General features: G+C 36.7%; 11 protein-coding genes and 1 long non-coding RNA gene across 27 annotated transcripts; 6 read left to right on the top strand and 6 right to left on the bottom strand.

Moving 5' to 3' along the window:
- Positions 1-408: 408 nt before the first annotated feature.
- Positions 409-5,362, top strand: LOC109003243 (3',5'-nucleoside bisphosphate phosphatase-like). Its single transcript, XM_018981298.2, has 5 exons — positions 409-939; positions 2,926-3,050; positions 3,357-3,671; positions 3,764-3,933; positions 4,726-5,362. Exons 1-5 carry the CDS (start codon positions 589-591, stop codon positions 5,139-5,141), a joined length of 1,377 nt encoding a protein of 458 aa, XP_018836843.1. The 5' UTR covers positions 409-588; the 3' UTR covers positions 5,142-5,362.
- A 673-nt stretch (positions 5,363-6,035) lies between these two features.
- On the bottom strand, positions 6,036-19,879 carry LOC109003244 (endoplasmic reticulum-Golgi intermediate compartment protein 3-like). Its single transcript, XM_018981300.2, has 13 exons — positions 19,474-19,879; positions 18,494-18,567; positions 18,048-18,131; positions 17,765-17,845; positions 15,182-15,262; positions 14,027-14,119; positions 12,860-13,039; positions 12,649-12,716; positions 12,045-12,096; positions 10,353-10,406; positions 10,166-10,258; positions 7,304-7,370; positions 6,036-6,303 (listed from the first exon to the last, which is right to left on the bottom strand). The coding sequence occupies exons 1-13, from the start codon at positions 19,613-19,615 to the stop codon at positions 6,230-6,232; spliced, it is 1,143 nt and encodes a 380-aa protein (XP_018836845.1). The 5' UTR covers positions 19,616-19,879; the 3' UTR covers positions 6,036-6,229.
- A 1,397-nt stretch (positions 19,880-21,276) lies between these two features.
- Positions 21,277-25,817, bottom strand: LOC109003237. Its single transcript, XR_001998109.2, has 3 exons — positions 25,694-25,817; positions 25,156-25,266; positions 21,277-21,442 (listed from the first exon to the last, which is right to left on the bottom strand). It is a non-coding gene; the product is annotated as an uncharacterized LOC109003237 (long non-coding RNA).
- Positions 25,818-27,448: 1,631 nt separating this feature from the next.
- On the bottom strand, positions 27,449-34,499 carry LOC109003245. Of its 2 annotated transcripts, XM_018981303.2 has the most exons (7): positions 34,224-34,498; positions 33,901-34,080; positions 32,463-33,819; positions 32,228-32,390; positions 29,821-29,984; positions 28,539-28,797; positions 27,449-27,920 (listed from the first exon to the last, which is right to left on the bottom strand). In XM_018981303.2, the coding sequence occupies exons 1-7, from the start codon at positions 34,294-34,296 to the stop codon at positions 27,813-27,815; spliced, it is 2,304 nt and encodes a 767-aa protein (XP_018836848.2). In that variant the 5' UTR covers positions 34,297-34,498; the 3' UTR covers positions 27,449-27,812. The 2 variants fall into 2 exon arrangements, with proteins under 2 accessions (XP_018836848.2, XP_018836847.2); XM_018981302.2 differs by having other exon boundaries at positions 32,463-34,080; positions 34,224-34,499.
- A 1,748-nt stretch (positions 34,500-36,247) lies between these two features.
- LOC109003246 (pentatricopeptide repeat-containing protein At5g18390, mitochondrial) lies at positions 36,248-39,993 on the bottom strand. 3 transcript variants are annotated; one of them, XM_018981304.2, is made up of 2 exons: positions 38,285-39,993; positions 36,248-36,899 (listed from the first exon to the last, which is right to left on the bottom strand). In XM_018981304.2, the coding sequence occupies exon 1, from the start codon at positions 39,859-39,861 to the stop codon at positions 38,452-38,454; it is 1,410 nt and encodes a 469-aa protein (XP_018836849.1). In that variant the 5' UTR covers positions 39,862-39,993; the 3' UTR covers positions 36,248-36,899; positions 38,285-38,451. The 3 variants fall into 3 exon arrangements, with proteins under 3 accessions (XP_018836849.1, XP_018836851.1, XP_018836850.1); XM_018981306.2 differs by lacking the exon at positions 36,248-36,899 and adding an exon at positions 36,909-37,272; XM_018981305.2 differs by lacking the exon at positions 36,248-36,899 and adding an exon at positions 37,290-38,068.
- A 1,659-nt stretch (positions 39,994-41,652) lies between these two features.
- LOC109003247 lies at positions 41,653-48,883 on the top strand. 2 transcript variants are annotated; one of them, XM_018981309.2, is made up of 10 exons: positions 41,653-41,825; positions 42,372-42,588; positions 43,123-43,248; positions 43,324-43,476; positions 44,422-44,551; positions 44,742-44,783; positions 47,104-47,445; positions 47,601-47,643; positions 48,348-48,425; positions 48,516-48,883. In XM_018981309.2, the coding sequence occupies exons 1-10, from the start codon at positions 41,740-41,742 to the stop codon at positions 48,577-48,579; spliced, it is 1,281 nt and encodes a 426-aa protein (XP_018836854.2). In that variant the 5' UTR covers positions 41,653-41,739; the 3' UTR covers positions 48,580-48,883. The 2 variants fall into 2 exon arrangements, with proteins under 2 accessions (XP_018836854.2, XP_018836852.2); XM_018981307.2 differs by having other exon boundaries at positions 41,679-41,825; positions 47,104-47,442.
- A 1,782-nt stretch (positions 48,884-50,665) lies between these two features.
- LOC109003248 (serine/arginine-rich splicing factor SC35-like) lies at positions 50,666-55,429 on the bottom strand. 10 transcript variants are annotated; one of them, XM_035686727.1, is made up of 11 exons: positions 55,125-55,329; positions 54,935-55,013; positions 54,131-54,210; positions 53,914-53,980; positions 53,238-53,297; positions 52,501-52,701; positions 52,216-52,399; positions 51,981-52,108; positions 51,459-51,588; positions 51,118-51,299; positions 50,666-51,019 (listed from the first exon to the last, which is right to left on the bottom strand). In XM_035686727.1, exons 1-7 carry the CDS (start codon positions 55,198-55,200, stop codon positions 52,243-52,245), a joined length of 720 nt encoding a protein of 239 aa, XP_035542620.1. In that variant the 5' UTR covers positions 55,201-55,329; the 3' UTR covers positions 50,666-51,019; positions 51,118-51,299; positions 51,459-51,588; positions 51,981-52,108; positions 52,216-52,242. The 10 variants fall into 10 exon arrangements, with proteins under 10 accessions (XP_035542620.1, XP_035542615.1, XP_035542623.1 ...); XM_035686722.1 differs by having other exon boundaries at positions 51,459-52,108; positions 55,125-55,429; XM_035686730.1 differs by lacking the exon at positions 53,914-53,980 and having other exon boundaries at positions 51,118-51,246; positions 55,125-55,330.
- A 1,979-nt stretch (positions 55,430-57,408) lies between these two features.
- On the top strand, positions 57,409-69,212 carry LOC109003250 (potassium transporter 7-like). Its single transcript, XM_018981315.2, has 10 exons — positions 57,409-58,002; positions 59,220-59,448; positions 59,649-59,897; positions 60,560-60,610; positions 60,959-61,219; positions 65,470-65,522; positions 65,695-65,809; positions 66,020-66,274; positions 67,400-67,922; positions 68,357-69,212. The coding sequence occupies exons 1-10, from the start codon at positions 57,733-57,735 to the stop codon at positions 68,895-68,897; spliced, it is 2,547 nt and encodes an 848-aa protein (XP_018836860.1). The 5' UTR covers positions 57,409-57,732; the 3' UTR covers positions 68,898-69,212.
- Positions 69,213-69,768: 556 nt separating this feature from the next.
- LOC109003249 (copper-transporting ATPase PAA1, chloroplastic) lies at positions 69,769-87,107 on the bottom strand. The gene is made up of 17 exons (XM_018981313.2): positions 86,521-87,107; positions 86,350-86,403; positions 85,354-85,507; positions 84,359-84,433; positions 83,894-84,171; positions 83,517-83,747; positions 83,216-83,314; positions 82,863-83,012; positions 82,411-82,557; positions 81,368-81,418; positions 81,101-81,273; positions 80,340-80,472; positions 74,784-74,881; positions 73,461-73,701; positions 72,845-73,048; positions 72,109-72,189; positions 69,769-70,378 (listed from the first exon to the last, which is right to left on the bottom strand). The coding sequence occupies exons 1-17, from the start codon at positions 86,920-86,922 to the stop codon at positions 70,115-70,117; spliced, it is 2,835 nt and encodes a 944-aa protein (XP_018836858.1). The 5' UTR covers positions 86,923-87,107; the 3' UTR covers positions 69,769-70,114.
- Positions 87,108-88,548: 1,441 nt separating this feature from the next.
- On the top strand, positions 88,549-90,846 carry LOC109003236 (sugar transport protein 5-like). The gene is made up of 4 exons (XM_018981290.2): positions 88,549-88,770; positions 88,969-89,288; positions 89,453-90,085; positions 90,176-90,846. The coding sequence occupies exons 1-4, from the start codon at positions 88,623-88,625 to the stop codon at positions 90,611-90,613; spliced, it is 1,539 nt and encodes a 512-aa protein (XP_018836835.2). The 5' UTR covers positions 88,549-88,622; the 3' UTR covers positions 90,614-90,846.
- Positions 90,847-92,764: 1,918 nt separating this feature from the next.
- Positions 92,765-110,914, top strand: LOC109003251 (calmodulin-binding transcription activator 2-like). Of its 3 annotated transcripts, none has more exons than XM_018981317.2 (13): positions 92,765-93,089; positions 94,497-94,616; positions 94,820-94,935; positions 101,864-101,952; positions 102,942-102,984; positions 103,954-104,131; positions 104,267-104,389; positions 104,529-104,842; positions 105,425-105,964; positions 106,763-107,457; positions 108,014-108,596; positions 108,862-109,182; positions 110,482-110,914. In XM_018981317.2, exons 1-13 carry the CDS (start codon positions 93,050-93,052, stop codon positions 110,611-110,613), a joined length of 3,294 nt encoding a protein of 1,097 aa, XP_018836862.1. In that variant the 5' UTR covers positions 92,765-93,049; the 3' UTR covers positions 110,614-110,914. The 3 variants fall into 3 exon arrangements, with proteins under 3 accessions (XP_018836862.1, XP_018836863.1, XP_018836864.1); XM_018981318.2 differs by having other exon boundaries at positions 104,571-104,842; XM_018981319.2 differs by lacking the exons at positions 92,765-93,089; positions 94,497-94,616 and having other exon boundaries at positions 94,865-94,935; positions 101,855-101,952.
- A 6,351-nt stretch (positions 110,915-117,265) lies between these two features.
- On the top strand, positions 117,266-121,338 carry LOC109003252 (probable protein phosphatase 2C 9). Its single transcript, XM_018981320.2, has 6 exons — positions 117,266-117,538; positions 117,663-117,818; positions 118,797-119,033; positions 119,448-119,724; positions 120,602-120,756; positions 120,836-121,338. Exons 2-6 carry the CDS (start codon positions 117,783-117,785, stop codon positions 120,974-120,976), a joined length of 846 nt encoding a protein of 281 aa, XP_018836865.1. The 5' UTR covers positions 117,266-117,538; positions 117,663-117,782; the 3' UTR covers positions 120,977-121,338.
- Positions 121,339-122,127: the final 789 nt, after the last annotated feature.

Below are 122,127 nucleotides of genomic sequence, written 5' to 3' on the forward strand. Positions count from 1 at the left end.
CAATATTTTATTTAATTTTTAACTTTTATTTCAACTCATCTTATCTCAATTCACTATCCAAACCTCATCTTAAGTGGTGAATTGGAATTTTTATTTTTATTTTTTATGAACCTTTTATAAATAGATACAATCATACAACATGTTAATTATAAATAGTATTTAATATTATAAAGTTTAAAAACTATTTAGATATATATATATAGTAATATTATATATAAATTCTATATAGATAAGTTTTATGAATTTTTTTTATAAAAAAGTGAATCTCATTAATAAAAAATATATATATATTTTTATAATTTCTCATCGTGAAATACGCTTTTTACAAAACTTGCACAAAATTTTCCCATTTGAGACTCGTAATAATCATTTATCGTGTATATATATATATAGATATTAAACAGTCGCATTCCTCCTCTGCCTCCAGGTTTCCTTGAACTGTTGTCTATTCTATTTCTTCTATCTTTACCTATAGCCTAGAGGCGCATGTCCTCCAGAAACCGCACCCTGATGGCCTGATTACCAGAACCCCATAATCACGGTTCCTCGGTTCTACTTCTCCCTTTGGACCAAGATATCTCGAAAGCAATGGCTGGAGACGCCCCCGTGCCTCAGACTATCGGCAATTCCAATTGCAGTAGCCATAGCTCGAAGAAACCGAAAGACAAAAAGAAGAAGAAGAAGAAGCGTGGTGGGAGCAAGAAGAAGATGACCGCAGAGCAGACTCTGGCTTTCAAGTCCGTCAGTGAATGGGTGTTCTTGGAGCAGCCTTCGTCGTTGCCTTACTCTGCAGCGTCCTTTGTTGTCGATGACTTTGGGGTGCAGAAAACTCTTGGAAAAGGAGGGGAGAAATTGGTGTTCGAGTTCCATTCCCACTCGAAATTCAGTGATGGGTTTATGTCGCCTCTGAAGCTGGTCGAGAGAGCTCATGGGAATGGGGTCAGTTTCTTTGAAATTGTTTGTGCTATTTTAAATTTGGAATGAATATCTGATGTGGGTTATGCTCTTTCTGAGTACATATGATCTGTGTTCTGATAGTTTCATAGTTTCTAAATGATATGCCGAAATGGTCAATGGGTTTTGCTTTTGGACGGTAGATTTGCTCTCTCATGAGTTTTATAGTCCTGTGGATGATGAATTTGTTCACTGTTTTTTCCTTGGTGGACTGTTCTCATTTAAGGTTGCCTTTGTCTCTGGTAAGTACGTATAAAACATGGTTTTTTGTAAACTACCATGCGGTATATGGTTGCTGTCTTGGTGATGGGTAGGTTTAATAGCTATAACACGTGAAGTTGCAAATCCATTCTGATCAGAATTGTTCATTCCTCGTCCATCATCAAAGGAGTAAGATTATATGCCCTTAGCATCGTATAGACTAAAGCTTTTTCTAAACTTCTTCACGTAGTGAGAAAAAACAGAGGCCTCTGAGCGTGGTTTAAGTAGCGAGTGAAATCCTTATTCTCACTTCTTATATATTAGGTATTTTATATATTTTTTTATATGAAAATGGAAAATCATAGAATCCACAAATATGTTTCTAGTTGAGACTTTACCTAAAAATCTATTTTATTACTCGATGCTGATTTTAGAATTTTGCACAAGATCAAGAAGATAGTAACGAATGTATAAATGCTAAGATATGAACTATGTTATAGAGCTGTGGAGTTTTAATTCATTATGTTTATTGCAATCATGAAAAAGATAATGAGCTGTTTGTTTATAATTAGGCAAATTCATGGATCTAAGTTCTATGAATTTAGATATGGGAATGGTCCCTAATGAGGAATGATGAAGGAGAGTCACTTAAGATAGTTGAGACATGTGCAATGGAGAGATTAGTGTGTCAATGAGAAAGAATTATTTCATAGATAGACAGATGTCTAAAACAAGAGCGGTAGACAGTATGATTTTAAACAAGACATAAGGCAAAAAGAAGAGAGGTGGCCAATCTTGATTGGTTGGAAACAGTCCATAAATTCAACCCCAGTTAAATTGGGATGAAACCTTGTTCAGGTCATATAACTTCAGGTTTACATGGTTTTGAGTTATACCATGTCAGCATCTTGGATTCAAGATGAGATCTATGAACCAGAAAAAATATGTTGCCTAATCATGTTGTTAGAGGTAATCAAAGATTGTGTTTCTTATACATGCCATTGGAGATCCAATGCACGTAAACTCTACTCAGATGTGAAGATAAAATCCTGAAGTCAATATAGTAAATTTAAGAATATTCCCAGATCTGGGTTCTGATGCAGCTTCATGTGATGAGTTAACCAAGTCTTTTTTTGCTGTAGGCTGTGGAAAATAAACTGGACTCACTCTAACAATGTTTAGGAAGGGAATGAAAGCAAGCCAAGCTTGTGGAACATTGGTGTATCTGACCGTGTCTTGTTTTTGCGTGATCATGCCTCAGCTCAACTGATTTCCTATATTAATTGAAAAAACCTCTGTTTGAACTTGGCTTTGTGAGTGTACGAGAGACTTGGCTTAACTAGAACCTGTTTGGCATGTTGCGTAAGGCCTGTCTACCTGCTTATAGTTGTTAAAATGATTTTCGAATAGGGTCTTAGCTATCAATGGTCTTGGAACAACAACAACCACAACAAAAACAACAATAAAGGAAGATGTGGTTCCATATATTTAATGAAATTCAGAAACTTGAATTAACTTGGGGATGACTGAGATTGACTTTTGAGTTAATGTTATTGGATTCGTGTCTTTGAAGTTCAAACTGCTTTCAAAACTTCATCTTATATTCTTGATGATGAAAGGCTATTTTCTAGAGTGCATTGTTTTTTTATTTTTAAGTGGATTTTTTCCCTTTCTTTGCTTCTGCATTTTCTTATTATTTTCCATTATGTTTGTCAAGTCTTGAATAACCTATGATGTTTGCAATTTAATTAATAAATGTGATCATAACAGGTCAACGTTCTTGCTCTGACAGATCATGACACAATGTCAGGCATCCCTGAGGCTCTAGAAGCTGCTCGAAGATTTGGCATTAAGATAATTCCAGGTGTTGAAATCAGTACAATATTCTCTTCAAGGTAATTTTCTAATGGTTTGGCTTTAGAGGGCTTATACATTCAGATGTGTGTGTGTGTGCGCGCACACATGCACGTGCATGCGTGATTCATGTATAAAGGATATATATCTTCTTGTGGTTCTTAGAATTTGTTGCTTTACTTATAACAAAAGGAAGTTTGTTGCTTGGAGAAAGCCGTGAAATTTTATTTTTCTTTTACATGAGAGTGCTGTTGTGCAAAACCATGTTTGTGATTGGAAGTCAGAAGAATTGTATGGAGATTATTAGCTGCGAGGATTGATTCTCTTCCATTCCTTTTGATCATCAGTGTTGAGTCTGAATTAGTCGAACCAGTGCATATCCTTGCATATTATAGCAGCTGTGGACCAACAAGGTCTGAGGAGCTGGAGACGTTCTTGGCTAACATAAGAGACGGCCGTTTCCTCCATGCAAAGAACATGGTTTTAAAACTGAACAAGCTTAAGCTACCTATTAAGTGGGAGCATGTTTCCAGGATAGCAGGCAAGGGAGTTGCTCCCGGGAGAATGCATGTGGCCCGCGCTATGGTTGAAGCAGGTTATGTGGAAAATCTGAAACAAGCTTTTGCTCGATATCTTTTTGATGGAGGACCCGCTTACTCTACGTAATATTCTGAACTAATCGTTAAATCTTTCCTTATTTTCTTGATGCAAATTCTTATGTAAAATTTATGTGGCTGCTGGCATATGGTTTCAGGGGAAGTGAGCCTCTTGCTGAGGAAGCAATACAATTGATATGTAAAACAGGAGGTATGGCTGTGCTAGCACATCCATGGGCATTGAAAAATCCTGCTGCCATTGTCAGGAGGCTGAAAGATGCTGGCCTTCATGGGATGGAGGTTTACAGAAGTGATGGAAAACTTGCAGGTATGTTGCATACTTTGAAAGTCTTTTTTTATTAAATGTTTGTTGAGTTTAAAAATTTGTTTTTTGGTGACTGTCCAATCGATTGCCACAGAAAGGAAAAAATTATATCTCTATCTTCAGACCTGTAATGAATATCAAAGATCTTGCATATCTTGGGAAATGCATTAACTTCCTCAGTTCCCGCAAAACAATTTCAGGAATAAATCAACAGATGAAGTTCGGTTGTACTTGAAGTTCATTCTTTATGAAGTTTCAACTCATAGCTATTTTAATTGTTTAGTAAAATATATTCGCTGGTTGAGGTGAGGTATTAGTTTTCTTTCTGCATAATGGTGGATGTAAAAGAAAAGATAATGAGACCCAGCCTGAATCCAGAGTGAAACGTGATGTCAACAACCACTATTACTCTGAAATGGTGGGCATGTAACTATATTGTGCAACCAAATAAGATTCCAATTGCAAATTATTTTCTGCAAGACCTCAATTTTTCACCATTATGATGCAATACGTTTGTCAAAAGTTCTGGGATGAAAGTGCTTCCATCATTGTCCTAATGGTGTAAGAGAACTGTGGGGATTATTTACCTACTGATATACATTGAAATCTCCTCCTGATGCTATCTACAATGCAAGGCCTTGTTGACCAGATTATTATTTTTTATGCTATACTGGAAAAAACTTGCGACGCTGATATTCTGATGGAAAATTATCTATTTACAACATATGGTGTATCATAATTTTCTTGTATTCTTTTTTCACTACTTACATCTCGGTTCACTTGTTTGGTCAACAGCATACAGTGACCTAGCTGATGCTTATGGCCTTTTGAAGCTTGGAGGATCAGATTATCACGGAAGAGGTGGGCAAGGCGAGTCTGAACTGGGAAGTGTAAACCTTCCAGTATTGGCTGTTTATGACTTCCTTGAGGTAGCTCGACCAATTTGGTGTGCTGCCATCAGGGACATTTTACAGAGTTACGCCGAAGAGCCTTCTGATTCAAACCTTGCAGGGATAATGAGATTTGGGAGGACCTGGATTTTTAGAGGAGGTTCCCCCTTGAGTGGCGGCAAGGACTTGATTGATCGTTGCTTGTCTTTGTGGTTGACTAATGAAGAGAGGCAAAACGTAGAGTTTGATGCCATCAGGTTGAAGCTTTCTCATATATCTATCACTCAGGCAGGACTTCAGGTTCCTATTGAGAGCATATAATTCTGAGTTGTTTATCTGTACTAATTTTTCTCCTAGGACATAATATTCGTCCATCAAATTCATTTTCACCTCTCTACGGTGGGTAGTTCTGCAGTCATCTGCAAAGATTTTGTTAAGACATTATAGGATCTAACGAGATGCAGAAACACACGATTGTTTGTTGGTTTGTTCTGAGTTAGTATTCTAGATTAATAAAATCTTTATCCAATATTTATATAGGTTGGCTATGCTTATTTTTTCCATTGCATTGGACCATTTTCTTTCAAACTGGTTTTCATTTCATGACAATGGATCCGGAGCTGGAACTGAATTCATCTTTATCGATTCTCCCATCCGCCACCGCCACCTCCCGCCCCCTAAATGATAAGCCAGTGCCCTAGCAATAATAATAATAATAATAAGACCTTGTGGAAAACCCAGGTTTTGATTTTCCCATTCACAATCCAACCCTGTTTTTAGGTTGAGCTATTCATGTCATAACCGCCACCATTTTTACAGCATATGTTCAATTCTAATTGGAAATTGCAAGGATCCCCTTTTAGTAATATTAGTGCCTGCCAACAAGTCCAAGCCAGAAGCAAATGCCATTGACATTTCAGGCACAATCCCACCATCTTCACCTGCTCTGGCTGCTGTCCAATTGCTTAAAAGCACTCGGATGGTTTTCATAACCGTTATGATTCATGATTCATGACATCGCATCTAACAAGCGAGAAGATTTAAAGATAAGTTGTGTTTTTCCGTTTTGTAGCATATTTTATCGTCGTTTGGGTGGATGCGCATCAGCTTCACATGAAGTTCTTTTTTTTTTCCCAAGAAAACCAACTAAATTGGCAAAGCTAATCTATAAAATGAATTAACCCAAGAAAATAAAATCAAAGAAAGTATTATTCGAAAGAAAAAGAAATTGAACCCCTTCCATTAGTTGAACATATCATTCATGTGATTTTTGTGATTGCAACAGAAATAAACTTCATAAGAAATGATTACAAAATTTCTCTGCCTCACAAATTTCTTGTGTAAAACACCAACCACAAGATTGGATCAAACACAAGCAGAACGGCCAAACTATTAGTACATTTGCCGAGTTACATTTTTTTCTTGACCACTCTTTGACCATGATAGACGAACGAATCTATGATCCCCGCTACTGTGAAAATACCTAAACAAAGAAATCAGAGATCCTAAGTAATTAAGTAATTGTACCAAAGTGATAAATGTCAGAACAAGAAGTGATACAAAAAAAGTGTTACGACCAATATCCAAGCAAAGCATACAGGCAAATACAAATCACAATCGGAGAGAACCCTTCTTATGATCTCAATATGCAGTTGGCATGTGTTGACTGTATGCATGTGTATTATGTGCAAGCACGGTAAACTTAGCGTGTGCCTCAAAAGGTGGCTCTCTTTTTGTGGGCAGTGACTCTTGGGAAGATTCTCATCCTAGCTGATCTACACAAGCATTGAAAGATAAAGGTCTCTAGGTATTCTATATTTCAATGTTAGCAGGGAATCCGTGGTTTCAGTGCTGCATCATTGTTCCATGGCCATAGAACTTTGGTCTCTTTGAATTTTCATCATTTAAGATTTGGAGGGTGATTCCTCAGTATTGAATTTGTTGGCTTGTTCGTCCCTTTTGTTATTGGTAAGTAAATTTGTAGGCTTGTTGGAAAGGGAATTTGAGGACTTCCTCTGCATCACGCATACAGTGGGAGCTGTAAAATAGGGCCCCCCATTGGCTCCTTCCTTTGGATTTGTGGAGCATTGCATTTTAAAGATTTAATTTCAAGTGTCCCCCATGTACACTAGCCACTTACATTGGCATTATCCTTTCTTTCTTTCATAAGAATAATCACTCCACGCATATTCACACATCATTGAAAGAAGTGGGTACGATTTCAGCTACACTGGGGATATACTAAATCTAGCAAAACTGACAACCAAAAATCTAGAAGATCTCAGAAAAAGGGGAAAAAAAGGAAATAAAAACCACTGCTGCCGGAAAAGCAATATTTCTCTCAAAGACTGATATCAGAAACCTAAGTTTTAGCTTACTGTGAAATCAGAACTGTCAAATGTATAAATAACTCAACAGTATAACCCACGCTATGCATGCATGGTGCGTGCGTGTGTGTGCGCGAGAGAGAGAGAGAGCTCTACCACCAATTATTGCACAAATATGGGTCATAAAGTGTAAGAACGGAATATGCTCCTCTTTGAAGGTCACCTGAAACATGCAAACATATAAAAGATAAAGAGATCTGCACCGTAATGCAGCTGAATTTTTAGTTTATCTAAATGACATAATAGTATGCCTCGTCTTTTATCCACCACAGAAGCGCAAAGAACTACTGATTGCTTGTCAAGTTTTCTCACAGTAAATGAGCCCCATGAGAAATGCCATGGGATGCACTACATATACAACTTAATCGTGTGTGTCTGTGTATACATGCACATAAAGAGGTATATATGTTTCTAATTAGCTCACTTACACTGAATCCACAGATTTCCCCCCCTTTTGGTTTGTTTAAAGTAAAAGTTTTATTAATATCAATCAGCATTACCATCCCATTAGCCTTGTAAATGGGTTCTACAAGATTCTCTCCAAGGTACTAGCAAACCGATTGAGAACGGTGATGGACAAGCTAATCTCGAAGTTGCAAAACGCATTTATTAAAGGTAGACAGATTCTGGATTCAGTTTTAATTGCTAATGAAGTGTTGGATGGATGACTCAAATCTCGAGAACCGGGGTTACTATGCAAATTAGATATAGAAAAAGCCTATGATCATGTATATTGGAAGTTCTTGCTTTATTTACTAGAAAGATGTGGTTTTGGACAGAAATGGTTGAATTGTGTAGAATTCTGCATTTCAACTGTCCGCTTTTCTGTCTTGGTGAATGGTTCACCAGTGGGTTTTTTCGACTCATCTAGTTGCTTGAGACAGGGGGATCCGTTATCGCCACTACTCTTTGTATTTGTCATGAAAGCTCTTGGTAAAATTATTGCAAGCCTTGTGGAGGGTGGTTTTCTCTATGGCTTCTTGATGGGGAATGGTAATTATGGCTCCATTGTTATTTCTCACTTGTTGTTTGAGGATGATACTCTCACTTTCTGTGGACCTAATACCGGGTAGATACAATCTTTGAGGTCTCTACTTCTCTGTTTTGAAGCTGTCTCAAGTTTGAGAGTTAACCTATCAAAGTCTGAAATGGTACAGGTGGGGACTGTTCCCTATGTGGCGACTTTAGCCTCTCTCTTGGGATGTAAGGTATCTTTTCTACCCCTGAAATATCTTGGCTTACCCTTGGGCACTTCCTTTAAATCAGAGCAGATTCGGAATGTAGTGAGAAGGTGGAACGCAGACTAGCATCTTGGAAGATGTTGTATTTGTCTAAAGGTGGTAGGCTCATTTTGATTAAAAGTACTCTATCCAACTTACCCACTTATTTTTTGTCATTGCTCCCGTTACCAGCAAAGGTGGCAAACCATCTTGAGAAGCTACAACGCGACTTTTTGTGGAGTGGTTTGGGGGACGAATTCAAATTTCATTTGGTTAATTGGTCAATGGTCTGTACTCCAACTTTAGGGGGTGGACTGGGAATTCGTAACTTGATGAAGTTCAACCAAGCTCTATTGGGTAAATGGTTGTGGCGGTATCAACATGAAAGGGGGGCCCTATGGAAGTCTGTTATTGATGTGCAGGTTGGGGAGACATAGGGTGGTTGGTGTTCGAATGAGGTACATGACCCATATGGGGTGGGTTTGTGGAAATACATCATGAAGGGTTGGGAGATGTTTAGGAGACATACACATTTAGTAGTGGGTGACGACTCTTGTGTCAGATTTTGGTATGACAACTGGTGTGGTGAATGAAACCTCAAAGATACATTTCCTGCCATATTTGAGCTCGCACGAGAAAATGATGCAGTGATAATAGACCTCTTGGTGTTTTCTGGGGCTCCCCTCAATGGAATGTTGAATTCATTAGGGCAGTCCAAGACTGGGAGTTGGAGATGATCACAGAGTTCTATGCGGCACTGTATTCTGTACGTATGACTGAGGGCACCATGGATAGGATGATTTGGAGTCCCTCTAAGAAAGGCAAGTTCATTGTTAGATCTTTTCACAAAGTTTTAATGAGCCCAAGCATGCACACATTTCTATGGAAGAGCATTTGGCAAACAAAAGCTCCTTCAAAAGCTTTTTTTTTTTGTCTGGACATCAGCATTGGGCAGAATTCTCACCACAAATAACTTGAAGAAACGTCGGATAATGGTGTTGGATGTGCAAGAAAGATGGGGAATCGGTAGATCATCCGTTTCTACATTGTGAGGTGGTGAGGAACATGTGGGATTACTTCTTGTCAGGACTCGGTTTATCATGGGTCATGCATTTTAGTTTGGTGGATTTTCTAGCTAGCTGGAGAGGTCTCCGTGGTAATTCACAAGTTGCAGCAATCTGGAAAATAGTCCTTATCTGCATGTGTTGGTGTATATGGCGGGAACGAAATGATAGAAGCTTCAAAAACCATGAGAAGACAATGGAGGAGCTGAAAGTTTTTCTTTAAAACATTGTTCTCATGGGTGGGGGCTATTGTTTTTTGTAACGGACTAAATGTCCATGACTTTTTATTATCAGCTGTAAACTCTAGTTAGGTATTTCTCATGTATACTCCCTGTATACTTGGGGTTTGCCTACTCTTATGAATAAAATACCTTGATTACCGATCAAAATATATATATATATATATATATCAATCGGCATAGCCAAAATACACTGGATGTATACAAGAGCCCTTTTTGGTTGTTATCCATGCTTGGTTATCTCGTGTGGCAGCTATGATGATATATTTAGAAATCTTCTTTTGAAAGAAACAAAAATAAATTCCAAGTTGAAAAAGGAAAGATCAAAACAGAGTAGAGAATAATTCATCAATGAGACCTCAAGCACGTCATAATTATGAAAGACTCCAAATCACATCTTTAAATAGCCTGTCAGCTATGGACAAAGATACCTACCTTAACTGGGGAAATGTCATAAAAGAAGAAAACTCCAGCAAGAGAGCGAGAGCGACCTGGATCTGCACTCCTAAAATGCTCTGTCACAGAATACTGCACAACACGATAGATAGTGCATCTCAGGGCATGGTTTAATCAATAAAATAAAAGGATAAGACTTTGTCATCTTGAATCTGTTCAACCATACCTGATTTGACTGGATGGTACGCCCTCTAATGTCAGTGAATATAGCAGGGACCACCTGCCAAATATATATAGTAATGCCTAAAGATCCTTGCTTATGAATGTAAGCTAATTGTGAGAACACCATACCGCAAACACAGGCATGTGCATACATGCATACAATAAACATTAACAGGAGGGAGGGATGGGGGGGGGGGAGAGAGAGAGAGAGGTCATTTTGTATTGTTTTCACGTGTAAGATAAGTTTATTAATAAGCATTAGACATTATACAAATACAAAAGAAGTAAACCTCAGGTAGACCTAATTAGAGAAAGTAAATACATCAAGAAAATCCTGGAAACAAAAGCTAGAGAAACATAGATGGCCAGCCATCCAATGAAAAGAGTAAATTGAGAAAGAAAGGCCTTAGGTCCTCTGCAGTCTTTGTGCTATCTTCAAAACTTCGGTTATTTATTTCTCTCCACATGCACTACATCAAACAAATCGGGCTCAATTTTCACATCATCACATCTATCAAACTGCCATTTCCAGCACGCTAACAATATTTACCACTCATCTCAGCATTATCACCCAAATAGCCTGAAAAGGTTAAAAAAACTTCTCACACAAAGTGCTAGTAGTTAGGACACAAAGGAATGTTTCCCGATCTCTCTTGCACATTTAGCACTATTACATTACAATAACATGTCTCTTCCTAAAGTTATCTAAGGTAAGGATCGTCTGTAGTGCAGCTGTCCAAACAAAGGCAGCTCTCAAGGGAGCCTCACTCCTCCAAATGGTATTCTATGGAAAAGTAATTCTGTTATAGAGAATTAATGCTTTATATAATGATTTAACTTCGAACACCTCCTCTCAGATATGACCCAATACATCTATGCTTTGCCACCCTGTCTCACTCGAAGATGATACAACAAAGCATAAAATGAGGCAAAGTGATCCACCTTTCAGTCCCGTGCCACTGTAATAAAATCCCTCAATGAGACATTCAAAACTACCACAATGGTTTCCACTGGGTTTTTTATTCCCAGCATCACCAATCAAAGTGGGAAATCACTTTTTTTGAAAGATAAGACTGAAGATCCATAAATGTTTGTAGTATATTATATATCCAATGGTTGGTAATAGAACAGCATTCTTCAAATGGGTTAAAGAAATAGAAAATCTCGTAAGAATTCTCATTGACATCTAGAGATATATTGAGTTATGATGGCCTGTATTTTTATTTTTATTTTTTTATGTCAGGGAACCTCTCCAAGGTAGGGCCCTTCAGATCCACTCCTGCAGAGTAAACCCCGGTCCCGTGCACCGCACCCTCGGAAGTTTCCCTACACGAAACTAGTTAAATCGCTGGCTTTTCACAAGGGGGTGTGGCCCCAAACGATTGTTTGCACCCATGAGGTGTTGAACCTTGGACCTTGAAGAGAGTGATTCCCCAAGACCAAAGCCTTCACCACTTGGGCAACCCCTTAAGTTAAGTGATACCCCAAGACCAACCACTTGGCCTGTGATCTACAACCATCATAAACTTTTAAGATACTATTTTATATTCTTGCATTTGGCCCAAAGATTCAATTGATACCACTGCTTAGTTTTCACAATATGAAGTCAAAATATAAATCACAAAAAGAAAAAGATCATTCAGATTCGGTTTATAAAACCTCGAAAACAGAAATGAAACAAGAGCATAATACCAACCTTGATAAAATACTGGTATGCACCATTTGGATTTTCATGCACCCATTGTACCCTGAAAAGGCATGGAGAAGTACAAAAAAATGTAAATAACGTATTAAATTAATTGGTTTTTTTTTTAAATGAAATTTTATTGAATTAAGAAATGTATATAAAAAATTAACAAAACTGGCATTATTGAAGTTCAATACTTTTTGCTTTAATTAATGGGTTGCTTACTCGCTAAAAAAAAGGTTATTTAAAAGATACAATATTATTAACCACATAATAATTTCTTTTTTACAAGGAATGCACATTGCATCAAGAAGGGGAAGAAAAGAGTACATATAACATAACTATGAGAAAAGGCATGAAAAAAAATGCAATTCTCAGTGTGGAACATCATCCATCGACCAGAATTTTCAAAAGCCAAAACTGATTTGACACACGGTTTTATATGATATGCTGATCACACCAAACTAATTCAAATTTCTAACAGAAAAAACTCATATAAAAAAAACATTCCAGCTTTATTCAATTTGAATTAGTATGACATCAATGCAATATAGAAAACTTTAAGCATTTCTAAACATGTAATAGCTAGGCAGGAGAAGAATGAAGCAATTACCCATCAAGGGGATTTATCAAGCCAGGAAAGTAGTGACCAAAAGACAATTTGTTGATCCTGTGAGTTATCTGTATCATGCACCGGAGAGAGTTAAAATAGTGCTGATCTAATATTAGAACAGCATCACCATAAGGACAATTATTGACTGTACTAACTTTCCCTAAAAATACACTTTTCAAACAAAATAATCTTGGTACCAAGATAATATTACATTATAATTATCGTCTTGGAAAGCCAACAAATTGTGCAACTGAACATTCGAGTCGTGAAAGCTTTTCCCAGTTCCGAAATGAAAACTTCCAGCGACTTTATTCACTTCAAGCACCCCATTGATATTACATCCTTCACCTTCTTCATTTTTTATCTTTTGGATAAAACCTTCTCGTTTGCACTAAAAGCCAAAAGGACAAATAGAAAGTCAAAAACAATATCTATAGAAGATGACTTCCCAAGCTTGGGAACTGAAATATTCATAGAGAAAAATATAAATTATATTTGTACATGCCCATGTGTGCACATATTGCTTCCATTGAGGAGCAAAATTTTAAACTCAAAAACTGCACGAGACAATGTTGGACAAATTTGCATCTCTGCAAATGGTCAAAGGAGAGTCATCAGGGTCCAATGATCGAAAGAGACACCACATGTTCTTCAGGACTTCCTTGCATATCTTCCTCAGCAGTTATGGGTCAAAGTAACAGTATGTCTTTTATGTAAGGACAGTCGTCAGAACCGGTGGACCTAACTAGTTCCACAACTAGCTGAATGGTGAGGTGAAGAAAAATAGTGTAGTCTGCCCAACTAGTTACACAGCAGGTTATAATCGAGTCTTCATTCTTAATCATCTAACAACCAGTGACAAAATGTCTCAGCAAGAGTGTAGATCCAATTAAAAGCCAATATTATTAAAAAAAAGGTGCACCTACAGATACATAATATAACCTGGCTTAAACACAGAAATTGAAATCATGCTAGCTAGTGAGTAGTCAGCCAAACCAATCCAACTAGCATATTCAAGCTGGAAAAAAAGACTTCCTGGGTGCTTGTGTATCACAAGAAGAATACCTAAAGAAAAGGACAATTGGCAAAAAGAGAAGATAAAAATGCATATTGCAGTTGGAGAAAAGAATTCACACTGGAAAGGTAGCATATTAAATTTCACGTTTAAAAAAGCTCTCCAACCCACAGACATTAAGATTCAGCATCAAAAGAAAAACTAATTCAAGTCAGCAATACCATTGTTTTCTACACAGTAGAAGCTCTAGTTAAATTCTTAACTAATACGAGATGATAAATGTTGATGATTTTACTTTGTATTTTATATGTGTGCATGCACAAAGAGAATGCCCTGAAAAAGCATATCTGCAAACTGACTAACCTGGTCAATCATATCCATATTTGTTAGTGCCCAACCTTTTTTCCTATATGCTTCACGAACTTCTTCGCATGAGTTACAGCAATCATCATCTGACTGCAAGTGAGGGGGAGAGCAAGAAATTAGGTAACACAGAACAACTACCGGAAGACCAGAACTTATACAAATTATGGTGTATGTAGAGTCCTACTTGCAAGTTGGTGTCAAGGGCACACCCTCCACATCGCTAACATGGCAGGATCTGATTTGCAAGAGAAGTACAAAGCTAAATTCTCTAATAAATTAAATCTTGCCATATCAGCAGTGTAGAGAGTGCGCCCTCCACACCAGCTTGCAAATATAATTTTTCTTGGTTCTCTAGTATAAATAGCCACTGCACAGTTGTACCAAGGAAAAAAGAAAGACAGACCAGGACATCCTCTTTGCACAAGGTTCAACATGAGTATACTAGTTTGTGTATTGAAAACAAGAACAGCTAAAATAAACAAAAAGCCACTCCTAGGAAAATTTAAAAGCCCATTGTGCAATACATTCCCCAGGACCTGCAAGATCAATACCATTAAGTGGAAATCTGAATTATCATGACATCAGACTGGCAGACAATATTATTGCTTAGGTGGTGCAATTTTTCCTTTGAAAGAAGCCTTCGTCTTCAAGCAGTTAGCATGGAAGGCTCATTAGGACCCACAAGATCCAAGACCCAATGGTCAACCACTTTAACAGATGTCTAACTTTTTTATTCTGAAAAATTGCTTCCAGCATTGATGCAGGATATTTAAACAATTCAGCAATATATGAGAAGTGGTTGAAGGGTGGGAACACAAGTATGCAGGATGCTAGGTAAATGTTTGTGGATTGAAAAATCAAAGGATAACATCAACCATAACAGCAAAATGATGTGGATAAATTTGAGGAAACCATGGACTATGGATTTTTTTTTTCCATACAAATTCAGAATAGATGGAATCGGCCTGATGAAGGTGACTGTAGTTCCCCGGTTCATAGCCACAAGAATGTAAGTTATGTAACTAGTGCACAAGGATTTTCTAGTCAACTAATCTGTGGTGGTGTATACCTAAGATAGAAGTGCTGCTGCATGCTTCAAAATTATTATAATATACCAATGCAGCATAAGGGATACCAGATTATCAAATGTACCGTTTCTGAACCATAACATGAACCGCAATATTCTTCATTGTGTTCAAGCCTGCCACCATGTCTCTGTAAGGGCTTCTCAACCTGCCTTGGGCAAAAACGAAGGTAAGACCAAGCAAATGTAAAACAAACACAAGCAAAGAGAAATACTTCCTTTGCAGAACAAAGTAGTGAAATAAATACAAAGAGCACCATCTAAGATTCCTTTTTTCTTTTGATAAATAGCACCATCTAAGAATCCCAAAATATGAAGTCCAATACTCCACAATAAAAAACTTCTCTATTTAGTATTACAGGCAACTATCTGTCAAGCCCCCAAGTCTGTCCGACAATTGTACTCAAACAATTTCACACTTTATTTTGAAATCCAAATCAACAGACAGAGACAATGCTTCACTGATCTTCTTCTTTCTTTATTTTTGATAATTAATAAGAGAATTTTAGTCCAAGTAAACAGGCATAGCCCAAGTACACAGAGACTTTCCATCCTTATTCCCTATACCGGCTAGTGTAGCGGGACGTCTTGAGAAGATACAAAGAGACTTTCTGTGGGGGGGTCTAGGTGAAGAATTCAAATTCCATTTAGTCAAGTGGGAAATGGTGTGCCGTCCGATCTCCAATGGTGGTTTGGGTATTAGAAATTTGAGGATGTTCAATCGGACACTACTTGGCAAATGGTTGTGGCGGTATATTAAGGAACCGGATGCCTTATGGAAGATTGTGATTGAGAACAAATATGGTAGTCTTGAGGGGGGTTGGTGTACTAGAGATGTTCGAGGGGCCGCTGGTAAAGGGCTATGGAAATATATTAGAAGAGGATGGGTGGTTTTCCATCAACATACAAGATTGCAATTGGGTACAGGTGCAAAGATCAGATTTTGGAAGGATGTTTGGTGTTCCGATAGTGCTCTACAAGACAGGTTTCCTACACTTTTCGTGATTGCAAATGCTAAAGATGCCATGGTGGCGGAGGTAATGGAAGTTGTAGGTAGAAACATCCAATGGAATATCAATTTCTTTCGGGCAGCACATGACTGGGAGATGGGGAGTTTTGTAGATTTTTATAGTCTCTTATATTCTTGTCGCCCAAATACCCAGCATACAGATGATTTGTGGTGGAGTCCAACAAGGAAAGGGATCTTCACTGTTAGCTCCTTTTACAAGGTACTTACACAAGTTCCTGACAGATAATTTCCATGGAGAAAGCTTTGGCGCAATAAGGCTCCTCTCAAAGCTTCTTTCTTTGTTTGGACAGCGGCTCTGGGGAAGATTCTTACTACGGATAATCTAAGAAAAAGAAACATAATTATAGCAGACTGGTGTTGTATGTGTAAAAAAGGGGGTGAATCGGTGGATCATTTACTTTTACATTGCGAAGTAGCCAGGACTATTTGGGATGCGGTGTTTAACAGAGTAGATTTAGCGTGGGTTATGCCAGAAACTGTGGTGGATGCTTTGGCCTGTTGGACCTCAATTGGAGGTGCGAGACAGATTAAAGAGGTTTGGAAGATGATTCCAAACTGTATTTTGTGGTGCTTATGGCAGGAGCGCAATGAGAGGATTTTTGAAGACAAAGAGAGATCATTAGCGGAGCTAAAATTGTTATTTTTTAGGACCCTATGTACTTGGGCTAATGCTGTGGTCTTTAATGGCACGGATTTTCATGAGTTTTTAGTTTCTAATGCTCCCACCTAATTAGGATGCGAGCATTAGAACATTTGTTTGTAATTGACATTTGGTTGGATGAATATATACTTATTTTACTTATCAAAAAAAGTACACAGAAAGTATACAAGAGAGTACACCTAAATACAAACTAGAGCAAGAAACGACTTAAGCCAATCATGAAAATTTCCATCCCTACAAGAGCCTTAGCCCAAAAACATAAAGTGCTAAAGAAAAACTCCCTAAGTTCTCTCATAGAGCGTTCTCTATCTTTAAAGCACCTCCCATTCTCTCCAACCATAAGCACCATATCAAGCACAAAGGGTCATCTTCCACACAGCTACACTACTTTGACTACCCACGAAACCTTGCCAACATGCAAAAAGGTCCACCACTTGCTTAGGCATCACCCAAGCAATACCCATCCTATCAAAGATCTCATTCCACAAAGTCTTAACCACCTCACAATGAAGAAAAAGATGGTTAACAGATTCACCATCTTCTTCATTTGCATTGAGAACCATATCCCCATGAAACAACATCTCCCCATGAATGCTTCTTTTTTTTTTGATAAGTAAGAGATAAACTTTATTGATGTGAATGAAATCCCCATGAATGCTTCTTGATGATGCTTGCTGCTTAAATTGACCTCAGACAATTTATATATATACATTTTTTTTTTATATGTAACAATTTATATATATGCATTTTTTTTTATAAGTAACAATTTATAGATATACATATATATAAAACATTTCTGCACATCTATGAAGACCCCCTTTTGTATCTGCACTAATAACAGATAATGCAGACAGATGGAGAATGATAATCAACATTATATCATCATCACGGAAATTGTTTAGACAAGATATGTCAGAAATGAGATAAAGAAGAGTTGCATAGAATTGTTCTCTCACTAACCTTTGGCGCACCAATCCCATCCTGCCTAACCTCTATTACATTGCCATGAGCATCAATTCTTTTCTTGACTATATCATGTCTCTGCAAGTAAAACAATACGTCAGCATTGTAAGTCAACAAGAGTACGCAAATATCAAATTCAGTAAAACTCATCAGATGCAACAAGAATGCAATTATGTAAGTATTTAGACTTTCAAACGCAGGGCATGACTCCACTATGAAACAATCAGTATTATTAACCCTGAAAATTAAGCGAAAAGAAGTCACTGCTTGCAGTACATACTATATCAAGGTGTTGCTCTCCACTGATATCCATGGCGTCAAGACTTAGCAATGAACATGGAACAGCTGGAAAGGTGACATCAAACTGCAATTTCATATATAAACAGGGCAGGAATAAATAAAACATGAATAGTAATGGCTAAATTATTATAAAAAAACAAAACAAAATAGCCACACTTGAAAAGGTATCATAAGAGGAGCAAAATTTGTGAAAATCATGAAGGTTGATATGAGAAACTACCACAGCTGAAAATTTTCAAAATTCTTCTGAAAATAAATCTTTGATAGAACAAACAAAAAAGAAGTGATTCACAGAAATAACAACCATTAGATCCAGCAAAGACTCAAATACTACACAGGAATACCATGTCTCATGCTAGAATTTAAAATTATTATTAGATGATAAAAAACAGATAACATTTTTAGCCCCAAAGGAAATTATTTTACATTGATATGTAGGGTTCCCCCTCTTGAAGTATCAACCACAAGCTTTGTCTCAGAAACGGTATGGAGGAATAATCCTGCAAGCATAATCAACTGACTGATTATAGACACCAACCTTAACAATAAAAGCATACACAATGACTAATATTTGGGGAGCAAAGGTAAAGGCAAAAGAGATGGAGTATCTGCCAGTAGAAAATAAGCATTTGATGAATCACCAAAATATTGGAGTAGGACTGGGTCAATTTCAATACAAATTGCAAATAGAAGAAGAAGAATAATGAAAATCTACCACATGGCCTTTCAGCATCTGCATCACCGCATTACTGATCAAATCATATGACGCACTTTTTGTCTAAAAATGAAACGACATTAGAATCCAGTGGATAGTTTTTGACATACCAATCTTTGCAATTGCTATCATTCTGAAACTATCAACATATACATCTAGCCATCATGGACGTTGAAATAAGGTCTAGAATGTGTAACATCATGGCACAATTCACGTGATTTTAAGTCCAATTATTAATCATAATCCACAATCGTGATTCCATCCCATGACAACCCCTGATCTGTATCGCCATTCTTACAAGGCCGCCTGTACAGGCATGTAGAACCAAGTATTGAATTCACATCTGAGTATGGAGCTCGTATTTAATAATTAGCGAAAAAACATGAGAAAGTCATTTGCTGAACTTCAAATGTGAGAATCGAGTTCCAAGAACAGAATTAGAGGAAGAAATTGAAAGATTGATATACATGGTCGGCCCCCAAGCAAAACTGAGTTTCTTCTAAAATTCTAACAGACTTTCTAAGACCCAAGACTTGAAAACTACGGATTCTAGCACCGTAGATAAATTAAAATTTTAAACTTTCAAATTTTATCAGCAACCAAACAAAGCTTACAGGAAGCGAAATATAAAAATACGGAGTATGAAAACCGAAGAAAAAAGGAACAGAGAGAGAGAGAGAGAGGCGCATACTGAGCTCGGAGAAGAAGAGAAAGAGCATGAGAACGAAGGAGACGAGGGTGATAAGTCCACCGGAAAAGGTACGGCTATAGAAATCCTCATTAACTTTAGGGTACGCGTCCAGTTTCCGGAGCTTGTGAAGGACGTTGTCCATGAGCACCAAACTTCCAACCCACCCTTCTCTCGACACAAGTAATAATCACCCACGAAAAAAAAAAGTCGCTCAATTTCTCTCCCTGTAATCTAGGTGAGCGTCTCAGACGAGCGGCTCTTCCAAGAAGAGAAAATGACAACGGCGAGTGATGCGACGCTTTGCCGAATTTGTGATTTGGTGTGAGCTGTTGTTCCGAATGCAAAGGAAGTTGTCGTGTGTCTGAATTTTGGTTGGTTGACACCAAGGTCCAAAACGACCCAAAAGAGCGTCGTTGATTCCACGGACGTTACATTTATGAGGACTGTAATTGGGTCAACCTTGGCGTCTCGTCTCTTCGTACTACACGGGATTAAGATTTTTAGAATTAAGATTTTTATTATACACAAATTAAATCTCATTATATTTATTTAATATTTAATATAATCTAAATAATTAATTTATATCAGTAAGACTTGGACAAGACTCTCCTGTCTTCAAATTAGCGAGTTTTTTATTCCTGAATTCAATCATTGGGACTAAAACAATTTCAAACGATAAAGATAAATAATGGTTTTTTTTAAAGGAAAATAATATCTCCTCTTGTTTTTCTTCCAACTTTTTAGATATTATTATATTTCTAACATGTGTATCATAGCTACCATATTTAATTAAAATATTAAAATAGTAATATTGAATGAACAAACAAAAGGAGTTACTTGTGATCTCAAAATTATAGAAAACTCATTTATATTCTCAAGATTTACGGATAAAAGTGGAAGGCATTTAATTTAATTTATATTTTTAAAATATATATTTTTATTTTAATGTTTTGGAAACTTGGTTCAGTTTTTTTTTCTTTTTCCTAAGCAAGTAAATTCGTAGATAAATTAACTGGTTACGTGATACTAGATTCTATAGGGTGGAGTCTCCAACAATCATCCAACAACAAACCAATGCAATACAAGTGGAATAAAAAAAATAGGGTTCCAAAGTCAAAAATTGGCTCACACCCATTTCTCACCAAGGGGAAGCCGCTTAAAGCAGTTTTAGTATAGTATGATAAATAGACTGTAAGCCTGCGACAAAAAATCACAGTGAATCGATGTGTGCTGCATCTTGTTTGTTTGGACTGGCTGTAGTAAACTTCCACGACCATTTTGTCTTGATCATCGATTAGAGAAAGCGAAAACATAGGAACGTAACAACCAGAGGATGTGTCGATATGCCGATATAGGACCTTCACTGTCTGTGGAGGTGCGTGTGGTTCACGTGCCACTCTTTTGATCAGTTTTTTTCAATTGTCCGATAGATTGGCGGCTAGAGAGACTCTTGGCCAATAGGTGGTGGTCGTAGGAGGCCGATAGACAGTAGATCCACGCACTTTTACATTAGATAAATTCATCTTCGTCATCTCTGAAAAATTTAAAAAAAAAAATCTCCATTTTTTCCCACTTTCTATTCAATTAAAACATTGTTTTCAATATCCTGCATCGAATGGGAAAATCTTAGAGAGTATAGGGTAAGTTTTCTATCCCTTTGTTACATTAGTTTTCAAGGGAAAAAAAAAGGTTACTTTGTTAACTTGTTTACTGTTTTAGAGTTTTCAATGCGGTTTAATGCAATAATTTTTCGTGAAAATATTTTGTTTCCTCACTGCTTAAGGAATGACATCTTCAAAATTTGCAAAGAACTTTTTTCCATCACAATCATTGACACATCTCTACCAATCAAGAAATGATATCAAAATCAAATACATTCATGATTTATTTCTCTTCGCAAGCATAGGGTGGCTGTGCTGAAGCCATTCAAGCTTTCTCTTCGTCTTGTGCTGCCACCGATCCTTCAATTCTACAAAAAATCAAAATGCCAAGGGAAATATAGTTCAGGGGCATTATTAAATAGAGGAGGTTTGAATCAAGATGCCAAGGGACATAAAATTCAGGAGCATTTATAAGGAGCCATTTTTGCTGTGAACGAAGCCTATACTATTGAATGAACAAGGAAAAAAAAGGCAGACTGATGCGAGGATAAATAGCTTATCGAGATGATTGATGCAAGAAGGATATACACTAACATAGACAACAAAGGCTATCTAACAAATGATATCCAAAACATGAAATCAAACCCATCTATGCTGGGCCACAAAAGTTCGACTATATATTATGACTTGCAGTCAATTCATCAAAAATATGGTGCTTCTGCAAACCATTTTTCATTATTTGTTATCTGTCGGCAGCATTTTTCTATCTGCACTGGCAATGGTATCTTCTTGAAAAACTTGTCTCTCGGCCATCACAGGCAGACTAGTAACATATCTATGCATCTGCCATTTAAGATCCACAACATATGCCTAAGATTTTGACACAAGAACCTATAGTAACATTCAGTATATGGCAATGCAAGTAGAAATGCTTCCTGAGCTATGAGACCTAAGAGAGAAGGCATTGTTAGCTGGCATTAGAGATGCATCTAGGGGCCTGTGAAACAGTAGGTGTGCTATAGAGCAATCTATGGGGTTCGTACCAGTTTCCATATTCACACATCCATTACACCTGAATAGGACAATTATTAAAAGCACAACAAACTTGATAAAGATTGAAGTATAATCTTAGCTCAAATTCAGCAACAAGAAGAAACAACGAGGCAGATAAGCATCAATTTATGAGAGAGAGAAAATTGAGATAAGAGCACTGAAGGCTCTGCTCCTTTGTTTTGAAGCAGTATCCGGTTTAAGAGTGAACTTCAATCAGAGATGGTGTCAATTGGAAGAGTTCTCTATTTACGACAGCTGACCAATACGCTGGGGTGTAAGATAGCTTCACTTCCTATGACTTACCTGGGCCTTCGGTTGGGGGCTCCTTCGAGAGCATCCTCTTTATGGGACAGAGTGATTGAGAAAGTAGAGCGGAGACTGACAGGATGGAAAAAAATGTATTTGTCAAAAGGTGGTAGGACTACTTTGATTAAAAGTATCTTATCTAACATACCAACATATTTTCTATCATTGTTCCCTGTACCTGCAAGTGTAACGTTTCGAATTGAGAAACTCCAACGAAATTTCTTGTGAATTAGAGTGGGGGAGGAGTTCAAGTTTCACTTAATCAAGTGGGAGACGATATGCCGCCCAATTTCTAATTGTGGATTGGGCAATAGAAATATGAGGATCTTCAATCGGGTGTTACTTGGCAAATAGTTGTGGAGATATCATAAGAAACCAGAAACCCTATGGAAGTTAGTGATTGAGAGCAAATATGGAGGCCTATGGGGGAGTTGGTGCACTAAAGAAGTAAAAGGGGCGCATGGAGTGAGATTATGAAAACACATTAGAAGAGGATGAGAGGTCTTGAATCGACACACTAGACTTCAGTTGGACGAAGGCTCTAGGATTAAATTCTAGAGAGATATTTGGTGCGGTAATAGTACTTTACAAGAGGTATTTCCTTTCACTTTTTCCATTTTGCAAGTGATAAAAATGTATCAGTGGCGAAAGTCATGGAGATATCAGGGGGCAAATCCATTAGAACATCATTTTTAGTAGGGCGGCACAAGATTGGGAAATGAGCAACTTTGCAGATTTTTACAGCCTTTTGTACTCCATAAAATCAAGCAATCAACAGGAAGATGTATTGTGGTTGATATCCGCTGGTAAATGGGTATTCTTGGTTCACTCCTTTTATAAGGCTCTCACACAAGAACCCAAGAACCCAAAATTCAGTTCCGTGGAGGAGGCTTTGGAGACATAAGGAGCCCCCCAAAACAGATTTTTTGTGTGGACAACCTCATTGGGAAATATTCTCACAACAGACAACCTGAGGAAACGAAGGGTAATCATTATCGATTGGTGTTGTATGAGTAGAGAATGGGGCCAGTCTGTAAATCATCTTCTACTACATTGTGAGATAACTAAGGTATTATGAAATGAGGTGTTCAGTAGATTAAACTTGGCTTGGGTTATGCCAAAGACGGTGGTGGCAGTGCTGGCCAACTGGACAAATTTAAGAGGCGTACAACAGATTAAAGTTGTTTGGAAGATGATCTCTATATGCATTATGTGGTGTTTGTGGCATATGCACAATGACCGGACGTTTGAAGACAAGAAGAGATCATTGGAGGAGCTTAAAGATTTATTTTTTAGAACACTACGTACTTGGGCCATTGTTGTTGATTTGAATGGCATGGACCTACATGATTTTCTTATCTATAATGCACCTACCTAACCTAGTATGACAACCCACAAGCACGAATCCACAAGCACAATTGAACTCTTTTTGGCCAAGTCTTACAAGTTAGGGAATAAGATAAAAGAAATCCGCACACATTAAACTCTATGCTGATATTATTCTAAATCTCATAAGTTCTATAGATTAAGGCCTGGTTTGATTACCAAGATGAGATGAGCATCTCATATAATTATTACAATTTTTTCAAACTCTCACACAAAATATAATAAACAATTTAACTTTTTCAAATCTCAAAATAAAAATTATATTAAAAAATTATATTATAACAATATTTTTTTCAACTTTTAACTTTTAACTTTTATCTCATCTCATCTCAATAACCAAACAAGACCTAAGAAATTAATTCTGCAATATGATAAGCCATTTACTTGAAGCATTTTTTTTTTTTTTTTTGGGGGGGGGGGGGGAATGGTAAGAGGATCGATCTTAAATTTAAACAATTAGGTAATAAATAAAAAATGACCCCATGAAAAGTCAATTCCTGTTGAAGACGATATCAAATCAAAAATTTGATTTGATTAATATCTTGATTTGATTACAATGATTTGTAATAATAAAAATGTAGCCCTCAAGTCTTTGTCCCTCTTTCTCTCTTCTCCATCTCATTTTTTATTATATTTTATTTTATTTTCCTTCCTAGTGTCAAAGCCAAGCTCGATCTTGTGGACTATTTCTTTTAAAATTTTTCAGCTAGCTTTACCTCTCACAAAAATCTTCATCTGTTGTGAGCATTGTTTGAAGCCCCAAACCCATTTTTGGCCTTTCAATTTTGGTCACATAGTTGACCAAGGCCATATTTAGTTCATTGTCGAATCAATCTTTTGGCCTATTGTTAGCCTTTTGTTGGCTTTGACCCATTATTGGTCACAAATCCATATTTGATGTTCCGCCCAGTAGTCACTTCATCATCAATGTCACTTTTATCATCTCATCGACGATCAATCAACGAATATGAATGCTATACTCAAATTTCAAACTCAAGATTTTAAAATTCTTCACTTTAAATTTGAGGGAGTTGTTGAAGATAATATCAAATCAATAATTTGAATTGATTACGTAATTATCAAATCAAGATATTTGATTTTCGAAAATATTTACCTGGTCCCATCTCCATGTACTTTTATCTACTTTCTATTCCAACGCAATTGAGAATAACAAATATGTAGCTCTCACAATCTCTCTCTCTCCTTTTATCTACTCCATTTTTTTTTTCTATTATATTATATTTTCTATCAATTCCATTTACAAAGAAAAGTTCATAGCAGACAATAAACTCTTAGAAAATGGAATTAATCTAAATAAGTATAAATATATACTAACCTCACACATGTACAAGTCTGACATTCCTCCAGATTCTCTATCCACCACCCGAGACAAGTGCAGTTGATTCATATGATGTTATGTTTCTGGTGAAGTTTCTCTCCCCCAAAACTACTTTCCGAAGTAAAAAACAAAGAAAGGTAACATAAGCGGTGATTTGCAATCACGTTGTAAAACCAATAGCACTGGTGTCGGTTGAGTAGAAAATAAATGGCAGTGGAATAAATGAGGAAGAAAAAAACTCAAACTAATTGAGCAAGTAGTCATACTACTAGAATCAATTGGCCTTCTATTTTTCTCTATACCATACGTGTGTGCAGTGTGTGCACACACAGTATTTGGAGTAACAGTCTGGACATTAGCAATGAAAACTCAAAAAAAAAAAAGAGCATCATTTCCATTTCCAATATTTTCCCAGTAATCAACAGAATCACCAAATTCAAGCATGCACAAACCAATAAAAGAAAAAAAGTAACTAGAAGCAGACAGTTTGGAGCCATCGGAAACAAATCAGCAACGGTCTCCGAACAAAACTCACCTAGAAACCAAAAATTTCCGGCAGAACGAAAGCTTCAGAGAGACAAACAGTTGAAAGAAAAACTCGGACAAGAGCAAATTCGGCCCTCTGGTCGGACTTCTTGGAGCTTCCTCTCTTGCAAGAGCTCCCGGGCAATAAAAGAACGGAAATTGGTTTGTTAAGATTAGGAAAATATGATTTTTAATTTATAGGTAATTAAAAAAAGGGCCGACACGTGGAGATGAAATCGAAATGGCGTTGAGATCCGATCAGTTTCGATGAAGTGATTAGTCCACGTGCCTTTTGTGTGACACGCGGGCCAGGGACCAATCCTCCGTGTTGCGGGCGGGGGAGGGAATATTATAATAATATATTAATTCCTTCATTTTTATCGTTTATATATTTTTTATTTAATAATTAAAAAATAATTTTTAATATATTGATATATTTTTTTATTTTTTAAATATATTTAAAAAATAAATTTATATTAGACCACACGTCCAATTATCATTACTGCAGCAAAATTACTTATTATTATTATTATTATTATTATTATACATGAGACACGTCATCAGGGGTTGCTTTGGTACTTGTAGTTTTTTTTTTAGCAAGTTACTACTATTTATATTAAAGACTAAAACCCGAGTACATATAGTTTAGATATCAGTATAATAATTATACAAATAAGAGGAGAGAGTCTTTTTTACTATGAAAATTCAGTAAGGAGGAAGATATTTGGATTAAGGGATATTTTTCATAGACTTGCGTTGCAGTTACCCATTGCGTCAGATCGTGAGCGCATTGATTTTAAGACCGACAAATTTTCTTAAATTTCCAAGTTTCGAAAGAGAAGAGGTTGTTTTTTATATCCTTGATGATTGGGCTTGTGATCCGATCATTTTCATTTGTTGAACTAGAAATTGCTGCTATTGTGGTGTTTGAGTCGCCTTCTAGGATAATTTTTGTCATCCCCAATCTCTTTGATTCGGATATTGCCCAAGGTAGCCATTGATTCACCAAGATTTGAGCTCACACTACAAATATAGTCTGTGATTGCAAATATGGTTTCACCAGAATCGTTAACTGCCGCATCAAATTTAATGAGAAAAAAACCAGTTGGGTGATTCTCCACCTTCGTTGACTTTGCTATTTTGTGTGTTAGTTGTTCTTTGCTATTTTGTGTTTATTTTATTTTATATACGTCTTTTGTATACCTGTAAAAATATAGCAAGCACATACAAAGTGTGTAATTTATTATTTTATATATTTTAAAAAGTGTAATTACTGATATTTTTTAAAAAATAGTGAGTGAAACTTGCATACCTATAAATTATTTCCCTTAAAAAAATGTCATACAGTAAGAAAAATGATAATGAAGAAATATAATGTTTGAGGAAGAGCATATCTAATATTCATCCTGAATTTTATCATTTTAAAGTATATTTTACATAAATTTATATGTCGACCAGTTCCTTTACTACCGTTCCTGTTCCGCCCTTTGCAGTTTGTAGCAGCCATTAACAGCCAACTCCACCACTGAAGGTGGGGGAGGTTCAGCCCACCATAAAACTGCCTATTTGATCAATGATCATGGTTCCTCACCCATTCACATTAGGAGTTTTCTAGTTCAAGAGGACATAGACAAAGACATAGATCATGCACTCACATGTATGAGATGGGCAAATCAAATCAAGTCAAGTTAATGGTGTGGTATATGTCTTTTACACTGGTCACCTGCCTGCAAGTAACATTTTTCTGATTGATATTAAGGGACTATTGAGAAAGCATCCATCTTATATTTGTATAGCAACAGCGACCGAATCCTAACATCTTATACAGTACAAATAATACAGTGGAACTTCCAAAATAAACAGAGCAGAAATATCCAAAACATAGATCAACAACACAACAGAATAATAGTACATGGTCCAGGATTATACTGGAAGCAAAATTGCCTACTCAGCTGAGCGCACAGGATATTTTGTGCAGTCCTGACAAGAGGAACTCTTGGCCTGGTTACCAGCATCAAATTTTACAGGCTAATTTTTCTATAGATATATTGGAATGGGAGTGGAAGAGCTAACAAGCTACTGATGACATAGAACAACAGTAATTCAAATGGTAAATTTGAGAATGTACATCACTTCTTCAAAAGCTTCTGAGAGAAAATCTTCTTAGAATATGGACTGTTGCGTGAAATTGCTTTGTGGGACTCGATTACTTCAACCAGTAAGTTGTGGATAGGACCCTGGTAAGAAAAATATTAGGACATTAGTGAAGGTTAACATGATCAGAGATTCTTAGTTATGGCTACTAAGACTTCTAGAAGCACCATTCCTCTGATATCCATGCATGAAAAAAGAATAATAGGAATTATTGATGAATAACTCCAATTTCTTTAGATGAGCTGGCAATATCAAACCAACCCTTTTTAATGGGCTAATGGAATTTCTCTTTCCTTTCAGACAAAAAGCAATCAAACTATACTTGTTCCATGATAACCTATTCATCTCTCTTGTAACTTCATTATGCCATCGACTTAGACCTCGTTTGTTTTCAGAAAATATCTCATCTCATCATTACAACTTTTCCAACTTCCAATACAAAATAAAATAAACAATTCAACTTTTTCAAATCCCAAAACAAAAATAATATTAAAAAATATATTTTATCAATACTTTATTCAACTTTTTAACTTTCATCTCATCTCTGAAAACAAACAAGCCCTTAGTGTTTGATTTCTTTAATGTTAGTATTAGTTCTCTGAGTCGCATAGACCACATGTTTTAGGTTTGATGCTGTGTGTAAAGGACAGGGGACCCTGGTGTGTTTACAATAAGAGATCACAGGGATTTGATTCCAATACCTCAGAAACACGAAGAGCTGTTTGAACAACATAGTTCGCATGGGGATGCTGAAGCAACTGTTCAAAGTGAGAAACGGAGAGTAATTCATGAATGATTTTTGATTGACTTTCATCATTAAATACATCAAGGCATTTTTCAACCACATGGCTGCTGAACTTCTGCGATGAGAGGTGCACATAGTTCCCTTCAAATTGAGAGGACAACTTTGATGCAGCTGAAGGAATTCTTAGCTCCAAGATAAACTGAACAACATAATTTCTACGGGAAAAAAAAAAAACAAAATATGAACAAGAGGCTTCAAGAAAATTAGTATTTTCTAAAATAAAGGAAAGAACAAAAAATAGGCAAAAGAAGAAAGGGTAGACCCAAAAAAGCATTAAAACGTTCAAGAGTTTGGACAACATTACATATATATATATATATATATATATATATATTCATATGAATACATTTAAAAAAGGCATTCGAAGTGGTGGAATGCCCTCCTAAGCTGAAGAGAGAGCTTCTGCATCTCTGTCCAAGAGATACGATTCAGTATCTGAATCTGAAAGAATGAAGAGGCGGCTACTTCCCCCGCCCTGAGTGGTAGACAAGGTCCTTTGTTACAATATTCAATTAAAAGACCAAATTATCATACAAGCTCATTTACTTGCAAACACAGTTTCACCAGGAAAAGGTAAAAGACTGGAAGGGGAGAAAAAAAATGCAGGCAAGGGTGTTGTAAGCCAATTTATGAACCCTGGAGTTCAGCTTTTCATTAGCCTTTACAGCTATACGATCCCCCCATATGCATGTCCAAGGAGACGTTCAAGGACATAAATGGACCTCATAGGGATAATTGTTTTTCAATACATTGGCATATGGTTGGCCAATTTATTACAATAATAACACCAAGAAGACAATGATCATGACTAAAAACAAATAGGGTTTGGGTTGAAAGACTATAAAGAATAATAAGGGGTTATACATTTTCAGTAATTGTACTAAAGCTGAGTCATCACCAGTAGGCTTAGTAGGAGGCATGGGCTAGATGCAAAAGATCCTAGGTTTGAAATCCAAACAGATATTTCTAGTGTGCTTGTTGACCAACTTTCCAATTCTCAGAAAACTTGACCACCCAAAGTGTAACTTTAAATTGATCGAATTATTGTGAACTGAATCAGCATGGGTCAAAGTTTTGGTACTGAGAAAAAACAATAAAGAAGCATCTTTTGATTTGTTGATATCAGGGCAAGTCCTCCTTAATATCATTGTTAGTAAAAATATTTTTGAATTGATTACCCATACGCATCTTGAGCCAGCAGAAGTCCATTGGCCGAAATTTCTGCAACCAAGTTTTCTTGAAGTTCCCCAGTCGAATGGCTGATGCATCGTTGCAAAACACAACATCCATGTTGATGAGTTCCAAGGTCAACACAATGCCTTGCAGCAGCAACAAATATAAACTGCCAAATATAGACATGAAAGGGAAGTGTAAACTATAATGAGAAAATTTGACATAAAAATGAACAGAAATTGCAAAAACCAAAAATTGATTATTAACACTTTGTGTTCTTTTTATATAAGTTGTAACAAGGGGAGGAGGAGAGTGTGGCTCTAAACACGATCATAAGTACATCTTATTAGCATCTAGAAGGCGATTTTTTCAGTCACGGAACAAATTAATGCCTTCTGATTCATGCACTTACAATCAATTAGAACACCAACTTAACTGCAATAAATGCCTCAATCTAGGATCGAGGATTACAAGCAATTACCATTTCTAATCGCACACAAAATAAAATCACTATGAGATATGAACTACTACTGACTGTTATCAGGCAGTTGCACTTAAGCTGTGGTAGAATTGTCAATTCCATTTTTCATGTTGATGCTATCATTTTATGTTGAAACTAAATTCCCACCATCATCTACTGGGTGCACGGAGGGAGTGCCCTGACTATATGTATTAAAGAAGCTTCCTGAGACTTTTATGGAAAAAAAATCATCATGCAAGGAATATGCAGCGTTAAACACTAACAAAAAAAATTGTGGTGTTAAACTAACTGTATATAAGTCATATGACCCCAAAAGGCAATACCACTTCTAGTCAAGTATATATGTTCATATAAATTTAAGAACCTCAGCGAATTTGTACGAAACCATTACCATGTTTAGGATAATATCATGTAAACACTGGCAAAAAGGCAATACCACTTCTAGTCAACTACCTAGTTACCATGCTCTTTTCATGGTAACTAGGTAGTTCTGATTAAAAAATGCACCTCTAGCGGTGAATGGCAATTTATCCTCAAACAACATGTGGCCTGATTGTATCACTGATAAGTGACTGTACTGCTTGCAGTTAAAGATGCTACAAACAATCAAACAATTAGTAAGCGATCCATACTCAATATAAGCTGAATTAATTATCTTTTTGCCAAATTAAGTTAGAATAGAAGCATTTATAAGACAGCAATGTAGTGGATTATCAAAATCCATTCAGATATTTGTGTGTGTGTGTGGTGTGCTCAATTGGAATATTTTGCTGCACTTGCCAAAATCTGATGATTTAAACATGTCGAATGTTATAAGAGCAGAGGAGTAGCTAGTAACTTCTTTTAATTTTGTAGACTGTTGTACATTTGTTTCCCTATCAATAATTAACCCCATCAATAGTTGTTATCAGTTGCAGAGATTAATTTTGCATCAGAAGAAAACACCATCCGTGCTGCATATTTTTTGCAAGTTTAGAGCATCATAAACAGAAACTAAAAATAATCAAGAGGTCTTGCAAGATTATTTCATTACAAGATAAGAGCAAATCTTGTTTTGAGAATCACTTTTTTTTTTAGATTATTCACAAACAAAAGGTGAAAGTGCACTGTCTTACAGGAATGCAGTATGCTATAATTAAGTCAGGAATGCCACATTTAGGTTGGAGGAAAACACTTCAGGGTAGAGAGCATATTTGGCTTATATAGTTGAATCTAACAAAAAATGGGATCAGTTTTTAATTTGTTCCTCCAAATTAAAAGTTAGCACCAATGTTCATTTATATATTTATTAAGTCGATATAGAAACGATATTACCAAAAAATTTCCTGATTCAAAAGAGGAATCGACACCAAAGCTTAAAATATTTGGAAAAATAATGCTCAACCTACTAACAAGTAGAGTGAGACTAAACTTTCCAAGCAAAATCGGACGTCAAAAGCATTAAGTACATTTACTCCACATCCATTCTGAAATAAGAAGATCAACATTAACACACAATATGGCAGCAGAGATTCAATGCTATTGAATTCAAAACAATTTGGGCAATAATAAAAAAATGGTCACACAAAAATTGTAAACAGGTGTAGTATGCATGTCCTAACCAAGTTGATATGACAAAATTGGATGTTTGTAAGGGAAAGAGAGTAAATCCGATGGTAAGGGAATCATGATTTAATAGTTGAAAGGTGTGCATGATGATTAATGATCATCTCACTCCAAAAATTCATCAACAACTTTGCATATATGGACAAATCAGGCATACAACAGCATATAAATTCTTTTTTTTTTATCAGTAAAAGATAGATGTTATATATATTAATGAAGTAGACATAGCAACAGCATATAAATTCATGGCCAACAAGGTGGATTACACATATGTTTAGGATAATATCATGTAAACACTGGCAATTTAAGAAGATAAAACTCTTCACCTTGTTATTTTCAATGCTAAGGCATTGCAAGCATCGCTGGACCACATGGTTTCCATTCAGGTCCTTGACAAGAGCAAGAAACCCCGGTTCAAGGGCTGATATAACCAGTGAAATCTCAAGGCTGGTTTTGAGAGTCTCGATCAGCTTCTGTACTACGCGAGTGCTGACAGAAATAAAAATGTTAATAAAGCAGACAAATAAAGTCATATGAATACATATTATGTTCACAACTTACCCATGAGGGTCTAAAGAGATTCTGACAAGCTGCCCTGGTTCTTCAGTTACCATGAGCAGTATCTGCTTTCTCTGTTCTTCATTACAAACATCCAACAACTTCTGCAAAAGGTAATTCCCAAATGGATTCATCATAAGTTCAGCAACATGGTTTACAATCTCGTTAAATACTATTTGCACATCTTTTGGTGTACCCCCATCAAAAATCCTTTGTAAAAAACGACAACCATGCTGATCCTTTGCTAGTAGATATATGTACCCTTGGGCTTCAGCCAAGGAGTTATAACTAGGTGGTTGAGAGAATGGGCAATATATCCTTGCACTCCGAGTAGTATCACAAATTACTGCACTGTGATGCCAGCTATCTAGATATGACCTTCCTACACGCTTGCTCACTCCAATTTCATGCGAGGCATCCCTAATCTGACCCCTTGAACAATCAAATCCCATGTTGACTTGATGATTTAAAGCTTCACCTTGAATAATGAAGCTCTCCTCACTAGTAAGAGACTCAAGATCTACTTGTGGGATGCTAAGGTTTGAGGATGCCATAGTCCTACAATTGGAAAAGGGCAGGCCAAAAAGTAGCATGTTTTTAACACTCATGTGAGGCCTTGGATTCGCCAATGGAAGGGAATTGGGCAGAGTTGGTACACCTGCTTCTTCATTCAAATTCATCCCGTCTTGTCTTGCACAGAAAGGAGACCCAACCATTGGCAGTCCACTCAAAGAAGTAGGGAGATTTGAAACAGAACTCCCCCGTAGGAAATAGTTATCTGTCTGCTCTTTTGTTTTTGGCCTTGGGAAATTTGTCGAGCTATTGCAGTAGCCAAAATCAGGAAAATAATTACCAGGGTGTCTGGGCGACAATCTTGACCCCGATGAATTACCCATTTCATATTCCGGCTGCAATCCTGAAAATGCCAAACCCTCAAAACTTGTAGCACGTGATGGAACGGGGGATTGAAATCCCACATAATCAGAAGATCCTCTCCTGAGATTATCACAGTTCTCATATTCATCAATATTGATTTTATTACTCCCACTGAAGAAACAATCACCAGAGAGAAGCCTGTCCCTGTCTACCAAGAAGTGTCTCGAATTTGAAAAATCCTCTTTTCCATTGCCAATATACACTTTACTAAGATTTCTACAAAGATTCACTTCATCAATCAAACTCCTGCTGGTCTTCATTTTAACAGATGAATCGGGTATTTTAGAATCCAAGCATAATCCATCTGGGTAATGGGAAATTACAGAAGGCAAATGGGGTTTAAGCTCTTCTATTGGAGGCGGGGTAGGTGATCCGTTGTCAGAGAGAGGATTCCCACCAGAGTACAATGTTGAGGAAGAGCCATCTGAATGCAAAGACAACCCACTTACAGGAGAGGATGCACATGAATGCTTATAATGACATGACGGGTTATCATCATACATACCATACATGCCATGAGTTCTCTGACTTATAAATGGTCCATGACCACGGTCGACACGATGAGTACTATTATGTTGATGATGCAGATGATGATGATGGATATTGTGTGATGTTGCATGAGGGATCTCCCCCAACAACATTTCAAGCTCTTCATCAGTCTTCATCATTTTCGCCAATCTCTCCTCTTTCAAATATCAAACAAACAAGAAGAGAAAAATATGAACAAACGTAGCAATAATGTGACCACAAACTAATCAATCCCCGGAATCAGAAAACCCACATCATATATTGATTCACATAGGCTAAAAAACAAATATAAGAGATTACCACTTTCTATCGTCTGGTTTATGCTCAGAATTTGAAATGAATGTGGTTTTTGTTTGTGATGATGTGAGAGCATTTCAATCGCATTTCATTCCGGTAAAAATCATCTTGTTTGGATTCTGGGTTTTCTTTGCGAGGAGTTGGTGAAGCATGCAAAGATTGAAGGATTTCACATACGGTTACTGAGGGACCGTACATATACACACACTCCCAGTACGGTCTCTCACGCCATTAAAGCCGAAGAGCAAGAGACGGCCTATGGCCATCGATAGAAATATATATATATATATATATAACACAGAGTGCAAGGCGAGACAAACACACCATACACTTGAGTCTCAACTCTCAACATACTATTTAAAGCATTTACTTCCTACTTTATTTCTTTTTTACTTGAAAATTATGAAGCTGACCCTCTTTCAAATGCGTGTTAACACGCTCCGAATCAATGGACCAACTGTGGACCCCAGACTGCAATCAATTTCGATCTTCTACTTTGTGGTGCAGGTATTTATGGTTGCCAGCGCGTGGGAAATAATTTGTCGGTAAAATTCGTATTAGTTGTAAAAAAAATAAAAAATCTAAAATTTAAAAAATACTAAATAATATATATTTAAAAAGATTAATTATTTTATTCCATTTAATTTTTCTGTTATTCGTATCAATCAGTCTGCAACAACACATTCCAAATCCCAAATCCCAAATCCCAAATCCTCTCTTTTGTCACAAATTTTGCGTGCTTCTCAAAGTAAACGTGCGTTTAAAAACCTTTTTTTTTTTTTTTAGTTAGAGAGACCCATCATAAAAAATAAAAAAAATATATGGAGTTTAAACACTTGTGTACTTTGAAAGCAACGCATTTGAGCCACTTAAAAGAAAATGCTTCTACTGAAAAGGAAAAAAAAAAAAATTTAATTTTGAGAGTATATAATCCATGCATTTGAGCCACTTAGCTTAGGTATTAAGTTGTGACAAAACTAAACAAAGAATTACATTGTATTTTTATATAAAAAAGAATATTCATCAAAGACACATTTACAATATATTATGTGCATAGTCTCATTCTTGATTTAAGAAATACCATACAAGATAAAAAAAATTAAATGAATAATTATTCTCATCAGTCACTATTCACATCACACCCCACATCTTATAAAGAAAAAAAAATTATCAAATATGGGATGTGAAAATAAATAGTTACTGATATATAGCAAATTCCAAATCAAATACATTATTTAAAATAAACTTATGAAGATTATAGCCCGAGAAAATATATTTTTCCTTTTATGTAGTAAGGTATCATTTTGTCTTTTAACTGTTGACCATATATTGCTGTTAAATCTTATTTTCTTCCCCTTACAGTTGCTAATAATTTAGCAAATGTGTCATTTTATTAAAAATATCTAAATCTTACATAATTAATCTTAATTTAAATTAAATTTATAAAATAAATATAAAAAAAATTGGAAGTTTGTTATCTAGTTGATTTTAATGGTCACTTTCATATATGGATCTCATTTACAAGATTTTTCTCTTTGAAAAAAGAAATTAATAATAAATAATGTGATCAGCGGACAAAAGGGAAAACAAGAAAAAAAAGAAAGAAAAAGTGGCCCAAAAGAAAGGTGACGTGGCCATAAAATGGTCACGGCAAAATTTGATGCAAGGAGGCTCATTCGTCCTTTACTAATAAATTTATGAATATAATTTTTCAATGAAAAAAAATTCAAATCGTAGGTTCAGCTCAAGAGAGATGAGATATTTTAAATAAAAATTAAAAAATTAAATAAAAAATTATATTTTAATATTATCATTATTTTAAAATTAAAAAAAAATAGATTGTTTATTATATTTTATATAAAAATTTAAAAAAATTATAATAATAAAATGAAGTAAAAATGAAACATTTCTGTTATCTAAACCGGCCTTAACCGGAAAGCAACAAACTTTTTGGGCTCACAGATTGACTCGTCTAATGGGTCCATGCCTCTCCATGTCTGGCTACCAACAAATGCTTGACGCGTGTACATGTTCATCAAGTATACCGGAACTAAATGCTGCATTCTCGTAATAACGCTCCTCCTCCATTTCAATTTTGGATTTAGAGATGAAGGAAGCTCACTCGACACTCACAAACACAAACCTCTTATTGTTAATCGCACGGTTTTATTGGTACAAAAAAAAAAAGAACACATGAATATAAACCCACGCTCCTCAAGCTTTAAACTCATGGAGCAACGTTCTTCAGGCGATAAGATTGGATGAATAACCGTTACTTTTTAGATGCAAATCGAAAAACATACAAACAAGAGCAAAGGGTCTGCTTGTCTGATGCTCTGAAGAGCAGGAAGAATCAGGTCAGAAAGTAGGAACGTCCTTTTCCCACCAAGTCTAGGGGCCGTCATAATTGCCGCACAAACGGCTGGTCGAAAGGACGTATTGACATGCAGATAGGAGCACTGAAGCAAAAGTTGTTAGAATGGAATAAACTGTATGTGTAGTGTGTAATCGCACAGAGCCGTGTAGTAAAGGTCTTTCTCAAGCAGATGTCCGCCTCCCTAACTAGAATCTAGACTCAACTCGGTGGTTGGGTGGCTGGCTGGCTGGCTGGCTTTCTTCTCACAGCTGAATCATTAGCCTCGAACATGAATGAATGCCACCATACCCGGAATCGCATCACTAAGCAGGCATCACAATTACCAAGTTTATCACAAATGATCCAGGAAAATACTAATTTAAGCTGTTTACGAGCATTTGGCATCGAATGCATTTACAAGAACACGTATATAATGCGACATTAAGTACGTATTATTTGAAGCACTAACACCGATAAACCATACATTCTACCCAAAATGCTACTTATCTCGCCTCAGCTATTTTCTTGACCTCTACCATCTTTGCAAAGTTAACTAGAAGCGTATATGCTTCTAATATATGCTTATACTATGATTACTATCTGCCAATCCCGCCTCCTCCAACTCTTTGGTTCATAGGGGAACTCCAAATCAAACGGTAATCCAGCCATGCAGAAGTTGCTACCCTGAGCAATAACCTAGATTACGCACCAACAAGCATTTCAAGATCATAAAATAAAACCTACCTCACAATCTTCTGATTCATGTTGGAGTCGGGCTTCGTAAGGCCCTCCAAGGCGCCCTTTCGGACCCCATACTATTTTCAGAAGAAGCACGACAGGACAATTTTATGTCAAAGATTCTGACTTCTCCTTTGATCAAAGTAAATTGAAACTCATATCGACATCTCGAGTCTAAGACAAGTGCAAGCACGTTAAAGATGCAACATGCTAAAAGAATATCTGCATTTACCAAGACCCCTTTTCTCCTGTCAAGAGGATATCTGCATTTATCTGCTGGCATCCCCATGGACCGAGAAATTCAATTAAAATGAATCAATCTCTTGCATTTATATTTCTCTCAATGGTGGTTTAAACTACCCTCCCTTTCGGCTTCCACAGAATTTATGCTATAGAACCCAACAAAATCAGAACTGGTTCAGTGCAGTTGCCAGATGCTGCCATTATGCAACACTGTCGACTATATCAACCCATTTACATTAATGGATCAAACTTTGCATGATGTTATGGCACTTCAATCAAGCTTTAAGTTTCAACATACTGAAAACAAGTAACGAGGCGTATTTCATATCAATGGGATGCCTCAACAATAGATTGCCTGTTGATTGAAGAATCAAGGTTGCCAGACTTGCATGCACACGAATGTCCTGTGTGAATGCCTAGCGGCTAGATATCATCTCATCCCCCAGTCCAGTTGCGTAATGAAGTGATCTAGCAACCAGTTATGATCTTTAACGCATCTTAAATTCAAATCCTAGTTCAAGATAGCAGGAGAGATATACATTTCAACACTACAAAGTGACAGGACACTAACACGTATAAAGAATCAATCAATAGATCATAAAATGGGCATGGTTTTGTAAACTTTCGGGTATTATCGTGACATCACAAACTATTGTCAAAACCAAGATAAAAGAACCAATCAATAGATCGTAAAATCAGTACAGTTTTAAAATTTTCGGAAACGTACCCTTCCATACTAAAGGCATCCTCATCTCAGCCTCAACCAGGTATATGGTGACTTCCAAAATGAATTGCAGCCTTCGATGTATTTCATAAATACTCCGACAAGATACTTGAAACTGCTCCGTATCAGTCACATCATGCTACTAACAGTTATATCAAGAGTGTTACGCATCAAATGCCCCGGATATTAACTTCTAACTGCTCAATCTTCTGAGCCAGATCATGCTTCCCGCAATTCTTCAACCCATCAGTAACCATATCGAAACACCGGGATATGGGCATCAAACCGAACTCCGTCATCTCCACCAAATAATTAGCAGCCTCCACAAACTTCCCTCCCCTCCCACACATCGTTATCAACATGGTATACACTGGCCGATTTGGTGGGTGCCCCTTTGCTTTCATATCACTAAAGAAGCAAAAGGCATCGTCGAACTGTCCTCTCCTACACATCGCCTTAATCACCGGCGCATACAAGCTCGGGAACGGTCTATGCCCGTCCTCAACTGAATCATTCAATAGCCTAAAGGCCTCGTCCACCTTCCCCACCTTCGATACTGCCGGTATCAGAATCTTATATGTATTGATATCCGGCGAAAGCCCTAATCTACACACTTCATTGTAAAGAGTAATGCAGAAGTCGACCTCAACGGACTTGCATATCGACTCGATTAGGGAGTTAAAGGTTACGACGTCGGGCACGAAGCCTTGCTTCGCCATTTTCGTCACCATATCCTTCGCCGACTCGAGATATCCTGCGTTTAACAGGCCCTCGATCAGGAGGTCGCGGCCGCGCACTGGGGGATTGAAACCCTTCCGGCTCATCTCGGCGAGGAACTCGAGTGCCTCTTTCATTTTACCGGCCGAGCACCACGCGTTCACGAGGATGGCGTATGTGCGCTTGTTGGGGACGAGCCCCTTGCGGATCATGCGGCGGATCAAGGCGTAGGCGCCGTGGAAGAGCTTGGCTTCGCAGAGGGAGAAGAGGAGGGAGTTGTAGATCTCGAGGGTATGGGGGCAATTCAGGGATTTTCCAGACTTGTTGAAGATCTCGACGGCTTGGTCTACAAGGCCATGCTTGCCGTACTGTTCGATCAGGAACGACACTGTTTCGGGGGAGGGGCAGAGGGAGATAGAAATCATCTGATGGAGGAGCTTCCACATGGTCTGGTAATTCCGGGAGCAGGCTAGGGTTTTGACGAGCTCCTCGAACTCGATGGTGGTAGGGCGATAGTTGGGCTGGGTCCGAGCCCAGTTGAAGAAGCGATGGGACTCGGAGGGGGAGGAGGAGCAGGCACGGAGGACGCGGAATACGAGCTCGGAGGTGACGCGGAGTTGGAGCTTGTTGAGGGTTCGCTCCAGGTAGAAGTCACGGCGGACGATGTTCGAAAGGTGGTGGATGGCGGCGAAGTAGTCGTCCTTGGTAGTGGAGGAGACGGCGTCGTTTGGAGGTGCATCGTTGGTGGTGGTTAGGGTTTTAGGGGTTGAGAAGAGGAGGAGGAGGGGGGGAGGGAGGGTTTGGGGTCTGCTGCTGGCCGGAAGGAGGAGTTTAGTCAGCTTTGTAGAATGACGAAAGAGCATTTGGACTCTGGAGTGTTGAGCTGATTCGACTAGACCGAGCGACCGAGGGAAACGTCAAGCGAATTGCGAAGAGAGATAAGATTCAAGGTTTCTCACATTATTTGTTTGTTTAATGCAGATACACCATTTTACAGCACTTTTTACTTTTTAGAAGCATGATTTTCCATTCGATTTATGAGCTAAATATATATATATATATATATATGTTGAAGGGGATTCGGTAAGGATGAGCATGGTCCAATATAATAGCGACCAGCCCAGTAAAAAACAATGAAAAGCCCAAATTAAGCATGAGGCGCGGTTAAGAGGAGAAAGGCAAAGGAAGCGAGAGATGGAGGGGATGCGAGCATATAAATGGTCCTGATTTGAAATTGGATCGGACCGTTGAATATTTTATTTTTTTAATATATTTTTATCAAAATGATATTATTATTTTATAATTATAAGTATTATAATAAATAATGAAAACGACGCTATTTGATTAAATTAAATAGCATCGTTTTATTAAGATCGTAAGAAACAACAAAAATAAGTTTAAAATAACGTTATTTCACTTAAGTTTAAGTAAAATAACGTCGTTTCGAGATGTATCTTCTTCTTTCTCAACCTCTTTTTTCCGATTTACTCTACAACTCTCTCCCTCTTCTTAGTAGATAATCACCATTAAGGGAACCAATGTCGACCAAGAACTGCAAAAAAACCGTCTCGATTAGTTTCTTCCTTCCATTGACTGGTTACGGTCGGTAGCTCTCCTATTTTTTCGAACGTCGGTCGGCGTCGATTTTCACCCCTACCTTAAACTGAATTATCTAATTCAAAATGATAACAAAGATCCAATAGTCCGAATAATATCAATCACCAAAATCACAGGTCTAGGGACTTATAAGATTTTTTTTTTCCCTTTTTTACCGTATAACCAACATAATATTGTTTGTAAAAATATTAGGTAACAACTGATCTACTGCGGTTCATAGCGTTTTGTCGTGTGATATTATTGTAACATGCATTGGTCGCAATTACTTTTTCGTCCTTTGCGAATAGCTGTAAGAACTACTTGTTCAGTTTCAGGAAATTTATTATAAATTTTCAGTCTAAACTGCTTGTCTAGGTTCTTGAACAAAGCGTAGGCCGTAGATAGAGACTTTGGAAAGAGAACTTGATGCGGCCATTACAGCCGCTGCGCTGCTCGCGCTCGCTCTGAGAAACGACAAGGCTGAAGCAGCTCAGATAGCTGCTGAATTACGTGCACAAGAGAGCTTGAGAACACCACAAGTATGTTGTATCCAAGTTTTTCCGTTTCACATATCAATTTCAAAAGTAATCTGAAGCTTTAATTATAGCAACAATCACTTTATAGTTTCAATTTCAAGACATAGCAACGTTTGAAAATATGCACTCTTGCTAAGAACCGTTGGATGGTTACCCTACTACAAGCGAATTTCGAAAATAACCTCGTACTCAATCTCGATATAATTAAGAATAAATATAGATATAAGTTATTAATGAGAGTATCTATTTTATATACATGATGTGATATCATGTAGATCATACATATTCTCAAGTGAGTGTTTAGAACAATCAATTAGAAGTAATTATACAGTAAATGTAAAGTATACACTGCTATAATGACTTCTCTATAATATTATTCTATAATTAAATACGACTCCTTCGTATCCCCCACCCTAAATTTAAAGGACGTGGTAACATCTTGACCGTGGATGAGAGACACGTGTCCTCATCCAACTTGATCCGGTTCCAAGCCAAATCCAATTCCGTCTTGCCTAATTTGTAAGCGCTCTCTCTCTCCCTCTCTCTAATTTTTTTTTTTTATAATAATATACAGAAGAAAGAGAAGGACCGTACTCGGTGCTTTCAACAATGGAAGGGAAGTCATCGCGCCCCAACCTTAAGCGCTCTATCTATGACGTCCAAGACGACGCCGACGATGACAACAAACCTCCCGCGTAATCTCTCTACTCTCTCTCTCTCTCTCTCTCTCAACCCTAATCTCAGTTTTCAGTTTCCCTCCCTTTTCCATCTTAGTTATCGTATCTGTTTCCTTCAATTACTATCATTTCTGTTTGTTTCTAGACATACACTCTTTATGGAAACTGCCTACTTTTGTAATTTTTATTTTGTTGTATCACAGTATCAGTTCATATGGCCCTTAATAGTTCCTATATTTCTTCGCCATCGCGTCGTTCATTTTTTCATTTTGTGGTTTCTTTCTTATTGTTAAATAAAACCGTACGGTCACGTGTAGTTGATGAAAATTTACAATTCATGGTTTTTCTCTCATAATATGGAAAAATGGAATCCCTTCATGTTTATTAAACAAACAGGGTATTAGTGTGCTTGATAATTGGACCCTTAAGGGCATATATTCTTCTGGTATCCATTACTTAGTTTATTTTAATCATTTATTGGTCCATATCACTTTTGGAAATCTCTTTCCTTACTCGCCATTATGTCTTTAATTTTGCTGACTTTGGTGATGATTGGTTTCAAAGGCAAAAGAGGGTCAGGTTTCCGAAGGGTAAGAAGGTTAAGCCAGGAGATGAAGGGGTGGACAGAGGTCAAGCTGATGAAGCCCCGAGCAAGGTACCGAATCCTCGTCTTGCTGCTAAAGAGCGTGCAAAGCATCGGAATCAGATCACTGCTGAACTGTTTACTGAAGAAAGTAGAGGCATAATTAACGATGTCACGGCAGCTGAAGTTGCTTACATGGTTTGTATTTTCCATTTTTTTTTCAACTCCAAGCTTGTCATCAATTGCTATGCTCATTATGCTGGTATGTTGTTTAGATTATCAAGATGTGTCCTGAACAAACTGGCATTTTTATATATGGATTCCTTCATTATTGTGTCTCTGTCATTTATGTGTTTATTGCTACCAAACTGTTGTCACTTTACACCTCCTTTCAAGTTTCTATTATCCGATTGCATATTTCCTCCCAAGTTTCCACAATTGGAATGTTATATTGTCTTCTTAATCGGAGATTGATAGCTAGGCCTCCCCATTATGGCTAATGGACAGTTTTTGTGTTTCTTCCCCTAATGAATCATTTCTAGCATTCATATGACTCTCTTCAACTCTGGGATGAAGTTGGAACATGCATGTTTTTATTCTCAGAGTAGAGTTATAATCTGGAGTGATTATTTCTTGAATTGGCAGCATTCTTTAGAGTCAAGATGATTGCCAGATTCATCTGTTATTGGATCAATGGAAAGGATAGCCAATGATGGGGATATCTTTTGACAGGATAATGAGAACTTTGTTGAGGATGGGATTCAAATGGAACCCTTCAATTTAGACAGAGAGAGGGAAGAAGGTTATTTTGATGCAGATGGAAATTTTGTTGAATATGTCAACGATACGGAAATTAAGGTAAAGCATCTTACTCATGTGAAACATTTTCAGCAGCATTAAACAGGTTTATTTAGTTCCTCTGGATTCTTGTAGGATGCGTGGCTTGATAGTGTTGACGTTGAACCAAAATATGCTGGAAAAGGCTCCATTGTGGCAAGCAGTGAAGATTACGTCGATGAACTGTCTTCTGAAGATGTCGGAAAGATGAAGAGGCGTATTGTTGACCTACTTGAGCCAGGAGAAACGGTATATTATATGTTTAGGCGTATGTGTGGTTTTATTTAATTCTCTTCACAATTAAAATTACTTCTTTCTGTTGAAGAATCCTTGCAAAACAAACCTGGTTTGATCCTTAAATCTCTTTTTAATAGATATTTTGTTACTACGTATCGTTCCCTCAATATCATATAATACTCTTTTCTTCCCCATAAAGTGATCACAATGACATGTACTATGTATTGTATTGATGGTCTTTTGTATTGAATGTGCAGTGTGGTCTATAAATATATTGATACATGCAATGTTTATAAAGATTGTCTGGATTTAATTTTGATCTAATTGGCCACAAAGTCATTTATATAAAAATTTGCATTAGTGTAAATATGGTCTAAATTTGAGTGAAGGCTCATGCTTAGGTTTGCATTGGATCAGTACTTTTATTTATACATAAAGTTATGGACAGGCTTGAACATAATCATGAAAAAGCTGTAAAGTATCTCATACGGATTCGTCTGTTTTCAAGACTCTAAACTCGGTATTACTAGCAAACCCAAATGGTTTATTTATTTTTCCAATTTAAAATCAATCTAAGATGTATTGAAATCAAATTGAAGTTTGGGTTGTCCTAAAATGTAGTTCATTGTTTTTTTCTTTTATGAAGGGCTCCACCCTTGGGAGCCCGTAGTGTGGAATAAAACTCAGGATGTGCCCCTAGAGATACTTAAAGAATTCACTGACTCTGATTTACTATATTGTGTCTGGGCCGATCTCAACTGTCATTCAGTATTATATTTTTCAACTTTATTTTTTCAATTCAGCCATTTACCGATCAAAAAAAAAAAAAATTTTCAATTCAGCCATTGCCAAACAATGAGTTGCAGCATTATTTCATCACCATGTTAATCATGAACAAATTAAGAGATGTGCGTAGTCATTTATGGATAAGGAAGTTAATTTTGCATCTCCTGTTAGGTTTTACAAGCTTTGAGAAGGTTAAAGGGGGCTTCAAACAACAGGAAGGAGAAGATGTCAGCTGAAACAAAGCTGGTATTTGACCAGCTCACTGAAGATGCAATGAAGCTGATGGAGAATGGTGAATATGGTAAAGTTAGTTACTCCGTTGGGCTTGCTTTTTCAGCAATTTTGAGTATAGTCTACACTATCTATGTGTTCATATCAGCCCCTAGTGTCCTTAGTACTGAGAAAATATGTTTTTTTATTCAACTTTCTACAAGGAATCCAATTCTATTGGTTTTGTTTGATTGCTTATCAGTGGGAGTTCTGTTCTGCAGATGTGTATCATGAAAAGCGGGAGGTTTTTGAGCGAGAGGCAGGTCAGTGTTTTAGTTCGTATTTAATTATTAAAAAAAGGGGTGTACTTGGTATTCTTTCTTTCTTTCTGTTTTTTGGCTAGCCATATTTGTACCCTTTCTGTAAGTAGAGCATGCATGTGTGTGGTTTCTTATTTTGGTTTACTATCTTATCTACTTCTGGTTGTCCAGATAATTCCATTCATCTTCCTGACATGTTAAAGAAGATTTTTCAATATTGATATGTACGTCTGTATGGGTGCACATGTTTGTTTTCATGTCCTATAATATTTAGCTACCTGATGTGATCAGATATTTTCAATATCAATGTGGGATTCCCTTATGGATTCCCCCCGGATCCTACAGATTTGAGGAGTATTAATCTTGTACAGTTAGAGCATCTTTTCATTTTTTTAAATTCATAAAAGGAAGGTGTGTAACAGGACTTCCCTCTTGTTTTTATAATTGCATTATTCATTTTAATCTTTTCATCTCATTTCTTTTACATAGGATTCTTTACAGAGAAGAGTCACTCTCTCTCTTTAATCACACTTTCATACATTTCTCTTGCGCGAAGGTAACAAAGCCTTCGTGGCTCAACGAGGCTCCAATGTACATCGTAGATACCTAACTGTTACCGAATATGGTGGAGGAGGCAGGTGGAGTGATCTAGTCATTCCGGAAGGGTACAAAGAGCTAGGCTGGGAGAAATTTTGTGTCAAGTTACGTAGAGCCGCTGCAATGTTTTTATCCATTCATGATGATGGGTCACGGCGGGAAAGCCAGGAGAAGACTTCCAGTCATCAGAACATTAATTTGGAGGTGAAACAAACAGACCCAAGTACAACCATGGTGGCAAGACGATCATATGCGGCAACTCTGAAGACAGGTCACGCTTTGGCTACTCAATTTGATACCAAGGGCAAGAAGGGGAACTATGAAAGTGGCTTCGAGACTATGCAGACCACGCAAGGTCAAAACCAGCAGGAGTCTGACTATGGCAATATGGCTTAAAGAGAGATGCTCAATCCATTAAAGGCAATGAAAAACCAACTTGTCGATATGGAGGCAACGGTTGCTTTTTTATTTACAAAAATAGACTTGCTTTCAACTGGAGGTAACAAGGTTGTAAGGCCCAATAAGAGGGAATCCAAGATAGACTCGTATTCGTTAAAATCAGATAAAAGAAAACAAAAAGTCGGGTTCGGCCCAGTCCCTATAACCAAATCCAGAAGGGTGTGGAGGGTCAAAAGGAAAACAGGGTCATTCGAAGTGGGTTCTACGTCGGGTATCGGCATAGAGACGGTCGAAATGGAATGCCCTTAGCCACGTGTCAGCATTCTCCCTGAAGAAACGATGGTATCCTCGTCGGACCTGAGTGTAACGCTGAGGCTTGAGGGAGATGTAGGGTCTGCCGAAGTGGCATAGAATGGATCGTCAGGGGGTGATGCATCTCCAATTCTTGCCGAAGAAATGACAACACCCTCGTTGGTGGTGGGAATTTGTGGGTTTGCCGCCAACCCAGAACCTCCAGTGGTGACCATGGCCTCACCACTCATGACAAAGAGAACCAATTTGTCAGTATCTCTTTAGGCATCTTGTGAGAGTAACAAGGTTGCTGTTGAGGATGGTGTGGAGGAAATTTTGGGCTTTTCGTTGGTGCCTTGCGAGGAGGAATCTTTAGTGCTCGATGTTCATTTGGGATATGAGTTTGGGGAAGATGTTGTCCCCTTGATATTTCTTCCTCCGTTAGCTAACTCATCATCGGATTGGGTTATGCAAAAGGTTAACGAAATACAGCAATGTGTGGGGATTACATGTGGAAGATTTGACGACCAATTCACAGCACCACTCACTGCTATTGAGGCGGGTCACCTATTGGAAACGAAATTGAGTTTTGATAAGTGAAGAGAATTAAAGCGTCTTATTTGGGCAATCAACCACAACACTAAGGGAGGTAGTTCAAGTCGAGGGAGTATTAGAGGGAGGGCATGAATGTAGATTCGGGTGCAGTATTAGTTTCGGGTGTAGTATGTTGTAGAATGTAGCTTCTAAGGGAGATTTGGGTGGTGTCTTAGTGTTTTGTGAAAACAAGAGGTTGGGGTAGTTACAGTTGCTTTGCTGCGGGGAGGAGCATTTTGTCCCAATCGGACTTGGTGCATATTGGTCATTAGGGGTACTCTATTATGGGCTAGGTGTTCTCTCTTGTATACACCCAGTGTACTTGGTTACGCCTATTGATATTAATAAATTTGTACTTATAAAAAAATAAAATTGAAGTTTGTGAAAAAGGTTGCATACATATCACTTATTAACTACGCTGTTTTTTATTCATCTTTTTCAGAAGGTTATGAGAGGTTAGCCAAGGCAAGAGGGGAAGGCACATCAATAAGTGCTGGTCAGGGGGATTCTCATTATTCCAACATAGAGCAGGGCTTGCTGTCTGATGTAACAGATCCCGGAGTAGCCTCTAAAGTGCTCCCTGATCATGTTGTGGATACCTTGAACCCAAATGCACCTACTGCTGAAACATCAAGCAATGATGCCGATGCTTATGATATGTTCGCTGAGGATGATGAACATGCTACTGCCGAACCATTGTTTGGTGGCAGTAATGTGGTTTCTGAACCTAATACTGATACAGCAAACCAACCATCAGCAGACATCCTAAACGCTGATTCAGGCAGTAAGCTATATTATTTCTGTTATTCAGGCAGTAACCAAAAAAGAAAAGTTCGGTATTTTTTTTTTTTGTGTAGGGGGTTATTGGTATATAGAAATTGCAATTACTTCATTGTTTGATGTGGTTTTCATTTTGCCTTCTCATTGCTTGGTCTGCAGGTGGAAGTTCGAATAGTGATTATGCATATGACGAGTCCTCTGGGTACTTTCTGTCCCCCTCCCTTCTGGAACTAGATTGTCTCTGATCATGTTATGTCATTGATGTTTTCGTCAGTTGTTTGCTCGTTGTATGTATGTCTTACTTAGTTTTTGAAATTTATGTAGTGACATGATGAAATCCCACCTTCCCTAGTTATATTAGTGAAACTCTTTTTGGAGGGTGGGTTCAGGAGTTCAAATATGCAGATGGCCCTTAGCAGAGTGAAAATATCTAGGCTTGGAAATGACTAAATCCAAGCCTGACTCTTGTCCTTGAGCTTGACTTTTTCTATCATGTGACAGGCTTAAGCTTGGCTCAAGTCTGGATTGAGCTCGGGCTTATTATTATGCCAGCCTTATTTCAGGCTCATATTTGTTTTTTTTCCCCTCAAATTTAAGGGGACCAAGCTTGGTCAGCCCGAGTAATGCTACTTTTGAGTCATACCATCTGCTTCAATTATTTCAGTCCTAAGAAGGTCATTGGAGCCCAATATGCTTTATTTCTTCCCTTTCTTGGTTGTAAAAGCATGAAATTTTAAATGCAAGCAATGACAAGGCTTTTAATTACTTTGTTTCTTGGTTGTATATTTGATAATTGTTGCTCGTTTCTTGATATACATATCGGCATGTATTTCAATTAGTGGAGCTTTCTTTATCCAAATTTACTCTGCTTTGGTTAATTTGATCTTTGCTGTTTCAACCCTTTAGGTACTACTATAGCAGCAGTTTGGGGTATTATTATGACCCATCTACAGGACTTTTTTGTTCTGCGGCAACAGGGCAATGGTAATAGACATGCATATACTGGTTTACTTTTCCTAACTGGTTTTCTGTGATTGCCCTCAAAATAAAAGCTTCCCTTTCCTTTATATGTAGGTATTCATATAATGAGGAGACAGGCACATATGATGTTCATCAGGTTGCATCCAATGGGAACTAACGAAGGAGAGAATTTTACTTCTTCATTTTGGACTTTGTACCGTTCGTGGAGCTTAGAGTTAGCTTGTGAAATTCGATAGATAGGTTTGGAACCGAAACCAGTTCTCCTTGAATGGAAACGCATCTTTAATTATCGATTTTCTTGCTCTAGGTCACGCTATCTTATGTTGTGTCAAGACAACATCAAGTTAGCTGTTTATGTTGTGGCAAGATATTGCTGTCTTGCGTTTTCGGGTGATTACTTGGAGGCTTCGGATGGTTTTTCCGTTCAGATCAGTGGATTATCAGTTTTGGTTGATCCAAAACCATCCCTTAATTCTTTCTTATCTTGTTGGATGCCGTTTATATCAGCAATCACTTGAATTTTTAAATATGGCTTCTTGGCGTTCTATTAAGATCAAACGCTGATGGCTTGCTGTTATAAAGACATTGCCCTAAAAAAAAGGAAAAACCTTGAGGCCGGTTGGGTATAAGTTTTGTTTTCACACCCACCAATGAAAAATAAACACGTATGCAACTTATAGAGATTACAATAAGCATGCATCTAGGTAAACCCCTTGCTTCCACTAACGGTGAAATCTTGTAATAGGCCCGTCTTCTTCAAATATTCTTGGAACAGAATTTTTAAAGTTAAAATGACAATTTCTTTTCAACGCTTGGGCAAGAATCTCGATTGGGCAAACGATGGTTCTGCATTCAATCTGTGACCTTGGGCAACGATGGTGTAGTGTTTTCACAGACCTTGGGTAAAATCTCGCTTGACTTTAGGGGAGCAGGGACATTTGTCGATTGGAACTCAGGGGTGTAAGGACTTTTTTTTTAGGCGTCGTATGTCAATTCAATTCAATGCAGATGGAGGGAGCAAAAGAAGGAGAGGGAGTGAAAGAAATTAAGGATCACTTGTATGTGGATGCAAGAAGAAATTTGTTGGGACACCTATATTGCCCTTCATGATTGACGGGTGTGAAAACAGTCTTGACACCCAACCGGCTCGGAGTGCCTCTAAAAATTCGACAGTATTCACTGTTTACCATGTCAATGGAAGGAGAACAGGCATGTAAGCTTAAGCTTTTGGCCTATAAAATTCGAGTGCCTATTAATTAACCGCTGATATTGACCATTTTATAAAGCACACTGACGGCCATCCGAGCCAGATTATCTGCAGAGAGACTATTTTCGTCAAACTCCAAATGATACCCTTCGGCCAATTTGCCTTCTGTAATTTAACGTACATGATGTAAAAACCAATTTTATTGTAGCTGAGATTTTATGGGTTAATGACAGTGCAAAAGACAAAATCTTACTGCACGTGAGTTCAGACTTTCACGACTAAACTGGCTTTGATTGATCCTGTAAATCAAGATTTCAATTGGGATGATTTGGCTCAGCTTTGAATCTCTTTTTTTTTACCTTTTATGATGAACTTGGTTCAGGCTTGAATCTAATCAGATGCAAATATATCAAGTCAAGAAAAGCATACCAGTAGCCTAGAAAGCAAACAAGCAAAAAAAACGAAACCCAGTAAGTGGCAGGTGCTTCGACATTTTTTGAGCTTTTGTAGCCTCTAATCGGAGGTTACCATCCGTTTCCAGGAGGTTCCCTCTTCATCATTCTCTATTGAATCTTAGGGCAGATCCAGAATGCATCTAGATGGGGAGAACACGTGTTTCCACAGATAAATATATATTCAAGCAACCATATAACCATAACATCAAAAGCAATAAAAACAGACACCCATGGTTTTGACTAAATCGAAAACTTTTGAGGACAACAGAAAAACCACTCCAGGTGTTCAACGATCACACTTATAATCGATCACAGAAGAAAAAGGGTACCAATCAGTTTCAGATCCAGAACTGTTGGTATTGAACAACAGAACAAGCATGGCAAGCAAGGTAGCAATGTCCAATTAGTGCAAGCAGAACCAACAGGTAGCCATGCATGGAGGGGAATGTTACGTTCCTCCTAAAAATTAAGACATCTGAAGAAAAATCAAATGGACCCAAATAACGATCCTAACGAAAAAGGAAGAGGTATCCATATACAATATCATGATAGCGGTGTTCAAATTATGTTAACATAAAAAATGTTATGGCAAATTAAGTATAGAATCAATTTTTCATAGCATTAAACTTGTTACAGTGAGACAAAACTATAAATCCACAGGCACAAAGCATAACACTATGCATATGTATGACTATAAATTAAGAATTGATTGTTGGCAAGCAAGCAAGCAACACAGCTTGGCAGCGACAATCAATCTCACAACAGCTAGTAAAATTGCCAACCCCAACTAATATAGAGTGGGCAGCAACAGCCCAGTAGCAGTATTTATTCCCTAATACTGCAAAAGTTAATCACCAACCAATCAGAGAACAGAACAGGCATCAGCAACCACTTCACAGCTACAGTCATGTGCCCATGTGCTAAAAATATCTCCACTACAGTAAGCAGCAGAAGTTATAATCTTCAAGGGCAGTGATTAATATTGTAAATTCCAATAACCCTAAAACATAATTATTAATCACAAACTTATTACCATGCCTCATTATTCTGCAGCAAAATTCGCACCAGCATTCAAGTATTCATATATAGAACTTGCAGTTCACGTTCAGTATCCACATCGCAGTCAATGAATCATAGGTCCATCTCATATGTGCAGCATCAGCTAGAAGTTAAATAGATGTTCATGTCGTTAGACCATCACAGCAACTAGAACCTCTTTTAGGACCATTTTTTCCCCAATATCAGTCAAAAAGACCAAAAAGGATTATCAAGTCAGAACCAGAAACCTGAAGGATATGATTTTCTGAAACAAATAGCTGAGCTATATAAATCTTTCTTTTTAAAAAAAAAAAAGTAAAGCTATATAAATCTTACCAAAGATTAGATCATCCAGAGAAAACTAGTTAACATATGTAAGTCCTCTGCTGCCAGCATACTGCTAAAACAACCATACTTCTAAAACCAGCATACTGCTGCAACCAGCATCAATATCCCGATCATCCATCTACATTTTACGAACAGCATCAATGACCATAATTCAACATCCACCCATGAAGCCCCAGTCATTGTTCCCCGAACATAACTATAAAACCTAATAAATAGCTCGTGATGAATCAAAAGAAAATAAAAAAAATATAACCAAGCATACTTAAATTGAGAGGGAGAGATCAACAGGCATTGAAGGCAACAAAATCAAATGTGTGATGAAAAAGGATCCATATTAAGATATGACTCCATCAATTCTAAAATACCACCCTACAAACTATGAAGACCACAAATTCAAAAATGGCCAGCTAAAGATGATGTCCATTTTTTCTTTTTATCGGTACGCTGCACACCTACCCAAGGATTAGGTCCAAGATAAATGCTTAAACATCAAAGAGTTCACAGTCCTACCAAACTAGCACTTAAGATTCTGATAAGAACGTGCACGACGATCAAGGGTCATCAACATCAGCATAAAACCCACAAGTACGCCACTCAAGATGTCTCCATGAATTTCCAGGCAGCCAAAATAATCATTCCTAGAAGATTCGAATTCAGGAAAACACGTTAGATCACCAAATCATACAAAAAAATGTCAAAATTGTATTCCTGACTAAAAATGAGCATGACTGGTATGACAACTTACATCATCTAACTTTCAAGGGGATTGGCTTCAAGTATCGGCAGACCGACCCCTGGATGAAATACCGAGAGGAGTTGGGGACCTTCCCTCACGGCTGAGCCTATCAGGATTTTGACCCCTAGGAGATGGAGACCTTTGTGGTGAAGGACTTCTGTGAAGACTGGGACTACGCCGAATGGGAGACGCACTAAGACATAAACAGATCAAATCAGCACAATATAGTACAGAGCAAAATATGTAATGACAAAATAATCAACTAAACTAAAGCATCAATAAACACTAGGTTACCTATCCATTGAATGGCTTCGGCTTCGATGCTCATCATAATAACGGCCTCTTCCCCGAGCCCTATGGTAGTCGGGACTAACACTGCGACTCCTACTCCGGTGAAGATAATCCCTTTCCCTCCCATACTTATCACGATCATATCTATCAAGACTTCTACTGCGCCCTCTTCTGTAATCCTGATCTCTATAGTCATCTCGGTGCCTAAATACATTAAAATCACTGATTAGGGACATGATCTTGAAATAATCATTACAGACCTTGCCTTCCAAAAAAGAAGAGCCTTATAAAAGAATCTCACAATGTTAACAACTGGAGGATGATTTCAAAGTCAATTGAAAATACAAATCTCACTGATAAATTGTTGCCGCAAGTGCATAACCAACTGAGCTAATTTTTTAGTGATTTTTACATAAATAAATTCCACAAAAACCAAGGGGCTTCTACGATGTAAGCTTACCCAACCCAATCTGAAGGTCAAACTTCGACTAATGGTGCCTGTAACATCCCGGCCCTAAGATTGGGCCAAAGTTGAATCAGTCCCATGGGCCATAATTTGTAAAGCCTTTTTTAATATATTGGACAATTGATTGGATTAATCACATTCAGTTTGGAGTAAAAGTTTCAGAGTTCATACATTATGTTAAACCAAACATGCTAAGAAACCAAAAAACTCATTTGAATGTATTCTAAGCATGCACCAGAAAGTGTTCTAACCAGAAAAGAGGAAAAAAGGTTACCTTCTGCGAGGACTGCGACTTCTTGACCTTGGGGACGATTCAATAATTCTCCCTTTTTGGCTGTAACAAAAATTGTAATAATAACTCAAGATCCAATGTCAATGAAATCCATGATTCTCAAATCTAATAAATACTTCAGTCCATTTGCACCCATTTGACCAAGAAACATCGCATAGTAGTCAAGGTCAAGAAGTGAAAATAAATATTATATGTAAGAATCCCATAGTAGTAGCATCAGTTGCAATAGATAATATTATTTTAAAAATCTTTTTTTGATAAGTTAAAATAATATATATGTAAAAAAAAAAAAACTAAATAAAAATACATACAAATAAAAATATATGTACATATAGCATTAATTATATAATATATAGATAATATTATTTTAAAAATCAACGGCTTAATGCTTGCCAGAGAGAGTTCTATAGCCCTTAGGATAAAGACATAAGCATAGGATTCCATAGAGAGCGCCTTCGGGCTCCTCTGAAATACCCAAAAAATTCTTTATGCAATAATAGCAGCAGTAAGCACTAGCAATAGAGAAAAGACTCTTCTGGAAAATAAAGTAGATTAAATATCTGACATCTTATTATGACTAAGAATTCAAGACCTAAACAATCATCATCAGAAAAATAATCCACCATTACAAAGAGGCATAGACAATTTTAGATCTTACATCCTCTCCGCATTTGGCCCATATTTCGCAAACTGAACTGCTATCTCTCGACCATCTATTACTTTACCTAATCAACAAAATGCGAAAATTAAATTGCCAGAGGTGCCAGCAATCAATTACCAAATAGGAAAAACAGGACTGAACAGTATATAGTATATGTTGTGTGCCTGTGTAACACAATACGTGCATTGAGAGATGGAAGAAAATAGGCGAATACCATCTAGCCTATCCACTGCTTTCTGTGCCTCGTCAGCATACTTGTACCGCACAAAAGCAAAGCCCCTTGAGTCACCAGTCCTAGACCACAAAATATATGACATGAAAATCACAGAAAGGCCAACAGGCGCGCGCACACGCACACACACGTATATATATGTATTAATGGTCTCAACTTTCATGATTTCCTTGTAACCGTTGCTAGTTCCGAACTAGGTGTAATCACATGTATACTTCCTCTTTACTTGGGTTATGCTTATTCTATATCAATAAAGTATCTTATCGCTTATAAAAAATATATATATTATATAAGGGTAAAATTCTTCTTTTTCTTTGAAGAAATTAAATAAAAAAGGTTAAAATTCTGCAATAGGAAGGAAAATCGGAATAGGACAATATTTGACTTTCAAGAAACTGGAAGTAAAAAATATAGAACTTGTTTTCGAGAAGGTATGCTATATAAACCCATATCTTGCTTACTAATCTGATTAGATTATACTTACAGACCAAAAGAAATTGAAAGAAATTGGTATGCTATATAAACGCATATCTTGCTTACTAATCTGATTAGATTATACTTACAGACCAAAAGAAAATGAAAGAAATTAAAAAGATACTGCAACACATAATCCATAATGCAAAAATTCCCAATTAATTAACTAAACTCAAAAAATACTAAGCGAATAGTGAGAGCCACTCACGAGCACGGATAAATTACTTGGTTTCTACTAATAAAACGATACCATGTGAACAAGATCTTCCCTGCAGCCAGACAGAAAGTAAAGATGACAAGGCACAGCCATACCTTCGATTTCTAGGGATGAAGATATCCACGACCTTGCCATATTTATCAAAATATGGGAATAGATCATCCGCAGTCGTACCTAAAATACACGTCCAAACAACGAGAACAATGTCCAACGTAGCCATTAGTACCCAGTTTCTTTTTCCAAAAAAAAGCAAATCTTCTAAATAGAGAGTGGAAGAGAGCTTACGGAAGGTGACATTGAGAACGAGGAGAGAATAGGTATCGGTGATGTCAGGAGGGCCTGTCCTTCCGAAGCGCGACATTTTTGGCCCGAGGAGAGAGAACCACGGAGAGGGAAAGTCCTCGATTAGGGTTGGGGTTTGTGGTGAGGAAAGCGAGGAGAGAAGTCTCTTGAAGAAGACTGGGTGTTCAACGTTTCTTTCTTTCTCTTTTTTTTTTTTTTTTAATAACATCCGAAATTCGAATGATAGCTATTGGATTTGTCCCTCAAATTACTGTTCCGGTATTTTTATTTTTTTAATAGTTAAAAAAATGAATATTAAAAAAATTATATTTTTTATTTAAAGATATGAGATTGAATAGCAGCATTTTTTTTGGGTAAAATCTTTGAAATCCTTTTAAAAATTAAAATCATATTAAAGTCGTTGATATAAATTAAATTTTCTATTCCTTGTTAAAATTCGTACCATTGAACTTGATTCTAAAAGCGACCTATCATATGATACAATTAATACGGTAGCAAAAAAATATATATGATGCAATTAATAAAAAACTGTAAAATAAGAATAAGAGCAACTTGGTTGCCCATAAGCTAGGGAAATATGCTCTTAATGTCAGAGACTGTACAGTGGACATTGCTAACTGCATGTTAACTTTGTTTTAGCAAATGTTATAAAATATAGTGGTTTAAGATTTTATAAATACAATTTTATTTTTATTTTAAATTAATTTTTATCACTGAAAATGTTATTTAAAATTATTTGGGCTTGTTTAGAAACACAAACTATTTAATCTCATCTCAAAACCATTGGCTCAAATATCACTCAAATACAAATACTTTTTAATTTTAAATCTTTAATTTTTTTCATTTAGTCATTATAACTTTATCGAAATTTTAAATAAAACACAAAAAAATACAATGTTTTCAAAATTCAAAACCAAATTAATGTTAAAAATTTATATTCTAACATTTTTTTAAAATTATAATATTTTATTTATTTATTTTCTCTTTTTTAAAACCTAATAAAACATTTTAATTCAAATTATTATTAATATTCACAAAATTTTCATCTTATCTCATTATCTAAACATCCATTTAGTAGAATGAAAATGGCCATCCAACGTGACCAATAAACAATTCAGGCCTCGTTTGTTTTGGGAAAACTTTTCATCTCATCTCATCTAATCATTACAACTTTCCCAACTTCCAATACAAAATAAAATAAACAATTCAACTTTTTCAAATCCCAAAATAAAAATAATATTAAAAAATATACTCTAACAATATTTTATTCAACTTTTTAACTTTAATCTCATCTCATCTCATCTCATCTCCGAAAACAAACCATCAAAATCTTGTTCTCAGGAGTAAATATTTTTAAAATGCAAACTAGTACTTTTTTCAAAACAACTTATTATATTAATTTTAATCATATGGTATATTGTAACAAGATATAAGTATTTCACCATCCATACTCTATAAATACTTAATAATTTTTCTATTATTGGATCATATCATACGTTGACATACGCACAAACTCTCTTATTTACAACATATTAGGTTGAAATAGTTGTTACTTATATGTAATAGAATGGAATGGTGCATACGTTTAAGAAATTGCTATTTGTATTTATAATTGTTATTTATATAACAGTATGTGGTGATATATATGTTAAAAATTATAAAATTTAAATTTTTTAAAAATTTAATAAAATAAATATTATACATAAAATTGCAAGAATACGCAACACTATTTATTTCACCAAATAAAATGATATATTCATTTAAGAATTAGAATATATTTTATTTTCTCATGGGGTGGTTTGGATTTAGGGATGAGTTGAGATGAATTGAGATGATTTATGAATAGTAAAATAAAATATTATTTTTTAATATTATTATTATTTTAGAATTTGAAAATATTAAATTATTTATTATATTTTATATAAAAATTTTAAAAAATTATAATGATGAGATGAGATGAATTGAAGTGAGATTTGAATTCAAACCACCCAGTTCCAATGCTATGAATCACCTCTCACAATTTAATAATCAACCGATGAAAAATCATATATTTTTATGGATATTATAAATACACAACAATTTGTTATTTGTCAAAACTATTTTAATGAATAATAATCACATAAAAACTACAACTTTATTTTATATGGTTTTGTGCTGTCACACGGTTCATTTTTTTCATTCACTTAAATATAAATTAAGAAAAAAAGATAATTTGGATATAATTCGAAGATCTGATCATTCAGATGCAACTCGACAAGAAAAAAAACTAGAATTATGGCGGCAGAACGTGATTTGACAAAAAAAAAAAAGACGATGCTGATTAATTAACGTAGAAAGTGCCGACACAGGATCTTCCTTTCCGTTGAGCCCCGCGCCCCGCGATCCTAAAGCTCAACACTCCTTTCTACATGCCATAGCCATATAAAACCATACAACGACCTCCTATAAAAGCAACCATCCAAACCCCAATTTTCCTTAATTTTCCCTCCCTGTCTGCCCACCTAAACACCCTTCCTCAATCTCCTTAACTTGTCGATTCAGTGTTATCCGACAAACTGGATTCTGGCTTCTAGTGCGGTTTCGCAAGGTTATGGAGGAGGAGGAGGGTGGATCGGAGATCAATGGAGGAGGCCTGACCTCGATGGACTCGACCGAATCGCGGTGGGTTTTCCAGGACGAGGACGACTCGGAGATCGATGACGAAGACGACCTTTCACATCGATCTCCGGCATCTGCCTTGTTGGATTCAGAGGACGACGACGATAATGCCGAGCAGAGACTGATTCGTACTGGGCCACGTCGTGACTCCTTCGATGTCGAGGCCCTCGAGGTTCCTGGCGTGCACAGAAATGAGCTCCAGGTAGTATCCGGAGCTCTATTCGATGTGATTTTTTGGCTAAAGTACTTCGAGCGAATGTGCCTTTAACTTTTGTCTCTTTAGGTCCATTTTTGGTCTCAGTGACTGTTTGGCTTCTGATAAAAGATGATTGAACTTCGAATCCTATGGTTAATACTTTTCTTCGTTTAATTTACTGGAAGGAGTTACTGTCTCAATGAAGGTAAAGTAAATTCATAAATTCATGGATTGGGGAAATTCTAAGTTGTTGTCGGTTCACTAGAGATATATCGCGGCTATTTTATATCAAACATCCCCACCGTCTTATGTCCTCGAAGGTGACGTTAATTTATGGAGTTTTGAGACTCTATGCAAACTGTCTCTCTATCGCAGATTAATGAGGAATGGCTAACTCGACCTTCATTTCCTTTTTTTTGGAAATCAAAATTTGCTTGGTGTTTTGGACATGTTCTGAATAATTAATATAAATAAATTAGAGATCTGGTCGTCTAGGTCTTTTAATTGTTCAAGACTTTATTACGAGGTTCAGATGTAAGAACGATTCAATGATTTTAAGTTCTGGTAACGCTTGAATTAGAAATTCAATCAAGTATAAAATACAAAAGGATATCCCAATGCCAACCTAGCCACTGGATCTTTGGTGGATCAATTATCCTGGCTTTTTATACTCCAACACCCCCCCCCCCCCCCCAAAAAAAAAAAAAAAAACTATTTTTCAGGGATTTAATTGACATGTACGATTGATTGGTTGGCAAATTTTATACATCATTGTTTGTGAAATGTGGGTCAGTGTAAAAGAACTTTATACATATCTATAACTAAATTATTCTCTATAATCTATTATATCGTTTTTTGTTGGTTGGAAGCCTGTAAATTGACTGGAAATAGTTGCTCAGAGAGAAGATTGATTCAATAGCTCAGTCATGATTACCTATGGCCTACCTGTTTATGCACTTATTTCCTGTTTATTGGGTGTGTTATTTTTTTTTATCTGTATCAGAGCCTTGCAAAACAATTGGTAAAAATATATGGTGATAAATTGATAGTATTATCAGCGCAATGTATTTTTTATTATTTAATATTGTCAGCGCATGTTGCTGTGATCTTGCACTCTACTCTAGTAAAGGAGGAATGAAATAATCCTACGCTAGTTGTTTTGCATAGGCCACTAATAGAAAGCGTCTGGGCATATTTTATTAATTATGTAAATATAATTGCAGGACTTCAGTGTGGGAAAGAAGATTACACTTGCTTTTCAGATCCTTGGGGTTGTCTTTGGTGATGTTGGAACAAGTCCATTATATACCTTCAGCGTCATGTTTAGCAAAGCACCTATTAATGGAAATGAAGATGTTATTGGAGCATTATCACTAGTTCTATACACTTTAATATTGATCCCTCTTGTCAAGTATGTACTGGTTGTTCTGTGGGCCAATGATGATGGTGAAGGTATGCCGAATGTTGCAAACTGAAACATGAAACCGTCACCATCACCATCTCTCTCTCTCTCTCTCTCTCTCTCTCTCTCTCTCTCATATGGGTGTTGTATTGGGTTAGTAGATGTGGTGTGAGTGTTGGGTGTGTGCATTGGCATTCGCCTGAATTTTTCTAATAATAATTTGTATTATAGTGTCACTTAACTGCTGCAGGTGGTACTTTTGCATTGTACTCGCTGATATGTCGGCATGCTAAGGTTAGTCTTCTCCCAAATCAACTTCCATCAGATACCCGGATATCAAGCTTCGGGTTAAAGGTGCCATCCCCTGAGCTGGAGAGATCGCTAAAAATCAAGGAAAGACTTGAGACTTCACTAGCTATGAAAAAGCTTCTCTTGATGTTGGTACTTGCTGGTACATCTATGGTGATAGCTGATGCAGTTGTTACAACAGCAATGTCAGGTCCTTCCTGATTTCCTTTAAGCTTCTGGACAACTTGCCAATTTTATTATTAAAATAAAGAAAAAATCTTAATGCAGAATACACAAACCCCCTCAAATTATCATGCAATTTACATGATACTCTGCAAGTGTTTAATGTTTTTTACTTATCAAAAAATTATCATGCAATTTGCAGTGTCTCCTCAATCTACCAAAAAATTCCAATCCACACCTGTACAAAAGCCAACAAAGCTTATAATTTATGATATTTTTCATATATTTTTCTCTTTTTTGGTTTTTTAATTTTCAAGTTTTTTATCAACAGTATTCTTTAATTGTGCCAAATTCTAATTTTTAGTTTGATGTTTTTCTGCTTTTTCTTTTTTCTAATTTACAAATGAACCTGTTTTTAGGATTTCTTTCTTTTTACATTGATTTATGAGGGTAATTTTGTAATTGTAAGTAGAAAGTGGGTACATTATAATTGCTTGGTAGCTTTTTTTTTTTTTTTTTTTGAAAGTACGGGGGGACATTGAAAATTGTATGGTAGTTTGAGAGGAGTTTGTGGATTTTACCTATATTTTATATGTCAATTAGGTTGTGAAGAATGGGTTTGCATATTTATCCCGCAGTTCTAGTTGTTACTATATAAACATTTGATCATGGTTTTTTTCCTAATTGCAGTAACGTCAGCTGTTAGTGGTCTAAAAGTTGGAGTAGATTCAATTGAGCAAGGTGATGTGACCACCTGTTATATAACTCCGCAAATCTCTATTTCGTGACTGTTCAATTTCCTGTTCTTTGTTAGCCATATAGTCAATATGCAAATGACCATACTGCCAAATGGCATTATGTGCCGCCATAAATAAGGGTGAAGTGAGAGATCATAAATTCAGGTTCATAAGTTTTAGTTATGTATGAAAGAAATCTTTTGAAGTGAATTAGTCAATAATTTTCCCATTTAGAACTTTTCAAATTTTCTCTTTACTTCTGCATATAATCTTAGGCCATTGAAAATTTCAATATCTTATCAAGGCAAACTAGCCATGTTTTGGGTAATATATATTTGTTTTTTTGGTGCAGATGAAGTGTTGATGATTTCCATTGCCTTTCTTGTGATTTTGTTCAGCGTACAGAAGTTTGGGACAAGTAAAGTGGGACTTGCTGTTGGCCCTGCTTTATTCATTTGGTTTTGCTCTCTTGCGGGCATTGGAATTTACAATCTTGTTAAATATGACAGCAGTGTCTTGATGGCATTTAATCCTGTTCACATCTATTACTTCTTTAAGAGGAACTCAACTAAGGCTTGGTATTCTCTTGGGGGTTGTCTCCTGTGTGCAACAGGTAAACCCTAGTCAGGGATTTTTTTTTCTTTTTGAAAAGTAAGAATCTTTATTGAATAAAATGAAACTAGGCAATGCCCAAGTACACATGAAGTATACAAAGCAAGACACCTAATTACATTCTAGTAAGCTGGAAAGAAGAGAGAAACTATGAATATTCCCACCCTTCAATACAATAGCAGAAAACTACTGTAAAAGAGAGAATACAAATAAATTCCAGATTTCCCCCACTGTACGCTCATTGTTGTTATAGCACCTATCATTCCTTTTTGACCATAAACATCACATTAAGCACAAAGGTATCATTCGCCACATTGCTGCTAGTTGAGCACTATTATGCCTCCTATTCCAACACGCTAGTAGTTCCACCACACTCTTAGGCGTTACCCAACTCAGCCTAGCTCTACTAAGGATACTAGCCCATAACTCCCCAGGCACCTCACAATGTAAAAACAAATGATCTATCAATTCTCCATTCCTTTTACACATGTAGCGCCATTCTGTGACCACCATACCGCACTTCCTTAGATTATCAATCGTCAAAATTTTCCCTAGTGCAGCTGTCCAAGTAAAAAACGCAACTTTACACATCACTAAAACCTTCCAAATGCTCTTCCACGGAAAGAATGTGGGTTGTTAGATTGTCAAAGCCTTGTAAAAAGATTTAACAGTAAATTTTATTCTCCCCGTGGGAATCCACAACATACGGTCACCCCCATTGCCTCATAACTTTGCTGAATACAAGTAGCTATAAAAATCTGTCAGCTATTCAAGTTCTCAATCCTGAGCATTTCTAGTAAAAGTGACATTCCAAGTTACCGTCTCATTTGCACGACACAACAATTCTAAAATTGTAGTTTGCTGATTTCTAGCTAAGTTAAATACAACTGGAAAAATAGTGGAAAGAGGGCTTTTCCCACTCCAAACATCGAACCAAAAACAGGTTCTTGCTCCATCACCTACCTCAAACTTTTTTCAAAAATGTTCCACCCCTTTCTAATAAATTTCCATAGGCTTACTCCATAAGACCCCATACCCTCCTTAGAACACCATCCCCCCCTCCCGCATTACCATACTTGTGATCAAGTAACCTCTCTCTACAACGAGTTCCCTTCCATTTGATACCTCCACAACCACTTTCCAAATAGTGCCTTGTTAAAAAAGCACAAATTTCGCACCCTTACACCACCATTCACAATCGGACAGCTCACCCTTTGCCAACTCACAAGGTGAAATTTAATTTTCTCTCCCATGCCATCCCACAAGAAAGCTCTAAACAACTTTTCGATCCGGTTTGCCACATCCACCGGTAATGGGAAGAGAGAAAGATAGTAAGTGGGAATATGGAAGATGATGTTTTTGATAAGTGTTAATCTCCCCCTTTTGATAGATATAACCGCTTGCACCCCAATAATCTTTTCTCAATCTTCTTTACCACACCATCCCAAATACGCTTTGCTTTGAATGACGCCCCCAAGGGAAGTCCAAAATATTTCATAGGAAGAGAGGCAATTTTACAGCCCAACAACTCTGCTAGAGAAGCAATATTACTCACACCCCCCACCGGCACTAATTCCGACTTCCTCAAGTTTACCTTGAGCCCCAAAACAGCTTAAAAGCACACAAAAATCGCCCTTAGAACTTGAATCTGGTCACTAATAGCATCACAAAAAATGAGTGTATCATCCGTGAATGGTAAGTGAGAAAGGGAATTGACACCATTACCATTGTTGCCCACTGAAAAACCTACAAGAAATCCCTCCTTACAGCAGCCTCCACCATGAGAATCAATGCCTCCATTACTATAACAAAAAGGAAAGGGGATAGCGGATTCCCTTGTCTCAAACCCCTCGAAGCTGGAAAAAAATCACAAGATTTTCCATTGACTAAGGCCTCGTTTGAATTCAAAACCCACCTCAACTCATCTCATCTTATCTTATCATTACAATTTTTTCAAATTCCCACACAAAATATAATAAACAATTCAACTTTTTCAAATCTCAAAAATAATTTTTTCAAATTTTCACACAAAATATAATAAATAATTCAACTTTTATTCCATTATTAACAAACCATCTCAACTCATCTCTGAATCCAAACCACTCTTAAAACCGAAAACCGAGCGATTGAAACACAATATTTAACCCATTCACACCACATATCCCCAAAACCACATCTTCTAAGCATATACAAGAGAAAGTCCCAACACACATGGTCATAAGCATTTTCCATGTGTAGCTTGCAAAGGACACCCGGTATGCCTTCTCTTAACTGGCTGTCTAAACGCTCATTTGCTATCAAAACTGAATCCAAAATTTGCTGACCCCGAACGAAAGCATTTTGATGTTTGGAAATGAGTTTGTCCATCACCAAACACATGATTAGCTAACACCTTTGATATGACTTGTAAAACGTGCATAAATTGGATTCTACTAGTGTTTTTGGTTTCTCCATTGTCTAAATGAAGGAAATTGTTTTAGGCTTGGTTTGAATTCAAGAATCACTCCAATTCATCTCAACTCATTTCATCTCATCATTACAACTTCCTAAATTTTCACACAAAATATAATAAACAATTCAACTTTTTCAAATTTTAAAATAATAATAATATTAAAAAAATATATTCTAACAATATTTTATTCAACTTTCAACTTTTATCTAAAATCATCTCATCTCATCTCATCTTACTATCCAAACCTCACCTTATTGGTCTTTATTGTCTGTCCTAATAGTTCTATGTTAAAATTGGACAAAGAACATTCATACTGCCCCAATCCATTTATTAAAAAAGTCTGCATCACCTTCTGGTGTGATACAATTGGGATTTTTTGGGTCATTTAATGTGAAATCACTAATTGTCCCAAAAGCTTAAACTGATTCTTAGAAGTAGATTTTATTATTTATTCTATATCTTAACACTCTCCCTCACGTATGGGCCAAACTCCCCCTCAATGGGTGGCTCAACACGTGAAATATTTAATTAAATGGGATAGAGTCAGTGTTCGAACTCATGACCTCTGTTCTGATACCATGTGAAAATCACCAATTGTCCAAAAAGTTTAAGCTGATGGGAAGAGGTAGATTTTATTATTTATTTTATATCTTAACATTTAATGATATTTGATAAGTAAGTTAGCTGAAGAAACAAAAATTAAATATATTAGAGATTAATTTGTTGTAATTATTTATCCCTTGGGTTCATGGGATTTAAGAACAGTTGTCGCTGGAATGTGTGGCATGTTGACCTAAACTTCGATAGAAAAAACTATGAGAGAAGGTGATTAGATTTATCCCCTGCGTTTTTGAATGAAGACTAAATAATTTCATGCAGTGATTTTTTGGAAGCTGGGCAGGTATAAGTATTATGACCTGGGACAGATTTGGAAATCTGCCACAATTTTGGATTTATGTAGTGAAGCTTAGGACATGTGAATCTAGGGTTTACAATGGGAGAGGAGATGCTTAGGTTCGTACACTGATGGAAAAAAGGAATCCTGCTGGATGATAGAATGTGGAAACTGAGAATTCATCGTACCTGAGATAGGTGCTCAAAACTGGCCCGTCATGTAATGCTAAAGTTACGAGTTTATATGCCTCTTATCCAATATATATCATTCTAGTCACATAGAAGTGGTTACTTGGGCATATGAATTTGGAGAAAGGATTTTCATCACATCAGCAAGCACATGGATTGAAAGAAATAACGAGTGAACATTTCAACTTGTCCCTGGGGATTCAGCCTTTGTATCCAAAAATATGAATACTTAAAAATTTGACTCTGTAGTTCGGTTTTAGTAATTTCCTGTGCAGATGTTTCATGCATAGGTGTTGCTCTTGTATGTGTCCTGTGTTCTTGGGCTATGCCTATTCTCGTTACTAAAGTTTCTTTTTTACTGGTAAAAAAAAATTCCTGGGCAAATATGTATGGGAAAGACATAACGATAGCCATCTGAAGTTTTTTCCTCCGCACGAGTAACAACAAGACACTTGATAGAATGATAGAATCACAACAAAACTATGGGTCGTGCCTTGTCTCTTGCCAGAACAATTTTGAGACAGGAATTATGGATGTCTTGAATCATTTACCATAATGCATGGAGTAAAATGCTGATGGAATTAGTAAACTTTATACTATTATGAATCGTTTTTGTGCCTTAATTCAGATCGGGTGAATGTGCAATTTGCCGCTAATGGTCATCATAGTTTTTATCACTTGGCTATTTTAATCTTGTTGATGATGTATTTTTTCAGGTTCTGAAGCAATGTTTGCAGATCTTTGCTACTTTTCTGTGCGATCAGTTCAGGTAAAGAAGCAAGAGACTTGGTTCCTGGATCAGATTTCTTACATATTCAAGATCTCTTACATTTTTGCATTAATATGTGGCAGTGACAACATTTTCTAGTCAATTTTTGTTACTGTCAATTGGTATTTTGATTAGCTACACTTCTGATTTTCATGATAGTGGTTGTTTGCAGCTTACATTTGTATTTCTTGTTCTGCCTTGCCTTCTGTTGGGTTACTTGGGTCAAGCTGCATACCTTATGGAAAACCATGCTGATACCGGGCAAGCTTTCTTTTCTTCAATTCCAAGTAAGCCTCACCATTTATCTGAAACCAATAAGGTCTATATGGTTGCTTTATAAGTGGATTCTGTTTGTATTTTGCAGGTCCTATAGTAATACTTGCTTAAATAACTCTTATGTGCTAGATTTGGGTTAAACTTCTACCCTCATTTGAAACATTTTATTTGCATACTGACAAGTAAAAGTAATTTAATTCTTGAGATCATATTGTCTATAGGTGGTGCTTTCTGGCCGGTCTTGTTCATTGCTAACGTTGCTGCATTAATTGCCAGTCGGGCAATGACAACAGCCACATTTTCTTGTATAAAACAATCGACTGCACTGGGTTGTTTCCCTCGTCTAAAAATCATTCATACTTCTCGGAAGTTCATGGGCCAGATTTATATCCCTATCATAAACTGGTTTTTGCTGGCAGTTTGCCTGGTGATTGTCTATTGTATCTCAAGCATTGATGAGATTGGAAATGCATATGGTAATACTTCTTCCTTACCTTTGTTTTTTTTTTTAATTGCTTTTCAGTTTATGGTTTTTTCCTTTGTATGTGGTTGAATATGGGCTTTATTTTCCTTGCAAGGCTTCTGCTTCAAATTGCTTAATAATTGCATAGATTGCTGATGGTCTAGAGAAGTGTTTTGTACCAACTGCTGTAGTGCTTTGTTTGACTTTAGGTGAAGTAGATAACTCAAAAGATGTTTCTTTTGCATGGTTATTTCAGGAAACTCAATATGTTTAGTGATGGATACACTTGATTTCTTTCTATATTTATTTTTTTCTATGGCTTGCTGATATTGGGTTAGACTTGGCAGTGTGCCTTGCACTTGTTTGGTTCACTTTTTTTTTTTTTTCCTTCTGTATAGCTAGGCCTTAGTGCTAGATTTGGAATTATGCCTAGATTCATTAGGGGAGGTTTGGACAATGAGTTGAGATGAAAGTTGAATAAAATATTGTTAAAATATTATTTTTTAATATTATTATTCTTTTGAGATTTGAAAAAATTGAATTGTTTATTGTATTTTGTGTGGAAATTTGGAAAAGTTGTAATGATTAGATGAGATGAGATAAAATGAAATGCTTTTTGTATCCAAACCAAGCTAGTCCCCCCCTTTTTTTTTTTCTGGACCATTTTGAGGCACCAAAACAATATAGAAGTTGATGAATTTTCTAGAAATTACAAAGATTACTCACAGAATGAGGGATTTTCTTTTTCCTGATGGTATAACAACTCATTTCAGATGTTATTGGTTCCTCATTTAAGAGTCTCCACATTATTCCACTAGATATACTGGTGCCCCTTAAATGAACTCTATTGCATAAATGGTGAAAGATGAATTGGGGCCTTAGTAAATGGACAGGAAATGTTTGCAATACATGAATGACGACGCTGCATATAAATTTGAAAATATGTTTATGCTTCCAATTTTTTCTTTACCTGATCTTAGTATTGTTTCCTGAGTGTTCTTGTATACTCCGTGTACTTGAGTTGCGCCTTTTACGTTTATCAATAAAGAATTATTTCCTATAAAAAAGTATTGTTTCCTGTGTTAACTTGTACAAACTAGTTAACAAACTTTTTTGACCTTTCTGATATTTTTTACAGGAATTGCTGAGTTAGGAATAATGATGATGACAACAATTTTAGTAACCATTGTTATGCTGCTTATATGGCAGATAAACATTGCAATTGTGCTGAGTTTTGTGGTATTTTTCTTGGGGTTAGAATTGACTTTCTTCTCATCAGTTTTATGGAGTGTAACAGATGGAAGTTGGATAATTTTAGTTTTTGCTGTAATTATGTTTTTGATAATGTATATCTGGAATTATGGAAGCAAGCTGAAGTATGAAACAGAAGTAAAGCAAAAGCTATCAATGGATTTGATGAGGGAATTGGGTTGCAATCTTGGCACAATCAGAGCTCCTGGTATAGGTTTACTCTACAATGAGCTGGCGAGGGGAATACCAGCTATTTTTGGCCATTTTCTGACAACTCTCCCAGCAATCCACTCGATGATACTCTTTGTCTGTATAAAATATGTTCCAGTTCCTGTAGTGCCTCAGAGTGAAAGGTTCCTTTTCCGGCGTGTCTGCCCAAAGAGCTACCATATATTTCGTTGCATTGCCAGGTAAATTGCAGGTTCCTGCTAGTTGAGTTCTTTTCTTGTTAGGGTGAGTGAAATTTATCATGTAACGTTGAACCTATTATGAGCCTTAATCCTTGACCTACCTTATCTAGAAGCCAATTGGTTGAATCATCTCTGGTAAAGTTAAAGGCTGGGGGAGTAATGCCTTAAAACTGACTGAAGGAGCTTATTCAAGACCTTCATTTTTTCTTACTACTCTTTGTGAGCTCTTTACATTTTGAATCCGTGTTCTAGAATTGACCAACTCATAAATATACAGAATCAATCTTCTTTTATTGACTCCCAAGGAATGAGGTGGCATCTTGACAGTATGTTGATACGATGCTTTATTTGATTGGATTCTGTTCTCTTTTATTTTTATTTTTACATGTTTTCTTACACAATAACTTTACAAGTGCATTTAATCACATCAACAGGTATGGTTATAAAGATGTTCGCAAAGAAAATCACCAGACTTTTGAGCAGCTGCTAATTGAGAGCCTTGAGAAGTTCATTCGCCGTGAAGCTCAGGAACGATCATTGGAGAGTGATAGGGATGATGATACAGACTCTAAAGACTATTCATCTGGCTCAAGGCTTCTTATAGCTCCCAATGGGAGTGTCTACTCACTGGGTGTTCCTCTCCTAGCTGAGTTCAATGAGGCAAGCAAGCCCATTTTGGTATCAAGCACATCAGAGGAGGTGAGACCAGTACTACCTCCTACAGAGTCAGTAGGGTCTGATGCAGAGCAGAGTCTTGAAAGAGAGCTGTCTTTTTTACACAAGGCTAAAGAATCCGGGGTAGTTTATCTTCTTGGTCATGGTGATATTAGAGCTAGGAAAGATTCGTGGTTTATTAAGAAGCTAGTCATAAACTACTTTTATGCTTTCTTGAGAAAGAACTGCAGAACCGGGATTGCAAATTTGAGCGTGCCCCAATCACATCTAATGCAAGTGGGCATGACATACATGGTTTGATAGTGGATTTTGGAACTAAAATAAGGAAAATCTCAATCAATTCGACACCGGAAGTTGACACAGGCGCCTGTGGTTCAGACGGGGTTCTTTGGAATGCTCTGCCTTTGATTCTAGTTAGATTCTTGAATGTCCACATTTTTGCACTGTTCTCGTGATTATGCCTGGTCATTTGGATCTACCAATGGTAGAAACTTTTTGTCACCTACCCTATCGGGGAAAGCTTTTGTATTATTTATTGGGTTGTACCATATCAACTCTTGTAATTACCATCTCAAAGATGTATAAATGTCATTCATCATGACATAACTCCACTTCAAATTGTTTTGCTCCTAATAGCGTCGGACTGGCATAGCTGTAGTAGACCTCACATCATATCTGGAGTGCATAATTTTTTGCTTTTGTAATGAGCCGAGTACATAAATTTACTTGGTCCATGGGGTGACGTCCGATTTATGTTGATGTATCCATCAATCAATCACAAGATATGAACTTTTTTGTAACTGTTTCTATACGCCCTGCAAAGGTTTCACCAGTTTGGTGTTTAAAATAGTATGCACCATTTGAGAGGATGACGGGGATTTAAGAGTCGCACCAAGCCTTGCGTTAAATTCAGGGCGTTTGTACAAGAGGGGTGCATATAATCATGGTTACCGGGCATCGCATCACTCTTCAATCTTCATAGTTTACACAATGAGTTATCACTTTGTGTTTGTGTTTTATTATCTCACAAATACCATGCAGCTACGATATCGTATTGACACTTGCTTTATTTTCTAATTTTTTAAAAAGCCACCCAAGAGTCGAATTGCTAACAGCCTAAAATATGTTCTCGGGTCATCTCTACTGTTGGCTACAAAGCCATAGAACCAGATAGTCGCAAGTCAACAACATTTCCAATGATAACAGATCCAAAATTCAACCACCTCCATAGAGGCATTATATGGCCAGCCTTGTTTTCTTACAGCGTAAACCCACAAAAACACATTAGCTGTATCAATCAGCCAAGAGAATAATGTTGGAACTAATGTAGCCGTGAGCCAGACATATGTTGTTCCAGAAACAATCTATGATTACAATTTTAATCCTGTCCCACAATTTTAAGCCTTCTTGCCTCCAACATTTGAAAGGATGCTAATTTCTTTTCATCCTTCTATAAGGTTGGGATCAATGTCTCTATCCTGGTATGCTTGCTCTCCATTTGTCATGTGTTTCTGTAATCATTTCTCTCTCCATCTAGCATCGGAATAACGGTGCTCTATTTTCTCTTTTTGATCCATGCAAGAATCATAATCGAAACGGATTTTGGGATTTTCATATGAACCATGTATCTGTTTTTGTTTTGTGGAGAATTTGAATCTCAAAAGCAATGAATTGGCCATTACCCCAATCGAACTCAAACCCATGAGGGCTCCAGCAATTGATGGAGTCAACATGGTCCCAGTTACCGGCAGCAACATTCCAGCAGCAATTGGAATCCCAACCTGTGCAGAAGTACTAATGGTGTAAGACCAAATTTTCTTCCAATGAAGAAAGCGTAAGGTGTAAAATGTCAGAAACATATGCCAAATCCTGTGAACTAAGGTAAGCACCTCAATAAAGAGGGAAAGTGGCAGCTCCAGTGTGACAGTCAGTAATCAGAGCAGAGAGACCAAAACATCAAATTGCAACAAAGACTCGTATACTAAATTAACACCCAAACAGTTTCTAATTTGAAGACTGAGAAACACAATAGTAAATCAATTCTTTAGTTCATGAATCACACCATACAAGAAAACACAACTTTACCGGATCAGATTGCTAGCATCAGTTTCCACTTAAATCAAGTTTCTTGTAGAGGAAAAGTAAATGGAATTCCAGCTAAAGAGATAAGGGCGCAGAAAAAGCTGAGAATAACTAGGAACATATTAAACTTCAATCACAAGAAGACCTGCATCATGTTTTCACATTGCCACATGGAAAAATATTTGGAATTACAAAAGGCAGTCAAAAGGAAAAAGTAAATCAGGAAGAAAGCGAAACTAAAGCATCAACAAGGCACTCAAACTCTAAGATCCCACTTCATGTCTACTGTGTTGTAGCTCAATAGTGGAGGGCTTCCAATGTGACCTCAATTTAACAAGTTCGAAGGTCTAAGTTGGCTGAGGTAGAGCAGGTATTCAAACAGCTATAATATTATGTCGTGATTTTGTATGAGAAGAAAGAGAAAATAAAATAAAAGAGAGTAAGACTAGAATGACGGAACCACTTGTTCATACTGATATGCTAATTGTCGATACACCTCTAGGGGTAGGCATGGTAATTTTTTTTTTTTTTGGCAAGTAAAAAGTTTATTAATATCAGCAGGCGTAGCCCAAGTACACTGGGTTTATACACGAGAAAACACCTATATTCAAGTGGGATCTGGGAAAGGGATCGATAAGCTAGGCCCATGCTTGAGTTGTTTCATGCCATGGTAATTTTACCAAAATAGCCAGCTGCTTGTGCAGTCAGGACTAGGAAATAATGCCGTACTTGATCTATCAAAGCCCAAGTACTCGGAGAGAGAGAGAAAGAGAATGCCTCTCTTTAAGCACCAGGAAATAGCTACATTTCATGCAACGATTGGACAAAATTAGAACTGTGGACCCAGAAAAGATACCAAAAGTCTGACATCTGAAAATAAATAGGCAAAAGCTGCATAAAATGACTACTAAAACCATATATACAGTTATATACTGGCCTATAGCAACCCTACAATCCTAGCCATTGATTATGCATATTCTCTTTTAAGCCCAACCCTTCAAGCAAATAAAAAGTCGCAACCTTGTAACGTGACATTTTGAAAACTAAACATGACTATAACATAAACACCACAATAAAGACTTCACTCATGCTAGCAAGTGGGCTGGTCATTGTAGACCAGTGGCACTATGTGGGTTATGCAGGGTTTTGGATGCTTCCGAATCATACTTGCAGCGGTAGGATGTAAACTTTAAATATGTTCAAGAAGTTGAAAACTGTGCTAGCAACTGGCAGGTTGGAGATTAGGCCTATAACGGATCTGATAGCTGAAACACAATTTTTGCTGCAGAATTCTATTTGCCTAGGGCAAAAAGCTCCAAGAAATGGCATATGACCTTCTCTCCATAGGCGTTTATTTCATATGCACTTTCACTGCTTCAAAAATAATAATAAAGTAAAAGCTATGCTTATAAGATGCAGAAAAACTTACAATATTGTACGCAAAAGCCCACCAGAGATTTTGCTTGACAGTCTTCATGGTTAGCCTGCTGAGCTCCAAAGCATCGAGCAACTGCATGGATGTGAACTAGGTGAACCAACCAATAAATACCACAAGATCCCAAATCAACATGGAGGGCTCATAAGATGAAAACCAGATAAACATACATGATACATCAATTTTCCAAAATACATATAATAGGAGAGGCATTTTTTTTGGGACCCAACCCATAGACCATTAGGAGGTTTAAGAATCAGATAGCTGTTGGGAAGGAAAAGACTTTGCCAGTTAAATATGTTACTAAAAGCTATTATAGTCATGCGATTTGTGACCCATGTGCTCAAGGAAAAAGGCATCCCACTCCAGCCAACTAATAAAATAACACTCTTATTTTGCTTATGGGAAGGGAGTTCAATTTTGTTTCGTGTCTTGTGTGCTGACTCGCACCTTCTATAATACTTGTTATGTATCTGAATTTAGTAGTTGATGTTATGCAGCTAAGCAAAGCACACAATACAGTCCAAAAAACATTTCAGAATTTGATGTCAGTTTTATTCTAAGCTGAAAAGAGAATAAAGCTAGATAGATAACTTGAGTCAAAACAAAGCCCAGCAATTGGGTTTCTGGATTTTTTTTTAAAGTGATACCTGTGAAGAACATGCATAGTGTTATGAGTGTGTATAGTGTGTGCTATGAAGTTTAAAATGATATGTTGTAAAAAAGATACCTGTGAGAGCCTGTTGCCCAACAGCACAATAGAAGACACCTCACTAGCAGCTCCAACACCCCCACCCATGGCAATTCCAATATCTGAAGAAGCCAAAGCAGCAGCATCATTGATTCCATCACCAACCATGGCCACAATTTTCTGATCTCTCTGAAGTTGGCCTATGAATCTCTTCTTTTCAGCAGGTTTAACTCCAGATAGAACCTGCCATTGCAGCTTCTTTATGACTTTCAACCATGTAAATTCAGAGAGTTGACATGTTTAATCACTTCGCTACAATCAACCCCACTATAGTAGTTGTTAAAAAGAAATATAAAAGAGAACCTACACGTGTTGTTAAAAGGAATTGTTTATTGGCACCATACAGACAAAGTCCCGACTAACCCCGGGGGTCCACAAGCCAGGCAAAGAGTTTATTGCAAGTGTACCTTGGGTAATTCAAGGAGAAATCCCCCCAATACGATGGCCCCAAGAGTGTGAATGTGGAGTTTCGAACTCAGAGCGTCCGGGATTGTTATTAAAAGGAATTTAAAACAAAATGGTTCTTACCTTCTCGAAGAGGAAATTAGTTGTAAACATAAATGTTTAAAGTGGAGGATAACTGAATATTTCTTACCTTTTCTTTGGGAATACCAATAACAGACGCAACATACTCAGCAGTACTTCTCTTGTCTCCAGAGAGCATATACATGTCAATTCCCAGCCTAGACAAAGATCCCACTACATACCCCGCATCTTCCCTGATTTGATCCTCAAAATAAATGAGACCAGCAAGAGTGTTATCTACTCCAACATAAACAGTGGACTGATTCTTAAGATCCTCTACTTCTTGAAATGGATTCTCATTAACTCCATGCCTGCAGAAAATTTTTAAAAAAAAAATCACATTACTAAAATTTGAAAAAACTTGTCACAAAAACAACCCTATAAAACCCACAGTTAGAAGTGATTTCTAGCTTCATTCAAGTATTCTCATTCTCATTCTTAACCAGGTGTTCATCCACGTATATTCCTCATATACTTGGGTTGCGCCGCTAGCGTGCTTTATTGAATATTGATGACTTCACTTGACAAAAAAAAAAGAAAAAAAACAGAGATAACAAGACCGTCAGAGAAGTTTACTCCATATCTCATATTCATTTCTGTGGTAAGACATGGATCATTATCATGATGAACAGCATTGTCACTCCAATCATCAAATCCAAGATTTCGGGCTCCCAGATAGATCTGACTTATTTTTTTTAGTAAGTATAAAATTTTATTGAATCAAGTAAATAGGCATAGCCCAAGTATGCAAGAAGTAAACGAAAGCAAACACCTAATTACAATTTAGGAACTAGAAAAGGATACAAGAGAATCGTGAACACTAGCCCCATTGAATACAATAGCCGAAGCCCACAGAAATAAGGTGTGGAAAAAGAAAAGATCCAACATATGACAAGGGCCCCATAAGAATTTTCTCATTAATGGGGTGCAAAGAACCAAATCACTCCCATGCATACTTAACATTAATGGAAATTCAGTGATTATACAAGATAACAAAGAATTAATTCCATGAAAGCCGCATTTCAATATCGCAACCCCAAACAAATCCAAGAACCTAAAACTGGTCACCCAAGTCCATTGCTGTTTATGAACATCCACTCTTCAGGCAGTAAACCACCAAAAAGTCAAAGAGCTTCAGTTAGATTGACCTCCACCCTCCCTCCAATTTTGTTTGTCCACTGTTTTTTATGGATCTATCAGAATGCTTGTCCACTTTGCAAAGCCGATTACACAAATTCAGAAGTACCCTTAAATCTAAGAGAGGAAGGAGGTTTGTTTGAATTCAAAATTGGTCAGAAATCTTAAACATGAATGCAGTTTTGGAAATCATTGGTGATATATTCGTATGAGGAGCCCCGCCACATGTAACAGAAAAGATAAAGGACTACAAAACCTTTGAATCCAGTCCAATGTGCCTACAGAGACCTTTTTGTTCCCAATGATTGCCACCGTACCAGACCCAGGTTCTTCCATGAATGTTCCATCCACCACCTATAGAAATTGCTTCTTAGAATAGATAAATAAAAGACAATCCACCCCTAAAGAAAATGGTGATTAGAGAAAAAAGATAAATAAGAGACTCAAAATTCATTCAAATTAAACGATGACTGGATGATGTATTAGAAACACAAAATTTAATGTCCTGAAAACAATATCGTCTGTTTCTAGAACCCTGTAATAACAATTAAGATTTTTTTATTGGTAAAAAAAATAATGACAATTAAGATTCAAACGAAGAGTGGACCGAATCCATCTGAGCCAAACAAATACAGCACATGAGACATGATGGGATTGTTCTCCATACAAAAGGCTCTCCCATTCCGCAACTTCTAATAACTCAGTCATTCATTTGGGGATAACCATTGGCCACCATGTTCATTAGTACAAGGGACAAGCAAATGTTCATCAGTTTCATCATCCTTGCACATGTAACACCAACTAAGAAGACACTTCTGAGTGTTATAGTTATGCAAATTATTGATCATCAAAATGGGCCTTAACAAAAGAGATCTTAGGAGTTCTGGCAAACCGCGCGTCTGCAGGAAATTATTCTCCACCTGATCCACACAGCTTATCCGAGCAGATGCTTGCTCAACTTCCACCTCTAAGTGTCCTCCCCAACTCCATTCATATGTACGGCACTACCTCTCAATCTTGAACCTGGCAGTTAGCTAGTATTCCTCTATGGTGGATTATAGCATTCAATATCTAAAACGAATGTTGCCTCCTGGTGGTGTCAGCCACATGGTGCAATTTGAAAGACTTTGCATGTGGTGGATAAAGCTTCAGGAAAGAAGCTTAAAGTTAATATTTCTCAATTAGAGACAAACGTATATAGTAGGGGCCTGATATTTTAATCTCAAGAACAATGATTCAGTTGGAAAAACCATTTTGGAAGTGTGAGACTTGTACCACTTATAGTGTGTGTGGACACACTGCAAATAATATTTAGAAGGTCGTAAATAGTAGTTTTGAGAGAAAATAATGGAGCGATGAGAAATAGAAGACGACTAGAGAATCCTCAGGTAAAGACAAATAAAACGACATGCTACAAATAATTCCAACAGTTATCAATGAAGACAAACCTAGTCCAAGTTACTTACTAAGGACCACAAAATGCAGTCATAGAGCAATGGATTGGATGTAGTCTGGATGACATTGCTCCGTTGAGGCATGTGTTGAGGATATAAAGAACAGATCATTAAATAAGAGTTTGAAGAGACAGCATATAGCAGAGAAGACGACTTAATAAAAATGAATGACACCATGAATAAGAAGATAGTTAGTTTGGTTAACGGTCATTAGAAGAAATCAAACAAAAATAAGAAAGCCAAAGGATGGTGAATAGTGGATATGGAGAGATTTTTATCCAGTTTGTGAATGTAACACCCTGCTCCCCACAGTTAAGAAATACATTTTTTTTTTTAAGATCTAAGGAAGCTGGAGTGCTACTACCGAACTTGACTTAAAAAAAATATTTTCTTGTATTTGTGCCATGTACAAAGGTTCTATATAATAATTAAAATCATTCTTTATTAAAAATACTGAGATCATAAGAGAGAGTGCGTGGAAGCATTTATTAAAATTTCTCAAAGTTTGTGCCATAAAAATCATAACTTAAAATCCATGTACATGATCTAGGCCACTGTCAAGCCTCATTGGCCTATAGCTCTACCTTCATAAATATTCTGACCCGGGGTGGTTTAAAAACATAAAAACAAACTAAAATGGGTTGATGACTCAATAAGAAACTCATCATGACGTAAACATACTTAACATAAGGTTTTCATAAAATATTTCATGAGCTTAAAATCATGACTAATCATACAAATGTTTATGCTATGCATGACTGATTTATCTGAATTAACTGACTGATCTGATTTATCTAATTGATATGACTTGCCAACACACTTAATTCTGTGTGCGAGGTTGTGCACTGGCCCCACGTCCTGCAGCCGCAAGGGGAGCTGCTGATAGTATTCTGGCATACTATGGCGGACCACACTTGAGTCTGTGACTTGCACATCCACCCTGAAACTGCATTGGTACTATGCATCTGAATGATCATTTAATTAAACTAATTTGATCTTATCTTGCACTTGATTTTAAGAAAGCTTGCGTGTCTTACAACATGAGATGCATAATACATACTATAATATGTGAAATGAAACATGATGAATGACGTACTTGCAAATATCATGACATGCGTGGTACATAAACATTGGCTTCCAAAGAATTGGCTTTAATAATAATATATATAACTAGCTACCGTATACTAATCCTAATTTATGATCAAGCTACTTACCTCGTAGTGTTGCTTCATAAAATTTCTGACACAAAATCGATCATGGTGCGATGGAGGGACGATGGTGGCCTTGTCGTGTTTCATGGTAGGAGAGATGAGGCTATGGCATGCTGAAGGTAAAAAGAGAGCTAAAAACAAAAAGCCTAGGCTTGAAGAGGTAGGTGCACGTATAGTGCATGAGACTCTATTTATAGGATGGTATGGGTTGGGTTTAGGAATTTTAAGGTGAAGAAGATTCTAGAATTATAATCCTAGTGTGTTTGAAATTAAAGACATAACTCTAGCAGTTTATTTAATGTAGGATTGAGAGTAACTGAAACTGTGTAGGAAACTTCAATTAGTGATGATTTTAAATTGAAATAAATTTCTAATGGCCGATCTTTAAATTCTAAAATGAGTCTTAACTTTTTCAATAAATAATAAATAGGATTTAACCTAGTTATTGAGCCTAATTAAAACTCATAATCAACCTCAATAATTTATTGCTTGTGGGCTCATCCAATATGGCCTATTAAATATAATTTAAGTCCAATAAAAATTATCAATATTCTGACCTTAGAATTATTGGGTTGGGTCGTTACAGTGAATGCTAGATTGGCTTGTGGAACCTAGTTGCCCTTTATTTTATATCTTTGCCCAATGCATTTGGTCATAACTCCATTTTCTTCTTGGTAATGAATAAAAGGTCCCTCCCAAGGGGGCACCCAATGAAGCCTAGATCATGCTTCTATAGTCTTTTTATCTTTAGTCTCAATTTTTTGCAACTTGTTGTAGCCTATGCCAATACATTTTACACACACACACATCATTGTGAGATTCCAAGTATTCAATAGTTCCTTCCCGCGTCAATTGCTAATTATCGGTAAACAGAAAAAAATACACATGTTCCCTCAATCCAAAAGAATCTTTTGACGAGCCTTCTCCAGATAGACCTGAGACTTCTTGTATTTTCATCTCAAAATCCTTCAAGTTTCATTTGGTGAATTGGGCTACAGTTTGTACCCCTATACGCGAAGCTGGGTTGGGAATTCGGAATTTGTTGGTTTTCAACAAGGCCTTATTGGTAAATGGTTATGGAGATATCATGAAGAGAAGGGAGCTTTGTGGAGGGTGATCATAGATTTAAAATATGGTAGATTCTGGGGAGGATGGTGCTCGAATAAGGTGAGTGGACCACATGGGGTGGGGCTTTGGAAACATATAAGAAGAGGCTAGACCAATCTTCATCGATCAACACGGTTTATAGTTGGGGATGGCTCTAGAATTAAATTCTAGAATGACTTATGGTGTGGAGATTCAATCCTCAAGGAAGCCTACCCAATACTATACATCATTGCACAAAGAAAGACGGCTATAGTAGTAGAGCTTATGGATCTCTCTAGTAGCTCTCCCCAATGGAATATTATTTTCCTTAGCCGCCCAAGATTGGGAAATGACACATTTACAGATTTCTTCAATCTTGTGCACAATTGTAGACTGACTGGAGGAGTGGATAAGATGATTTGGTCACCATCCAAGAAGGGAAACTTTTTTTTTATAAGTAAGAAATTTATTAATAAACATAATTAAGCATAGCCCAAATACACAAGAAGTGTACATAGAAAGACACATAATTGTGAGCTAACCCTGGAAAACACATTACAAAAGTCATTAAGACTATTCCCATCCAATACAATAACCAAAGCCCAAAGCAACAAAGTATGAAAATAGAAAACTTTAATCCCTTCCACCGATCGTTCTCTATTCTCAAAACAGCGTCCATTCCTCTCATTCCAAATACACCACATAAGACAAAGAGGAACCATCTTCCAAACGGTTGCTATTTGACAATTTCCTAGAAGCCCTCTCCAACATACCACCATCTTGGGCATCACCCAAGCAATAGAAGAAGGGGAACTTTACTGTACAGTGATACTATATGGGGAGGTTTGGATACAAAAAGCGTTTTAACTCATCTCATCTCATCATTACAACTTTCTCAAATTCCTACACAAAATACAATAAACAATTAAACTTTTTCAAATCCCAAAACAATAATAATAATAAATAATATTCTAATAATATTTTATTCAACTTTCAACTTTCATCTCAACTCATCTAAAGGGAGGTTTGAATAAAATATTATTAGAATATTATTTTTTTATATTATTATTGTTTTGAGATTTGAAAATTTTGAATTTTTATTACATTTTGAGTAGAAATTTGAAAAAATTGCAATAATAAGATGGGATGAAACAGTTCTTGTATCCAAATTGGGCCTAAGTACATATGGAAGACTAGGCCCCCCCCGCGGGGGCCAAAAAGCTTCTTTTTTTGTATGGACAACTTCATTAGGGAAGATTCTCACCTTAGATAATCTAAGGAAGATTCTCATCTATTATTGCATTGTGAATCGTGATGTAGCTAGGAGCTTATGGAAAGATATCTTTCCAAGAGTGGGACTCTTTTGGGTAATGCCAAGGGTTGTTGACTTTTTGGCAAGCTGGCAAGGCATCCGGGTTATTGTGGTTGTGTGGAAGATGATACCGATCTGCCTATGGTGGTGCATATGGATGGAGTGGAACGGTCGGAGTTTTGAGGATCGTGACTGGACAATGGTCGAGCTTAGAACTTTTTTTCTTCACACTTAATTCCATTGGTCGAATGCAATAGACTTTAATGGCATTGATTTTCTTGTATCTTTAAACAGTCATGCCTAGGTGTGGCTCTTGTAATGTCTCATGTACTTGGCTTCGCCTATTTTCAATAAAATTCTTATTTGCTAATAAAAAAAATCATTTATAAGTCTACTAAAAACAATGGAAAAACTATAAGGTTGAGATTTTATACTACTCTCTATTGATGCAAGTAGTTAAACTTGAAAGAAAATGAGCTCTAGCATTTATGGTTCATGTCATCATGGACAATGAAAACTGATACACAAATCAATACTAAGCTCTGGGGTATTAGATGATATTGCAAATCAAATAAGTTTGAAAGATTACATAACAATTGCATCGACTTTGTTGCATTTCGAAATTCAAAGAGAAAGATAAGTAGAAGATGTCCATTCATCAATGGGGAACATATCTGGTCTACAATTTGAAAGAAGTTAAAAATAAAGCTAAATGCAATACATATTCATCAGCCTACAACACAATTTACCTTTTCACTCGGACAATTAACAGCACGAGCAGCTTCCACTATTGCTTTCCCAACTGGATGAACTGTATTTGCCTCTACTCCAGCAGCCAATTTCAGGACCTCAACTTCAGACCAGGTAGGATGGGAATTATCTCTACATCAAACCAAACAGCTCAGTGTTATTGAATCGCAAAACCAACTGATCTGTGCAATTTTCTTTCTTTCAGATGTATCACCTTAAATCAATGAGCATCTAAGTAACACATAATGTATAAAGTTTCGTAACATTATAGAAACAAACTGTAGACTACCTTTCTGATTCACACCGGCCACCTTGTTATTAGTAAGCTTTCAAACATGAAATGATCAGTGTGTTACTATATTTATTTAATACATGTCAAATCATAAAATAGCCATCACGTGGCAATCACTTTGTCTATTTCACACAAGTAATTGTGTGTTCTTAGCACCTGGCAGTTTCACCTCCCCTAGAAACAAGAGTCGTTCATTCTATTTGGTTGAACTGCTTTAACTCATTTTCGGACCTTCCAAAACTTCCAGATCTCAATATTGAATTGATCTCTTGCAGAAATAAGAAACATAGGAACTGTTTCCTCGTAAAGCATTTCAGTCTAAGGAACACATTCATATTCAAAATAGACTTTTTCTCATAAAATTGGCAGCTAAGTCTAAGTGAAGACACGACAGACATTAAGTTGGAAAAATAAAAATAAGTGCCCCACTTAAATGGTCTGATACCAAGAGTAAATGTCACCACTCACTTTGAATCTGTACTTCCCCCATCTCCAGGAGTCACGACCTTTGTCACAACAGGTCTGCCAATGGTAAGTGTCCCTGTTTTGTCAAACACAATAGTATTCACCATTGAAAATTTCTCTAAGATATTTCCACCACGCCAAAGCATTCCTCTTGTTGCCCCTAAGGAAGTTCCAACCTGGAAAATGCTCAATGAAGAACAAAATATCATATCACATTAAGTTCAACCTGATCTCTTATCTAATGATGTACAGCATTTGGAAGGACATTACCAGCACAGCAGTTGGTGTGGCTAAGCCTAGTGCACACGGGCAAGCAACTACCTGAGTCAATAAGAAAAACAGTTTACTACGGCCAGGAAAGGAGCAGGCTGCAGGGATTTAAGCACGAATGAAGAATAATTAACATGGCAGAAATATTAAAGGATTTTTCTGTGAAAATCCTCATTTATAACAGCCAGGGTTCAGGCCCAAAAGAAAAAAATTACTTATTATATTTGATTGGGCAAGGAACATCGGACCAATCTGCTAGGGCCATGCATTAAAGCCCTGAAATGATCTTTTTATTTCAGCTTACGTTTTCATTACGAATTAGATGGGTTGATACGAGTTGTCCAAATAATAATACATGTAAGGGAATAATGATGACTAGGGTGGGTTTGGATACACAAAACATCTCATCTCATCTCATTTCATCATTACAACTTTCCCAAATTCTCATACAAAAATATAATAGACAATTCAACTTTTCAAATTCCAAAATAAAAATAATACTAAAAAATTATATTCTAACAATATTTTATTCAACTTTCAACAAAACATCTCATCTCATCTATACTGCCTATCCAAACTCACCCTAACATCTTAGCGGAGATTCAACTAAAACTACATAATTATTTATGAAAAGCACTCTAGGAAGTCTCCTTTTTTTGTTAAGCTGTACAACTTGCAATAAAAAAGAAAGGTATTGGCAAAATTTAATGTTTCCATATGTTTTGTCTATGACTCTATAAGATGTGGTCATGGACACAAGTTTGATGTCTTAACACAGACACTGGGGTGTCAGGAAGAAGTTCCCCAAAATCTGGAAGAGGGTATAAGGTAATACAAGTTTGTCTGTATGTTGTGCAGACAAACTTGTACACGCTTGGTGCAGCTAAAGCAAGGAAATAGTATGTTGTGCAGCCATTTTAAAGAGTACTATATCAGAATAGCCATATGGGGAATATTGGAGCAAGAAAGTATAAGAGCTTACACAATACAACAAAACATTCATAGGAATACTCAAGTGTACATACAAATTCCAAGCATCATACCAGAACACTGCAAGAGAGCTGCAGTGCCAATGAAACCAAATTTCTTTGATTAAAAGCAGCAGGTAGAACATGTGCACCAAACAGACTCCAGAACATAAATGTAGCAGCAGAGAGCGCCATTACTCCATAAGTGAAGTGCCCAGAAACCTGTTGAAACCAAGGAAAAAATTATAGATAGGCATCTTGTATAATGTAATTAACCACTACTACAAGTGAAATATAATTAACTCTAAAACTGTTGATTCAAAGACCAGGAGAGGAAAAGTTAAAAAAAAATAAAACACAATACATATGTCAAAAACTCCCACCAGTAAGCAATAAGATGGTTGAGAATATAAATGAGGTTAAATATATTTATTAGAAAGACTCGAGGGTAGCACATGACAAGATTCTCCTTTTTAGAATCACTAGACAATAATATATCTAAAAGTTGTACAAGATTCTGAGAGAACCTTGTCTGCTAACCGCTGTACAGGAGCTTCCCTACTTTGTGCTTCTTCAACCAAACGAAAAATGTCTCCCATAGCAGTCTCGCCACCTGGTCTCCGCACTTCAACTGTAATAGTTCCATTAAGATTTATACTTCCAGCTGCAACTTGACTCTGGCACAGGAATAAAACGCACTATAATACAATAATATGAAAATAGATACACCTTCTTCATCACTAAATAGTTAATGTTCCATGTAGCCAAAACCAAAAGGCTTATTGCCTAGGTAATAAGCACACAACTTTGTAACATTGCTACCAGACCGCAATTGAATGTTGAGAATAAGAAAGAGCTATATTCAAAGAAATAGCAATACCCCAGGCAATTTGATCACCGGCAGTGGTTCCCCTGTGAAACTAGACTCGTCAATGGTACTTCTACCAGCCCTGACTATTCCATCCGCTGGAACGCGGTCCTAAAATAATGTAAGAATATGTATTAAAGGCTTCATATAATAGCTTCAGGGAGAAATGATGAATTCTTACTATAGTTTATTAATTTAAGCAGGATATGGTTGGCCACCAGCTGTATTAACTTTTACACCACAAGTTGGGAAAAAACAAAAAAATAAAGAATTGAAAACCAAATTGATGGAAGCCAGGGTTCATTTTACATACTCCAGGAAGTACGACAATATGGTCTCCGACAGAGAGACTGTTACAAGGAACTTCAACTGTTGGGCCCAACTCTTTTGCACTGTTGACAAGAAGCCTGGCTTTTGATGGTAAAATCCTGAGAAGTCCAGTCATATCACTGGTTGCTTTAATTTTAGCTCTCAGTTCAAGATTCCTTCCTAACAATACAAATGCTATTAACATAATAGGTTCTTCAAAGAAAGCCTTCCAACCCTGCATATAGACTATCGATTAAACAGGCTACAGCATCCATTGTCCTGTATGATACGGTAGAGAGACCATATTTTTTTTTATATATATATGAAGCTTGAGTTACCGATGGTAGCACGGCCATATTAGAGATAAGGATTGAAGTATACCAGTTTTGGTATTAGGGCAGCTAATGTACTGACTGAAAATGATGACAGAGCCCCAAGACCAACTAACGTGTTCATGTTTGGAGCGCCTTTAAAAAGGCTTTTCACACCATCAAGGATGAGTTGACGCCCAGGACCAAGAAGTGTAAATAAAGACAAGGACAGATGGAATCCAGTGGAATGAAATGCATGGATCCATGAAGCCTTGGCTCCCAAGAAATGAGACAGATGACCAAAGAGGCAGACAGCACATAAAGCCCAGGAAACAGCAAGCTCAGAACCTAAAGAAGCATAAGAATTCAGTGTCATATTTCCGAAATGAAAGTTTAATACAGCTTATTAACATAATGCCCTATAGAAACATAACAAAATTTTTTATAGAAAATAAAATCTTCCGCTGCCGGGATAGAAACATAACAAACTATGATTCACAATCTCTAAAGAATAAAGCTGTAACAAGATTTTTACCACTTTGTTTTAAGCGATAACGCTTTTCTTCCATTTTCTTTCCAAAGACCTTGAAGAAATTGTCTCTTCCTGAATCTGCACATATAGAAGCAGCCAAGTAGTCATAAAAATTACAAATCAGTTCAGCTCCATCTAGGATGCATTGACCTCATACTTCTGGCCACTCCAAAAATATACAATAAATTTTTGGAAGATATAATGATCCAATGAAGGATCAAGCCACATTTGGACCCATATTCCAAAAGGATTAGTCAATATAACAATTGGAGCCCCTTAAAATTCATTATAAAGTGCAAAACATTCTCATTCCCAAGCAATGTGAGATCCCATTCACCATCTTCCTATACACAATCTGGGGTATTGCAATCTGGCCCCTTGAATCCCTGACGTCCTCATCAGGCTATTCTATTTCATCATAGGTAGCACAGCTCAAGTCTCACACGAGTTGGGATTAGCTTTGAGACCATTTTTTATGACACAAAGAAAGCCCAAGCCACATCTAGGCCTATAATCCAAAAAGACTAGTCAATGTTATAATTAGAGCCCTTTGAAATTCATTATAAAGTGTAAAAACTTCTCCTTACCAAGCAATGTGAGAGACCTGATTAACCACCTTCCTACGCACAATTTGAGGTATTACACCAAATGTGATTTTGAGAAATCAGGATCTGTGAGCCCTTTGCTCAAATACTGTAATTAATAGAGCATAAGCATACACACCCATGGATATTGGCTCAATTATGCAAACCTTGGGTGCAATTACTGTATTATATAGGTTCAAAGTTGCCTGGCAAAAAGTAAAGCACAAGACAGAAAAAGAGTAACTATGTAATCCTACAACTTTTTTTTACAAGAACTATTAACTAACTGTCAAATGTAGGTCATAATAAAGATGACCATGACAACAAAGATGATAGTGATGATGATAATTATAACAAAAAAGCAGTGACAATAATAACAAAGATGGTGGTCATTATGTATAATGATATTCTTACCTCGAAGGTTAGACTTAAAACCACAGCTAGTTAAATGATTTGCTAGTGCCTCCCCTAAATGTTGTTGCCAGTTCTGTGAGATTGTGGCTTCCAATACAGGCCATACTACAGCTGTCTCTGTCGTCAGGTTCACACTAGCAGATGACACTTGCGGCTGTCCAAAATTGTAATAAATTGGATTGTACAGATTTAGTTAGCAGAACGGGGCAAAGTTCTTGCACGTGAGAAAGAGATGGGAGAAGGAAAGTTCAAGAAGAATTAATTACAGATGCTCAAATATATTGAGGATCCCATCACACGTTTGTGCACGTGATGGACACCTTGAGAGTGAAAGTGCGGCACATGCTGAATGAACGGCTGAAGAGTGAGGGGTTGTAACATAGCAACATGCAGGCGAATTGGGTGGTTGCAATTCAGGTTGGGATGCGAGAGAATCATTGTAGGGTTCTATGTATAGGTTCATACATGGTTGGTGATTTCCATTGATGTTTACTCTCCCTTATTTAATGGAAGATTTCACCAACATTTGCCCATAGTTGAGTTTTATCCTATGCTGCTACTTTTTTCTTTCTTTTGTTAAAAGAATCTCCATATTTTCTCCACAACTTGGTTTTCCAGTGCTAGAGGGCTTTCAACTCTAAACCCAAAATACAGTTCCACAGTCAAAAAAACCCATTTTTTAGAATCCGCAGACGCCGGAATTTGAAATAAATCTCAATTCCATTTTGATACCACAAAATGCTGACTTTTTATAAAACTCCTTTTATCTATTGTCGCGGACGTACAAACCTCACTAATTCAGAACAAGAGATTTGGTTTTTGCGATACACGTTGGTAAGAAAAAAATTTGTCCAAATGTCAGCTCTTCAACTTAGCAAACCTCGCCAAACATCCTCTGTCAATAACTCAAAACGCTATCCCATTTTGCATAGAAATCGATAAAAAATCAGAATCAGATTCAACCAAAGAAAAAATAAACAAAAAGGAAAAACTTACTTGATTTTCTAGAATTCTTTTCACACTAGCTGCACATCCCCCACATGACATTCCCTGCCATATACGTACAGAAATAAAACCAATTAAACAAGTTTTTTTTATATAAATAACCAATTAACCAAGTTTATAGCAGAAAATGAAAAATTAAATTAAACGAGAGAGAGTTCATACTCCGACATCGAGTATAATCACATCAGGCGAGAGTGCCGAGACCGCCTCGGCCCCTCCAGCAACCAAATTCCCCTTCGCATCCCCGCCGCCTGATCCATTTTCACCGCCATCGCCTCCGCTACCTCCTCCGAAACCGCCACCGCTCCCACCGCCAGACGCAAAGGAAGCAGCGGAGCTCGAGAAGCAATTTGGACGGCGTCGTATAGGAGGTATCACCGCCGCAGCGTGCAGGCTCCTCGGAGACGAGGGAACTAAAGCACGACTGCATTTGAGTCGGCGAGTCGGGAGTGGCCAAGTAAGCAACTGACTAAGAGGAGACCCGCATAAGCGATGGCGGCTGAGGGATTTTGAGACGGCGAAGAGCGCAATTGTCGTCGTAGTTACGGGTAATGCGGACTCCATCGCGGAGAGAGAGTAGAAAGCGTCGTTCAATCCTACTTAAGCGGGAGTTAACGGTCAAACTTGGAGCTTTCCAAGCTTATTGTGATCAAGCCTAGGTTCAAGTTTACGAAATTACCCTTCACCAGACAGCACGCCACCAATACATGGCAGACGTACGTACGTACGTAGGACGGTAGGAGCTTCTCCCTTCACTCCACTTGTCTGGTCTCCTCCATATGGCTAACCCCGGAGTGATTCATTATATTTTTATGATTTATATTTTACTATAATTAATATATATATATATATATATATACACACATATATAATATGTATTTGACCCTCAATTTTAAATGCAATTAATTGTGGATAAATATTATAGCCACAAAATAATTGTACAAAAGTAATGATCTCATAAACTAGTGACGTTTGTTAGATTATAAAATTAATTTTATTATAAAATATATCTGATGAATTATATAAAATCATGTCAATTTGTAATAATACTTTTATATAATCTCTCTCGTAAAAAATCAATGGCTCCAGATTTGATTTTCACCTAAGGAAGAGGAGGCATCATCTTCCTTCTCCTTCTTCTCCTCCATCTCCTTCATTCATTCACCTACCTTATCCATCAAAGTTTTTTTTATCTAGTTTTATTTTACTTTCTTCAAGGTATAAAAATATCGATCTACAATTTTCTGCCAACTCCTAAGAGACACGCGCGACACAAAAAGATTCAGAGGTAAAAAATCATTCTGATGAAAGTGGTGGTTTTGTAAAAATCACTGCGTATGGTCCTCACGAGTCATCATTTTTAGCAGGTCTTCTCGACACACACATCAAATCACTGGATTCGCCATACCAAACCTTTCAGATCTGACCTTATTGGCTGAAAAAAAAGACAAGTGTATTATCTTCATGGGTCGTTACAGATTCCGAAGTCTACTGGAGTTAGTCCAAACTGTAATCTGTAATTTTTCGCACCTATCTTATTGCTTTCATTTTTTATTTCCTTATTGTTAATTAAAATAAAAAAGAGTTATTTTCTTAGACGTTTGTTTGTAGATGTTGAGTTCTCTCTTTCTATGAGATTGAGTCTCTACTGAGGCAGAGAATGTTTTCTCTTAGATTTTTTTTTTATAGAAAATATCAGTAATAGTAAAGACCAAACTAGTCACAAAAAAAAAAAGTATACTAGTGAAGTTTCAAATATATTATTTTAATTTATGATGTTATGTTTGATATGAGATATTTCAGAATGTATCTGATCATAGATGTAAATTTTTCTATTGAATGAATGATACAATTTCTATTAAAATAAAAAATAAAAATAAAAAAGATATTGCCAATTTGCCACTGCCCATCTCAAATATATAGTTTATTTATAGCTTATAATCTTGGGCCAAAAAGAAGCAATCTAAATACGGAATGCTATGGGCCGCCAACTACCCACTTTTGATCCCTCTTCTATCGGGCACGTTCAGGACCAATATGTTGACTTGGGTCGTCATGAACTTCCTTGTACGTATGACCGCCTTTAACTGCACAAAATGCGCATTCTTTTATGAACTTCCTACTGATCTCTAACAGGCGAAAAGGAATATACTCCTATAAATAAATAAAAAACTAAAGAAACAAAAAATTATGGTTTGAAATTGCACGTACTAATTATATTTCTTTGAAACTTTTTCGAGACAGAAAAAAAAACACACACACAGATGGCAGGACGCGGTAAGGTTTTAGATATCAAAACATTGGGAGGTTCCAATAAGAATGGCGGTGGATCTCTAACGCCGTCCGTCCTCATGATCTGCATCGTTGCGGCTTCAGCTGGGTTGATATTTGGCTATGATATCGGCGTTTCAGGTTACTATTCTGATCTTCATCTCCGTCTACAATCACTATGCATGCATGGGCTATATTTTTAATTCTTCAGTCATCTTCGATATTCTTAAAAAAATTTCTCTAATTTTATCCTGTTTAATACAAAATAACGATCTTTTCACTACAAAATTCTTTTGAATTAATGAGACGCGAAGTCAAAATTATGATGTTTGATTGCAGGAGGTGTAACAACAATGGAACCATTTCTTAAGAAATTCTTCCCATCCGTTTTACTAAAGATGCATGATGCACATCAGAACCAGTATTGTATATTCGACAGCCAAATCCTTACGGCATTTACATCCTCATTGTACATAACTGGTCTGGTATCGTCCCTCCTAGCTGGCCATGTTACCACGGCTACAGGGCGCAAAGGCATTTTGATTATCGGTGGCGCCGTGTTCTTGTTGGGTACGGTGCTTAATGCTGTTGCCATGGACGTGAAAATGCTAATTTTTGGTCGACTCCTTCTCGGAGTTGGGATTGGTTTCACAAATCAGGTGTGATGCAGATCTCTAATTTAGTGAAACTTTGTGCAATTCAATTAAAATATATGTTATAAATAAAAATATAGAGGAAAAAGGTAGAATATAAAAATCGCTTGCCACAGTACGCTCTGTACCCAACCGAGCTATATATTTTAACGTTTGTTGTTTTGATATAGGCAGCTCCAATATACCTCTCGGAGATGGCTCCACCTAAATGGCGCGGCGCGTTAAACACCGCCTTCCAGTTATTCATCGGCGCTGGAGTTGTATTAGCTTCATTGATCAACCTCATGGCTGCTCATCTCGGAGACATCGGCTGGCGAGTCTCGTTGGGTTGTGCAGCCATACCCGCGGCGATCATGACGGTTGGCTCGATGTTCATTCCGGACACGCCAAGTAGCCTGATCCAACGGGGCCGGGTGCAGGAAGCCCGAAAATCCCTCAACCAGGTTCGCGGCGTCGACTCCGACACTGAGGCCGAGCTGAACGAGATGATTAGCCACAATGAGGCCGCCAAAGCTGACAACCGCCAGCCTTACAAGGTCATATTCGAAAGACGGCACAGGCCCCAACTGGTACTGGCGGCGGCTATCCCGTCGTTTCAACAGTTCACGGGGATCAATGTCGTGGCTTTCTATGGGCCCGTTATGTTCCGTTCGATCGGGATTAGTAGCGACGGGGCTTTAATTGCTGCCATCATACTTACCGTCGTGAATACTGCCTCTACGCTCGTATCAACTTTTGCCGTTGACAGGTTTGGGCGCCGACTTTTGTTCTTTGAAGCTGGGGTCCAGATGATTGTCACTCAGGTCAGTTAAGTGTTTATTATGATGATTGTAAGAAATACCAACTGTTACAAGCATCTTCATTGAAGAGGATTTCTCATGTTTGTGATGAAGGTGGCCTTGGCATGGATATTGGCATCGGAGCTAGGGACTGCGGGAACTGCCACTTTCTCCCAGGGAGCAGCAATTACTGTGCTGGTCCTGATGTGTAGCCTCTCGGCCGCATTTGGGTGGTCGTGGGGGCCGTTGACGTGGCTAGTTCCGGTGGAAATCTTGCCAATGGAAATTCGACCAGCCGGCCAAGGCATAGGCGTTGCCTGCAATTTTCTGTTCACCTTCATTTTGGCTCAGGTATTCGCCACCATCTTATGTCACATGAAATATGGCGTTTTCCTTTTCTACGCTGCATGGGTGTTCATAATGACCGTTCTCGTGGCGCTATTCATACCCGAGACTAAGGGGATTAGTTTGGAATCCATGGACACAATCTGGCAAGATCATTGGTTCTGGAATCGATACGTTGACGTTGAGAAGTACATACCCAGCCCGTGATCAACGTATTTCGCTGGAAAGTTGAGTTACCGAAATAAGTAGTACTGATCTCGTTTCAAGTACTTCTGGGAGCGAATTCTTCTGTTTTTCTCTTGATCTTGGCTAACCAGTACTACTGGAGTGGTGGACGCTTGCATGCAAGTGACTTGTGCTTGCCATGATTCTAATCATGCAGCAGAACCTCTCCAACTTGGCTGTTGAGGGCCATTGGAAACAATCAATTAAGTTAAAAATATGTGATATATATATATATATGAAAAATGTTAAATGTATTTAAAAAAAAACTTAAAAAAATTTATTTTTCTATATATGTTATCGATACGCTGAAAATCATGAATTTTAAAATTAACAAAATGAGTTTTGTGAATAAAAGTACATATAAATAAAAATACAAGTATATATAGCATTAATTATATTAATATATATTTATAGCTAATATTTGAAGTGAAAGTACGAAGAGAATCTTATTTATAGCTCCAAGGGATTTTATTTAGACTTTGGTCATAGAGCTTGTACAGTACCCTTTCCATACATATATAGTTGTCCAGTTGCGTAGAAAATCTCTTAAGTTGTTGCTCTTTAATATTCAATTTGGCGCAAGAGTCTGTTAGGATTATTGTGTACGTACGTCTAGACATTTGGTCTGTTTATAAATTATCTAGATTAAAGGTTTAATTAATTAGTTAATTAAAAGTGCCTGTAATATTGTTTATTCAAACGCTGGCCTCCACCCCTTGTATATATATATATATCCTTCATCTGATCTTGTTCTTCATATTTTTACCAAATCATTTTGATCTGCAGGCTTAACTTGAAGAAGGATGATTGGGAGGCATCGAATAATCTAACGGGTAGTGATAGGGTAGTAGATAGGGTTAGTAACCTATTACTTATACCCATCTACTACCAAAAGGCATTTTAAGTTTTTTTTTTATTATTTTCTTTTAAATATTTTTTTAACATCCTTAATCATTAAAAAAAATTAAAAAAATATATAACTTTACTAACCTCATTTTTGGATTATGGTTTATATATAATATTCTACAATTGACTATGTCACAATTAAAACTAAAATTGTATACAAACTTTTGAATCATAATTTTATATCTAAGAATTAATGAATAACAACATTGTAAATAAATTTTTGTACGAAAAATCATTTAGTCATAAAGATATCTCACAAAAGTAAATCAATAAATTGACGTGACTTGATGTATTATATTAGATTATAAATATACTTTTATTGTAAATTACATATAATGTATCATATGAAATAATATCAACTTATGAATTTACTTTTGTGAAGTCTACTGTAGCACATTAATTTTCATATTCATATAATATAAAAAATTATCACTTGACATATGTATATGGTCACAATAAATTCATAACTTTCTATAATTTACTATTTCAACACTTTTTTACAATTTAAAAAGACATATATTAATCAATATATTCAACAACATTGAGGCTACGTTTGGTTACCAAATTCACCTCAATTCATTTCAACTAATTATTACAATTTTTTTAAATCTCAACATAAAATATAATAAATAATTTAATTTTTTTTAAATTTTAAAATAATAATAATATTAAAAAATAATATTTTATCATCTCAACTTAATTTAATTTAATTCAATTCAATTCATTTTAACATCTAAACAAACGTTGAACATGTCGTCACTATGAACTCATGTATTGGATGGATCCACGTATTGTGGGTAGATCATAGATGTCTCCAAATTATTGAAAATGTCGAGTCAAAATTGTAATAAATCGCGATCAATTTCAAGGGCCCACATAATTGCTTGATCCATGGTCCAGACCGGAATGCCCATCTCGAGAGTCTGCTTCATGGGCCTAGATTCAGTCCTCCTCGGCTCACATTTATTTCTTGGTACTTATCTTCTCTTGATTTTGGCTCATGACTTTATCTAATTAACGACATAATACTGTTAACACAAAATATTTACCATTATAGGCTGAGGAAGGCGATTGAGGACAGAATAAAAAATCAAATTTAATGGGAACGGTGCAGATCGCGTTAAAGAGATACGGATTTCATGTAACCGACGGTTCAGATCTGGTAGAATTAAAGCAGGGGATCTAGAGAGAATTAAAAAAAAAAAAAAAAAAGAAAGAGAATGGGGGTTGGGGACCTGGGGTTGAGACTTGGGAGTCTTCAGACCCACTTTTCTTCGACCTTGTGGCGACCGAAGAAATATGATTCGGCCAGCAAGGCAGAAAACACCCATCAGAATTGACTTTAGAATCCTTCCCAGCCAACTTCGCAGGGAAACACTCCAAGTCTTCGATTTTGCTTCCTCACGTTATTCGAAACGCTGACTCCAAAGAAGTCTCTCACAACTCTCTTGCATTTCCATCAAACTCCATGCGTTCTTAAGTTTAATCTCTGATATTTATCCAGTCTTCTTCATGGCGGAGCGTGGATCCTACGGCCTCGCTCCTCGACTAGGTCGGATTTATTGGCGTGTTCTTCTTTTCCAGATAATTTATTTATACGGATCCGTTCAATTTTTTTAAGTTTCTAGCCCTGTAGAAATCTCGATGAATTTTAGTTTATTACTCTTGAGATCTCTAGGGTTTTATGAGTCGATGTTTCAGCGTAAATAATTAATTATTTTTTTGGTTGGAGCGAATGGAGGTTGTTATTACGACCTGTTTGGATACTTAGAAAACTACGGAAAAGTGATGGGCTCAGAGGGATTTTTTTCTTTGTTATTTGACTTTTTGTGTTTTGAACACTTCTTTTTTTAGTTGGACTCAGCTAAGCTGGTTAATTTTTTTTTTTTTTATAGGTAGTCATAGAAATGTTATTAATCGAAAAATCAAAGCCTAGGTACACATGTAGTATACATGAGAACCACTTAGTTAGAGTTTAGAATCGAAAGAAGAAGGTCATGAACATTTAGACCGTTACAAACAATGGTTCCCGCCCATAAGAGCAATGACTTAAAGAATTAAAGTTTTAGTTCCTCCATTGTTCTCTCACAATCTTCAAAGCTTCCTGCATTTCTTTCCCTCCAGATACACCAACACATACAAATAGGAACCATACGCCAAATGGCCGCCACCTGTGAGTTACCCTGAATGCCTCGCCAACTTGTGAGGAAGTCCACCAATCTAAGAGGCATGACTCATGACAAACCGACTCTTATGAAAAAATCATCCCACTACCTTGGTCACCTCGCAGTGTAGAAGCAGATGATATACTGATTCCCTTTGGTTCTTACACATGCAACACTAATCCAGCACAATTACCCAGCGCTTCCTTAGATTATCAGTTGATTGGTGTAAACGGATTAGTTCCTCGACGCTAGTTAATATTTTTATTATAAAATTACTTTTTCCTCTCTATTGTGTTTATGCGGGCAATAAAAGCCAGTGGAAGAGTTGCAACTTGTGAGCATGAGCGATTATAAGATGTATTTTGACCGTGTGGCTTATTGGCGAGAGTTGTTCTTTAGTACCTGTCTATACTCATCTAGTTACACTCCATGTTTCTTAACCTATTTGTACGCTTGAGCTAGAGAGCTCCATTACTCTCTCACATGATCACATCCTTGCTTGCTCACTGTTTTATGCTCTTTGACGTATAAGGACATGCATACAAGCACGCACAATTCCTGTAGTTCTTTTATTTTTTTCAATTAGTAAATTCCTGAAGTTCTTAGATCATTGATCTCCCCTTGATAGATGTTTACCTTTTGCATTTTCTTTTCATGATTTTCTTGTATCTTTTTCTACTCCTGGATAGACGACTCTCTTGAATATGCCATGTACTTGTATGCTTCTTTTGCGTTGATTAATGAATAATTTTGGTCCTTTGGAGTACACTTTTATTTTTATTTTTGGTATGCAGATATTCAACAAATACTAGCAGAAGCCCGGTCACGGTGGTTGCGACCAGCTGAAATTTGCGAGATTCTTCGTAATTATCAGAAGTTTCATATTGCATCAGAGCCTCCGAACAGGCCCCCAAGTATGATTCTAGCAAATATTATCGAACTAATTATTAAATAAGCATCATGATTACATGCACTAAGTTTAATTATATGTGAATTCACTGGATTTATGGAACAATGTTGTCTCCCATCAAAATAAGAGCTTATCATCTTTTTTTCTTCAATCCTAAGTGGATGCACATAAAAAAAACTTGACATGACATGTATTCCACCGAGTCAGGTGGTTCGCTATTTCTTTTTGATAGGAAGGTGTTGAGATACTTTAGAAAGGATGGACATAATTGGAGGAAGAAGAAAGATGGAAAAACTGTGAAGGAAGCTCATGAGAAGCTGAAGGTAAGCTTGCAAAAAATGTCATTTACTTTTAAATGGAGTTTATATCATGGTGATCGATGTACTTATAAAAAAGAAAGGCCGTGTTGATTGACCCTCTAGGATTTGCATATTTTGCTCCATAATAATTGTCCCCCATTGCTTTTAGTATGCACCAAAAAAAGTGTCCCTTGTTCAATTGCCAATGCACTAAAGTTTTTTTGATAAGTAAACGATAGTATTAATAAGAATAAGCATAGCCCAAGTACACAAGAAGGTATACAAGAGATAAAACCTATCTAGTTTGCTTTGGGATGTAGGCTTCTCCAGATCTGCCCAGGATTGGGAAGTAGAGGAGGTTACTGATTTTTTTAGACAGTTGTATTCAGTGGAGATAAGAAGACAGGGTAGGGACCAACTATGTTGGAGACAAACAACCTCTAAAAAATTTACAATTTGGTCATTTTATAAGGTGATACTAAATCAGCACCATATTGGTTTTCCTTGGAGGAGGATTTGGAAGGCCCATGTTCCGTCAAGGGTGGTTTTTTTTGTATGGACAGCAGCAATAGGGAATATTCAGACTATAGATAATCTGAGGAAGCGTGGAATGATTGTTTGGATTGGTGCTTTATGTGCAAGAAAGAAGCGGAATCAATGAACCATTTACTACTTCATTGTGAAATGGCTAAAGTGCTGTGGGATGGTGTGTTTGGAAGGGTTGGGCTGTGCTGGGTTATGCCAGAAGCAGTGGTTGATTTTCTAGCAAGCTAGACCAACTTTCAACTGCATACTTGCTCCCAAGTGGCAGCTGCATGGAAATTGATGCCTTTGTGTATTATGTGGTGCATTTGGTTAGAGAGAAATGAGAGGTGTTTTAATGATCGGGAACGCAATAGGGATGCATTTTGGAAGTTTTTTATGAGTACTCTACTTAGCTGGTTCTCTGCTATTGTACTCAAGGGTGGGGCTGTAAACGTGTTCCTGTCTTCGTTTTTTTAAGTTTAAGCATGTAATTAGGTGTTTCTTTTGTATACTTCCTGTGTACTCGGGCTTCGCCTATTACATTGTGCCTAATAAAGTTCTAACTTATCAAAAAAAAAAAAAAATCATGTACATTTAGGCCATTAAAATCTACAGCAATAGCCCAAAAAAAATAAGGTGTGGAAAAATAGAATTCTAATATCCTCTATTGTCCGCTCCTTATCCTCAAAAGTCCGCTTGTTACGCTCCCACCATATGCACCACACAATGCAAATAGGAACCATCTTCCACACAACTTTGATTTGTGGAGCACCACCCGGCATTACCCAGCTAGCCAATAACTCTACCATTGTAGCAGGCATCATCCAATTTAACCTTATTCAAATGAACATGTCGCTCCACAAGGCCCTAGCTGTCTCACAATGTAGCAAAAGATGATCAACTATTTCGCCAGCTTTCTTGCACATACAACACCATTCTGGAATAATTACCTGGCGTTCCGCAGATTATCAGTAGTCAAAATCTTACCCAGAGCTGCTGTCCAAGTAAAAAATAGTGCTTTGGGATGCGCCTTATTCCTCCACAATCCTCTCCAAGGGAAATGAGTGTTTGGAAGCGAAGTAAGGGATTTATAGAAAGAACAAACCGAAAAAACACCCTTACCTGCTGGATTTCACCACAACTTATCTTCTCGCAGTCTAGACATCCTCGAAGAATACACTCGGCTGAAAAAAGCCTCAAAACTGTTTATTTTCCAATCTTGAGTTGCTCTACTAAAGGTGACATTCCAATGGATTTGATCACCTGAACGAACCATGAGATCTGCCACTGAAGCCTCTTGATCACATGCCACACGAAAAACGGATGGGAAAGCGTCCGCTAGAGCCTCCTCCCTGCACCAAATGTCTCTCCAAAATTTTATACGAGTGCCCTCCCCCACCATAAATTTAGTATGTCGAGAAAACACTCTCCATCCATGTCATATGTACTTCCAAACTCACACCCCATAGGACCCATTTCCCTCTCTAGTACACCAATTCCCCCCCATCCTACCATGTTTGTAATCAACCACTAATTTCCATAGAGCTTCTGGTTCCAAATTGTATTTCCAAATCCATTTTCCAAGCAAAGCTTGATTAAAAGTTCTCAAGTTCTTTATCCCCAAACCACCTGAAGGAATTGGTCTGCACACCATATCCTAACTGACTAGATGAAACTTGAATTCATCTCCCATCCCATTCTATAAGAAATCACGATAAAGTTTTTCGATCCGCGCCGCTACGCTAGTTGGAATAGGAAATAAAGATAGAAAGTAAGTTGGTAAGTTAGAGAAAGTACTCTTGATGAGCGTCACCCGACCTCCTTTTGGCAAATACAGTCTCTTCTATCCAGCCAATCTTCGTTCTATTTTCTTAATAATAGTGTTCCAAATAGATAGAGCCTGTGTTGTAGCCCCTAGCGGTAACCCTAAATATGTCATAGGGAGAGAAACGACCTTACACCCAAGAGTGTTAGCAATTGCCGAGAAATACTAACATTCCCAATAGGCACTAACTCTAATTTATTGAAGTTTACTCTCAAACCTAACGCTGCTTCAAAACAAAAAAGAAGCATCTTCAGTGCCCTAAGATGGTCTTGCTCTGCATCACAAAAAATTAAAGTGTCATCTGCGAATATTAGGTGGGAAACCGAGATAGAACCCCTCTGCTGATCACCCACTGAAAATCTAGCTATAATACCATGACTAACCATAGCCTATAACATCCTACTCAGGGCCTCCATGACGATAATGAATAGAAAGGGGGACAGGGGGTCACCCTGTCTTAAGCCTCTAGAGCTGTTGAAGAAACCCTCTGGATTACCATTGATCAACATTGAGAATCTTGCCGTTGAAATGCACCATCTGATCCATATAGACCACCTCTCCCCAAAGCCACATCTCTTCAGTAAGTACAAGAGGAATTCCCAGTTTATATGATCATAAGTTTTGTCCATATCTAGTTTACAAATAATCCCTAGAGTGCCAAACTTTAATCTACTGTCCAGACATTCATTGGCTATTAAGACCGAGTTAAGAATTTGACGACCCTTTACAAAAGCATTTTGTGGCTTTGAGATTACTTTATCAATTGCCACCCTTAACTTGTTAGCTAGTACCTTTGAAATGATTTTGTATATCCCATTAATGAGGCTAATGGGCCTAAAGTCCTTCAATTCCAAAGCCCCGGATTTCTTTGGGATCAAAGCAATTAAAGTAGCATTCATGCTTTTCTTGAATTTCCCAGCCACGAACAGCTCCTGGAACACATTCATAATGTCCCCTTTCACCACCTCCCAACATGTTTGAAAAAACCCCATTGTAAAGCCATCGGGGCTTGGGGCTTTATCCTTCATCATCTTTCGGACCACATCCAATACCTCCTCTTCCTCAAAAGATATTTCCAACCAGGAGGCTGTATGTGGTTCAATGGACTCAAAACCAAGTCCATCTAGTTTGGGCCTCCAGCCCTAATTTTCTGTAAATAATGTTCATAGAAATTCACCACAAGTTCCCGGATCATTGGGGCCTCCGTGCAATCTCTACCATTGATTTTTAGCATCTCAATAGAGTTAGTTCTCTGATGAGAGTTAGCCACTTTATGGAAGAATTTAGTGCTTCGATCCCCTTCCTTCAATCAAAGAGCTCTTGACTTTTGTCGCCAAGAGATCTCCTCTAAAGTTAAAATCCTTTCCAATTTTACTGCTAGCAATGCCTTACGTGAAACTTCCACTGGTGTAAAAGCCGTATCCTTAATAATCCCTTCAAGATTCTGTAATTCCTCTATTAGAGATTTCTTTTGCTCCCGTAAATTTCCAAAAGAATGGAGATTCCAAAGTTTAAGGTCTTCCTTTAACATTTTCAGTTTGCCTGCAAGAATATGGGATGGGGTACCATAAAACTGATAAGAAGACCACCAATGCCTTACCTTGTCCATGAAGCTCTTGCTTTTAAGCCACATGTTTTCGAACTTGAAATAACGACGACCTCCTTGAATGCCGCCTCCATCTAATAATATGGGAAAATGATCTGAGCAGAGACGCGGCAGTCTCTTCTGACATACCTCTGGATAATGACTTTCCCAGTCCGGTGATATTAAAAATCTATTTGAGACCATGTATGACCGTTAGACCAGGTGAAGGGACCACCAACTAGAGGGAGTTCAACAAGATTCAGGTGAAAAATGCACTCTGAAAATTTAGTCATGGCTGGATGTATCCGAGTACTTCTAGATCTTTCACTAGGGAAATTTACTACATTCAAATCACCTCCTATGCACCAGGAAAAATCCCACCAGCTATAGGTACCACCCAACTCCTCCCACAAATGCCTTTTAATATTGTTAGCACTCGGTCCATAAACACTTGCAAAAGCCCACAAGAAATTATCCTCCACTATCTTAAAAGAGCAAGCCACTGTAAATTCCCCTACAAACTCCTCCATTTTTTCCATGACCATTTTATCCCACATCACCAAAATACCACCCGATGCCCCATCCAAAGCTAGATAGGCCCAATCTGCATACGGGCAACCCCACACGTTTCTTACAAGTTTTCTGTTTACCAATTGCAATTTGGTTTCTTGTAAACAAACGATATCCGCCTTCCAATCTCGAAGTAGATTTTTTATGCATAGGCGTTTATTAGCCTTGTTCAACCTGCGAACGTTCCAGGACACAATTTTCGGCTTCATAAAGAAACAACCGTCCCCTTCCCTTTAGACCTAACGCGACTTGAGCTACCCTCATTCAATGACCAATTAAGTCTGTTAGGAGACGTTTGTATTCACAACTCATCTCAGCTAATCTCAACTCATCTCAATTCATTTCATTACTATTCATTACTATTCAGCAACTTTAATTCACAAATTTCACTACTATTCACAACTCATTTCACTACTATTCACAATTCATCTCAACTCATCTCAAGTCATCTTCGAATCCAAACGTCTCCTTAAGCTCCCTCTGTTTCTTAGAATCAACTTTCTTGGACTGAGCATGACTCGCCTCAATGGCCGTGAGGAGAGCCATAAATTGCACTTCATATCCCACACATTTCATACCCACAACTTGTTGGGTATACTTTACCGTTTGGAATACTCACTCAGATAACACAAATCATTTGGTAAAGAACAATACAGAGGGAATGGCTCCCTTGCATTTGCATCTCCCTCCCCTTCCAACAGATTACTTCCTTTCCATTCTACTATAGTGCCCTCGTTGGCCACTGCAAGAGAATCCAAGAAATCCCCATTAACCTCCAAGAGTCCCTGAGATAACCCCCTGACAGCGTCTACCAAGAAATCCCCATTTCTGAACTCCCTTTCTTTTGATAATACCTCAAGATGATCTTCAGAAGAGTGACCCAACTGAAATGTGGGCTCCATAGTATGTAATGGGAGTTTCTGGGATTCGGCTTCTTGAAAACCACAGAACGACATCGGGAAAAATGTGGGCTCCTCGTCGTGCGACGATAGTATTTGATCTACCACCATCGTCGGCGTTATCTGAGTCGGGACATTGTCGGTGACCACCATCGTACTTGTCTGTGTAAGTCCCATTGCTATATGAGAGAAATATCCGTCGGGATGGCTTCGAGGAAGCTTATTGAGCACTGGAAGAGATCCCGTCGGCGTTGTTGCTATCGCCAATGGGTCGCTGCCTGCGGCGAGGCCACCTGAGGCCTCATCGGCGACGATGACATCGGCCCCCTGACCGATGGGCCAGCTAAGGCCTTCAGTTTCTTCCTCTAGACGAGATCTCCCACTGGATCGAGTGGGTCCTTGGGCTGAGGCCCATTAACTGGGCCCAAGGCTTGCCCCTTTCCTAAGCCCAGGGGAGATTCCAAAGTCTGCCCCAAAACGCACCGCTTCATCCATCCGATTATATCGTTCAATTCTCCCTACTGATTTTCAATAACAGCTAAGGCCTCTACAAACATTTCCTTATTCGAACCAACCCCTTCCCTGCCATTACCGTCACTACACTGACCACTCACTGAAGATGGAACTCTACCAGACCTAGGCAATCCTATCGTCTCTGCCCTCTTCACATCACGAGGCCCCTCATGTCGACTTACCAATGCCTCCCTAAAAGACGACGGAGGTGCACCATATAGAGGCTTCGCAGGTGCCGCCAGAACAAAAACATCTCCCTTCACTGCTTCCTGCAACACCACCAATAATTTCCTCTAGCCCAAGCCATCTCTTCCTTCAGGGATAAATATTAAACTTCTTCTCCCATCTCCTTTATATTCCGCTAGAACCATGTATGCCCCTCGGGCATTGGAACTACGTTGCGCAATATAGCCCCTATCTCTATCCCTATGAGCAGAGTAGAAGCCCCTATTTGTTGCTTTCAGACCTCCCTCCAAAGCTCTACAAATCCACCTAGCAGTCGCCAAACCCACTCTCATATATTTCACACCTTTCCACCCTTTCTCACTCAGGGATATAAAACGCCCGTCCCTTCCCACCTCAAAAAGCTTAGACTCAATCACAACACGTTTCATGTCGGGCCTTTTCCAGTGGAAACTCTTAGTCAAACACCCATAACCACCAACTTCAATGAAAAAGAGAAAAAGTGTACGTAGAGAAAAAGAGTAATAAACATATTTATTCACCCCCAATGCACTAAATTAGTTTGTATCACACGTTATTCTTAACTTTAAAAACTAAAATTTTCAAAGTATTTGATAAGGGTAACAGTGGAAAAATGCTAACAAGAGTGTGAGGCTCCCTTGCATTTTATTTTATTTTCTTATCTTCGTGTTTTGTCGAATAGGAAAGCCATTAATTAGACAGCCATTGTATATTGAGGGATTTACTCATTTTCTCGTTTGGAGGTTTGTTTGTTGAAATAATTAATCCTTCATATAACTCTATTAAAGTTTACTGAGGGTCTGATAGGTAACATACTTCAAGCAATTTTAGGTTGGTAGTGTTGATGTGCTACACTGCTACTATGCTCATGGGGAAGAGAATGAAACTTTTCAAAGGCGCAGCTATTGGATGCTTGAACAGTAAGTATGAACCAATTCATATTTCATTTTTTTTAATCACGCTACCTTTAGATCCTTGTGTATTATCGCATTTTATTGTGTTGGTTGATTGAACCTTTCTTCTGTGTGATCTCCATATTTATAAAGCGGGTCTTCTCCTTTAGAGCCTTTACTTGCATAAGCGTGCTCCTCCTCATTGATACTTTTTCTTAGACACCAAGATTGTGAGTTTAATAGCCTTGTCAACGTGTGCACAATAGAGGTGTGACAGTATTCATGTTCTATTTTGCACTCAGGAATCGTGACCTTTACAGTAGTCTTCCCAAAAGGCTTCTCTTTGGATTTTTTATGGTGGGTGCGTTTGAGGTTGGGGTTGGGTGTTTTTGATTCTACGTTCTCATGCCTTATGATAATTCTAAGGTTTATTGTGAGATTTTTTGCAAAGCATGAGTGAACATATGCTCAAGGATTGAGTGATATGGGCTGAGTTTTTATCTTGTATTGCATGTGGAATTTGTGATGATGCTGTTTCACATTTACCACTTCCTCTCCCGTTATTTCATTTTAGGCATAATTTCTTCTTTCTTCTTCTTTTTCATCATTGGTCTCCTAGTTCCTCCTCTTTTTTTTTTTTTTTTTTTTAAGTAAGAAATTTATTAAAAAACCATGTAATTAGGCATAGCCCGAGTACACAGAAAGTATACAAGAGGTCTCCTAGTTCCTCCTTCAACATAATCTTTTGTTCACCATATTAGTGCGGAACTATAAATTAGAGGCACAGAACTTTCTTACTTAATAGGTATTACCTACAAAAAAACACTTAATAGGTATAATGTTTTTATGAAATGATTGAACTTCAATAGTTTCCAGATTCAATACTTTTTTTGGTTACTTCCCGTGTACTCGGGCCCCACACATTTACATGTTTCAATAAAACCTCATTCTACTTATAAAAAAAAAATGATTGGGTTTTTTGTTCATGTTTCTCCTGAGCTTGTTGATTCTTGCAGGGATTTGATGCACATAGTTTTTGTCCACTACTTGGAAGTTAAGGTAATCCTCTTCATTACTTTTGTCATTTCTTCCATTTTTTTATCTTTTCATGTTGATGCTCTTTGTAACTTTTCGTATTCAGTTTTCCGAAGGGCATGGCAACAAAATTTGTAGTTCATTTTTATTTGGTTGTAAAGTCACACCTTTAACCATTAGGCTAAATAGATTAGGTTTAATGATGATTGACTTCTATACGTTCAACTATTAGGCTAAACAGATTAGGTTAATAATGGTTTACTTTTATACTTCATTAGCTGCAATATTTTACTATTATGCCACATACATTTAGTGTGCTTTGTATTTGTATCGGGCTTTGCCTAATTCTTTGATCAATAATTTTTTTTTTTACTTGTATATATAAAAAAAAACATTTAGTGTGCCACTCCGGCACATCTTTGCTGAGGAATATACATCATAATAACATATATAAAAATAGTGGCCATTGCCCCCTGCAATAGTAAAGTCTTAGGCTACTAATCACAAGTGTGTGGATTGGAATATTGAGAACTGGCACTTCAGGAAGAAGCAAGAAGCGGAGAAAAAAAAAAATCTTGAAGATAAGATTATATCCAAATCACCCCACATAAGCAGGACCAGTACTGGGTAATGACCCGTTTATATTACTTAGTTAATGTATGCCTTAATTATTTTTAACAATGCTTTAGAGGTGCTCCCGCTCTTGAGTTCTTTTGAGAATCAACATTCTAGAAAAGTATATTTAGTTATATGTGAAAGTGCAATGACTGGCTAGTATTTTTCTATGGCAAGCTTTGAGCTTTGTAACTTTTCGAAATCATTTCATTTGTAAGTTGGCCAAAATCCCAGTTTTTTATAATAGGAGATTTGATACCAGTTTGTCTATTTTCTTTCCATAACAAAGTATTTTGTTAGGAAGTCAAATACAGTGTGATGTAAATATTTTTACTAATGGATTTGTGTATTTTTTGTTCTTTGTACTTTTCCCATCAGGGAAATAGGACAAATATTGGAGGTATTAGAGAGAGGGACGAGGTTGCATCCGATTTCCAGAAGGACAGCCCTCTGAGTTCTAGCTTTCCCACAAATCATAAAGGGGCACCTTCCGGAAGTACAGATTCCCCAAGCCCAACCAATTCTGTTACATCGTTATGTGAAGATGCAGATTCTGGTATTTTCTGCCTCTGATTTGTTAATTGAGGTCACCTTTTGCTCTCCCTTTTGGCCTGATCTTGACTGATCCTGAGTTCATATACTTTCAACCATGCATGTGACTGTCTGTTAATATCTGTGGGATTTGATGCAGAGGATAGTTATCAAGCAAGTTCAAGATCTCGCTTTCTTGAGTCACCATCAATGGAGAATGGTCCTCTGACAGACAGGATGGATGCTGGTGGTGCAAGTTCTTATTTTGTGCATCCCTCTGCAGGTGAGTATGTTGCTGCTTGTCTTTTTCTCCATCTTCCTTTACATTCTTTTCAAGTTCATATTCATTTATGGTATTGCCTCGTCTCACAAGCTCTTAAATGGTGTTTTGGACCTGACTGTATACTTGAAACCCTTTCCAGATAATTATTCTCTGTCATTAATTGGGGCAAATTATATCTCAGATGTCCAGAAAGATGGACCTAGAGATAGTGATGGTGTTACTCATGCGACTGGTTCCGAAGACGCAATTGATTTGGCATCCTGGGAAGAGGTCTTGGAAAACTCCAGAGGATTCCATACCTCTGTAACTTCTCGTGCATCATCTGAACCTCAATCTACCTTAACGGATATCTTCCTTGGACAAGAAAATATGACTATAGGTGATAATTTAGATGGTGAGAGTGTCCTCAAAGAAGAGTTTCAAAATACTGTGCCAAGGCAACCAAATTGGCAGGTACTATCCCAATCTTCTACCCCAACTATTGGTATTATCTACATGTATTTACCCTTTAGCATCTCATGAAAAGTCAGTTGCTGAAATCCTTTTTTTTTTAAGAGAAAAGTTAGTTGCTGAAATCATATTCCCGTGCAAAAAAAATTTATTTTCCTTGCATGGCATACCTTGATGACCTTGGGGATCATGTGCATAGGGTCTAACTAATAGTTGTGCAATGATTCACTGAATCTCTTTAGTACTTCCTCTCCAACCCAGATTGACTCCAAATAACCGCTCCCACGTGTAATGATCTGATAAGAGTCTAACTGTTTGACTTCATAGTCAAACTTGACTATTCTGAAGTCTTTATGCAGTAGTCTTTTCATAATTGAGGAAGCAGCTGGTCTATTGAATAAACTGAACCAAACATTAAACCGGTTCACGGTTGATCACAAGGACTGTTGGTTCAATCACGTTATGATAACTTGGGGTCATTCTAATACTTCCTACATGACATATATAATAAATCTTTTGTTCTCTTTTAATGGTTCGTGTTCATATAATTTTGTTTATGTTCTGATCTTAGATTCTTTTATCCAGATATCTTTTGGCGATAATTCAGTACATTTGTCCACATGGCCTATGAACCAGTTATCAAATTTTGAATTGGCAAATGATCTGGGTACAGCTTTATTTGAGCCCGGAACTCTTGATATGAATGCAATAAGTGCTCCTGAGCCATTTTCTACTCATCCAGTTCAGCAAAATGAACAACGTGTGCAGCACCATCTTCAAACACAGCTTACAAATGCTGAATCTCAGTTTTCAATAAAATCAAATTCCCAAACCGATATGCTCTTTGAGGGAACTAATGGTAACTATGCCTTGACTCTGAGGAAACCATTATTAGATGGTGAAGAGGCTTTGAAGAAAGTTGACAGCTTTTCTCGATGGGTTACTAGAGAACTTGGAGATGTAGATGATTTGCATTTACAGAGCTCGTCTGGTTTATCATGGAGCACTGTCGAATGTGGAAATGTAGTTGATGATTCCTCGTTGAGTCCCTCTCTATCTCAGGACCAGCTTTTTAGTATTTTAGATTTTTCACCAAAGTGGGCTTACACGGATTCAGAAACTGAGGTACCGAATATATATTTTCATTGTATCCCTGCCAATAAAAAAAGAAAAGAAAAGGGCAAAGGCCCAAATTATATCTCGAGTTGATTTTGCACTACAAGTAACATGACCGAGCTTCTAAACTGTGTGCGCATGTGGATTCTATATATTTATGTTTTGGGATTCTAAAAAAGTTTGAGAATGTTCTTGGATGATCTTAAAAGATTTTTTTTAAAGACATTATTTCTTTGGGCTATGGCAATAGATTAGACTTAGTTTCCATGACTTCCTCGCAACTATCTCTAGTTCTTAATTTGGTGCATTCTCTTGTATACGTCTTGTGTACTTGGGCTATGTCTATTTTATATTAATAAAATTTTTTATGCTTATAAAAAATATTTTGTGCTACTTTCTTGACCAAGTGGTAAATGACATGCTATTTTTAAAAAAATAAGAATGTTAATGACCTGCTAGATTTTTGTTAATCACGCACTGGTAAATCAAATTGGGCAATTGTGTTGCTTCTCTTAACTCATGTATTGTTATGTTCTTATCATTTTCTTGATTGGTGCATGTTTTGTTTATGCTTCATATACGAATGACTTTTTTCCACTTAAGCAAATTACTGTTTTACATTTTCCAACTTAATTCTACTACTTTGCTTCCCAACTTTCTCAAAATTCATCAATTTTGTTTTGAAGTGTTCCATTTTTACCGTTTCCAACTCAGTCTAGGTTCATAAAAATTTCCATTTCTTTCTACTGTTAAAGAAATATACTGTTGTATTTCTTATTGCTTCTCAATTTCTGTTATACAAAACAGGTTCTGATAACTGGAACATTTTTGAAGAGTCTACCCGAGGTAACAAAATGTAACTGGTCATGTATGTTTGGGGAAGTGGAGGTTCCTGCAGAAGTTTTAGCGAATGGGATTCTTTGTTGCCATACTCCACCTCACACTGTTGGGCAAGTGCCTTTTTATATAACATGCTCCAACAGGGTAGCTTGTAGTGAAGTGCGTGAGTTCGACTATCGAGTGGGCTCTATTAAAGATATAGATATTGCAGTTATCTACAGTGGTGCTGCAAACGAAATGGATCTTCATTTGCGTCTTGAGAGGTTACTTTCTCTGAGTTCTGTCGTCCCTCCAAGTCACGTTGTTGAAAGTGTTACTGTGAAACAGGAGTTAATCAGCAAGATTATTACATTAAAGGAGGAAGAGGAATATAACCAGACTCTAGAGCCGATCTTGCAGAGGGATTTGTCCCAACACGAAGTGAAGGAGTATCTCCTTAAACTGTTGCTGAAAGAGAAGTTGTACTCATGGCTCCTCCGTAAAGTATGTGAAGATGGTAAAGGGCCTAGTATATTGGATGATGATGGGCAAGGTGTGATACATTTAGCAGCTGCCCTTGGTTATGATTGGGCCATAAAACCAATCGTAACAGCAGAAGTTAGTATCAATTTCCGGGACATAAATGGATGGACTGCCCTTCATTGGGCTGCGTCTTGTGGCAGGCAAGATCCTTTGAACTTGATACTTGTGTATTCTAAATTCTATTGAAACTAGGCTGTACTCTTTATTGCTAAAATCCAATCTATGGATTTTTAGATTAGAGCCTAGCCTTCCCCACCTCAACCCATTTCAGACTCTGGAAATGCAACTCAAAAGTATTTTCTGATATATAGTCTGCATTATAGATGAAGAGGCCAATTTAAGAGTCTGTAGCCTGTGCAGGATGTCTATTGAGACCTTCCCTCTCCCTTGCTCTATCTTCGTGCAACAAGAAATGCGACTAAAGCCTTATACCATACTTATGGTTACGAAGGCCTTATCTCTTTTATATTTGACTTTTCAAGCTTCAATTCTCTCATTGGCTTCTTTTATTCATGTGCAGATAACCTGCACAGAAATCATAACAAACTTGATTTGAAGTGTCCAAATTTCATTTCATCAGTTACTTGGTCTTGGATTAAGTTGCAATTTGTTTCAGCTGCTATGCATATCTCTATTTGTACAGAACAACTAATGTTTCATTTATTTTGTGCATTTATGTATCCTTGTTAAATTCAGAGAGCAGACAGTAGCATTCCTTGTCTCTCTGGGTGCTGCACCTGGAGCATTGACAGATCCATCTCCTGAATTTCCTTTGGGTAAAACACCAGCAGACCTGGCATCTGGAAAGGGACACAAAGGAATCTCTGGTTTTATTGCGGAGTCTTCCTTGACCAGCTACCTCAAATCCCTAACAATGAATGATCAAAAAGAAGATGGAATGCCAGAAGTTTCTGGAACGAAAGGTGTGCTAACAATTTCAGAACGGACAGCAACACCTGTGAATTATGTTGATGCGGCAGATGCACTGTCGCTAAAGGATTCACTTAATGCTGTCTGCAATGCCACACAAGCTGCTGATCGTATACATCAAATGTTCAGGATGCATTCGTTTGAAAGAAGGCAGATAACTCAGCATGATGATGGTGGTGGTAGCTTGTCAGATGAATGTGCTCTTTCACTTGTATCTGCCAAGACACGCAAGCCTGGACAAAGTGATAGATTAGTCCATGCGGCTGCAACACATATACAGAAGAAGTACCGTGGTTGGAAGAAAAGAAAAGAATTCTTAACAATCCGTCAAAGAATCGTCAAAATTCAGGTTTGTTTGCTACTATCCCACTGTTGACTTTCTGAGGTCTTAATGATGTTTTTTCAGCTCTCTCTCTCTCTCTCTAAAATAAAGATGATACCTATCCCAATAAGAAGAGGACCTTTATTATTGGGTAAGTTGCATGAAAAACTAAATATTCTATTAATTTATCTTCAATAAACTACTTATCATAAAAAAAAAAAAAATTTATCTTCAATGAACTTGTAAGCCATCAATTGTGAAATTATAGCTGATTTATAATTGTTGTGTGAAGGCCCATGTCAGGGGACACCAGGTGAGGAAACAATATAGAACTATCGTCTGGTCTGTAGGAATTTTGGAGAAGGTTATATTGCGCTGGAGACGTAAAGGGATCGGTTTGCGGGGCTTTCGACCAGATGTACACAAGGACCCCAAACCACAAGTTGTGCCCTCAACGGAGGATGATTATGATTTTCTTAAAGAAGGAAGAAAACAGACAGAGGAAAGGTTGCAAAAAGCTCTCACTAGGGTGAAGTCTATGGTACAGTATCCAGAGGGACGGGCTCAATACCGTAGGCTGCTAACAGTAGTTGAAGGGTTCCGGGAGACCAAGGTATATATTTTAAACGTTTTTTTATTTGTTTATTTATGAATGCAAAATCTTAGCATGCTAGTTTTCTCAGACAAACCACTTGTAAGAATCATTTTAAAACAAATCCAATGATGATTTATATGTAGTAGCTTGCACATATTTTTAGTACTTTATGTGGAATCTTTGTTGGCATGCCTGCATTTGAGTTTATATACTAGTTGGGTTTCTTGATTTGATAGCTTAAATTTTTGGGTCAAGGCTCCGAGCCTACAATATAACAGTTTTTATGTTGTCATGGCGTCCCCATTTTTGGTTGGAAACCTCCACTGGTTAATCAATTCTTCTTCCTTTTTTTTGTCGTTTTTTTTCTTTTCTGGACGTGCAAGATTTGCATTTGGTTCACACTTACCAAGCGGATTTGCGTGAGGAAGGGTGTTAGTGTGGTTTGCTTGGTTTACATAAATAGGCCATTTTCTAATTGCTTGAGCTTGTCCTTTTAGGTCTCTGACGATTACTGTAATGTATTTTATATATATTTGCGTCCCACGTCCTAATATTTTAAGCTTTGGAGATTAATGCTTGCGAACATGGTGCTAAGCTTTAATTTGTAAAATGCAAAGCATTTTCTCTTGATAAACAGTTCAGAAAAATGATCTCTATTGTTTGCATGAAACATTAAAAGTGAAATATTCTTTCATGTTTGCTTTGTTCTGAATATTTTTCCTAAAAACCTACAAAATCCAGAACACCAAAGCCATGGCCAGCCTGGGGCAGCAGTTCTAGATTCGGTGACATTGGATCTGGAGTTGATTGGCCAGGGCATCCATAGATGAGTGCAGGGTTGGTGGCACTAGCTTGGGCACCCTCTTTGAGAGCGAGGAGTGCCAATGAAATGAGAGGACTACCATGAAAACATTTTCCCAAGTTGCATTTTTGTATTGCACCAAACATTAGAAAAGCAGAAAATGTTTTCAGAAAACTTATTATGCTGAAACGAAAGGAAGAATCTCGTAAAAAATGGAAGAGTTCTAACTTGTAACTAGGTGTTCTCTGATGTATACTTCTTGTGTACTTAGGCTATGCCAATTAACTTGTTTCAATGAAATTTTATATTACTTATGAGGAAAAAAAAAAAGGAAGAGTCTGTACTTTTTCTTCTTAGAATTCCGATTTTGGACCCCTCGTCTTCTGTTGATTTCGGTTGGGTCTGATTATGTATGCTGGAATCAAGACCAATGATGAGTTTCCCAAATTTTCTCCTCTTGGTACCAGGACGTTCAAATTCTGACAGGTTGTTCTTTCCATTATAATTTTGGGCAGGCAGGTCATATGGTCTTGAACAGTCCTGAAGAAACAGGTGATGGTGATGAGGATGAGATTGATATCAATGCCCTGCTGGACGATGAAATGCTGATGGATGATGAGGCGTTCATGTCTATAGCATTTGAGTAAACCTCTGCCGCGTCTTCACCATTGTGTCCAACCTGTATTCTAGATCTCTAGCGTTGTTGCAGCAAATCATGGAGGTCATATAAAATCTGTGAATATGATGTCTAATTCTCATGCTATGCCATGCCATCCATGAATTTGCAGCGGGTTTACAGTTACATAGTAATGACAAGCAATTTTTCTTTGCACAGCTATTGTAATTTGTTTTCTCAAAAGGGACTTGGTTTAGTAGTACTTTGTTGTATGTTCGCAGAATTCAGTAGTGGCTCACAGCTACAATATATTAACAAGCACATTTCTGATATACCCATTGGATTTGGGCCAATTTAGTAAGAAACAATCATCAAAAGAAAAACCTTGGAGAGGGTTTGCCAATCCCAACGAAATATATTTCAACTATAATATATGCTTTTTCCTCTCTGAAAAAAACCTCATCCAATCATGAGTCGATTCACAGTTTTTATAAATCTAAAAAATATCAAAATTATTTTTAAAAATCTAAAAAAAAAAAACCTCTCCTCATATAACTTTTATACTTCAAATTGACTCATTCGCTTTTGCAAACACATGAAACAAATATTTGAATTGTACCATTCTCACAAGAACAAAACATGCCTAAAAATTAAAAAACATTCCTCAAAACTTTTGATATGAAATCCAGCTAAAAGTTAGGAGTGACAAATATGTGACACGAGCCATGAATTCAATACGAACATGATACGAAATTAGTGAGTTTGAGTTTGATGTTAATGGATTTGGGACCAAAATGGATTGACCTGTTAAGACACGATCTATAAACGGGTCAACCCGCTTAACTCAAAATCAACATGTTTTGACTCGTTTAAATTTTATTTCAAAATTATAATTTTATTATTGTTAAATTGTAATATTCGTATTTCTTAGTTTGTTTATGTCTTTATTGCTGGGATTGTAATTCTAGATCTATGCTCATATTTATTATTGTATGGTTTGTAATATTAGTTTTATTATATATTAAAATTTTAAAAATATTGATATATATTTTAAGATCTTGTGGTTACTAATAAATATAGATTTTAACTTTTATGTGAAATTATATTAATAAAATCAAATGAGTTATGTATGTTAGTTCAACCAATTTATATAAAATAAGTTTAAATCAGTCATGTTGTGTTAATATAGTTCTAATTAATTATTAAATTGGTCAAAACGAGTGACATGACATGATTCGTTATTTAAATTGATTGAGTTAGGATTTGAAAGTCTGACACGTTTAACTTAAAGAGTTGATTTGACCTATATAATCGAATGTTTATAACTTGACAACACGAATTGCAAACCTACTCAAAATATGCAAATTAGACGAAAAAGATAATGCAATAACCCGACAAATTAGAGATTGCCTAGGGATCAAAGTGAGGTATGGGCGTGCGTCACTCCTTCGAGAGCAACGCCATAATTTCTTCAAAAGTCCACCAACAATAATGTTTTTGCTGGTACGTGGTGGCATATGAAAGAAGTGAAGAGATAAACGAATAGAAATTAGAAAACAAGTGACAATGAAGCAGCACACAGTCTCTTAAAATGAATATATATATACTAGCAGTAGGTAACGTCCAAGTGACGTTTGCCTATTTTTTTTTTTTTTACCTAGTGATTAAAGAAGTCCTTTTTAATGATATTGTAAATTTTTTATTTTTTTAAAAAATATTTATGATGATTAAAAATATACATGAAAAAAAGAAAAGAAAAATAAAAAAAGTGAAATATACATTCAGGACATATTTTCGGATTACTTTTTTGGTAGATGTATCAGTTCTTAAAAATATTTAGTAAAATTTCATCATTTATTTAATGATGGAAGATTAATATTTTATAAACTAAATTTGATAGTTTATGTATCATATGCTATTTATTTAGTTAATTAAGGATATTATCATACTTAAATTATGTTAAAATTCTAATTATTTATATAGTTTTAATTTTAGAAAAATATTTAATAAGGACTTAAAATATTTATCTAAGGACTTAAAATGAAGAGTTGAGATTAATTTCTTAAAAATATTTAATAAAATTTGATTATTTATTTAATGATGAAAGATTAGTATTTTATAAATTAAATTTGATAGTTTATGTATGATATGTTATTTATATTTTAATTATTTTAATTTTAAATTAGTTTAAATCAGTGTTTTAATAAGAGAAATTATTTATATATAAATTTTAACAAGAGAAATTATTTATTATAGTGATAAATATTACAGTCTTATAATTATATCTCTAAAGTGTGTAAAATTTGCACAATTTAAACAAATTTTAGATTCCAGACGTTGGATACAGTAAAACCGATGCCCCTCTCGGAAGTGTTTTTTAATGACGTTGTAAATTTTTTATTTTTTTTAAAAATGTTTATGATGATTAAAAATATACATGAAAAAAAAATAAAAAAAAATAAAAAAAGTGAAATACACATTCAAGACACATTTTCGGGTTACTTTTTCGGTAGATGTATCAATTCTTAAAAATATTTAGTAAAATTTCATCATTTATTTAATGATGGAAGATTAGTATTTTATAAAATAAATTTGATAGTTTATGTATCATATGCTATTTATTTAGTTAATTAAGGATATTATCATACTTAAATTATGTTAAAACTCTAATTATTTATATGGTTTTAATATCTGAAAAATATTTAATAATGACTTAAAATATTTATCTAAGGACTTAAAAGGAAGGGTTGAGATTAATTTCTTAAAAATATTTAATAAAATTTGATTATTTATTTAATGATGAAATATTAATATTTTATAAATTAAATTTGATAGTTTATATATGATTTGTTATTTATATTTTAATTTTAAATTAGTTTAAATCAGTGTTTTAATAAGAGAAATTATTTATATATAAATTTTAACAAGAGAAATTATTTATTATAGTAATAAATATTACAGTTTTATAATTATATCTCTAAATTTTAATAGAAATTATTTATATAATTTTAAAGTGTATAAAATCTGACCAATTTAAACAAATTTTAGATCCCAAACGTTTGATTTTACGGTAAAACCCCTGCCCCTCTCTCTTCCTCCCTCACTTTTCTCCTCCCGGATCTCTCTCTCTCTCCTCCCTCTCCTTCAGCGTACGCCGTACGCTCTCCCCATGCCCAATTCCTCCACTACCCAGCCCGGAGCCGCCGTGCACCGGTGAGTCTCACTGCCCCTTCCACCGACACCACCTCACTCCGGCGAGTCCCCCCACACCGGTCTCCCTCTCTCACGTTCTCTCTTCCTCTCTCTCGGTAGTGCACAGCCCGAATGGGCTTAATGTTGCTGCGCCGCCGTGCACCGTCCTCCGATGCCACCACCTCCACGGTAGCCTCCCCTGCCACCGGCCATCCTCCTCTAGCGAGCTCGGCCTCCATCTCCCTGCCGTTTGCCCCCACGAAGTCCACCTCTCTCTTGCACGGGTTCTCCACACCCACGGCGGAGCTCCACCTCCTCTGGCCACCGCACCACCACCGGGACCTCCTTTGGCCACCGATCACCTCTCGTAGCCATCCCCACGTCCAGCCGAGCCACCATGCATGCTCACCTCTCTCACGCTCTCTCCCTCTCACACACGGCCAGTTTTCCCTCCACCACAGTGATTTGTGTGGTGATTTTTTTATTTTGTGGTGATTTTGCTGTATTTTGTGGTATTTTTGTGATGAATTTGCTGTGATTTTGTGGGAATTTTGTCATGGTTTTGCTTTGAGGATGCAAAGAGATGGACGCGGTCTTGCTTAATTTTACCGTGGTCTTCTGATTACTGTTCATTACTGTTGATGTTGAACAGTAATTTATAGGCTCTTTTAAGTATAAGGCATATATATATATATATATATATATATATATATAGCTTCCAACATCACCACAGAATGCTTTTACATTTATTTTCTCGATCGTTCCTTTCGTCTCACGTTTACACACTCAGATATATTTTAGTGTGTTTGAATGGATAGATTTGTTGTTATTGTTCTATACCAAATTGAACGGAGAGGTACGTACGTACCAAGTTAAACAAACATAATTCACATGAATATTATATTCTTTATCAATTTTCAACCTTATCAAATAAATTCTTATATATATATATATATGTTATGAACACACTAGATAGAACTCACCCTTAAAAATCGGCTTATAAGAAATGGTGTCTAGGAGCTTATAAAGCACCATCCAATCTCATACTTAGTCGATATGAGATCGTAATAACCACCACGCTTCGTAGTTGACGTTCACGACGGTCCTGACGCTCATACGAGCTGACTATGCACTAAGTCTTTCCTAACCCTGGACAAATACTGTTATGCCGGCATTACCCTACACTACACAATTGCAACCGTACAAACATGGACTGCATACGTGGGGTATGTGGTTCTGATACTATTTGTTATGTACTTCTTAGGTAGAACTTACTCTTAAAAACCGGCTTACAACAAAAGAGTATTTAAGAACTTTAAACCACCACCCAATCTCATAATTAGTTAACGCGAGATCTTAACATATTTTTTGTAAGTTGAAATTCTTATATATATACATATATCATGATTAATTGTGGCAATGGTGATGTGGGAAATTCTCTGCCATTTCGTTTAGATTTTGAAAAAAAAGAAAAAAAAATCATTTTTAAAACCTACGACCTTGGGATATTGAGGCTGTTATCCTAGGAATCGAACGGAGAGGAGATTGTGCTCACTCCAAAAGTCAATAGTCTCCTGACTAACCTCATCTCTTTTATACTTTAAAAAATCTACATAATTTTTTATTATTCATACAATTTCTATATATCATATATATATTTTTTAATTTTTATTATTTTTTTCTTTTATCAAATATTTAATATATGAATAATAAATAAAAAAATTAAATTAGTTTAAAAATAATAAACTCAAAAAAAAAATTAAAAATTTTAAAAATTTTAAAAAAATATAATGTGTGAAGGTTGAGAGGTTGTGTAGCATTGTTCTTTATACTTATATCGAGACGTACATAAACATAATTATGATTCAAGCCCCTAGAATTCGTATAGACATTTTGAAAAAAAAAAAAAAAATCCAATAGTTTTGCATGTATTATATTCTTTAAACAAGTGGACAGGATTTATTTCATTGTTTTTTTTTATTTTGTTAGATGACTAGAAAGCACAGTATCAATATATTTATTAGGTAATTTTAAAATATAGATAACATAATATTCTAATTCTATCGTAGCATACTATGACATGATTAAGTTGCTAGTGTAAAGATTGATAAAAAGAGAAACAAATGCGATTGTCAAACTTTAAAAAGATTTCAAATTAAAGTTTGATAAGGATGGTAGGAATGGAAGGAAATGAAACAGTGGAACTTTAATTTAATTCACTCTAATTTTAAACTGAGTTTAACATTCAAACACTCAATTTTTAAATCATTAAATTCATCTAAACTCAAAATCTCTTTACACGTGATATCTACAAGGCCACAATATTTTTCAATTCAAAACCTTTTTTACACATATGGGATCCATAATTTTTTTGACTTTCTATAAATATATATAAACTTATCTTAATATCTAAACACATCTAAATTTATTATAAATAGGTCTTACAAAACTTACTTAACCATCTCAATTCATTATTATCCATAAATAATTTCACTCTATCTCAATTGAGCTCAATATCAAAACGGGGCCTCAAGTCTCAAATTCCTTAACCCTCAATAATACTCCAGGAGTCGCCCCCATTCTTGGGTTGAATCTACCATTGAAGAAGGTCCCCCTTCCTGCCACGTCCCTATCCACTTTGGTTGAATTGAGTGAGGTATATTTTAAAAAAAAGATTTAGTACACATAAGTCGATGCCTTAACATACTATTTATAATAATTAAAATGGGACCCATTATAACTTAAAAAAGAAATTAAAACATCAATAATATTTTTAGCATAATTGATATGAAAAGTTTTTTGGGTGTGTAAAAAATAAGGGTTAAAAATAGAATTTTTTTTCCTTTAAAATTAATCAATTTTTAAATTTATTTTTAGAAATTACTCTATATTTAACATATTTTTTAAATTTTTTTTGAGATGGCATTGAAATTTAAACACATGTTGTGTTTTCATTAGATACTATACGACATAAACACTCTGCGACAAAATATGTCGTTAACTTATTTAACGCAATATGGATACGAGGAGTTAATTGATAATTTGTTCAAACTTATGTAGAAAAATGATAAGATTAGAAAGTTAAATGGGTTTTTTTGAAAATCAAGTAAAATCTAGGGATTAAAGTAGTATTTAAGCAGTCATATTTTGCTCGTTATAACGTAAGAGCATCTTTCTTAGTAAAAAACAATATTTCTTCGTTTCACTCGTCCAGGCATCATCGAATTTTGTATATTTCAATGTAAAGGCTTACCGACTTAGGCAGTATGTATGTATGTATGTATGTCGTTTCCTTTCGTCTCGTCTCTGAGTTTGAACAAGTATTGGCTGAATTCTAAAGGAGAGAGGCCCCCACTCCCCACACACACGGTGACCAGACCAAAGGGGAAAAATGAATAAAAAAATACCCATTACAATACCCATTTACGAAGAACCGATGTTAATGTATGCTCAAGAAACCTAAGCAACAGCTGTAATAATCAAAACAAACAACAGTGTCAGCAATAAATCGAACAAATAGAAACAGAACTCAGAAAGTCAATAAGGGCAAGCTCTGCCTTTTAGCCCCTCTATACGATTACTACTTCAACGATTATTTTCTCATTATACACCCCTACATGATATATCCTTCTATATCAATTTTCTGGTTCACGGTGGTTTCGTGTTGTTATATCTCTTCAAAAGGACTCGGAAATTGAGAATTCAAGTCCTGGGCAGTTTGTTTTCTCTCGTTTTGCTGGAAAATTGAGGGGGTTCTTGGATCGGTAAGGGAAATTCTAAGTTACCCAATTGCTGATTTTGTTTGTTTTTTGGTTCTCGGACAAGTCATGAAGAGTTTTGGATGGTGGGGTTGTTTGGATGATCATAATTCTTGTTTTGATGTTGCAGGTTGTGATTTTCCCTGGAAAGTTGTGGTTTTTTCTGAGGTGGGGGGTTTTGGTGTCGGGAATTGGCAGGAGAGATATATGTTGGTTGGAAGAAGAAGGAGCTGAGGTGGCGCTGAATTATATGGATAGTTTGTGTTGCTTCGGTTCTGTGTCTCAGGTATGGATATCTGCATCTTTTCAATTTGCTGTGCCGTGCATTATATGCCAATATTCTTGTATTTGTAGATGTTCTTGCTGTTTTGGGATTTAGACTCGGAAAAGGCATTTGATCTATCATGTTATATAACGATCTAGTAATAGATTTGGCTATTCTACATAAGTTTAACGGAAAGGTTCCGTTTGTTAATAGCTGGGCAAGGCGAATTTACACTACTCTCTAGTTTAGTGAGGGTTACAGTAGGTGCACGAATTTTCAAAAATAAGAATGAAAAGGTTTTTAAAACAAAATCTCAATCCCCCGCACACGCCGTTTATAGTATTAGAAAAATAAGGGAAAGAGAAGAAAGTTGCTTAAAGAAATGCTATAGTATACTAAGGAAGCGAATTTTTGAGATTTTTTGTTTGTTGTTACTTGTACTTTTAATGAATGAATAAGCAAATATTGAAAAATCTTTCAACATTTCTGGTAAAAGGCTGTATCTAGGAGAGTACAGTGAGAGAATCATAATTTCAAAAGCATACTATATCATCTTTCATATTTTCAGATACTAAATGAAGAGGCTGTTTTTTGAGTTTATACCATACAAGTTTTTTATTTTCAACAAATTACTCGTGCCATGTTTGTGTTTTGTGGCTTCCTATCTTCATTTGAATTTTGGTTCGTAGATAATCTTTTTGTGTGTATTTGATTGGTTGATTTTGTAGAATACAGATGCTGATTCTGAGAATCGGTTAATCTGGTTGATGCCCATGGATTTACAAGTTTTATCATGCCGAAAATGTGGCAAATTCCTGCTGAACATGAATTTTTTTAGATGGATTTATAGTATAGGGTTAACTTTCAGAGTTCAATTCACTAAATAAGATTTTTACTTATTCTTAGATATGCATTTTCAGTTTTTGAAATTCATTTTGTTTCTTTTCTTATAAACATTATGCATGAGTTATTTAATGTTGAAATTTTCCTTGTCTTTAGGTTGGAGGACGTTCTTCATGTGGCTCTGGCAAGGGCAAGAGCCATCAGAGCCCAGTCAAGTATGGCTTTAGCCTAGTTAAGGGGAAAGCAAATCATCCCATGGAGGATTACCACGTTGCAAAGTTTGTACACTTACAAGGACACGAGCTTGGGCTTTTTGCTATATATGATGGGCATTTGGGAGATAGCGTACCTGCATATCTACAAAAGCATCTGTTTCCCAATATCTTAAAGGATGTGAGTATTGGATCTAAAGTGAAGCCTTAAATGTTTGGATCCTTATCTTAAAGGGCTCAAGAGAAAATTATCCTCTGAATGTTGCCTTAAAGGCACTTACTCCTCCTGGAAGAACAGGACAAAGGATGAGTTCATGTGTTCAAAATGACACATGTAACTTATCACTTATGAAAACGATTATTTTCTTCTGGTCATAGCAACCACAGTAATTATGATTGCTCCACATAGATTCCATTTTACACGTCTTTGTAGGGGAGAAAAAAGAGAGTAATATTAAAAATGGCTCTAAAAAGATCAGAATCATCCCAATCTTTCACCATAAGATGGATTAAAATTTCTAGTGAGAGCCCTATGTCCTTTTACACACACTGGCATGAGAAAGGTGCTTACATTATGTTTTATAATCAATTCCAGGAGGAGTTTTGGACCGATATCAACAGGTCCGTTACTAAAGCCTATGAGAGAACAGACCAAGCAATTCTCTCGCACAGTCCCGACTTGGGGCGAGGTGGATCCACTGCAGTCACCGCAATTCTAATAAATGGTCAGAAGTTATGCATAGCAAATGTTGGAGATTCACGAGCGGTTCTTTCAAGGAGGGGGCAGGCAATACAGATGACCACCGATCATGAGCCCAACACTGAGCGAGGCATCATTGAGAACAAAGGCGGCTTTGTCTCAAATATGCCAGGTTCTTTTACACATCTTTAGGCCTATGGTGTGAGTATGTTTTGGTAGAGGGGGGTTATGGTTGTGTGGTTGCTTGTATGTGTAAGAGAAATGGTGAGACTGAAGATCATTTGTGACTTCATTGCCTAGTTGGAGGGGAGTTATGGCCTTCATTTTTGTGGTATTTGGGGTGTGATGGGTTATTTCTAACTCATTGCTTGCTGTGCTTCAACATTATCGAAGGAAACCTAGTTCATACAGGAACAATGTCTGGTTATGTATGCTTCCTATTATCATCATATTCTTGATTGTGATTTGTGGAGGGGGTGGGGTGGGGTGGGGTGGGGTATTTGATATAACATCATGCATACCAAAGTTATTCTTTCTGATATTGGATGAAAAAAAATTATCTTGTGCAAAAATAAAATTGGTCACGTTTGATTGGTTGAACTGTTTGAAGGGGTATCGTTTGCTAGATTGGCTGTATATCAGATATGTTGCGGTGCGGGTTTCGCAAATTATATAGTCCATGTGCCAAACCTCACTTTTGAACCAATGGGGTATAACTCAACCGATAATCAGATAGAGGTTAAAATAGTTGCTTGAGGAAGCATATAGGACCTGTGGCTTTGGAATAGTTTGTAGCTCAAGTGAGGAAGATCACTCAAATTACTGTATAGGCAAGTAATTTCTCACGTTAGAGTCTAGATCAATAGGAAGACCTTAATTATATGATGTGCCGAAGGCTGCACTTGTTAAAGCCCCGATATTGGTGCTTGCTTTGACCACATCAAGTCTCTTCCTCTCGTCTTATTTTTTGTATTGAAAGGTTATGGTATATTAGCAGGGTGGGGTGGGGTTTTTGTTATAATAACTAATGCATGTTGCTCGCATATTAGGGGATGTTGCAAGAGTGAACGGCCAGCTAGCAGTTTCTCGAGCTTTCGGAGACAAGAACCTCAAATCCCATTTGCGATCTGATCCAGATATACAAAATGCTAATATTGACTCAGATACTGATCTTCTCATACTTGCGAGTGACGGTTTATGGAAGGTGATCCACCTCCCTCTCTCTCTCTCTCTCTCTCAACTGTACTGCATTTATCTTTATTGATTGTTTTCAATCAATCTAGGTCATGGCTAATCAAGAGGCAGTTGATATTGCAAAGAAGATCAAGAATCCACAGAAGGCAGCCAAGCAACTAGCTGCTGAGGCATTGAAAAGAGACAGTAAGGATGACATCTCCTGCATTGTAGTCCGTTTCAAAGGGTGATGCATAATAAAAAAAATAGTGCCCGGTTTCAGAATTTGTATGTCAAAAGGTTTCCAAGCATGGATGCAATTCCATAGGCTGATACCAGTTCAGAAATCTCATCAAACCCTGCATATTTTCGAAATTCACTTTAAAAGAAAAGGTTATTTATCCCCTCCCCTCCCCCACCCCCTCCATCCCCCTCCGCGCCCGCTGTAAATTTCTTGCATTTAGGTGGTGTGCTTTGATATTGCTTCATTTCTTCAGGTGTAGATTAATATTTAATACCGTTTATTTTTCTATGTAAGTTGCGTTGTGACTTCAAAGCAGAGTGTGGAGACTGCCATAATATATACAGAACAAAGTACATGGGTTGTATGCAATTGTTACAGTGGATACAAGAATGCAACTCTTCCCCCCTAGGATTTGCTTTGCTGAGCAAATCTTTGATGGGAAAATTATTATCACAAGTTATATATACTGTCATTAGCAGTATTCATATTTTTTTTAAGCATATTAAACTTATTGTTGATATAATTAAGGGTAAGGATGGCCTTAAGAGGATACCGATTGTACTGAAACTCAAAACAATCTCCAATCCAATTATCCACATATGGATGTTCTTTTTCTTCAAATATGCTATCTGCATAATCTATTATGTGAAAAAAGAGGGATCTCATTTCAAAGTCTCCTCTCCAAATTTGGCGAAAGGAGTTATTTGGGTAGTAAGGTATTCTCAGATATTTTGTGAAGAGTAATAAAAAAGTAATGATAGAATATTAAATAGTTGTAAATAATAATAAAAAGTATGTGAAAAGTAATAATAAAATAATAAATAATAATGAAGTACTATGAGAATACCCTTTCGCACTCGAAAGGAGAGGAAAAATTGATAGGTAGAAAAAAAAAATTATACTTTGCATCTGCTAGTTATTTGGAAAAGGATAAATATAATATTTTTCACAACATTTTACATAATTATGATTTAAAATGTGGGGTAAATACTTACCATTTTATAAAAATATTTTTATTTTAAAATATAATTATAAAATATTTTATAAAAACGCGAATGAATACTTGATTAGATAAAAAAAAAAAAAAAAAAAGAATACTAGGGAAGAAAGACTTGTCGTCGAAGTTGTAAAATAACAAGAAATGTTTGGGATTCTGAA

This window comes from Juglans regia, chromosome 16 (assembly GCF_001411555.2).
Source record: "Juglans regia cultivar Chandler chromosome 16, Walnut 2.0, whole genome shotgun sequence".
NCBI lineage: Eukaryota > Viridiplantae > Streptophyta > Magnoliopsida > Fagales > Juglandaceae > Juglans > Juglans regia.

Bases quoted from the DNA above. Each gene is read 5' to 3' on its own strand.
- LOC109003243 (XM_018981298.2), top strand. From the start codon at position 589: ATGGCTGGAGACGCCCCCGTGCCTCAGACTATCGGCAATTCCAATTGC. The intron at 3,051-3,356 runs GTAATTTTCTAA...TTTGATCATCAG, and splicing joins AGTACAATATTCTCTTCAAG to TGTTGAGTCTGAATTAGTCG. The intron at 3,672-3,763 runs GTAATATTCTGA...ATATGGTTTCAG, and splicing joins GGAGGACCCGCTTACTCTAC to GGGAAGTGAGCCTCTTGCTG.
- LOC109003247 (XM_018981309.2), top strand. From the start codon at position 41,740: ATGGAAGGGAAGTCATCGCGCCCCAACCTTAAGCGCTCTATCTATGAC. The intron at 44,552-44,741 runs GTAAAGTTAGTT...TCTGTTCTGCAG, and splicing joins GATGGAGAATGGTGAATATG to ATGTGTATCATGAAAAGCGG. The intron at 47,446-47,600 runs GTAAGCTATATT...CTTGGTCTGCAG, and splicing joins CCTAAACGCTGATTCAGGCA to GTGGAAGTTCGAATAGTGAT.
- LOC109003250 (XM_018981315.2), top strand. From the start codon at position 57,733: ATGGAGGAGGAGGAGGGTGGATCGGAGATCAATGGAGGAGGCCTGACC. The intron at 65,523-65,694 runs GTAAAGAAGCAA...GGTTGTTTGCAG, and splicing joins TTTCTGTGCGATCAGTTCAG to CTTACATTTGTATTTCTTGT. The intron at 65,810-66,019 runs GTAAGCCTCACC...TATTGTCTATAG, and splicing joins TTTCTTTTCTTCAATTCCAA to GTGGTGCTTTCTGGCCGGTC.
- LOC109003252 (XM_018981320.2), top strand. From the start codon at position 117,783: ATGGATAGTTTGTGTTGCTTCGGTTCTGTGTCTCAG. The intron at 119,034-119,447 runs GTGAGTATTGGA...AATCAATTCCAG, and splicing joins TTCCCAATATCTTAAAGGAT to GAGGAGTTTTGGACCGATAT. The intron at 119,725-120,601 runs GTTCTTTTACAC...CTCGCATATTAG, and splicing joins CTTTGTCTCAAATATGCCAG to GGGATGTTGCAAGAGTGAAC.
- LOC109003249 (XM_018981313.2), bottom strand. From the start codon at position 86,922: ATGGAGTCCGCATTACCCGTAACTACGACGACAATTGCGCTCTTCGCC. The intron at 84,434-85,353 runs GTAAGAATATCA...CTATATGTGCAG, and splicing joins TTTTAAGTCTAACCTTCGAG to ATTCAGGAAGAGACAATTTC. The intron at 83,013-83,215 runs GTATTGCTATTT...TTCCTGTGCCAG, and splicing joins CGGTGATCAAATTGCCTGGG to AGTCAAGTTGCAGCTGGAAG.
- LOC109003236 (XM_018981290.2), top strand. From the start codon at position 88,623: ATGGCAGGACGCGGTAAGGTTTTAGATATCAAAACATTGGGAGGTTCC. The intron at 88,771-88,968 runs GTTACTATTCTG...GTTTGATTGCAG, and splicing joins CTATGATATCGGCGTTTCAG to GAGGTGTAACAACAATGGAA. The intron at 89,289-89,452 runs GTGTGATGCAGA...GTTTTGATATAG, and splicing joins GGATTGGTTTCACAAATCAG to GCAGCTCCAATATACCTCTC.
- LOC109003245 (XM_018981302.2), bottom strand. From the start codon at position 34,296: ATGCTCTCACATCATCACAAACAAAAACCACATTCATTTCAAATTCTG. The intron at 29,985-32,227 runs GTGAAGAGTTTT...TATATTTGGCAG, and splicing joins TTAGCATTGAAAATAACAAG to TTTATATTTGTTGCTGCTGC. The intron at 28,798-29,820 runs GTAATCAATTCA...TTTTTCCCGTAG, and splicing joins CTGGCTCAAGATGCGTATGG to AAATTATGTTGTTCAGTTTA.
- LOC109003246 (XM_018981304.2), bottom strand. From the start codon at position 39,861: ATGCTCTTTCGTCATTCTACAAAGCTGACTAAACTCCTCCTTCCGGCC.
- LOC109003248 (XM_035686722.1), bottom strand. From the start codon at position 55,350: ATGTTATTAAAAAAAAAAAAAAAAGAGAAAGAAAGAAACGTTGAACAC. The intron at 53,298-53,913 runs GTAAGATCTAAA...TTTTTGTTACAG, and splicing joins GGGCCAAATGCGGAGAGGAT to CCAAAAAGGGAGAATTATTG. The intron at 52,400-52,500 runs GTAACCTAGTGT...TTTATGTCTTAG, and splicing joins CGAAGCCATTCAATGGATAG to TGCGTCTCCCATTCGGCGTA.
- LOC109003244 (XM_018981300.2), bottom strand. From the start codon at position 19,615: ATGGACAACGTCCTTCACAAGCTCCGGAAACTGGACGCGTACCCTAAA. The intron at 12,717-12,859 runs GTAATATTATCT...TGCATGATACAG, and splicing joins TCCAAGACGATAATTATAAT to ATAACTCACAGGATCAACAA. The intron at 6,304-7,303 runs GTAGAGCTCTCT...TTCTTTGTTTAG, and splicing joins TATTTGTGCAATAATTGGTG to GTATTTTCACAGTAGCGGGG.
- LOC109003251 (XM_018981317.2), top strand. From the start codon at position 93,050: ATGGCGGAGCGTGGATCCTACGGCCTCGCTCCTCGACTAG. The intron at 104,390-104,528 runs GTGAGTATGTTG...AACCCTTTCCAG, and splicing joins TTTTGTGCATCCCTCTGCAG to ATAATTATTCTCTGTCATTA. The intron at 109,183-110,481 runs GTATATATTTTA...AATTTTGGGCAG, and splicing joins AAGGGTTCCGGGAGACCAAG to GCAGGTCATATGGTCTTGAA.